We start from the raw sequence: 141660 nt of genomic DNA on the forward strand, positions 1-141660 counted from the left end.
AACAGAAAGGAGTGTATACTGGCAGAAATAAGCAGAGAGGAGTGCAAGGGAACAGAGTGAAAGGGAAGTGCAGGTGATCAGAGAGGAGAAATAGTCTGGTGGAATGGAGCGAAGATAGAAACAGAGAGGAGCAGGATTCAGTTCATTGTTTAGCCTTGTTCACAAATTGGGATATCAAACAGAAGGGTGACATCCGCCAGTGCAGAAGTGTGTGCATCAATTATTTATTTATAGAAAGGTTCCTGGTTTACTCATGTTCACCTTCAAAGGAATACTGACTTACCATCTTCTCTTTCCACCCCTCCACTCTCCATCCATCCTCTCTCCAACTCTTTAAACAAAATAAATTAGAGTATGTGGACCTCTAATGCAACTAACGTTTTTCCCTTCTAATTTTCCAAAGGTGATTTTCAATTATCCATCCCTCTTCTCTCTTCCACTCTCAACTTTCCCCATTCAAAATTCAACCCAAAATCCATTAAACTGTTGTAATGAGGTGGAGAGCCATTCTCCTTTCTCTCATGCAGTGACCGAATCCACTCTCAGTCTGTAATTGATTTGACGCCACTAAAAGCTCTGTTGTGAATTCCAATGCTTGTCCTCGATTCTCCACAGGATATGGAGAGTCTGATAACTTGAAATGTCAGTCCAAATACTAGCGAATAGATACCCCAGTGTAAATTGAAATTATTAACAAGTGATGAGATGCTGAAAGCTACAGGTAGATTCTGAATACCAATCCATTGGCAGGTTCTTCCTGTACCACATAAATTAATTAACTTGGAGCCAGTAAGCCCTTGAGGATCCTGATGGAAATTGTTTTCGACAGAACCTAATCCCTTCTGATAAAACATGCTCTTCTCCAGTGTCACTGTTATTTTATTCACCTCCTTCCACTCGTCTTCTTGTGTTTTATATGAGCATTTTGCTCGTCATCACCTGGCCACAAGGGGGCAGGGTGACTCAATCCACCCTTTCATTGGCATCTTTCTCTTCAATTCTGAGGATCTCGGGTTGCGAGGGAGGAGGTGGTAAAGGAGGATTAGGAGGTGGTGGAGGAGGTGGAGAAGGAGTGGTGGGTTGTGGGAGACATGGACAAAATTGGAAAGCAGGGAGAACATCGTAGGGATGGGATAACGGGATGCAGTAAGAAGGAAAGGAAGAGAACAAGGAGGAAGGGTGATGAAGCAGAAGGTGAGGGAAGCAGAATGAGGTTAGGGTAGCAGCCCTCTGTTTGCCCATTTCTGTCAGTGATGTATTAAGAAGAGGGAGAAATTGGCATACTGTCTCTGGGATTGAGGGGTTTGGGGCGGGGGGGCACGTTTCAGCTGAGGGGACAATTAGCACACCTTTGGGAGGTAGGCTGTGAATGTCTGATTGTTATACAGCCCAGTCTCTCCATCCATCCAGCTCTCCTTTACAGAGCTGTTAAAAGAGCTGTAACAGGGCTGTAAGTGTGTGTGTGTCGTGTTAGAGTGGCAGAGAGGGCAGGTGCAGAGCTCCCAGCCTACTGACTGATACTAAACTATCACAAGATGCTTCTAGAACAACAAACCTGCTAGATGGGCTTCTGGTTGGTTGGCTGATTGGCTTACTTGGATTTACTTGGTTTCGCTGGCTTAACAAAATGTTTTTTAAATAGAATACATATTATTTATAATCTAAAATATAATTTATTCCAAAAATGTAAAGAGAGTACTCTGTCTCAATACTGTTTCTCTGCACAATGATGTGTCTGGGGGAGCTAAGTCATCAGTGTGTCTAATGCAGTCTAGCTTTATGCAGTGACTGTGGGTTCTTCTTTGAGTGACCAGCCAATCTGACAAAAATCCTCACTAACACTTAAAAAACATAGATGAATGCATGTACATACCATCCATACAAAAACACGGATGGGCGGACAAACAGACTTGGCTTAGTATCCATCCAGTGTTAGGGTGTTAGTCCTGGTGTTCTCCCAAGTCAAACAACTATTGGCTGTCAAGATGCCCAAGGACACACACTAACAGCCAGGGAGAGGTTTGGCAGGCGAGCTATCCCAGAGCCCTCAGGACAGCCCAGGATAAGGGTGGTTAACGATGTTTGTAACTCTCAACACCACACAAGTTCTTTAAACTTTCCTTAAAGTGACACGTCCCTGACGTGTGTTTCTCATGAAACATAGATGAGAAGGGGAGGATGTGAATGTGAATTGGAGGAGGACACGGAAGAGGACTGTTTAGAATATTTCCCCCAACACAACCCTCTTGTCTCTCAACTTCATTCTCTCTACCTTTGTCTCTCCTCCTCACCCCTCCCTCCCTACATCGCCCTGAGGTGCAGCCTGTCTCACTTATCTCCCCCCACACCCCAGCTGTTGCTCTGCTAATTGCTGCTGCCGCTATTTTAACAGGCCTCCAGGCTGCCATCTTCACCACAGAGGCTCAAATATGTGTCTTCTTAAGATAAGTACACTACTCTCTTTCTTTCTCACACATACTTTTTCTCTGTCTAACTCAAATTATGTATTTTCACCCCAAAAGCTAGGACTTGGAAGGAATTTAAATTGTATGAATGTTATCTAAATAGCATGGCATGACATAAATTAAAACAGGACATTACAATGACATTAGTTACAGAACAGAAATTGTACACATTACAATATCTTTGAGCCTGTATCCTAATATGATCTCAATGCTAAGTCTGTTAATGCTGCTGTGTATCGTTTGTATCCATGGTGCCAAGTGTTTTCTGCTTAAAGTGCTCTTAAAAAACCTAAGAAAAACCTGGATAAACAATGAATGTGGCAAAGCCAAATAGTCCTTGAGGAGTACTGTACAAATGTAATTGTGAGCAAGTAAATCTATGAAAGAGGATTTAAGGGCACACACACACACACACAGACACACACATACACACACACACACTCACACTCATTTGATGAAGGCTACTATGAATATGGAGGAGATTGGATAGCCTCCAAACAAATTTACTTCAGTGGAGGCTCAAATAGAAAACTCCTCCCCGAGGTGAGGCATTTCAAGGTAAAGAACAGAGAACGGACTGCTGAAAAGAAGCAACTTGATGAAATATGACCCTGTTAAGGACACAGCAAGGTTCCATCCTCTCAGGATTCACAGCTCGCTCCCTATCTAGATTAATTTATCACCGGCTACAAATTTGCTAGTCTCCAGATTATCATAAACAGCAGCTTGCTGACAGTCTTCCAGGTGTGCCTTTGACAGAGCAGAGGTTGCAAAAAGAACCCTGAACTGTCTCCTTCAGCTGGGAACAACATCAGAAGCCTCCTCACCACCACTTGTATTCACTGCTACCATTCAACACAACAAAATAGGATGCTTATCAATTCTACACGGACAGTTCTTGAAAGCGAGCAACAAGGACATGCGTTCACTTGGGAGTAACCTCTGAATCCAAGAAGCTTAGAAAAATAGAGACGTGGATGAAACCTATGACCTATGGATCAGATTACGTGCATCTTATGTGGTCTCAGAGCAACACGTATGTTGGCTGGCATATGCAGCTGTGAAAGACCAACACAATAGTGGGGGAGAATGTACCAGAAGACACCATCTCTGAAGCTAGACACAGTTGAATTGTAGCAGGTGGGCCTTATCCTAATCTGAATTCACCCGGAATCTTCCCAGTCAATGATTTTGCAGTACATCTCAAATCCCAGATGTTGTTTTTCTCTCCCCCGCCCTTTCCTTCTCCCTGCTCGCCCTTCAACTCTCCCTCTCCTCCGGGCTCCAGAAGAGGGCAGTCAGGTTACTCTGTACTGTACACTGCTAAGATGTCAGAGACACACATGCCAATTTTCAGCATGCTACTTTGGGCCACACTATTCTGATTGTGTGAGGGCTGGCAGGCAACCAGGTCCTCCTGTAATGTATTGTGATGGGTGCAGAGTGGCAAACACATACACACACACAGAGGGAGAGAAAGAAAGAGAGAAAGAGAGAGAGAAAGAGAGAGAGAGAGAGAGAGAGAGAGAGAACACATGCACAAATACACATGCAAACACAAACTGCAGTGTGAAACCGTGTTTCAAAAGATCACTCCCTCTGGTCAGTATATAGCCACTGGTGGTCAGCAGTAGGGAAGTCGACACAATTAGGAGGCAAGTTACATGGCCAACCTCATCTGCTAAGAAGAAGATTAAAATGGAAGTTCCTGACTAAATGCTGCAGATGACATCATACATTATTAATATGCTACCTGGAAAATCCTTTTTCGTTTTCTCTGCAACATCGCTCTGAGTTTAACGTTTTGTAAAACAATTGTTCCTAGGCCCATGTTCTCAAGCTCGGTTTTTCAGGGCGTGAGTGCCTCTCATACAAATGAGATTTGAGGAGTCACGCACTTGACGTCGGCGGGAAGCGGGGGCTCGTTCCAGCGCAGTACTGCACGTAGTGCGCAGCGTGACTGACAGTCTGAGCATCCTCCTCTACAATTAAAATCTGGTCAAGACGTTTAGATATAAAAACCGACATACAGCGACGCCTCGTCGTTCCGGTTTCAGGCACTGTCGGGAGAGGGATTCTTGAGCTTAAAGAAAACGTCGCTACAGAGGGAAGACACGTTCACTCTCTCTCCTTGGTAGGCGTATGAAGGCATCACCAACGGCACAGCATCACCGAGCGCCTTTTGACTCGCTTGCCTCCCGGTGCGCCGTTAAGAATGAGGCACCTACAAGTGGACATCAGCATTTCTTTCATTAATGTTTAGTGATGGAAATAGCTGGATTCAGTGAAAGGGGAGCGGACATTCGAAGAGACCACTGGATAGCAAAATTCTGCATAATTTCCAGCCTTTCGTCCCCTGTTTCCTTTACAATGTCACTATCAAGGAGACCGTCCTGAGGCACCTGTATGCCCTGTCCAAGGCGGTATGACTGACATGTAATACTGTATGGTGCGTAGGCTACATCACTGTGATTCAATACTGAACGGTCAAATGGGCTACTGCCCTCGTCGAAATTAGAGGAGAGTCGAAAAAGTGATATAAATTCAAAATTTGTCACCCGGCTTTCCAACCGGATTTGTTGGAAATCTGGTATAGAAGTAGCTTGAATTGACTGTTCTGACCAGCAGCCTCTCAATTCGAAGAGAACCTGTCACTGTGGAATTGGATAATGTTGACATTAACGTGAAGATGGGTTTAGTTTTCGGTCTCTTGTGGCTGTTCAACGTCTTATTGGAGGGCATCCATTGCCAGGGAGTATATGGTAAGCAAATTAATTCATAAACGTATTCAAATTGTTAGAAATGTGTAGAATGCCTTTTAAATGTTTCAAAGGAATCATGTCTTTACCCTCTGTTAGTGAACTGAGTGATTATCAATATCTCCTCCACATTGCCCAACAGGTAACCGTTACAGGCTATTATTAGGTGGGGGGGGGTCCGCCTGAAACCACAGGTTCACTGATAAACGCACGCACCACCGTGACCAACGGCCATTAAATTGGACTAGACCCACAGCTCGCGTAAACGATATCCGCCGCAAATGCTACTGGCAGCCGTGGCTGTTGCTACCAGAGCTGTGCCCGGTTTACAACGGAAATCTACGGGGCATCAATCCCGTTTCATTATTACCTGTGCAGTCCAGCTAAGGCACTGATTACTGACACCCTGTTGGGACGTCAATGCCATTATGCTAGGATATGATGCATAACCCAATATCTTAGTCTGTGATAGGTCCAAAGCAGCCAATATGACATCGAATGGGTAAAAACCTCTAATGTTAAAGTCAGTGTCTTTTCTGATTGCCTGATGATTGAGAGTAACCCATCCCTCCTCATCAGTTCACCTCTTCTGGGTCACATTGTTGGCTCACTTTCCTGTTGATTTCTGACCATTCAATCCTGTTCATACGGTCTGGCCAAGCCATTGATTGCTTATAGGGAATCATGTTGATGATTATGGTCTTCCTTCAAGTGCTCTTTAGGGTCAGTGTGTTCCCCCTTGGGTCTGCCTGTGGAAATGATGGAATGAACCTTTAAAATGTATTATTGGCAGGCGCACCAGAAAAAGCACAGCTTTCCCAGCCTTACAGGACTTAAGCCTACCACAGTGTCTCCCTACGGCAACAGACGTCAGAGGGCTAGTATTGCAGCATCAGATAATCTGTGGTTTAATATGGGAAGATTAGGAAGGCAGGAGAGAGGAAACACATTAGTCTGAAGCTTCTTTTACCATCCGGATGTTTACTGGCAGATTTTAGATAACAGCTCCTGACAACATAGACTTAGTTCATTTCAGTAATATCAGTTCATGCTACTCACTCTCTCTCTCTCTCTCTCTCTCTCTCTCTCTCTCTCTCTCTCTCTCTCTCTCTCTCTCTTGTTATAATCAACTGATCCTTCCTCCTGTCAGTCTAAATATGCATTTAAACATTTCGCTAAACTGATTTTAGACTACTTTTAGTTTGAGATCCACTTTGAGGAAGCACTGAGGAAGGCCCCAGGTCTTACCGCTGCTGAGCTTCCTCACTTTGATTTAGCGTGACAACAGGGAACCATCTTTGATCATAGCCTTCCTCATCCTTCTTATGAGTCTCATTGAAGATCCGCAAAACAATTACATAGGTTCATTACAAAGACATCTCAAAGGATTTACAAATCAGGAATTCCCTAAGACCTGTATTCGATTTACTACCTGACTGAGTGACAAGCAGGATTGTCGCACAGTAGCATTGACAGTGGGGAGTGAGAGCTGGCATCTGGCATCTGGGGAGACCAGAGAAGGTCCTGCCTGGATCAGCCAATGAGGATCCTAGATTCTCAAAGGTCACATCCACACCCCTGTAACCATAACCTTTGTCTGTTTTATAACATCAACCTGCTTCTGTATTCTGGCCTAATCTGACATGGCATTTAAAAAACTTAACAAAAAATAAAATATATATGGGATGATGGGGTCAGTTGGTACAAGAACATTTGGTAAATTATCATTATCAGTCATGTGTCTAGGCAGTATGGGACCAAAGGTACAGCTTCTGAAGTTGGTAAAACCTTGCACACAGGACATTTTCAGAACTACTCCTTGACTCGGAATCATAGACTTAATGAATGCTGATCGGGGAGGGTGGTAGATAACTGCCTCTTTGCCCAGTCACCCCCATGCCTCTCTTCCTCCCTGTCACACGGTCTGCATGACTGTGAGCTGACCCTCACCAGCAGTCCTCCCACCTGCTACTATGTCTCCTAGTGGTCCTCAGAGATGTCCGCTCACCACACAGGTCAGCTCCTGTGCCCCTCAACAAAGGAACCGAGGAGAGAGAACGATTCAACGTAAACATAAAAAAATCGCACATCTTTCATCCTCCTACAGGATAATAGTGTGCCTTTGCTTCTGGAGCATCATCCACACTTCTAACCGTAAAAAAAAAAACGACAGCACAATTCCCTTGTCACCTTCACTTAGCTAATAGCCTGAAGAGTAGGCAGCATGTAGCAGAAGTCATGGCCTCTGCTATGGAGCATCCTGCATCTTCTCCCAGGCTCTGCCTCTGTGTGCTGAGTGAGTGAGTGGGTGGGTGAGTGGGGGAGGTTGGACCCCCCGAGCCTGCATCTCCCTGGTCCTCCTCCCGCTGACTCAGCACCATGGCAGGTTGAACATTCTACGTGTCCCTCAGCTCTCTTCCTTCAGACCGACAGCTAGTGCAATGCATAAAGCGCTTATGATGGAACGTAAACAAGTTACTCATGCATGTTTTTATTGTAATCATACATTAGAGGCTCTCTGCCAAACATAGACAATCATTGTTGATGCAGACTGAGTCCTTAATGCTTCCCCTGCCTGGCCATTATCATGATTTATTAAAACACGTGTCACTTCCTCAGGGTTAGGAGTTGCAATGATTACAGAGACGCATGGTCACAGACTGCATAGCCCAGACAGACAGACAGACAGACAGACTGGTAGGCAGACAGGCAGACGAACAGGCAGCAGACAGGATTTAAGAATAGAATGTTGAACAACTCAAGGGCCTGTGAGAAAATGACCCGTTCGGTTTTTATCAAAGATTTTCTTAGCTGCGCTTCTAAGTATAGCCATTTCCAGGATCTCATTCCTGCTGAACAGTATCCAGGTTTTGATGGAAATAATCTGGATGTGCTGTGGAGAGAGAGGTCTCTGGAGCTCCAGGGCACTGTACATCTCACACACACACACACACACACACACACACACACACACACACACACACACACACACACACACACACACACACACACAGAGGTTATTTTGTCCTATATCCATTTTGAATTCAAAGTCCTGCAGGTCAGCTGGTGTAGCGGATCTATTCAAGGCATGCATCTTAGTGGGTTCAGTGCGTGTGTGTTTGTGTGTGTGTGATACACTGTAGGTCTTTACAGAGTTATTATATTACAGGGTGCGCACTGTATGGTGGGTCACATACTCCAGCCTAAGCTCATATACTGTACTCAAATTGGTGTAGTGAATGTAGTGCAGGATGAATCTGACCCAGAGAGATGTGGAATGAATGGAAAACAAATCAGTCTGGGACCTTAGGATCTGTATCGCACCGTACACAACCAATGAACCAGAGTTGGTTCTATTTGCTTGTTCCTTATTGCTGTCTGTTTGTTGGTTCTCTTCCACAGATAATTATCATCTGGTGAGAAGTCAGCATTGTTATGATGCGCAATTATATAACCTTAATGTGTTACATCTGCATTCCTCCTGGATCCTCACTGGCTGGAATATAGGCCTCTTACACAACTGGCCCCTGGTCCACTGGTCTAGTGGTCCTGGTGCTGATACTGAGGAATGTGTGTGCGTGTGTGTGCATCTGTGTGTGTGTTTATGTGTGAGCGAAACCAATCAAGACTGACTTTAACTAGACTGCCGGCTACATATACTGAAGAGTACTGTGTATGTCTGCAACTGTGTTGTTGATGAACCATACATACAGAACACCACTGGTGTGGTTTTGTTGGCGCCTCCACATCAAACCTTTCTGAAATATTAACAATGGGCTGAGACAGGACTGCTAAAGTCCTGTATTTGGACATTGACATGAATGTATTAAATGAAAGTGACGATGAAGAAAAAAAGCTTTTTCCAGGCGGACAGACAAACTAACAGGACAGACAGACAGGTAGACCGACGGGCAGCCAGCACATAGACAGGCAGGCAGGCAGGAAGGCAGACAGTGAGAGGTATTGTGCGGTGGAGCTGATCTGCTCATTTGTGTCTGGTTAATCTGGACAGGCTGGATAATGGCATTCTCTGGCCTCAGGATCCCATCTGTCAGAGAGAGGGAGAGAGAAAAAGGAGAACGAGAGGAAGAGAAATGGAGGGAGAGAAAAGGGAGAAAGAGAGAGAAAGAGAGCGGGATGGATGTTTTATCAACAGTCAGATTAGGCCAAATGATTGGTCGGCAGTCAGTGCACTGTGACGGCAGAGGCCAGTGGCAGATTAGAGATCCTCCAGCCTCTCAATCTACAGGAGAGCCACTCTGATGTCCCAGGGTCAATGTCTGTCTGGGAGTGGTGGTGTGTGTATGTGTTTGTGTGTCTTTGTGCATGTGTGTGTGTAAGTTAATTACTCTCTGTATGTGTGTGTGTTGTGCGAGTGTGTGTGAGCGAGTTAATGGATGGAAGGTGACATACAGCCGTTGTGTGAGCCTGAGACAAGCCTCCTGGGGTGAGACTGTCACCCTGGACTCAGCAGGACACTAGGTGGGGTTGACAGCACTGTGACACAGGTGACAGTGCTTAGATGGACACAGTTGGGACCTTTGTTTATTAACTTTAGTTTCACCAGAATCGTAGACTGAAAGCGCGCTCTTCTTTGTGTTTGGACATGGGGTGGTCCAGGGCATTGTGAGTAGGCTTGGTAGGCTGTTGGTGTTTCTGTGACACCATCATTATTCAGAGAACATGCAAATGGAGGCAAACACACACACACACACACACATCCCAGATAGCTGTGTGAAGGAATCATTAATCGCAGCATCTGGTGTCCAGCAGGTTAAGCCAAAGCTCATTATATCTGGTTTTAGAGGAGTGCAGAGCGGAGCAGTGGGTATTGGCTCTCTAGACCAACAACAACATTAACATACAGTAGCACAGTGTGGAGGGACGCGCTTGTCAGTATTCCTACCTGGAACCATACCTGTCCCCCAGGGTAGTAGAGGATAACAATGGCAGTCCTTACATTGAGACATACATACAATATGAAGACCTGCTAGAGAAACTTGTACATTTAATGCAATAATAAAAGGTTTTGTTTGTCAGATATATATTGACTGTGTAATCTAAACAGTGAAATTCTTAATATGTGTGCAAGTATATATGTACAGTATAATATACTTTCAAACATTCCCTCAGCTGTAATATCAGACACACTGGAATAAGAAGGGGGTTTGGTGAGCCAGGCTGATAACACAGGTTGTGCAGGAGAAGTCACAATGCTCGACAGAGCCTTCCATATCAACCGTTTTTGATGAGTCATCCTCTTCCCCTGTGAAAACATAATCTGAGTCAGATATTCTTATCAGTAGTAATCCTGGTGTAATATTTGGCTGCTTCCACGCTGTAGCTCTGCAGGTTTCCGTATCCAAATCATGATACCATTCAGATGTGGAACAGTGCTCTCTCTGCTGCAGAATCTGAGGAGGGAGTCAGGAGTTCAGGGTGGCCTATTGCGCTGGATGGCTCTGCCCATTAGAGGCCACTGAAAAGCAGTCAACCATGATGACATGCCTGGTGTCCAACGGATGATTGGCCCACCTCCAGAAACACGTTTTTACATGAAAAATTGCCTACCAGCTCAGAACAGTTTTTTAGTCGTTTTTTTTTTGAAAAACTTTTTTTGTTTAAGCTTTATTTATTCAGGTACATTTTATCCTGGGTCTTTCTTTCCAGTGGTGATTACTTTTGCAGAAGCCATAAGTAAAATATCAATTTTGAAACAGTCAGATACAGACCGACATCGATATCTGACCAGTCACAGTCTGACTCACTTCGGACCAATAAGATCATCTGACCCATCATGGAAACTCAGCTACAGGACATGACATCAGCTCTGACTAATCACTGGATAAGAGCGTCTGATACATGACTAAATGACTAAATGTAATCAGATAGTTCAGCACATCATCTCTGACCAATCAGAAACAGTGTAACCCTTCATCTATCATTACCTTAGCCTTTCCACACTGGTATACAAGGCAGGGGGACACCAGGTCACCGCCATGTCAAGGTAACCATAGTTATGTCACTGCGTCCTTCAGAGCTCAGAGGCGAGCTGCCTCGGCGTCGCAGAGCGTCATGACGACAGGTCATCGGTTGGAGGATGAATAACCTCGCCAGCGGATCAAGATAATCCCAAACTCCAGGATTAGGATGATATCAAACCCTACACCCATATTCCTAAAACAGCAACGTCAGCATTTAAACCCCGGCTATAAGCTCTGTGTTCCTCTGATTCCTCGATTGTGCTGACAGTAGCCCCTTTCACAGAACCTTGAGAACCAAGTACACGGGGTATGGGATAGTTGAACATGACACGCTCTTGTAAAACAAGACTAACACTTAGGGTTTGAGTTTGCAAGGGCCTGTTGCTGTCATGTTGATGACGCACCTCATGAGGCTTCTCAAGCCATAATCATTCATCGCGTCTCTTTCCTATCTCTTTTTTCTTTGTCTATGTTTTCTTAATTTTATCATGCTTAGTTTCTGTCTGTCCCCCCCCCCCCCTCCCCCTCTGTTTCTGTGCTGATCAAGCTATTAGCTGTAGATTGGGCGGGAGTGCGTTAATATGTGTTAATAAGTGTTAATGTGTGTTAATGAGGATGTAGTGTGGCAGATTGCTGCTAGCTGTGGGCTGTGCTGGGCTTATCTTTACACAGGCTGTAGTACAGAAAGCTGGTCCAATGGCCTACATCTCCGTAGGGTAGGATCTACAATACAGACCAGTTGTTCGTACTGAATGATCTTCTATGGAGGTAGGACCCAGAGCCCAGATGGGTACAGTGCTACATGCTACATCTGACAGACCCTATGAACACTGCATTGCATGTCTTTTTCCTAGAACCATCGTGACTCTCTGACCATCCTTATCGCTCTCTCTTTCTCTCAAGCTCACTCTCTCTGTCTCTATTTCTCTTTCTCTCCCTGTCTCTCACGCTCTCTCTCTTTCTTCTCTCTCTCAGTGACTTTCTCTCTGCCTGTCGGGAGACATCGTATATCAATACCAGGGCTAGTTTACTGGATGTGCTTCTCACAGACCCTGTAAGCTCACCCTGTAAGCTACAGTAACATGTCCTACACAGTCATACAGTAGTGTGCTTTCCATTTTGTTTCCTAATAACCGCCATCTGCTTTCGATTCTGGATGTTGTGGCTATATGACATCTAATTAGATCTAGAGGGAACAATATGTAGCCTGAATCACTGTGGTTTTATACCCCAGCTACATAGCTGCTCAGAGTTTATACCTGACAAAGGACTGCATGTCAACGCATATCTATAAATAGATGTAGTGGTTTGTTTAGTGGTACAATGTTGTAGCTGTTCCTCTATGATACCCTAGGGCCAGTGGTCCTACTCTTCCTGCTTCTATAGCCCACAAGATGGATAATCAGGCAGAAAAGGCTGTTCATAATGCTGCAAGTGAAGGAATAGAGAGGAGGGGGGAGGGGGGTAGCAATATACAAAGCCTTAAAGATCCTGTAGAGCAAATTCCATGATTTGCTTCTCAGTACATTATATACATTATATACTAAGAGTTCTTGAAAGCATGTGCAAAGCGCGAAATGTGGAGTTAGACCGTTGAACAGTTTCTCTTCCGTTTTCAGCTCAGGTTTTGTATGGGCGGAGCCAAATCCCGACAATCTACGTCGCAGCGACCTATCTACGTCAGATCACAGACGGTTGCATTCTGTTACTCAGGTGGTACGATGCAAAGACAAAGTAATTAATACATAAAACACTCAGAGACTGCAGGTAGGTCTGTTGTGATATCTGCAATTGATTTAGCTAATGTTGCTGTTGTTGCTAAATTCAGGGGCGGAGATTCAGCTCCTTCAGACGACACGCCCCCCCAGTCTCAAGCAGAGAAGACTGCTGATTTACTCACGATTTCAATGCCTAATTTAAAATACTTGTCGGTGGGTTTTTTTCATTCAAATTTGGATGTGTAGTTAACAACACATTCTTCTGTGGTGTGATGAACTTAAAACTAATTTTCAATTCCACTTTACAGGATCTTTAATTGCAGAGAGAACCTTATAGCCTTGGTCAGCGATTCCTAACCTGTGGCCAGCGAGGGTAATGCAGGTGGGATGCAAAACCAATGAAAACTCTGAAATATAAATATGCAAAATGTAAAAATATCAAAATATTATAGGCTACTATATAATGTTGCTAAATCATTATAATTATGCATTGCTTCCGCATATTGCATAAGCCAGGTCAAAAACGTCCAGTAGCTAGCAGTTCGGTTACATCTCCATTCTCACACACAAAATGACGGTTTTGTTGGAAGTTCTTTCCAAAATGACAATTAACGATGTAGGCCTACATAGAATTCTCTGTTGCTGCCCTTCAAGCGATAGGGAAACACAACTACAAAGGTAAGGTTTATCTAACTCAGTCAGGACATTTTCTAGCGAGCTAGCTAACATGTTTTAGCTTGCTTGCTAGTCGCTTATTTTAACACACACACAATTGGTCTGTAATGTTTCCTACGGATAATGTAACATAACCTGTTCTGGTTATTAAAAGTCACATTTCTAACTTAACTGTAAGTTTTATACCTGGCCGATTTCCCCCGTATACGTAGGCCTATCACGGTCGTAGTTACTTAGACTACCTCTCATTTCAATGTGTGCTTACTGTGGCACTGATGGACACTTTCTTCTTTGATCGCTCAAATACATTTAGCCGTGAAAGCGAAGTGTCTGGCCCCTGTGGTGTTGTTAAACATGTGTGATAAGCGCAAATTAAGTTAATGGATGTGTTGGGCGACCGCAAAAATATTTGAGCAATGCAAGTGGGCCGCCCAGTGGAAAAGGTCGGCAATGGCTGGCTTAAGCTATCAATGAAAGCTCTTTGTATGCACGTCTCATTAATGGCTGTTTCTGTTTCTCTCAGTTTTATCACTTTGTTTTCTGTGTTACGTATGCTGCAATTTAATGGCGCACGTAATAGAACAGACAAGGCATGAATAGTGATGTGTGCGCCTGTGTGCGCTTGCAAGTGTGTGTGAGACAGGCCCCACGACCTGCAAGATCACACAAGTACACTGAGCCAGCAGTCATAACTAGATTCCACTCATCACTCTAGATTGATCCCTGTTTTATTCAATAGGAACCATAGACATGATTCTCCAATGCTGCTGTGCTGAGCTGTCTTGAACTGGGGGGCACATTCAGCTGCAGGGATCTGGGAATCTTAGCACATGAAATGTTGATAGGAAGAGTTTAATGAGATAAAGTCTGTATATAGGACAACACCAACGTGATGGTGTTGGCTCACATATGCTAAGAAGATTATCATGGGCAAACAATTCCATTGTGTCAAGTTAAATGATGTATCCTCACACAAATCTGTGTCCTTATGTGCATTGGAGGTGGTTCGGTGACAAGGCTCATAACCCTCAAGGATGATTACCCTGCCTGTCGCCTGCAGAGCAGTCATCCAACAGCGCCCATTCATAAGACCTGGTTTAAGCTAAGCCAAGTGAATGTCATGAATGTGAGGAAGACCTGGGTTCAGTTCAGTACGTCTTCTTCTAAACAGTAGGCCTAACCCATGTACAATCCCCTTGTTCCAGTTTTACTACAAGAGCCTGTTTTACAGAGATTCTCTCTAATTGAAGTCATTTGTACACACACAGACACACACACACACAGCCTATTCCCAGGGCTGCAGTAGTAAAAGTGTTTTAGCGGAGCCTGAGTGGATGCAAACAGACACCAGAGTGATGAGTATCCCTGCTCTGACCCCCAGCCACTCTCCTGAGAAGACAGAAAAACAAGAACCAACGAGCGGCTTTACAGAAGTTAGGGTGGAAGGAGGGGGGTGGAAGAAGTGACAGCCGTCCTTTCCAGAGTGTCCTTGATAGAGTCAGCTTGCTAGCTTGCCATTCCAGGTCTGGGTTTAGTAGGCTAGCCGGTGAGCTAAAGCTATAAGTTGTTACTCACAGCCTGATGGGACTGGTTTCATTCCTGCAGCTACTGACCTTCCTCACAGTAAACCTCACTGCAATACGTTGATGCAGTAGACTGCCCAATTCACACAAGGTGATGAGAGTCATTGAATTGATGACTGTAGAGAAATGTAGATCTTCCACCTGACTGGATGGGTCATGTGTTTGTGTTCCCCTCCCACACACAAACATGCACTCGTCATGCAAGATGAATGGTGCAATCTTGTCACCGGCTGCCTTTCTGCATGACGGTCTATGGTGTATCAATGTTCGAATGTGGTGCATGGGTGCCGTATGTATACTGTGTGTATGTCTGTTCGGTATGCACTGCAGTGTCAATTCCTGGTTGGATGCTCCTAACATGTTCTAGAGGAGGTCTATTTCCTGCATGACTTGTCTCATTGCTTCCAATTACGCTGGAGCCCAGCTCCACGGCAAGGCCCGGATGAGATTACACTAGTAGAGGTTATTAGAGTAATCAAATACACATTTTCATGGCAAACTGGCCCTTGGTGCTGAGGGTTCAGTGAGCATTATTGCATCTACACACGTACTTTTCTTTCTTGTTTTTCTTGTTCTTTGTTTAACAAACAAAAATAAAACTTGGACGATGAATGAATAATGACCACCTGGTTTTCCGTCGAATCAGAGGAGGCCTCTGTTCTGGAACTGAGCCTTCACACACTGCAAAAAACATCATTACATATGCAAATGGATTTACGCAGTCGTTCAGTTGGAACTTTTTCGACCGCTCTGCTTGCTCCATACCTTTCAACGGTTATTACGGGTTCCTGAAATAGGTTGCGTTGGTTACGTAAACAGGGAGGCGTGGCGTTGGTGATGCGGCAGTGCCGAGGATCGCTCCAGGGGTCCAATACGAGAGGCTCACATGCTGCTCAGGGTGAGAGGGAGGGAGGGAGTGGGGAAGAGAAGGGGAGTGGGTGAATTTGTAAGAGTGTGTGCTAGTAAGGGACAGAGGCGGAGTGTGTGAAAATAGAGTGGAAAAAGAGAATGAGAGCTGGAGATGGGGGGGTGGGGGGGCATCCAAGGCCATGTAGCCGACAACCCAGTGATGAAGGATACAAAGATATGAGATGATTGAGACGTGATGATCATGTACAGAATGTGTTTGTCCGCTGCTATCTGCCTCCAGGCTGGAGCTGAGATCACATCTTCTATCATCATTCCCGGCCTTGGCCCAGGCCTCACAGTCCTGACAGAGTGCCTGGAGGATGGCTGGCTGGCCCACTGCTGGGCACAGCTCAAGGGAAATGTGTGTGTGCTTATGTCTCTCGCTCGCTCTCTCTCTCTCTCTCTCTCTCTCTCTCTCTCTCTCTCTCTCTCTCTCTCTCTGTGTGTGTGCATGCTTTTGTTTCTGTGTGTGTGTATGTTTACTGTATATGTGTGTTCATTTCGATCAACATGCCAGATCACAATCAACCTGATAGATCTGTCCCTGTGTGGTGTAGCCTACCAGAGTCCTCTGCTCTGAGCATGATGGAAGATGATGGCCGACAGTTTCAGATCACAAATGTCCAACTTTGGCTCCTCCCAGCCTCAAGTTATTTCCCACATCTTATCATGATGTGTGTCAGCCCAAGAGGTGTTAGACACTTTGACGGTTTGTGTGCGTGTGCGCGTGTGTATGTGTGTGAGTAAGTTGGGCAGCTGTGTTCACATCTTTCCTCCAACCTCGTCACTAACACACAGTGACATTCTGAATGTGTTGGCAACATCAGTGCAGAGCTTCTTTACAGTCAACGTGACTCCTCTTCTCTGAAACACCAGCTAACAGTTGCTACAACTGTAGAGATGAAGCACTAACTGCTGTAAACGGAGCTCCTGTGTGGTAAAACGCGACTACTATTCCCGCGGTAAAATGCCAGTGCCCAGTGGCATGATACAATCTACAGAGGAGCAGATCAGGATAGAAGAAACACATCGAAAAGAACAGAACAAGAAAGGAGATGTCGGAATAGAAAAGAATAGAACAGCGCAGAAGAGATCCGAATGGGACGGAACAGAATACAAATCAATTCATTAATTGTTCTGTTGGAGTCCCAGCATCCCAGTGTTGTTTCTCCAGACTCCAGTCTCCTCTAGTTGTGTGTTGATCACCAGTATCAGGCTGACAGGACTGCTGTATGGGGCGGTTGTTAGTGTGAGAGCTGGCTCATGTCCCTTGTCTCATTATGGTACAAGAACAGCTACAATATTTGAGTCTGATTTAGCATCAAAGCTTGTCATCTGCCAGCGTCTCTACAGAGCACTGTTCCCTTCTCTCAACATAGTAGCATATAGCCTGGCAGACGTGAGGCCTTGAATATGCTCAAGCAAAAAACCATCAGATGAGAGCAAACTGTATTTTAATACTCTGAACAGAGAGGGAAGCACGTCCAATTAGCCAAGAAATATCAGCGCTAACATGACATTTTTCTTTAGTTGCAAAACTTGACTCCAATGGTTGCAATATAAATTGTACCTTCGGTACGCTCTCTTCAGAGTAATTACAGTAAACTTTTATTAAATCTCACGTTTGCTTTTTGCATTTTACTGACCTTCCCTTTCTCTCTCTCTCTCTCTCTCTCTCTCTCTCTCTCTCTCTCTCTCTCTCTCTCTCTCTCTCTCTCTCTCTCTCTCTCTCTCTCTCAGCTCTGCTCTGCTGAGGTCAACAGCAGGGTCACACCAGCTGATTGCCATCTGTGGCTCCACTGTACTGTGGCCACACAGGGGATTTAGCTAGACTATGTCCACTTACACATACACAGGGGTGCTTATGACACGCACACACACACACGCACACACACACACACGCGCACACACACACACACACACACACACACACACACACACACACACACACACACACAGCGTTAGCCTGGCAAAGCTAGTGTAGGCCCTCATGCCCCTCCCCCTGCCCTGTGCATGCACACACAGAACTGAACACAAGCACACAAACACACTACACACACTTTCACACATGCATCCACAACATCTGCGCTTTTTGTTTCAGATTAAATGTTTTTTTTTTTTTTTTTTTTTGTGGTTTGGAATGCCAGGTGTTGTTGAAGAGTCTAAAGAGAGAATGGCCAAGGACACGCGGGTTATTATCCATGCGCTGGATCCCCCTGGATCTCCAACACTCGCACCCAATCTGTCCCTCTCTCAAGCCTTTTATCTCCACACACTGCACAAGTGTTTGGTATTGACTCCTATCACTCTCGCCACAGGGAGGAAACATGTCTTGCCGACAGAATCACCATTCATCTCATCTCTCTTCAGCTGCTTTGCCAAACAACCATGAATTATGTATGAGGGGAGAGAGAATATTTAAACAATTCCGGTTCCATTTATTGATTGGAGGCAGAAATGTCCCCGCAGCTTAGGCAGCGACACAGCAGGACGGGTGTGTGCGTGTGCGTGTGTGTAAGAGAGAGAGACACAGAGACAAATAGGAAATGTGTTGAGGTTAGCAATCACATCAAGTCATTTTGGAGTCAGCTGTGGTCACAGATCTCTGTGCCTCCAAGTCTCCCTTTTGTACCTGTCACTCTCTCTCTCTCTCTCTCTCTCTCACTCTCTCTCTCTCTCTGTTTTACTTACGTAAAGTGTGTGCGTGTATTTGACTTTGTGAGTGTGTGCGTGTTTCATTTAGTAAGTACACACGTGTTTGTAATAATGAGTGTGTGTGTGTGCAATTTGATGAGCATGTGTGCTCGTTTGAGTGGAGATGGCAGAGTGAGTGACAGTTGTCCTGACGACTGGGTGTGTGTCAGGGTGAGTCATCCTTCCTGTGGTGTCACAGTGTTAAAGACCTACATTAACAACAGGGCTACTCCTCCACCACTTCCTCACAGTGTTAAAGACCTTCATTACCAACAGGGCTACTCCTCCACCACTTCTTCATAGTGTTAAAGACCTACATCAAATAACTTATATTGAAAAGAAGTGAAAGCCAATAGAACGCTCCATTGCAACACCAGCGCCCAGAAGCAGCCCTACGCGTCCGCCATTTTGGGGTGAAAGCAACTCGGCAGTCCACTAGCTTGCTATCCCTTTTGGCAATATCAGCTGCTTTGTTAAAAAAATAAACTGAATGATGACGACACAGAATAACATAATCACTAGACTAGTGATCATCAAATCCCTTCTAACAGTTTATTTCACAGACCTACAGACAAGACCTACAGACAAGTCTTCCACAAGTCTTCCACTTCCAAAAAGTTTAGTTTGAAATTCTTTAAAGTGCATTTTCTATTGCGCTGATTTAGCTGTGAGATTCACTGATTTTGGGTGTCCAAGATATGATAGATTCTGATCTGTATCAAGAGTCTAGCCATGTACAGGGCTCGACATTAAGGCTTGTCTGGGACAAGTGGATTTTTTGGTAGGGCAAGTCTGGAAGAGAAATGTACTTGCCCCACTTAATGTGCCACTCATTACGTCTATTTTACAGATTTTATTTGACCGAATTCTGCATTAACAAAATACAAAAAAAGTGGCTTCGTCCCAAGATCTCAGACCGTGGAGCTAATGCTCAACACTTCAACGGGGGCTTATTACTTGAAAGAGGAATTATTTACTGTGTCATCTCAGTTACACTATCAGGGGATACCGTGACTTGCTAAAGTAGGCAAATGACTATTACATAACATTTCATTATAATTTCAGTAAATCAAGCAACGCTGCAAGACCCAGTGAAATGTAGAGCTAAACGTTAGGCTATCCTCAGTATTTGCAAGCTAGCTAAACTTATACCACATCTAAAATAATTTGTAGACATAACAAAAATGTATTTGGATTTTTTCTGAAAGTTCCCTTTCTAAAAATTCCCATTCTACCTGATTTACTGTACCAAGGGATCCTTTAAAAGGTGTATACTTTACGGTTGAACATTAGCTGATATTTAACTACGTAAATTTAACCGAAGCGTCCCCTAGTGACTGTTACCAAAAAAGCATCACTGTCGCCTCTTGTGCTTCTATACTCTTTGCCTACATTACCAACAGGGCTAATCCTTCACCACTTCCTCACAGTGTTAATTACCTGCATTACCAACAGAGCTACTCCTCCACCACTTCCTCATTATTTTGTTCTCCGTCTGTTCCTTCCCTTCCTACTTCTTCTGTTCCGCCTTCATACGCTGCTTTATTATTCTCTTTCTCTTCTCCTTTCTCTTACTCCTGCGTTTCCTCATCCTCCACCTCCTTCTTCTCCTGCTCCTGCTCCTCTACCTGCTCCTCTGCTACCATCCTCCATCACAGCAGCCCACATGAGCTGGTTCCTCCTCTAGCCTCACCGGCTCCTTTGGGCCTGCGGTAACAAGGTTTTACCTGCACTGTGTCAGCGATTCTAAGCTTCAGTTCACCCCTGTGCATGATGGGAACATAAAGACAACACTCTGACCCAGGGTGTTGTGTGAGTGTGTGTGTGTTTCAGTTTGTGTGTGCAATTGTGTGTGTGTGTAATTGGACTGGGATAACTTGGTGTGCTCCCCAGCAGCACAGGCGGTGTATAGAGTGAGATAATGGAGGGTGGACAGACAGATATAGCTGTGTTAGGGAGGAAATAACAACAGAAACTAGCTTGTGTTCGTCTCGCAATTTACAGGCCATTGAGAAGGTAATGATCATGCGCTATTACAGACCACAGTAGCAGAGAGGAGGGCTGTGTTGGCGGGGAGAGCCTTGAGCCACTGATAACTGTCACAGAGCAGTCCATTCATTATGTTATTTTACTGTCCAGTACAACCACACACGCACACACTGCAGTAGCTGTGTTAAGATGATCTTTTATTTAAATCAAAAGGCCATACATTGGCTGATGCTATCTTGAAGCAATTATATGCTAACTAGTTTTATGTGTTTGCGAGGCCCCAGGTTGCTAGCAAGCCTGCTGTATATATGTTTTACACATACTAATCAAATGGAATTAGGGAAATCTGTTGAACAAACAGTTAGATCACTGGTGTGTGACGCAAACCCATTTCCCTGCCACTGCTCTGCATTCTGCTAGAAATCTCTTTATGGGGCTTAAAACTTTGACTGGATTATCGCTGCTGGTGCATGCTGGGTAACATTCTCATTTCTCCAGCCTTACCAATGTTACTTTTCAACCTGCACCAAATCCCCCCTTCCACGCGTCTCATTTTCCTGCTCTCGGAAGGCAGCTTTGCAGCTCGGATGCACAGAAGCGAGGGAGAGCCGTGCATCTTCCCTGGGCTGAGTGGAGAGACAGCGAGCTGCTGCCGCCTGGGACATGGCGGCGAGACCGGCTAAGTGTGTCTGACCGCTAAATGTTGTAGGTCCTGGAGACAGGCTGTCTCTCAGGTAGAGCGGCAGCTGCGGCGAGTCCCCCAGCAGCAGACTGAGCTGAGGACTGAAGGGGTACGGGCGTGGTGCGGGCGGGGTGCAGCCACGATAGGTGCTCTAGAACGAGACTTCCGCTGAGTTGCAGCTGTCCTCGCCGCAGGTGACAGGTCTGCAGCGTCTGTCTGACTGCAGCGCACCTGTCCCACACCTGTCCCACACCTTTCCCACACCTGTCCCACACCTGTCCCACACCTGTCCCACACCTGTCCCCTGGTATGGCTGTGCTCCTACAGCAGGGCGTTGACATCTCTCCGAATGGCGTTCATGTTCTAGAAAGATATTCATGTTATAGAACGGTGCCATTTCAGATTGAAACTGGGAGATCGTCAGGAAGTCAGTCGACGTGGACGGGCAATGGTGCCGTTGAGAAACAAGCTTTCCTTGTTTTGATTTCTCAGGGGAATCAGTGCAGTGGTCATGAAAGTTATGAGGCGTTTTGCAGCTTAATTCCATGGGATTTTTTATGAGTGGAAAGCAATTTAATCAGTCACAACAAGCACAGATACTTACCCACACACACACACACTGTACAGTGTACACACACAGACTCATGCATACACACATTAACACGTCTCCTAATTGCCCCTGGCTAGTCAAGCAATGTGGCTTGGGACAAGTCTAATCGCTGGTATTGTCTCTGATAAAAAATCATGTAAACAGCGCAGAGCTTTTTTCCATGAATTAGGAAATGGAAGGATTATGGAATTAAAGGAAAGTGAACACAATATGGATCCATGACGTAATCTTCCGAGGGGAGGTCTAATTCTTGAACTGTAGTAGACTAACACTATGCCTGGGAGGTCCTGGGCTTGGTCTCATGCCTGGTTCAGGGGAGATGTTTCCATGCCCTCTCAAAGGAGCATTGTAAAGCCTGGTTTAGTGGGAATGTCTGGACAGTGGAGCCAAGGAGAGCTCTAATGCTTTAAGCTTTCCCTGGTGTAGGTGTAAGTCCTGGTGTACAGCCTGTTGGAGCCAAGCTGGTAGGTACTGCAGGTGTGGTAAGGCAGGCTGGATGGGGTAAGTCAAATACCTGGACCAGCGTGCAGGCTGGTCTCTCTGAATCGCTGTGCTGCTGGGCCCGTACAACAGCAGGACAAAGACTGGTGTATAACACTAGCTTCACATCCACAGCTGGACAGAAGGGGACCAGAGAGAAATAGTGTTGGAGCACTGCTCTGATTCTCACTTAGCCTCAGAAAAGCTGCATCATCCAGGACCTATTTCAGTCATAGACCGCACTCACGTACTGTAGACACGGCACACGGCTTACAGCAAGATGCAGTTGTTCCTCTCCCTTCCCTTCACCTCTCCTCCCTGTCTCTGTTCACCTATTCAAATCCCACTCCACCTCAACTGATCCATATGCTCGGCCTCAACCATATGCCACTCTCACTCCCTAAACCAATGGAAATGGCCCAAATTGAGGAGGTGCACGCTGGGAACTGGTTGTCATGGTGTCCGCCGGGGCCTGTTTGGCGCAGAGTGGCGCGAGGCACGGGCATCAGAAAGCCTGGCATCACAGGATGGCATATTAGTGGAGTCATCTGGGGGAGCAGAGACTCATTCTCTATAAATAGAGAACAGAGGAAAGTAGGACAGGGAAGGAGGCAGGCAGCTGGCACAAGGAGAGGAGGAAGAATACTTCTCTGCTTTGTAGTCACATCCAGCAGAGCTGTGCTAACCTTTAGCTTGTTAAGCTATTTTGGGAATTTCTTGCTTTCAATTAGCATAACTAATTGCGTTGTGTGTATGGTTCATTTGGCACTTCCCTTACAGTGGACTGACACTGCCTAGCTAAACATCTCCCCTCTCTCTCTCCTGCTATTCCCGTGTGCTGATATCCTGAGATAGGGGGGAGCGTCTCAGTAGAGGCCTACTTTCACACCATCAATCCTCTCATGATATTTGGCTCATCTCGAGCACACTCCTGCAGTCTGGCTCGGTCCCCTGGAAGAGCTGCCAGGGCGCCAGGTAGAGCAGCAGGATATTACAGCAGCCCCAGGAGAGAGGCTTTATAAAGGGGGATGATTGGAGCTGCTGCTGCCCGCCTCCTGCCTGTTGTCTGTCTGTCTCCAGCCTGTCTGTCTGCCTGTCTGTCTGTCTGACTCCAGCCTGTCTGTCTGTCTGACTCCAGCCTGTCTGTCTGTCTCCAGCCTGTCTGCCTGTCTGACTCCAGCCTGTCTGTCTGTCTGTCTGTCTGTCTGACTCAAGCCTGTCTGTCTGTCTGTCTGTCTGTCTGTCTGTCTGTCTGTCTGTCTGTCTGACTCCAGCCTGTCTGTCTGTCTCCAGTCTGTCTGACTCCAGCCTGTCTGTTTGTCTGACTCCAGCCTGTCTGTCTGTCTGTCTGTCTGTCTGTCTGTCTGTCTGTCTGTCTGTCTGTCTCCTGCCTCTGTCTGTCTGTCTTTCTGTATCCAGACTGTCTGTCTGTCATCTGTCTCCTGTCTGTCTGTCTCAAGCCTGTCTGTCTGTCTGTCTCCTGTCTGTCTGTCTCCAGACTGTCTGTCTGACCGTTTATTCTGCTGCTCAGCGGTTGAAATTCATAATGGAACAATCTCCATTTTCCATCTCCTGGGTATAATTCGCAACCACATAAGTCACATGAAACCAGTGAGTTATTTTTACCTGACGACAGATATCCTGACTGTATTTATATAAGAGTAAATGAGTAAACATGAGCAAATCACCAAGCATGCGAGTACAGCGTTGCTAAGTGCAAGAGGTGTGATGAATCACAACATATTCACGTAGCATCTCGCAGTGTTCGTGTCATGGAGAGTTCACATATTAACACTTTAGACTGGAGTTACACCTAGAGGTAATGGCAACTCTGTAGGCCTGACAGTAGCTACTTCTTCCCATCTGAATGCATCGCCTGTTTTCCAACGTTTTTTCTAAGCCCGTGAGCATGTCCTCTGAGGCGTCTGGTCCACATGTTGCCCTCTGACCTTCCCTCCTGTCTCCTCAGCGCCCCCCACAGTGCGCATCGTGCACTCTGGCCACGCCTGCAACATTGAGGAGGAGCGCTACACAGAGAGAGTGTACACCATCAGAGAGGGAGAGACTCTGGAACTGCAGTGTCTGGTCACGGGACACCCCCGACCCCAGGTAACGCACACACACACACGTACCGTGTGCACACGCACACCTACGTTACGGTACACACATGCACACACAAGGTACATAGGGTTATGTTCCAATCCCCCCTCGGTTCCTGTCATAGTGACACTGTAGATACACACACGCCTACGTTACTGAACACACATACACATAAAGGGTCCACAGAGTTCTGTTTAAACCCCCCCCCCCCCCCCTCCTCCTCCCACACACACACACACACACTCACACACTGTGACCTAGCTATGTTCTACCGCCTGAGCTCGGCATGTGTGTGTAAATGAGAGCGATCAGGCAGACGTGCTTGGACCTCCCGTGGGGGGAGGAGATAGACGCCATGGGAGAGGAGAGTCAGCTGGAGCAGAACTGCAGCTCGTCACCAGGGAGTCTGCCATTTACGCCCCAAAAGTACTCAGGGGCTCCTATGCACAAAAACGCTCTGAAGAGCAATTTCTGGCTGAGTGCGAAGCCGAATGAAAGGAGAATGAAGAGAAGATGGGTTCTCAGGGGGAGCTGGGAATGAGAGCGCTGCCTTCTGCGGCAGGCCGGGCTCACGCTCCTACGAGTGAAACACACTCGTCTGACACACACACACACACACACAGATGTTGACGACGGTACTCTACTTACACCTCGCCCTGTTCCTCCGTATTCGCATCCACCTCCTCCTCAGCCTCTCCTCCCCCTTCGATGTTCCTCATCTCTACCTTGTCATTCTGTGTGTTTCTACAGTGTGTGTGTTGTTGTCTCAGATGGAGCTGTCTTGGGTCAGGTCCAGGCCTGCTGGCTGTTGCCTTGGCATCTCCTTTCTCCTCTGTCACGCTGTCAGCCCAGTGGAGCCAGAAGTGACAACCTCCTCTGCTCTGCTCTCCTTCTCTTCTCCTCCTCCTCCCCTATCTACTCCTCTCCTGTCCCTCTGTTCTCCTCCTCCTGTCCTCTCCACTCCTGTCTCCTCTCCTCTCTCCTCAACCCCTCTTCTTCCCTCTACCTTCTCTGATCTCCTCTCCCATCCCCCCCTCCTCCTCTTCTATTCTCCTGGCCTTTCCACCTGTTTTTGAAATGGAGCGCGTGAGTGAACTGTGTGTAGGGCTTGTTATATCACCCTTCCTTTGTACAGTACATTCATCTAACTCTGACACACCTCCTATCTTCCTCCTCTCCACTCCTCCTCTCTTCCAGTCACTGTCTGTCCTCCCCCACACGCACGCACGCACACACACACACACACACGCATACACACAGACCCAGGCCTGTGGCAGATCCTGCAGGCTGCTGCTGATGACAGCCTGTGGAGGAAGGAAGCTATAAATAGAATAGCCAATGGGCTGGCTCGCTTGTCTTTCCCACACTGGGCCCTACGTCACTGCAGAGCCCTGGTGCTGAGGCTGGATCTCTCTGTCTCTCACTCGCTCTCATACATACACACACTTTTATCTCTCTCAAACACACTCTTCTCTCAGTGAGTCACACACACATACTTTAGATCTCTCTCTCCTTGACCCACACACTCTCTCACACACATTCTCACTCTATAAGCCACGCTTTCTATACTCTCTCAAACAGCTTCCTCTCCCATATGTCTGTCTCACAGGTATTATCATCATTACGTCATAATGGCATGGCAGGAAACCAGGCAGACAGAAAAGCAGGTAAGCAGGCAGACAGGCAGGTGACCAGATAGACAGGGAGGCAGGCAGACAGGCAGGTCGACAGATATACAGGTTTTTCAGTTCTTGTTGACCACAGTACTATCCATCATATGAATAGATTTATATTCTGTCACAGTCTGTCTCTTTGTTGTTTGCTTAGTGAAATGTTAAAATGATCACATTCTTCTGAACACAGAAATATACACTTAAGTCACTTGGGATAGGGCATGCCCTTACTACACACACACCAATCTAGACACACACAAACACACTCACAGACCGTATTTGAGAAAGCTAGCGTGGCTAAGCTCCCTGAATTCCAATACGATGTTATTCCTAACCAACACCAATATGCGTGTAAACAAATCCACGCTACCTCCCATCTTCAGCAGAGCATGTAATGGATTGGATCCCCTCGCCATGGGCGGGGTCATGGAGACCAGGCTGGCCGTATCTCTGCTGGTTATTATTCTAAACAAGAGGGAGAGAGAGAGAGGCAAAGACAAATTAGGTTGAGAGAGAGAGAGAGAGAGAGAGAGAGAGAGAGAGGGGGGGGGGGGGGGGGAAACACTAGCTGACAAACTCAATCTTGAATGGAAATGAAAGCTGAGACATTTCCAATTAGTCAGTGAGATGGGGGATCATTTGTAGGGTGAGGGAGGTTAGAGGACCTTGATTACACCTCGGAACACCCTCAACACAAACACACACAAACACAGGCTTAACTGGGTAGCTCAGTAACGCTCCATGCCGCATATTTTAGGAGCAGTAGCTAACTAATGATAAAGGAGTGGTTTGTTGCAATGTAGGTCAGCCACACAGGAAGAAATACACACACACACACACACACAGGACCAGCAAGGCCATGGTCTGGGCTGAATGGACAATTTGCTCCACTTGTCTGGCTGACTGGTGGAGTGAGTGTACACTGGGGGCCACACACACAAACACACACATAAATACATATATAAACACATGCACACAAAGACGCGCACACACAAACACTTATACACACATGCATGCACACAGACTTACAGTAAATACAAACACACATGCATTTACAATTAATTCAGAGATCAGCGCTTTGCTGCTGGGAAGGGTTAGGAAACTGAATCATGCCTGACTGATTCTGTATGAATGGATTGAAAAGTGACATCAGTCAATCTGTGTGTGTGTGCGTGTGTGTGTGTGTGTGCGAGAGAATGTGTGAGGAAGTACTTAAGGGAGCACTCATCTTATCCCTCCATCATCCATCCATCCCTCTTTCCATCTCCATCCGTCCATCCGTCCGTCAGATGGTTAATGTATTTTATCTGTCCGATCAACATGCTTGACTGGCTACAGTTAGCGGCACAGTCAGCCTATCACAGGATGGCATGATCAGCTGACCTCAGAGCAGAGTTGAGTGCATACGTCAGACTGACGGAGCGACTCTCTGAGGTTGAGACTGACTTCGGCAGTATGAGGTGGAGGAAGGGGAGGAGGAGGGTGGAAGCTGGAGGTCAGAGGTGGTCTAAGGTGGTTATATTACACTCTGTGCCTGTCAGACTGCTGACAGCAGCGGTGAGCGGCCTTACACCAAGGCCCCTGTGCGTGCTTCAGATAAAACACCCTAGAGTCGTTCTTGACATTCTTGAGCCTATAAGTTCAATAATAATTCAAAAGTAACAGCAAAAAAAACTTTTTTTACGCTCCAAAAGGCTGCTTTAAAGAATATTGACATTTGTCTCATATTGTGTCCGAGCCCTACTGTACATATCTCCTGTAGTCCCAGGTCTTGAGCATGCCTTTCAGGAAGGGGGATAGCCCGCGTGGCATGTAGCAGCTTGATATGACCCTCCATAATGGCTAATGCCTGTTAGACACATGTAGCTACCTCTGGAGGAATCTCACAAGACTGCCTCTTCAATGTTTGATGACCTCTCGTCAGTCCATGGGCCTGAACAATGACACCATGGGCAAACACACAGACCCAACCATCCAGACAGTACTCCTTCCTTCACAACTATCCACAAAAGCTGTTGTGACACCAGTTTAGACTTTCTGGGACTTACAATACTGCACTGTATGAAATATGAAGACATACAGCAACAAAACAGCCCTTTTTTGCATGGATGTGTGTGTGTGTGTGTTACTGGCTGACCTGATTACCTTTGGTCCTCCAGCCTGCCATCCAGATTTAATCCTCTCTTACCAGATGTCCATTCTATCTTTATCTACCTTTCTCTCCCCCTCCTCCTCCCCCCTGGGGCTCACCCCTCACCCCAACCTCCCCCCCTCCCATCTGGAACTGACCTTCATCCCTGAACCCCATACCCCCCCCCCAACCACCCCCTCCTTCCCTCTCCCCCCTCAGGTCCGTTGGACCAAGACAGCAGGCAGCGCGTCTGATCGCTTCCAGGACTCCAGCGTGTTCAACGAGACGCTGCGCATAGCCAAGATCCAACGGCACCAAGGAGGACGCTACTACTGCAAGGCTGACAACGGCCTGGGCTCGCCTGCCATCAAGTCCATCCGCGTTGACGTGTATTGTGAGTGGGCTGCGGCCATACATACTCGCACACACATGTATGTCTATGTATAGGGAGTGATTGTTTTAGCTACTGTACACAGCTGAAACCAATGAATCACTCTGATATGACAGTCTTGATCGCAGAGGATAATTGTGAATTGATTCTCTTGACATTTTGCTGCTATGATACGATTCAGCACATTTCAGTGCCTCCCCCAACTGCTATTTGCATAGCTCTTTCTCAACATGCTGCACGGTTGCTGCAGCTCTTCCGAAACGGCACCCATTTCCAAGATAAATGTCAGACACAGAACATATGTTTGATCCTGTCTTCCCTCACGATGAAGAGAAGAGGCTGTCCCACAGATCTCCAAACGCTGCCGTGGGAAAGGGAAAACGAAAAGTAAAGACTTGAAGAAGTGAAGAGTTTATGAATGTTCCTCACGGTGACAAAGGGAACACAGAGAGAAGAATGTGCCAAGCCAAAGACCCTTGGATAGGTCTGGAGTCCAAAGCTGACCCAGATACTAGCTGGCGTGGAGCGCAGCGAGGGCATGACTGGCCTCCATGCAAGACCACTCTACATAATTAAACATGCAGAGACGTCGTGATGGGGCCTCACAGGAAGTGAGGCTGGTCAGCCCACGGCGCTGTCTGTGGAGGGTTTCTGTTTTTATCAAGGTACTTCTCTGCATCCTGAAGTAGATCATAAGAGCCCTTGGCTCCCCTGTCAAGCACTTTTCTAGTAATTATCAAGCTCTCGTCAAAATCACAGTTTTAAAAGCCCCTCTATCTGGTGGAGTTTCTAAGTGGTTCTCTTCACTGCATTAGTCTCTCTGTCTGTCAAAACTTCTTAAAGCGCCTCGCTTGAGTGTCTGTCTGCACTTGACAATTGACAATTACGGACTGAAGTTGTGGATTCCTGAACTTCTTTCTTACCTCCCTTTCTTCTTCAGGATGGTTTGAAGAGTCTGTCTTTTGATGTTCTACCAGACGGTTTCCACAAATTGGCGATTCTCTGTGTTGATGCCAAAGTGCAGCAGACAAAAAAGAAATGTTTCTGTAAATTATATTTAAATGGGATTCCAGTCCCTCATGCGGTATGCATAGAACCGGCCATGCTGCAACAGAAGACACACAGAATAAATAAATCATGCAAATCTTGCCTGTTGTTAAGAGGTTATATGCTTAAGTGTACGTACAATGGAGTGGAAAAAAGAGGAAAGGAGAGGAGAAGGAAGGGGAGGAAGAGAGGGGAGAGGAGAGTGTCGGCTGACCACTCCGTCTATGCCCACAACAAGTGACAAAAACTGTTCCTAGGCAGCTTGATGTCATTAAAATACCCTCACTGCAAACCAGAAGAGACTGGGTCACCAAACCTTTCTTCCCCTCCCTCCCTCCCTCCCTCCCTCCCTCCCTCCCCCCCCCTCCCCCCCCCCCCCCCCCTCCCTCCCTCCCTCCCTCCCTGCAGTCCTGGATGATCCGGAGGTGACGGTGCACCAGAGTATCGGCGAGGCCAAGGAGCAGTTCTACTACGAGAGGACCGTGTTCCTGCGCTGCGTGGCCAACTCTAACCCTCCTGTCCGCTACAGCTGGCGCCGCGGACGAGAGTTCCTGTCCCAGGGCTCGGACAAGGGAGTGGAGATCTATGAACCGTTCTTCACACAGGTGAGACTTGACAGATAAGACAGTCATGACCTCCTTCCTGTCTAGGAATTGTTCTTCACGCAGGTGAGACCGCCACACCTCAGTCTGGGTGTCATCTTGTATTACTCAACGCTTTCACACACAAAAAAACGGTATGGTGCTGAATGGCACACCCTTGACCTTTTGACCTGACTGCCGTGCTGTGGTCTCACAGGGGGAAACCAAGATCCTGAAGCTGAAGAACCTCCGTCCTCAGGACTACGCCAACTACAGCTGCGTGGCCTCGGTGCGCAGTGTCTGCGGCCTCTCGGACAAGAGCGTGCGCTTCTCCCTCTCCAACAGAACAGGTAGAGGAGGGAGCGCTCCCACATGAAGATACATCATATTGAGTCTATATTTCATATGTCATGCATTCTAAGAGGGGTTTTCTTGTTTGCAAACCTAATCCCCTTCCCCTCTGTGCCCCCACCCTCCACCCTCCACTCTCCCAACCCCCCAGCCTCCCCGACCATCAAGCTCCTGGTGGACGACCCCATGGTGGTGAACCCCGGTCAGACGGTGACCCTGGTGTGTGTGACAGCGGGAGGCGAACCCACCCCCACGCTGACCTGGGTCCGCACCCCCCGGCGAGCTGCCCAGGAAGAGTGTCCTGAACGGGGGCACGCTCACCCTGCCGGCCGTCACCCTGGAGGATGCAGCCGTCTACAGCTGCGTGGCCAGCAACAACGTGGGCAACCCTGCGAAGAAGTCCACCACCATCCTGGTCCGAGGTAGGTAGGGCTGGGTAGGCGTGTGTGTTTGTGTAGGTGTGTGCAGGGAGGTGAGGGGCTACAGTAGATGGCTCGTATGCATCTCCAGCTCTGTGGCTGGTAACAGCACCGGCAGCCCTGCCAGGACCTGGACCAGTCTCTTGGCTGCAGTACAGCAGTGCTCAGGGGAGGAACTATCCCGCTCATCCATCAAAATGGCCAAAGGCGATTGGACAATATTTAGTGTTTAGTATTGGTTTGAGATTTGACTTGAGTAATTAAACTGTTGCCTGCTCCAACCCTTGCTCAGAGTAAACTTGTATTTAACAGGGTAATTTATGCCATTTGACACATTGAATCAGAGTTGAAGAACATTGCTGAGTTCAGAGAGAGTGGAGAAAGAGTGTGTGTGTGTGTGTGTGAGAGAGAGAGAGAGAGAGAGAGAGAGAGAGAGAGAGAGAGGGAGAGAGAGGGAGAGAGAGGGAGAGAGAGGGAGAGAGAGAGAGAGAGAGAGAGAGAGAGGGGAGAGGGAGAGAACTTGAGGGGGAGGGAGTACGGGAGAGCAAAGGGGAAGGGGGGAGGGTGAAAGTTGAGGTTAGAAATCCAGCTTATGTTAGCACTCTCTGAGCCCTGACAGGTATTCCCTGGGCAGTGATGAGCTACCACTGACAACACCATCAATAAAAGAAAAGCAGCTCGCAGCGAACACACACACTCACACAAACACACACACGCACACACACACACAAGCTATCACATTACTGGTACAGGCTGAGGATAAAAGCACCCAGGATCTGGAGAGGCCAATAGTGTGCTGTGTGGAGGCCTTTTTGGTTGACGGTGCAGGGGGAGAAATGACCTGACATTGTGCTTTATAACTTATTTATCAGTGGGAATGGGGGGAGTGGTGGTGGTGGTGGTGGTGGGGCAGCGTTTGAGTTTGCATAAGTGTGTGTGTGTGTGTGTGTCTGTGTGCACTGCTGACCGTGCAGCCTTGCCACAAGATCTCACCTCTCTTTATTTATTTAGTCAAATCATCCTGGCGGCTTGCTCCTCTTCAAGACCGGTAGAACAGACACGCTAAGTGACCAAGGTCTAACACAGCAAACACTGCAGTCTATAGCCTCCTGGAGACCTGAGCACGTCAATCTTCAAAGAATCTGTGGTGATGTGAGATTGTGGATGTGTGTACTGTGGGGGACAAGTGTGTTGTCTTTCTGTCTGCGTTGTATGTGCGTGCGTGCGTGTGTGTGTGGGAATAAGAAAGAGACTGACTCATCAGAAAGGACCAGATCAATTCTCCTCCTCCTCCACTGTTTGTGCAGCTAATTGATGCGAGGAGCGATACTGAAGAAACCGTCCTCATTAAAACAGGTTAAGGGACTACCAGAGAGGCTATGCAACTGTCATGTTCGGTCGTACATGCAAATGTAAGAGAGAGTGGGGTGCATCAGTGTGTGTGCGTGTGTGTGTGTGTGTTAGGGCGTCATGTTGGGCCTAACCCTCAGCAGTTGACAGCCTGTTCCATGTTAAAGATGTAAACAGCTTTGGGGGGGGTGTCAGATGAAAGGTGCTTGTAAAGACGAACACCAGCGAGGCTAATGCCAAAAGCAGTGGATTCCACTGCTTCTCCCAGTCCTACAGCCAGGCTGACATGGACCTGCAGGAGAGACCTGTTCAAAGCCCGTTCTTCACAGTTAACTACAAGTCAGGATGGATAAACAGCTTTGTCCAGATTAACACATTTACTCAGATCAAACCCCAATCCACGTGCTACTACAGAGAGTTAGACAGAGGAGAGAGAGAGAGAGAGAGAGAGAGAGAGAGAGAGAGAGAGAGAGAGAGAGAGCATGTCTATAAAGATTACCCCCTTCATCTCCTCTCCTCTCACACTGCAAGTGCAATAAAAGCCGTGTTTACGTCTCATAATGGCAGCTCACTAGCATTATGCAGCTCATCTAAAGATAACATTTCAGCAAAATTGCCGTATTGATGAAGAGCGAGAAATGGGGAACAGAAGAGAGAGAGATAGATAGATAGAGAGAGAGGAAGAGAGAGAGAGAGAGAGAGAGAGAGAGAGAGAGAGAGAGAGAGAGAGAGGGGGAGAGGGAGAGGGAGAGAGAGAGAGAGAGAGAGAGAGAGAGAGAGAGAGAGAGAGAGAGAGAGAGAGAGAGAGAGAGAGAGAGAGAGCAGCCATAACAGTCGGGTACACTATGGTGAACGTGGATATTTCCAGTACACTACACAGCCTACTGTCACCCCTCCCTGTCGCCATAGGAACTTGTTCAGATCTGATGCCAGCATGTTAATCAACATGTTAATCAGATCTCATAAAAGTTGTTCCTAAATTATTTACAGTGGTGGGGCTCACAGTGCATCATATTTCCATTAATGACTTGTAAATGAGCCTTGGTGTGAGAAAGAGAAAGAGAGAGAAAGAGAGAAAGAGAGAGAGAGAGTTTGCCAGACTCAGGCCCAGAACACACCAGAGCCAACTAGAGTCGTAGCCAATTCTAAAGCCTCCATTTGGAGTACAGCAGACTGTCTGTGTGTATATATATGTGTGGGACGTACACTTCATGCTTGACAGGTCGAGACCCTGAGCAGAGATGGCAGGGTTACGCATCTTAAAACTTGAACACAGATAGTTCAACCCCCACTCAGTGTATCACATCTCTGATGGTGGATCTCCACCTACTCTGTGTGTATACCCACACACAGGACTCATTGTTGTACAGTAGGTGCAGACTTGAAGAGGTATGTTATTACTGTATGCTAATGAGGTCGTCGTGCCTGCTGTGTATGCTGTATTGTGGTGTGTGTGTGTGTGCTAGTGGGGATGACGTGTCTGTCTCTCAATGCTGTGTTGGTAAAACCTTTCTTATGTATCATCTAGACTCCTGGTGGAGGTCATTATGAACAAATTAACTCAGCCGGAACTGGTTTCTTTTTGTAAGGAGGGGAGGGGGGGGGTCTTCTCAAAGAGTCAGTACATGGGGGTGTGGGTGTGGCATGTCTTGGGGTTTCTCTGGGGGCAGAGGGCGGAGGGCGGAGGGTGGAGGGCGGAGGGTGGAGTGTGGAGTGTGGAGGGTGGAGTGTGGAGGGCGGAGGGTGGAGTGTGGAGGGCGGAGGGTGGAGGACGGAGTGTGGAGGGCGGAGGGTGGAGGGTGGAGGGCGGAGGGTGGAGTGCGGAGGGCGGAGGGTGGAGGGCGGAGGGTGTAGTGTGGAGGGTGGAGTGTGGAGGGCGGAGGGTGGAGTGTGGAGGGCGGAGGGTGGAGGCAGAGGGTGGAGGGCGGAGGGCGTCCATTCTGAAGGAGCATGTCCTCTCTGGGACTCAGATCCTGATAAGATGTGCAGTCTGCTGCCCCGAGCCGGATCAACACCACGGTGCCTTGTACTCCCCCAAAACTGTGTGAGGGAGAGGTTTGTGTCTTCTCTGTCAGGGGAGTGTCCTCCCTGATGGGGAGGTGGGGGTGGAGGGGTGCTGGGCATGTCTGCCTCTTCTCTGATTAATGAGGACAATAACAAGCTGCCCCCACACAGAACAGCAGCTGCACGTCCTGGTCAGTAAGCAGTTGTATATCCTGTCACAACATAAATAGAGGACTTAATAGCGGCCAAGAAAATAGGACTAACCGTTAATATTGTTTTCTGTTGGAGTATTTTTATCCGCTGTTCATAACTGTGTACAGTATGTTTGTGCCCCTTGGAAGATTCTATTATAAAGAGTCTATTTCAGCTCAGTGGTGTTAACAGAATGTGGGTGGGATCCCAGTGGAACAAGAGAACAACCTCGCTCCTGTTTGTGCTGTGTTCATAGTTTTCATGTATTTATGTTGCGGTTGGCTGGCCATATAATATTTCACAAATTCCCCTCGGAAATTATTTTTGAGGGTAGAGGGTTCTGCATTAGAGCATGTACAGCATTGAACAATGTTTGTGTGTGTGTGTGGTTGGGTGGTGTGGAGGGGGGGTTGTTCATCTGAATCCCAGCCCTGTCCTCTCTCTCTCTCTCTCTCTCTCTCTCTCTCTCTCTCTCTCTCTCTCTCTCTCTCTCTCTCGCTGTCTCTCGCTCTCTCTCCCTCTAATCCTCTAATCTCTTCTATGTCCACGTCCCTCAGGCCTGAGGAAAGGTCGTTTCTGGATCACCCCTGACCCCTACCACAACGACGACAACATCCAGATCGGCCGCGAGGTCAAGATCTCCTGCCAGGTGGAGGCCACGCCTCCTGAGGAGCTGATGTTCAGCTGGCTGAAGAATGGCCGTCCGCTGCGCAGTTCGGAGCGTATGGTCATCACCCACACCGACGCTGAGGTCTCCCCCGGCACCACCAACCTGGACATCATCGACCTCAAATTCACCGACTTCGGCACGTACACCTGCGTGGCCTCATTGAGGAACGGCGGCATCCCGGAGATCAGCATCGACGTCAACATCTCGTCTACGACAGGTGAGAGGTCCCGGAGAACAGACTTCTTCTCGAGCTGTTGACCTTTTTCTCGAACTGTTGACCTGTTTTAGAACAGTTGACCTTTTCTAGAACTCTTGAACTTTTCTAGAACCGTTGACCTTTTCTAAGGCTGTTGACCTGTTCTCGATAGGTTGAGGTTTGGTTCTTCTTTCCTACCATATGCTAGTCCAGGACTGTCTTCTACTGGAGGGCTGTAGAGGTCTAGTCCCTCTGTCCTACCATGTCCTAGTCCAGTCCTGGAGGACTGTAGAGGTCTAGTCCCTCTGTCCTACCATGTCCTAGTCCAGTCCTGGAGGACTGTAGAGGTGTGACTCCTGTCTTTCTTTGCTGGATCCAGTCCAGCAGTCCTCTGCTGTTTCCTTAGTCTGCGTCCTTGACTACTTTCACTTGAACATTCATCTCTGAAGAGCTGATTGGTTTGAAAGCTTCTCTGACAACTTGATAGTTGCTTTATTATCCCAAAGGAGAGGGGAGGAAGAGGATGAAGAGGATAATGACGAGGAAGAGTCTGAAGCTGTCACTTGAGTGTGTGACAGGAGTAAGGACACACAATGTCAAGGAGGTAGATGTAAAAGACACACAACCACACACACACACACACACACACACAATCGCCAACACACACTCAAATTCAGTTTTTCTACCTGATCCTCCACTGTTACCATAGCAGCATAATAAGATCCAGTCGCTTTGATCCCAACAGGAGTGTTGTCACGCCAACTCGCCTGTAATCAGGATCCATCCACTTAATCAGCTCCAGCTCAGTGTTAATTGGTGTGGAAGTACTGCTTATATTTTCTAGCACATGTATACTTCAAACCCTCATGGTTATTTACATCCTGACTGTGCTGGGTCACCTGTGAAAGCTTGTCTGATCATCTCCCAGTGTGTTTGTGTGTAAATAGTGCTTACTTCACACAGCTTAATGGCAGGCAAACTGGTCCTCTCTAAGTCGTACATCTATGAACATGTTTAGACATAATTTATTTTTAAATGCTCAGGAGAGATGAGAGACACTTAGAGATGAGAGACAGCACGTAGAAGCACAGTGATCGTAACCCTCCTTCCAATTCTCCCCTCCCTCTCTCTCTCTGGTGGAGGTTCTGACAGCCAGATAGAGTGGGAGCTAACCTCAAAACACTCAGTGAGATGGACATGTGATCGTTGTTGGGCCATTAGAGCTACTTAATGGAAGAGCATAGAGTCTATTAACCAATTCCATTAGAACCTTCTAGACCTGCCCTGAAAGCTGGAAGAGGCCTGCTAGTGTGGTCTAACCTCGAGAGAATACACACATGCATACAGGAAAGCACACACACCTATACACACACACACCTATACACACACACACACCTATACACACACACACACACACACACACACACACACCTATACACACACCCAGGTTTCTGGAGCAGGTTTCCTGCAGGGCCTTACGTAACCCAGTGCTGGTGGTGGCAGTGGGGGGGTGTGTGCATGCATGCGTGAAAAAAATGTATGTGTAAGTTTCTGTCCCCTCTAACAATCCCCTCTATCTAGCTGTCTGGATGTGTTAGTAAGGCTTTGGGCCTGTCTTTGACTCAGTGTTAGACTTTGTTGTCCCATCCCTGTCCCATAGCCAATGGAGCAGAACATTACAAGCTGCAGTAACGCCCCACAGCAGCACAGCAGGAGCACAGTGCTGGGCTGCTGATGCCCACGGCCAGGCCTGGAGGGGAACAGAATCCCACAGCCTCAAACTGAGAGGACTCTACTGATCTACACGACTGACCTGAGACGGCGTGTCTCCCAGGCAGTGCTTTATCACCTCGCTTACTTCTGCCTTTGTACTTCCTGCGTCAACGCGATGTCTCTGATGACAAGTCTCTGTTTCTCGCTCCCTCCATTTCTTCCCCTCTCTTTCGTTCCCTTTCTCTCTCTTACCCCCCCCTTTCTCTTCCTCCCTCCCTCTCTCTCCTCCTCTCTGTACCTCCCTCCCTCCCTCTCTCTCCTCCTCTCCCTCCCTCCCGGTGTCTCCAGTCCCTCCAGAGCTGACGGTGCCCAGGGGGAAGTCCTCCCTGGTGGTCCAAGAGGGGGAGACGGTGGAGCTGCAGTGTCTGGTGTCCGGCAAGCCCAAGCCCATCATCCTCTGGTCCCGGGCCGACAAGGAGGCGGCCATGCCCGACGGAGCCGTGACCATCGAGAGCTACGACGGCGTGCTGCGCATTCTCAACGTGTCCAGGGAGTTGACGGGAACCTACCGTTGCCAGACCAGTCAGTACAACGGTTTCAACGTCAAACCCCGCGAGGCCCTCATCGAGCTGGTGGTGCAGTGTGAGTGGCCTGGAGGGGTCTCCTATGTCTGCATCTCCTTCCTGTCCCACACATCCTCATTTCCTGTCTGCTATATACCATTTAAGTCTCATCCTCTGTGTTCTACCATCTGGCTCTCATGGAGGTTTTCAGATCCCTCATGCTGATAAAAAGAGATGGGGGGGGAAAGAGATAGATGGATAGAAAGGTAAATAGATTGATGGATGGATGATTCGATACTACTAGAGAGGGAGAGGTGGAGAGAGAATCAATGTCGAACCACATCCTGTATCATTCACAAGGTTTGATATGAATTTCAACCTTGGGTGCTGAAAACAGGCGTGTGACCACCTCTGGGATTCTTCTATTAGCCCAGGGAGGGAGGTTCATGTGTCCTAATCAGCTGCCCACCATCCATCCATCCCCTCAAAACCTCGACGCCCTGCAAAGAACGATGTGTAGGTGTTCCTGTCCATTAGTGGGAGTGGTTTGCTTGCTGTGTTCAGGAGAAGAGGCAGGAGGACTGAGAGCATTTTGGAGAGGCAGGTGAGGGGGGGGGGGGGGGAGTAGGGGATGTAATCATATAATCCATAATGTAAATTGCCCTTGGTGTATGTAACCTGGTGGAGTGGGGTTGGGATGAATGGTGTACAGGAGCGAGCTGGTGGAATGAATTACTACTTTATAAGTGCGACTCGAAAAAGGAGGTGAGAGAAGAGGACATGAGAGGAAAGGAGAGGTGATGCAGCAGGCTGCCTGGTGGAAATCCAGAGCCTCTCTCGCTCAGATCACCGCTTCTCACTTCCTGGTGTCATAACTCCTCCGAAAAATCTGTCTGCCTCCCCCTACTCACACACCACTGGTGCACACTGTGAGTAAAGAATGAGCCGCTGAATGAGTAGCTGTGTGTGTGTGAGTGTGACTATGGCTCACCAGGACCATTGCCCAGTAGTGTGAGTCAGCCAAGGATGATCCCTGTGGGCAGCTTGTACTCTACGCTGTGCCCCACTCTGCCAGAGGGAGAGGAGGGATGAGACCAGCCCCACCACCGGCCACACAGAGGAGAGAACACACAGAGGAGAGAACACACAGAGGAGAGAACACACAGAGGAGAGAACACACAGAGGAGAGAACACACAGAGGAGAGACCACACAAGGGAGGGAACAGGGGGAGAAAGAGAGAGAGAGAGAGAGACCTGCGGTTCTCTGTTCAGGGAAGCCAAATGGGAAACCAAAGCCTTTTTGCAGTTCATTCACATATGCTGCTCTGCGTTCAATCTCTTTCTCTCATCACTCTATCTTTCTGTCTGTTTTCTCATCCCATTTATGTTGCATGTGAAGATGTGTGATGTGTGTGTGCGTGCGTGTGTGTGTGTGTAAATGTTTTCGTGTACTTGTGTGAGTGTGAGTCACGATTCTTTGGTTAGCCATTTTAACTGTTCTCATTATGTAACTCCTGCAGCGACTGTCCTTGAGAGTCGGCATGTAAGGTGAAGTTAGTATGAAGGCAGCAGGCCATGGTATTATACACAAATTGAGTGGATGGGTTCTGATTTACTGCTGCTTGTCTGCAGACAGTGTACACAATATAACCCCCCCATAGGGCAGTATGTAAAACATTGTGAATGATTGTGTGTGTGTGTGTGTGTATAGGTGTGGTTGGGTTTCCATGTGTGTTTGTGCCAGCCTCCTATAACACATTGTCAAGACATTATGCTTCCATTGACAATAAAGGTTAGGCTAGGCTACGTTAGATTAAGCTAGGCTAGGCTAGGGGATAATCCTTGTCCACAAGCCTGAATACTGGTGGTGGAGCTGGGCACCAGAGTGAGCCTTTGGCTGTGTATGTTTGTGTGCGTGTGCTTGTGTGTGTGTGCCCACGCTGGGTACCAGTGTGGGCCCCTGGATGATGTCTTTGTACTTCCATCTCTGACAGCTGAGGCTGCTCCACTGCAGAGTCCATGGGGGCGGGAGGCGGGATGGAGAGAGGGATGAGAGTAAAGAGGAGCGTGGAGGAAGGGGGGGAGCAGTGAGAGGAAAGACAGGTTTAGGGATGTGGTTCTGCAGATGGATCGAGACGGGAACAGGAGCGAGAGAAGGAGAGGGAGGAAAAGAAAGAAGGAGAGACCGAAATTTGGACTGGAGGATAGAGAAAAAAGAGAGGGGAGGAGGGGCAGCAGGATGTTGTCACAGTCACCAGGGAGGTAGAAAGATTGCCCTGGATATCCCCACGCTTTAAGCCCCCAGATCAGCATTACTCTGTTATATTGGTAATGAAATGAAAATAGGCTTCTTTTTTCTCTCTCATCCATCTCATTCTACTCTCCATCTCTCTCTCTCTCAATCCCTCCATCCCCTCCTCCTCCCCCACAGCTGTCCCTCCCCCTCGGTGACGCCATGGCGACTAGCCATCTGTTGAGGAAGAATGTGTGTGTATCCACAGTAGTGTGTTTAACCAGGGCAGCGTTTAACCAAAGATTTAAATAGAATTAATTACATTTTACATTCAACTACAATGGCTGCATATGTAACCACTGTATGAGGAAAGTGGAATGAATCCCTCCTCTAGTGGTACTCTGTCTGATATTTATCAGCATGCCATTTCACCTTACATCAGAAATACACGCCTCTCGTTGTGGTTCATACAGGATGTGAGCTGAAGACATTGACAATGGCCAACCATTTTAATCCAGTTACGCAAGCGTGAATGATTGCTATTGTACACACACACACACGGATACAGCACAAACCACCAGGGTTCAGGGAATATGTCAAAGTGTAAAGGGATGAACTGCTCTCATGACTAACAACAACCTAACCATGAGTCTAGGCTGGTCAAGATAGGAGCAGATGTTAGACACCCCCCCATCTTTCCTGCCCAGCCCCGAGCCCCAGTTGCCAGCTCTACTGACTCCAGACCCACTCAGTCTTAATTGAATACTCCCAGGTGACATACGTGAACCCAATTAACACTTATCTCCCCCTTTAGTGCAGAGCGGAGACACTTGCCCTTTTTGTCCCTCCTCTCCCTCCATCCCTCGTTTCCACCTCAGTCCATCTCCTACGACACCTTATCAACTTGAGGGTTAATAGGATCTATTGGCCAGGGTACAAGCTAAACACTGACAAAGACGTAATTATGACGTGTGTGACTGTGTGTGTGTGTGTTGGTCTCTCTGTGTGTGTGTGTGTGTGTGTGTGTGTGTGTGTGTGTGTGTGTGTGTGTGTGTGTGTGTGTGTGTGTGTGCGTGTGCAGTTTAGCAGAAACTGAGTCGGGGGCCAGAGAGGGCATGCTGGCTTTGTTCGAGATTTCCAACTTCCTTAGAGGAGAGCTACGTGTGTGTGTGTGTGTGTGTGTGTGTGTGTGGGAGCATGTGTGTGTGGGCAGGGGTTAGAAGGGATTGTTCCAGGCATGCTAACTGTAAAGGTCAATGCCCATACTTGTCACTTTCACACCTATTCTTTGTTTGTGATGTGGCATCTGGCTTTGTAGCGGCGTTTGTGCATGCCTGTGTCTGTGTGTGTGCATGTCAGTGCAGATAGTGTAGTCCTGCAGTCGCTAACATTCTCCAAACTTCATGTGAATTGTCTGGAACATTGATAGGAAGCTGATGATTATTTATGTGCTATTTGCAGTCTAATGAAGAGATAATTACAGCCGTTCTCTGACACTCACTGCCACCCTCGCACATCCATTCCTTCAGCATCACTCCAAACCCAACCGACCAAGATCACTTCTCCCTCTGAAAAATACCCAATTATTACTACTTTAAGCATTTCATCTTCGCCTGCAATTATTTTTTCCTCCAGTAATACAAAAGAGATAATGTGCTCCGAAGCGTATTGATGTTCACCCTTGTAGCACGCTATCCTACAACATGCTAATCTACCCCGATTCAGCCTATAACAAGCATTAGGGATAGAGAGTTGGCCAAGAGGGCTTTAGGGAGGGAAGAGAAGATTAGAAGTATGTAGAATGAAGTCTAGATGTATGTGGAGTATCATCTGCTCTGAAGTGGCACTCAGATCTTTTGTGAACCAGGCCGGTTTTTCTTTGAACTAAATGAAAACAGTCCCTAAGGAATCCACCTCTTCCCTCTACTCCTCCGCCCTACTCCAGTTCTTCCATCTCTTCTTCCAGCTTCTTCGCCCATATCCTTCTTCTCTCTCTACCCCCTCCTCGTCCACTTCATCCTCCTCTTCCTCCTCCTCTTCCACCGGGAGGCTGTTAGCTGTGCTCCCTCCCTCCACAGAGTCAATAGAGGACAGCTCCTCGGAGAGCTCTCTGAATAAGATGGGTGGTGAAAGATGGCCCTTTCTCAAGCCCTGACTGCTCTGCCCATTATACTGCCCTGCGTGGGATAATAATCATAGACTATGATACAGCACTTTAGATGCAGCCCAGCGGTCCCACTCTATTTAGTGCAGAGTCAGGCAGTGGTTTTGAAAGTTTTGCTTTTTGCATCCAGTCCTCCGTGTCAACTCTCCTCTCGTGTCAGTGGCTCGTTAGATGCCACTGCATTCGTGTATTTTTTTGTGTGTGTCTGTGTGTGCGTGCGTGCATTTGTGGAAAGGTTATGTGCTACACTCAACAAATGTTCATCTCATGTAACTAATCCTGTGTCAATTAGAAAACTCACTACAGTAATCTAATCTAAGTCCTGTAATCCCAATGGCAGACCCCCCCACGGTGGAGCCGGTGTACACGGAGGTCCGTCAGGGTTTGGGTCGGGCCTTCCTCCTGACCTGCCGTCTGCTCCGGGCTCACCCCGCTCGCGACCTCAAGTACGAGTGGAAGCTGGGGACACGCCTCCTCACTGTTGGCACGTTCAACGATCAGCGCGACGACACAGACTACCAGGTTCGCAGCCTCAACCGCGAGGGATACGGAGAGTACACCTGCGACATCACGAACGAGGCCGGGGCGGGGCGCTGCACCTTCCTGGTCACGGGTAAGAGACGTGTGACTCAGAGCTTCCTGGGACAGCTCTGCTCTCCCCTCTCCTCCTTTCTCCCCTCCTTTCCTCTCCTCCTCCTCTCCTCTCCCCTCTCCTCCTCTCTCCTCGCTGTATTGATTAGGTTCATGTTCTCTTGATGTGAGTGGCTCTCAGCAGACGTAGGCTGCCGCTCCTCGTCGATACAGAGAGACAAGTGCCTTCCACTCTCTGATGAAAGGTTGCCCATGGCGACGGTGACATGCCTTGTCACCGCTTATAAAGAAGACCGCAGTTCAACGCTTTAACAGCTAATAAGCTGCCTAACAGACACAAAACACCACCGCTGTGCTATGTCGACATAGCCTGCATAGCATCTAAGTAGGTTTGACACTACTTACATCGTGTGTTTGGAATCAGAGTGGGTCTCTGGGCAGCGACATGCATGCAATGTCAGGGAACTTCCTGTCATATTGTTGCTCAGATGTGGCAGCTTGATTTGGGCTTCATTACGAGGCCCTGCTATCAGAATCATCATCAGCCAATAGGGAGGCAGGACCGGGAGCACAATGGTTCTGACATCACTACAGTCTAGCAGAAAGCACCACTTACTGTAACCTCCCTAGTCCTCACTGCTCCAGTCCTGTACAGATAGAGCAGCTGCTATCTCCCTGGCCTCCGTCTCTGTGCCTGCCTGACTCTGCACACCAGGATTTGCATCGTCAATGTCCTCCGCTGCACAGCAGGAAGGAAAGAGGATTAGCCCTCGCTCACCAGCATCGTCCTCATCCGCCCACTCCCTCTCTTCTTCCCTCCAACCCTCCATCTTTTCCATATCCTCTTCACCCCTCCCTTCATCCCTTTGAAGGCTTCCCTACATCCTTCGATCCTTCTCACCAGCCTCCTTACTCCCCTCCCTCCTATCTGACCCACTATACTCCTTTCGCCCTTCCCTCTGTCCTCCCTCCATACACCACTTGTCAGCAGTTTGGGGCAGGGTAGAGACCCCCTCTCTGCCTTACGGCTTCTCAGACTATCACGCAGGCCGTGCATCAGAAATGTGTGGGGGGGTCAGATGGCTGAGCGGTTAGGGAATCGGGCTAGTAATCAGAAGGTTGCTGGTTCGATTCCCGGCCGTGCAAAATGACATTGTGTCCTTGGGCAAGGCACTTCACCCTACTTGCCTTGGGGAATGTCCCGGTACTTACTGTAAGTCGCTCTGGATAAGAGGATCTGCTAAATGACTAAATGAAAATGTAATGTGTGTGTGTGTGAGTGTGTCGGGTTAACGCTTTGTGTGTGTGACTTGATGGTGCTGACGGACTTAGTGAGTGTGCGAGTGTGTCTAGGTGAAGGTGACTCAGGCGTGTTTCTGTGACAGGCTAAAGAAGTAGGGACACTCGGCATCCATGAAAACATTGGTATGCTGTATTATCCCTGCACTCCCAACTGCACCACTTAATGAACTGTGGTGATGCCGTCTGTTTGACTCCATGATACTCTCTAAGGAGGGAGTGTTAGTGTGACAACCGCTCCTGCTCTGAGGGTTTAATCCAGAGATGTGTGTGCTTGTTGGGCCGTTCAGTAACATTAAAAGTTTGGGTTCCTTGAGAAGCCAGTCCTCGGTCTGGGACTGTCAGGACGACTGCTCCTCCTGGTTCTTCCAGAGCGGTTACATGATGATGTAACTCGCAGACAACGGGGGGCACTTTATTACGCACAATCTTATTAGCTGAAGCAGCGTATGGTTGCTGGGTCACGATTCTGCAGGCTGTACTGCAGTGGTGTGGGTAAGTCAGGTCTGAGGAATGGTGTAGAATTGCTCTACTAACAGAACAGGTGTGTATTAGTTACTACAGTATTGTGAACAGAGAACAGTGTAAATATTAGAGAGTCCAATTGTGGCCTACCAGCCAGCTGGACTGAAGAGCAAAGAGACAGAAGGGGGTTCACAATAACTTCAACAGGCAGAACGGTTCTATTAGGGTATTAAACATTAAACTACACAGGGGCAAAATGAAACAGACCTTTAACAAGACACAGGTGAACAACATAAACGGGACTAGCTAGCGCTCTGGGGATGCGGGGCATCACACTTATGCATCGCCAAACTCCGTCCGACTCTGTCGAACATCGCCAAACGCTCACCCTGGCAGATGCAGAGAAGCTTGTCAACGCCTTTGTCTCCCCCAGGCTGGAATATTGTAATGCACTCCTCATCGGGATCCCTGGCAAGAGCATGCAGAGACTGCAATACATTCAAAACGGCGCTGCCAGGATCCTGATGAGGGTGCGCAAATATGATCTTATCCCCCCCATCCTGAAAACTCCTCACTGGCTCCCTGTCCCATTCAGAATCCAATTTAAGGTCTCCCTTTGCACCCACCATTGCTTTCACGGACATGCCCCCATTTACCTAGAGGAACTCCTCACCCCCCAGACCTCCCTCACGCACCCTCCCATCTGCAACCTTACACACCCTTAAAGCCTCTAGAACCAAGCGGTCCAGCATGATAGGGCCTTTGCGTCTGCTGCGCCTGGGCTGTTGAACGCCCTCCCTGACCATTTTAGGGCCCCTCAGATGACAGATTAGGAAACCTAAACACATATTTAAAAAAAAAAGCTTTTCACTAAATGTGTTTTGTAGGTTTTGCTTTTAATTATTTATTGACCTATTTCTTTTTTTTTTATTAAACAAAAAAATGTGTATTACTATGTGCTTTGTAGCACTCAGAAATTGCTTAAATATAGAGTAAAATATAAATACGATTTATTATTACGATTATTATGCTGTAAAATGCAATATAAAGTGTGCTGCAAAAATGATGTGAATCAGATTGTACTTCCGGATGGCTATTTGCATAGCATAGCAAACAAACCATTGAAATGAAGATTCTAAGCGTCCAATGAACTGACTCCAGACCCCCCAAAAACCTTCTACAGCTACACATTCTTCCTGCCAGAAGACCCGGGTACCTTCCAGTAGAACACACGGTCCAGCTGCAGTGTTCTGTGTCCTCTCTATGACCTTGACCGAGAGGCTGGAGTCAGGAGGGCTAGCACAGCCCAGGTCCAGCCCCTGCCTGGGGAGAGGGAGAGAGGGAGGTCAGCCTGCCTGTTTTAAAGTGTTTTTCCACTGGAAAAAGAATGTGCCGTCCTCTCTGCCCTGACGAATCATAATTATGGAGAAAAAGAATGTTGTCTTCTTCGACGAGAACGTGGGAAACAACAAACCCGACAGATAGTCCTATTGATCTAGCTGAACCTTTAATAATGTATGATTCAGTCAAACACTATAAAATATTTATGTTTTCATTAAAATCCTCCATCTTCATCTCGCCATGAAAACAATCCAATATTAATGCATCTGGTTTAAAAACATAATGGCCCCCAAACTTAATATAGATTATATTTTTTACTGTCAATCTTTTTTTAAGGTCAGTACCTCAAGGACAGTACTTTTGTTTTGGGAGTTTTGATCGGTATACTTACTATAACAATGTGCTATGTAGCAATGAGCAACATCTCCATCCAGTTAACCTAAACTTAGTTGACTGCCCCTGGCCTGGAGCCACATGCACAGTGCTTCCTCATCCCAGAATGTGGAGAGAAAGCATGGTCTCTCCTGTGAAATGGTCCTACTTGAAGATCACACACACGATACTGTCTTTTCCACGGCCCAGTGTGTCCTGAGGCTCAGGTGGAGATAGTGGAGAGCAGGGAAATAAATTAGATGTCAGCTGTATCAAATCAATTTTGGCAAGGGCCGTTCAGTAGTTATTGGCCTGGTGACAGGTCAATACGTGAAACGAAGTACACTTCAACATGTCCGCCTTGGTTGAGCTCTCGTTGTCCTCCCTCCATTCTGCCCTCCTCCCTTTTTCTTCATCCTCCCCTTACCCTACATCTCCCGACAACTCTCGACTGCTCACCAGAGACCTTGAGACAGGTTCATCTGTGAAGCTGTACAAATACCTCTTCTGTTTCACATCAAAGCCTAGTCAGAAGCACTCTTGTCACGTTCTGATAACTGACTCCTAACTCCTTCTGAGGCATCCAGAACAGCCCCTTTGTGTCATATTCATTTCTGCCTTTCGCTGATCCCAGTGGTGGAGCAATAAGCCCATCTCCAAGCCCCCAGAACCTGCTCCACCAATGTCTGGCTGATGTTTTGGGTAGGCCAGGATGGAGACGGGTCCTGGCTGTAAAGCTGCTTTCATGCTCTGTCAGATCTCACAGAGAAGAGGAGACCTAGTCTCCACTTCAGGATTTTTTGTGTCCATGCATGCTTTGAACAGCTGGGGTACGTGTGTCTGTTTTTTACGTTTCAGAGCCTGTTAAAGAGAGTAAATGTAGCCGTTGGATGGGCTCTTCTCACAGTGGCACGGCACATCATCCTGCTAGCCCCCAGTGTGAGAGGATGTTTGAATGTGGTGGTGACTGAGATGGAGAAGTCAGCTGCTGTACACAATTGAACTGTGTGGAACACGCAAGAAGGTCTGACATTCCGGAATGTTTCCATATTCTGTGTTTCCTGACAGGGAAGGCATTTGCCCCGGAGTTCTACTATGACACGTACGGCGCCTTGTGGCAGAACAAGCCGCGAGTCTACGGGTTCAAGCTCCAGTGGACCCAGCAGAACCCCGAAGCAGTGGACCGCATCATGGCTTACAGGCTGGGGATCAGACAGGTGAGGGAGGAGGATGATGATGATGCACTCTGATGACTTGCAAGACCTTGTTTGTTTGTAAATAGTCCCATTATACTGTAGGATCCTATCATCGCAATTTCAACCTCTGCACTGCTATTGAACTCAGCTTTGCTATCAGCTCTGCTATCATCTGGGAGCCTTGGATCAGCAGTGATGGCAGCTTTATGACCTGTTGTGGGTCTCATCTGTTCTATACCTGTGTGTACTCAGTCTCTCTGAGACTGATGGATCTGCTTCTACAGAGACCAGTGTGGAGGGAAATGGACCGAGACAAGGGTTGTCGGTTTGAGGGACAGTCAGACTGTCAGTCAGTAATTTTTTTCTCCATCCCCTATCCCTCTATTCTGTAGTCTTGCCTGGTATTTGAGCGCTGCTGTTTCCCCTTCCTGTCTGTCTCTCCCCCACCTCCCCCTGGGCTCAGCTGGGGAGGCCCAGTGCTCTGCCCCCTTCTAATGACATCATGCGGTGTGATTTATACCTCTGTCAGGTGTGTCATTGCTGGTCGCCACCCACTGGGGCTCAAAGTCAAAGACAAGAGCACTAGTCCTACAGAAGTGCGGAAGCCCACTAGTGTTGAAGTACTGTTTGTAGGCACGCAAAAACACAGTTTGGTTTGTGGGGGATTTCTGGTGTAAGGTGACCTCAAGAAAGGAGTCAACTAGGACAGGGGTTAGATGAGAAGAGGAAATAGCCCACGTAGGGAACTAGGCCAGAGAAGAAGACTTGTTTATCCCCATGTAAGGAATTAGGTGAGAGAGGAGGCTGTTTGGGTCCCACGCTCGATAATGAGGATAAGAGTGAGCTGGGAGAGTCACTCTCCCCCTCCCATTAGAATGTTCTTTCCAGAGAGAAAGTCAGGTCAGGATGACCTGATAGGGAAATGTTGCTCGATTGGGACCACGGGTTGTGTAAGGACAGCCAATTGAGGGAGGACATCTGTTTATCTTGAACAAACTGTGTGGTGTCTGATAACTGCCAAACATATTTGTGTGACGTAGAAAGACTGTATAAAAGTTCTTGTCTATTGAATGCATGTCGGACCTCCCTGGCTAGGGAGGCTCGGCGTATGGCAGACTTCTCCGGCGAGAGAAGCTCTGCGCGTGATTTCCAAACGGCCTGGAATAAAGAGAAGCCTTTGCAATCAATCTCCTGACTCCAAGCCTGTTAATTCTTGCTTCACTAAGAACCACTTTCGAGACCCCAACAGGTTCAATGCTTCTGGGGAGACACGTCACGCTTGGGGAAGGGTTGCAGTGGTAGACTCACACACACACGTAGATCAACATAGTTTCAGCTGGGTACAGCACCAGGCCACTCTGGACCCACCCAGCTGGACCAGGAAAGGAGTTAAGTGCCTTGCTCAAGGGCACACCCGTAGAGAGAGCAGCTTCTTAATCACGTCAGTGCAGAGGAGAGAGGAGCAGCGAGGTCATCTTCTCTTTGCTAGCCAGAGCCCGCTCTTTCTTTCTATCTCTCTCTTCCACACTGTTTAAGAATTTGAGTCAGCATTGAGCAATGAAGAATCTACCTGCCTAAGCAGGGGAGGGAACGGAGGGAGGATGGGGGAGGAAAGAAGAAGAGCAAGGGCTGGAAAAAAATTGAGGAGGAACCAGAAGGGCCAAGCTGGCCAATGAGATAAGACTTTCAGCCGACATCAACCAATAGCACAAGACTTTCAGCATCAGTGGTGGAATTCTCTAGAATAGGAGGTGAAGCATGTGTTTAGTGACATGTACATTAATTGTGCTGAAAACTAGCATTTCAGCATCTGTGTGTGTGTGTGTTTGTGTGTGAGAGGCCTCCCCCCCCCCCCCTTCCCGCTCTCTCTCCCTCTCTCTCTCTCTCCTTCCTGCCCAGTCTTGTCAGAATGACGGTTCAGTACAGTGACACTTTATGGAGATTCTGTATTGTGTTTTGTTTTGCTCTGTGCATTACAGAGGTTTTCTCCTACAGCCCCATCCATCACCACAGGCACATGTGTGTGTATCTGGTCTCCAGTAGCTGTAGGCACTGCTACCCTCTCGTGTCCTCTCTCTCTCTCTCTCTCTCTCTCTCTCTCTCTCTCTCTCTCTCTCTCTCTCTCTCTCTCTCTCTCTCTCTCTCTCTCTCTCTCTCTCTCTCTCTCTCTCTCTCTCTCTCTCTCTCTCTCGCTGTCTCTCTGTCTCTCTCTCTCTGTCTCACACGCATGCAGACACTAACACACAGACACACACACGCGTGTGACATATCCAGGACGGCAGTTGCCTTGTGAGGGGAGGGAGGGGTTTTTATGAACCAATCTGTTTACAAGCTGTGCAGCAATGCATTTTCACAAGTATCTTATCTTTGTTTTTGTACTTTGTTTTGTATGTGTACTTTACAACTGGAGATGGTTAGGACTAGTGGGTAGCTATTATTGTAATCTACAGACCATGTACACAATTTCATTCAAGATCAAAGGTCACCAATTAACTAGAGGCTAAGTGGTTTTCCTATGGAGGCAATCCTCACACACAAGACAAAAGTCTAGCTTGTTAACTGAAGATCATTAAGTCTTATTGTTATGCGAGGGGGAATTTTTCTTGCTATATTATTCCCAGTGCTTTCATCATCATAGTTGAACTTCTCCACTCCAGCCTGGTCTGAGGACATCGTAGTGGCCTGGGCTTCCATCCCACTGTCCAGCTGTTCTGGTGCGTGGACGTGGGATTGTGTGTCTACAAAATGTGATGATTGACGAAATTACAGATAAAAGGCCCGTTGTTTGAGTACCATCAGGCTGTTGCTACTGTTGTTACTGTTGTTACTGTTGTTGGCATTGAGTTGCCATTGTTATACTGTCTTGCCACTGCGTGTTGCTCAGGGCGGCTTAATAATGAAACTGTGTATGGGGTTAGTATTGGGGTCAGCTGTAGCATGGCCGGGCCTGGCTGTGTTGTGCAGCGTACGAGATGTGCTGCTTACCTACCGTTGGTCTGCTAGGACCTCTCTGATACAGAGAGGCTACACTGGTTGTCTGGATGAACATGAGACTGGACACCACAGACGAACACACAAACAGACACATACTGTTGCTCTCTTTACTCCATGAAGGAGAACTGAGAGTCTATAATGTCCACATGATCCGAAACACTAATTGACGGGAGAGAACAGGAGAGAGAGAGAGAGAGAGAGAGAGAGAGAGAGAGAGAGAGAGAGAGAGAGAGAGAGAGAGAGAGAGAGCAGAGTGTTGCAACCCCAGTGTAACAATGTCATCATAGCAGTCCAGCGTTCAATTATAGAGAAGAAGTCTGTCTGTCAATAGATATCTGGAGGGTCAGGGGGGAGGAAGGTGGGGGGGAGGAGGGTGGGGGGAGAAGGGGGCGGTTGGGGGGGGGGGGCAGGGGGCAGTCAGAGAGCTGACACTGACATGCTGTCCTGCTCTCTGGCTGCTTGAAGTGTGTGTATATGTGTTTCTGTGTGTGGGTGTGTTTTCAATTAGAGTGTGCTTACGGATGGGCGAAGACGGAAGGAGGATTCAGTGAATGCTGCCCTCCTGCTCTGAATGCATCAAGGCGCGGGGTGGGGATGGATGAGGAACAGACAGGGGGATGTGGCAAGGGAGGAGACGAGGAGCTTCAGTTTAAGGCATCGGAGTACAACCCCTGTCTGTCATGCCCTCCTGCACTGAGCGTGCTCAGACCCAGGGGGTGTGGCCTCCCTCATGCCCACTCTGCCGGTAGTCGCCCGTCAGCGCCTCGCCACACTGCCTCTGATTGGCTCACAGCGGGGGGCCCTTATCGAATCTGACGCCCCGCTTCGGGTCTGTGATTCTCAGGCACTGTTCTGCTGATCTGCTTAATGTCCTCTGTGGTGACTACTTGTCTCCGCTCCGAAGCTCCCTCTCCCACTCACACACAACACACATAAGGATGCACACACACTGCTATCAGCTGCTGCAGGCTTAAGTCCCCTTCTGTACCCCTCTCCTAACTGAGCTCTCTGGGGGTGACAGAATGTCTCTGTCATTTTCTTTTCCTCTCTATGCCCCTTCGTCTCTAACAGACTCTCCATGTTTCTTTTTGTTTGTTTCTCTATTTCTCACTCTCTCTTTTAAACACAAGACCCACAGATAAACTTCTCACACATGAGCACACATACAGATGCCTTTTTTTCTCTCTTTTGCTCTTCTTTCTTTCTCTCTCTCTCTCTTTCTCTCTCTCTCTGTCTCTCTCTCTTTCTCTCTCTCTCTCTTTCTCTCTCATAAATGATAAGACTTGTTGCCATAGCAACAAGGCATTTTTTACCTCTGACAGGAAACCCAGCACAGCATGGCAGAATACACAAGGATCAATGCTAACACATCCAATGCTCCTGTAGCGTTCCAGGCGAGAGTGACATAACCAGGAAGTTCCCCTAACCCCCACTGTGTCTAAGGATCGGTCAGAGATATGGGATTCCTGACCAACTGAAGCTCAAGTTATTAGGTTAGCAACCAATCAGGTGCTGGCGTTATGCTCAGCTCTGAAAGGGCCTGGAGCTGTTAGTAGTGAAGGTAACGGTTCTGCTGGGATCAGATACAGAAGAAGATCAGGACCATGAAGACATTCACCTGAACCGTTTAACTGACTCTTTCCACCGGTTAATCGTCTGCTCTCACCAGAGACCAGACCACCTTCACCCACAGCTTAGAACACTTGCTCTTTATGTCTTATTCGGTAGAAGCACATCGAGGGATGAACTTGTGTGCGTACGTGTGTGTGTGTGTGTGTAACTCCTGCCACTGATATTTGAATAAAAGGTCAGTTAGGAGGAAATGAAATGTCAGGGTGCTGGGGCTGTGAAGTGGGAAGAGACTCCGGACACACAGACACCTTCTCCATGCATATCCAAGAGAGAGGATCTGCTGATGAATGGAGGTTGGGGAGATGCCTCGGGCTACAGCCCTGTGCTCTGCCTCAGGATGTCAGGCTGTCCTACAAGCTTTAAGGTTATATTACTGCTTCACATCAGCTAGCAACACAGCTGGGAGAGAGGGAGAAAGAGAGAGAGAGACCATTGTTGGAGATGGGAGAGTGGTTTTGTGAAAAGTCAGAGAGAGCACCAGAAATTGAGAGAGAATCCGAGAGAGGGAGTGGGAAAGAAAATAGATGAGGACAAGATGAGAGAGGTGAGAGGTACTGATATTGGAAACAAAATGTTTTCTCGTGTTTTCTCTCAGTGATGCTGACTTCCCACCAACCCGTCCTCACAGTTCCTGTTTCTCTCCTTGCTCAGCCAATCATCTTCTCCCAGTTTCGTCACAGCCATAATCCCCCTCTCTGTCACACCAGGGTGCCCAGAGCAGGGCTGGCACAATGCTCTGCACCCAGGGAAATATCACACATGCCAGTTGTCATCGCCAACATCAACAGTCATTAGTGACAAAGTGGCAGAGCGGCTTCTGTTCAGAAAGTGTGTGTATGCATGCGTGCATGCGTGTGTGCGTGTGTGTGTGTGTGTGTATTTATTGTGTGTGTGTGCAAACGTGGCCAGGTTTTGTTTGCCTTGTAAACAAGTGTATTTATTGTGTGACAATAGACGAAAACGAGTCCCGTTGACGTTAGACCTCTAGAATGTGTTTGTGTTTGGTTCTCATGATTCCCCGTCTCTCTCTCTCTCTCTCTCTCTGTGTCTGTCTCTGTCTGTCTCTGTGTCTCTCCACCAGACCAGTCAGTCTCGATGGTGGGAGCAGGAGATCTCCATGGAGGCTCCCATCCAGAAGGGAGAGCTGATCACCTACAACCTGACCGAGCTGATCAAGCCTGAGGCCTACCTTGTCCGCCTCACCCCCATCACCCGCTTCGGAGAAGGAGACTCCACAGAAAGGATGATCCGATACAGTGGTAAGCAGAGACCAGAGGCATTTTAGCATTTCATTGAACCTGCTGTTTTCTGACTCACAGAACTAGCATTTCTTTTTTTTATTGATGCTTTGCTTTTCGGTTCCATTTACTCCATTATTCTGTTCTGTTCGCATCCTTTCAGTTCCATGAAAAGCATTACAAGCATTAAAGCATTATTGTTACATTTTCATTTCATGGTTTTTCAAGGGAGGTAAGGGCCGTCCATCCTTGGACTGTTATCAACAGTTCTCATTGTTTACGGAATACACAATAGATAGGAAGCTGGAAGTTGTCCAAGGAAATTGGAACATTGGTATGTGGGTAAATACCAATGTTCTATAAGAATGGTATGTGGGTACATCCCATTCTTTGAATGGTCCATTATCGTCATGGTCACCCCCTCCCGCTCTCCCCCTCTATAGTGGCTGCAGTGTGGAGCTGCATCAACACAGTTGTACCATCCTTCATCATAGGCCACCTACGCCCCAGTTGACAGGCTTCATGGACAGGCAGTTGTGTGGTGTAGGTCGTACCAATCTGTTCTTGGGCAGAGGTGTCCATTCATAGTGGGCAAATTATTTAAATGGTAATAGAGACCCCTGCTGGTTAAGAAAATATTATTAGCTTATTTAGCAGGTGTGATTAGGGAGGGGATTGAGGGAAGAAAAATGTTCTGTAGGACTGATAATACGATTTGCGTTTGACTAAAATCAGCCACTGCTTAATCTAACTTTTGAAACTGTCACTCCTTAATCTCCTTTCTTCTCCACTCCACTTCTTGGTCATTCTACTCCCACCAAATAAGACAAGGAAATATCAGCTTTACCTGGAAAATAATTGAACCCCTCCAGCTAGGATGGGCCAGTTAGTTGCTAACATCATGTGGTCCAGATTCTCTCAGATTTAATGAACGCCTCATCAGGGACCTCAGCTCTGTAGAGCTGCTGTCCAATCCCAGGCCCCCTGCTGAGCCCATGTGACCCGCTTCTGGGAGGAGGACGCAGCTCTCTGGCTTGGTTCACTGACCTGGTGATTAAATACTTCCAGCTTGTTTACTGCCTGTGTGCTCCCTCTAACCAGGTGAGAGGGGCAAGCAGGAGTGAAGAGCATCGCCGTCCATCCATTCATCCATCCATCATCCATTCATTCTTTCATAAATCCATCCGTTTGTCCATTTGTTCGGCATCCCTTCTTTCAGAGAAGTGCCCCCATGAAGTTTGAATGGCTCTGGTTGCTTGAACAGTTTTGCTACCTGCAGGTAGAGAGAGTAGTGTTTGCAGGGCAGTTCCTTTCTCTGGCTTCTGTCCCAGTTCAATATGGCAGCTGCCAGACACACTGGCAGGCTAATGACAACACGGAGATGCTCTACAGGCACACGCACACACACACACACACACACACACACACACACACACACACACACACACACACTCTCTACTCTGTCACCCACACACACATTGGCTGTGACTAGATATGTGTGACAATCCAGCCTCCAGTCCAGCTGCGCCACATCGTGATGTGACACTCGGAGCTGATAATGACTCAGAACAGTGACACGGCATGCACGACAGATAATCACTCTACCCAGGTGCCTCACTAAGACCCATTACCTCAAATCCACTGTAACTACAATTACATGCTAAATGCCTTGGTGCTCATCTCTTAACTGGCCTTCCAGTCCTGTAGTGAACAGCACGTGCCAGCCCCTGACATCAAGTAGCTGCTACCTCTCTGGACAGGAAGACCATCTCTCCCACGCCCACTGTGATAAAGCATGAAGATGATGGTGGTAGATGTTTGTAGGTTGTGACAATGTGAGAACTAAGCCTTGACAACCAACAGGCTGTGTCACATCATATGATTAACTGGTAGATGTGAGCAAATGGTGGTGGGATTTTCACCATGCAGGACTGGAGGCTTGATGTTTTATAGAGAATGCTATTCCAGTCCCTCACACACTCCACACACACTCCTCACACACTTCAATCGAATGTACACTCCACACACCCACGTCACGCGCGCACACTCCAGCAACATTTTCAAACACCCCTCAACACTCCACACACACACACACTCTAGTCACGCATCATCACAGCTCTCAGATTCTAAGTGGCATTGGCAGTCCATTCCTTCTGGATAACACAACAGCCTCCGCTGCCTGGGGCGAGGCTGCACACACACACACACACCCACACACACACACACACCCACACACACACACATACTTCATACCAATCTCCACACACTCACACACCCAAGCATACACTCTACACACACTTCTCACACACAGCAGATCACTTCTCATATTTACTATTGTATCGCGCTGTCTGCTGTTTAGGGTTGTAGATTTAGACCGTCTCCGTTGTGGCCCAGAGACCCTGGAGAGAAGCTGAATGGACACGTCTCAAAACCAGTGTCGTTCTTCCTTCTCCTTCACCTCCTTTTCCTTCTCCACTTTCTCTCCAACCCCCTCTCCTCCTGTTCTCCTCCTCTTCCTCTGTGGTGCACTGGGCTCAAAGAGCACCCAGAGTCTGTCACTTATCAGCTAATGCGGAGTGTGTTGCCAAATATGCAACATCTGTTCTCCTCAACCAAGACAACCTCCCTCCTCTCCCTTGCCTCCCCTCCCTCCCTCACAGGGAACAGCTGGCTGCTTTAGTAAGGAGGGGGATAGAAACTCCAATGCATAATTGCCTACTAGATTGCAGCTTTAGGGAAAAAAACAACAACAATATGGACAAATCATTAACATCTGACAATATTTACAACAAACACCCACGCTCCAGCATTGCACTGCCACTGCTAAAATGACAATAATTTCATACAGATGAGATGTAGCGAGCTGTTGACGGCTTAAAGCTTGATTTTTTAATTAATTCATTGAGATTTTAGCAATTGGACCACTATCTCTGCCTCTATTTATCTCTCTCTCTCTGCACCTCCCATACTTTTCTCTCTCTCACTCTTTCTCTCTCTCTTTCATTTCCGGAGTTGTTTGTCTTTTTGAACAGCTGTTGTTTTGGTTCTCCTGCTTTAATATTCTGGTCCTATCTGAAGGTCTGGTCATTATCCAGCACACTGCTGCTCTCTGTGTTTCTATGCTTGTCTGTCTGACTGCTCCTCGCTGTTTGCAGAGGTTAACTGTCCCTATAAGACTCGGTTATTCTGGAAGTTTCAGCTCTTTTCTCAGATGTATCCCTCTTTTGTCTTTCAGCTCCTGTCAACCCTCATCTGAGTAAGTATCCCTCTCCTCCTCCCTTCATCCCTTTCTACTTTCTCCCTTAGGCAGATTGAAGCGTAAACATTTTATTACCCATCATGCACAGCTGTCCTGACTTAACACCAAACAGAGACAGAGCAGAAAGAAGTTTATGATGAGTCAGATGTTTAATGTCTGCCATAAACAACTCATTAATGTTACATTAACTGTAATGAACAGATTGTTAAGGTCAGAAAGTACTTTACTGTGGTGTACATGATTAATTACCTTTCCTGTCCTTCATCCCCTTTAACATGCAGTATTGCTGGTGTAAGATGAAGTTGGCAATGCATTACAAAGTGTTACGGTTAGGCTGAAAATGTTACAGTTTAGTGGCAGTCAATTTGGAAAATACGTAACATGAGATGTGCCTAACTTTGTATGTGTGTGTGTTAATGTCATGTGCAGGAGAATTCCAGTGTGGTTTTGAGGACGAGGCGGTGTGCATGTTCACCCAGGATAAGACTGATGAGTTTGACTGGACACGCCATAGCGCTGCGACCAGAGACACCAAGTACACCCCCAACACTGGGCCTAGCAGTGACCGCAGTGGCTCCAAGCAAGGTCAGCACACACACACACACACAGGCAATCACACGCACACTTGTAATGTATGCATGAAAAGAGAGATAGGAACAGAGAGGGAGAGAGAGAGGGAGAGGTGACTGAGATCTATTGCTCTGCTGTAGGGACAGAGTGTGTGGTTTCCCCTCAGGTGGAAGGTATCATCTTTGTGAATTATGATTGGCTGTCAGCACCTGTCAGTCTCAGACGGCCAGTGGAAGCTGAGGAGCAGCTTTCCTTTTGAAAAGGAAAATAAAAAGAATGAAGTCCCTCCCTCCCACAGTTCTCCTCCAGTCCCCTCCCAGGCCATTAGAATAAACCAATTAACAGACCCGGGCCCATGGGGGGACATTTAGCTGAAGCATTTGACGGTGTGCTGAGATTGAGAGGGGCATCAATAATCGACGACTTTTAATTATCCAGGGCGTTCAGACGAAGCCAGGGAGTGTCTCCAGCTCCCTTCAAACTCTCTCAGTGTAGAAAAAGAAATCCTGACACTGTTTTTTTGTGGTCGTGTCAAGGCTTTTTAATAGTCATGTTTACGCTTACATTGTTCATGCTGCGTTCGTGTAATGGATGTGTACTGGCTGCTGGACCGTCAGGTTTCTACATGTACATTGAGACGTCCCGACCTCGTCTGGAGGGGGACAAGGCTCGCTTGGTGACCCCGTCTTTCAACGTGGCGTCCAAGAGCCCCTACGGCACCGTGACGGCCCTCCCCTCCTACTGCTTCGCCTTCTACTACCACATGAATGGCAAGCACATAGGTAAGGTCCTTTACACACACATCCTGCATGTACGTCCACAGTACTGGGGAAAAGTCTCAGGCGCCAAAGAACATTTTCTACGTGATTATTTTACTTAAATATTTGTTTGTTTGGTTTTGTTTATTTGTGCGGCAGTGTGAAATTGCCATTTGAAATGTAGAATGTTGACATTTTGTAGTCTTTCTTTCATTATTTCGTCAAGCATTTTAGTTATATCCAAAATGGAGGGAAGATTAAGAATAGCATGTGTAGTTTCCATATATATGTGGAGCTGCTCCCTGGTGAGTAGATAGGCGGCTTTCTCTTTCACCCCAGGTTCTGTCCTTTTCTCACCCGACACCTTATTATCACGCATCAACTCTGAGGTGTCAGAAGCTATCCTAGATTGACCACTCAGTGTGTGCAGACAAAAAACAAACACGCATATGTGCACACACCAACAACAAACATGTTTATCATTATCACACACCCACATATATGTCCACAAACAAACTTGTTTTCACACACACACACACACAAACTCTCATCATCTTTTGTCACACAAACACACATTTAGCACGTACTAACACGCATACCTCTAGGCTGTTTTATTCCGCTCTCTCCAAAACAAATCACCCTCTGACCCTCCGTCCCTCCGTCAGCATGTGATTGGCCCCACTGGACCCAGGGGCTTATGCCCCACCACCCTTGCCTGTTCTCACGAGTCCAAGCTCAGCCGATGGCCCCTGCTACACACACGACCCCCTGACCTCCTGCACATGCTCCAGGAAGATGCCAATCCAGACACATCCTATCGTCTCTAGGCTCTCCCACTGTTACACATCTTAATCTCAGAGTCTCCTCTGTTTCTTGATAACAATGAGGATGATGATGATGCTGTCTCCAGGGGCTTTGAATGTGTACCTGCGTCAGAAGACCCAGCCCCCTTCGGAGAGCTCTGTGTGGACCCTGCGCGGTCACCAAGGCGACAGCTGGAGGCAGGCTAAAATCAACATCCACCCAACCGCATCTTTTCAGGTGGGCGGACCAGGTTGCCCGGACACTCCTACTGTTGTCATTGCTGCTTCTATGTTATGACAACACTAATACTACCTAAAGCAGAGAGATATTACAAATTATGAGGAAGATTCTTATACAACAGTTACTTCGGACCAAGTAATATATTTAACAATACCAGAACTGGGACTGTTAAATGAATATGTATGACTCTGCTTACGTTAACGACTGTAGTCGCTAGTGTGGAGGAATACGTTTGTGTTGCTTGGCAACAGTCCAGTCCCAGTCCAGTGGCGGAACTAATTTGTGTTAGCAGGAAACAAACTAATGATTTAATAAACAAACAAATCATAATCTGTTGTTAACTAGTGGCTTTTGTAGAACTGTTCAAAAGCAACATTGCAATTTTTTTATGTTTTGGCAAAACTATGATAATAACCTTGAAACGCTTCATCCATCTTGTTCCTGTAGTTGGTTGTAGAGGGAGTTCGCGGGGCGGGCATCGAGGGGGATATTGCCATCGATGATGTCACCATAGAGGAAGGAGAGTGTAAAGACCCGCCCCCTATCAGTAAGTAAACGGAATATGGAATGTGCAATAGCACCAACAATTCTGACATTGATTCTGGTTTTAATTCTGTTTCTCCCCGATTCAGACCTGAGGTCCTTTGCCCCTCCTACAGCACCCCATATATGGCAGCTGGGTGTCACCCTGACTCTGTTTGTTATTGGCTGTCAGAGGTGACCCTCTTCCCCCCAGGACACGTCCAGACTTTCACGCCCCTACCCCACTCCGACCTCAGCCACCCCCCCATGGAAGACTCTGCAGGTTTGGACTCCACAACCTAGGCCCCTTCCTCACAACAGCCCCTCCCTCCCCTTTCTACCAAAGATTCAGTCCGACTGAGGGACTGTGGGAGCAGCAGGCCAGAGGAGGCCCACAGAGACGAGATCAACTCTGGCTCGAGGCAGCGGCCTGCTCTGGGTGGTGGGGGTGACGGAGGGGGAGGTGGAGCAGAGGGTGGGGCCGTTTGTGAGCGACATCTACGGAAAACAAGGACACTTACGGAAACAAATTACAGTATATTTTTGTAAAGCACAAGGAGTCAAGAACATATTATTGTCATTGTTTGTTTTGGGTTATTTTTTCTTCCTTTGGTCATTCATTAATAACATAATTTAAAAAGACAAATGAATGGGTCTGAGTCCAAATCAACTTAATGCAGAATGATAAGGATGTAGAAAAGGACCTTGACCCAAAGCCCTCCTTATCAGAATAGCAGAGACAGTTCTTATTATTTCTCTGTGTTCTGACTTCCCAACCTCAGCCTTAAGGCTGCCTCAGGACACAACCAGATAAACATAGATCACCACCACCACCACCAACAACAACAACAACAATATATTTGTTTACTTTCTCTTCACCCGCAGGCTACTCCATTTCTTTCTGGATAACAGCATTCGAATCTGTAGCTCAGTATGTAAAATGATCATTTTTTATGTTTCTATTTGTATTTATTTACTTTGTATATTTTACATGTGATGTTGTTTGCAGTTGGCTTTATTCAAATGTGCAATATAATTGTGAGATGGTTTGGTAAGTACTCCTAGTGGTACTCTACACTAGAGTACCATGTGTATATTCACCATCAGGACTCACCAGAGTGTTCTGTTTTGTACTGTACACTGCTATACCGGGTTGTATTATTCTAGCCTCAGTCCAGCTATACTCTGTTGTGTGTGGTGTTGTCTGGATGGTCTTGGTGTGTGTGTATGAGGCCTGGGACTTTGAGGATGAACCCTAGGCACACCAACACATGTACTGTAGGGGCACATGACCTTCTACGTCCTGTCCTTAACCAATCAGAATGTGTTCTCGTCAACATGACCAGATGACTTCTTCTAACTGTTCCTCTCTGCATCCCTGGATCGGACAGGCTGTGTTTGCCACTTCAGCCCCCATTAGACACACACACGTACACACACACACATACACACACAGATCTCTTCTGGTGTCTTGTCCAGGGTCTCATACAGGGCTGTGATGTTGTGGAAAAGTCAGTCTGAGCTTGCTGTTCCTCCTGCACAGTGTCATTAGATGACATGATAATGCTTCAGAATCCTGTGAGAAGGGTATTCAACAGTGTAACGGGTCACTTATCCTGTGGGTTGGAATGCAGTTTTTCGTTTGCTCCCTCTCTGCTACTAGTCAGTAACTTTTGGGTATCAACACGGCACCATTAAGCACATATAAAGAGTGCGAATGAAAAAATTGAATTTTGAATGTCAACACCCTCTTTTGCCATCTCTTGCTCGCTCGCTCTCTTTCTTTACTTCTCTCATTTATCACCTCTCTCCCCTCCTCCTCTTGCTCTCCCCCTCTCTCCATCTGTCTCCCAGTATGAGTTTGACCCATCGATCACGATACTGTGGCACCAGACTGAATCACTTCAGTCTATTTGAAGGTTACTTAGTGTGCAGCTGAACGAGCAATGTTCTAGCATCTTAACATTCTATTGTTTAACAGCCAGCGGAGTGGAAATAAGAGCTGCCCTCTGCCAGGTAACCAAGTGCCTTCAGACACGCTGTAACATCCGTCTGGTTGGGTCAGGCACCATACAGCTCTGCAGCTGTCGGGAGATCAACCGTGGGGTGGGGGGGTTGGTGGGGGGGTTGGTGGGTGGGTGGGTGGGTGGGTGGGCGGGTGGGTGGGTGGGCGGGCGGGGAGGGCATCTCTCAACACCAGAACCACGCATGGACCTGTGTCCGTCTCGCCCCTCGAAGAACCGTCATCACGGCCAAGAACCGCTGCTGTCAGAGCCCCGCAGTGGACCTTGGTGCTGGAGCAGAGAACAATGTCCAAGCATTGCAAGCATTGTAGAATAACGAAACTGCTGAGGCCAAGCTTGGTCATCGTGTCTGACCTGGAGATCTGGAGCTATGTGCTCAGACATTCAGACAAACATACAGAGAAGCTAATGGACAGACTGTTCGGCCTTGTGCCAGTCTGCAGTTCCCCTTTCCTGGACCTGGATCTGGACTGAGGTGACCATCACATCTGATTGATTGACTGGAAGGACTCTTACCTGGGCTATCATTAGACTGTAGGTAATCCAATCCAAGGCTCCCCAGCGTGAGCCAATCGCGTTTCTCTCAGTTATTTTAGTACTCAGAGTATAACTCTACTTTTACAGAGACTGACAAATTGGAACTGACCTGAGACCACGAGAAAAACCTTAACCAGTGGGTTTAAACAGCTAATGTCAAATCTATCTTAGAATTGCTCTTACACTATCAAAGTTAATTTTTTTCTGTGAGGAATATTCTGTTTTGTTTTTACCTATACTTTTGATTGAATAGTTATTATGGAAAATAATAGACTATTGCTATTATGATATCATATATTTGGTACATACCCTGTTAAGAAAAGGTGAATTACCAATGTTTGGGTATATATTCATACAAAAAGCACAAGACAACACAAAACACAAGGATCCCGATTAATTTGACTTCAAGTCTAAATCTTTGTCACTGCAGTTAAAAGAAACTGTTTAATAAAAATTATAATCTTTCACTTCCTTAGGCAAAATAACTTTAGGGTTACATATCAATTTGAGCATGTGTCATTACTTTTTTAATCATTGTATGTTTCTGCCCACAACAAGGTTTATAACCTTCTATTTATATCAAAGTTCAGAATCTGATCTTCAACATTCTGTGATTTTAGAGCTTTAATTATAGAAACATAAAACTCCTACCCTCGTCTCCTATTCTAACCTCTCCTGTCTTTTTCCTTATCCTCTTCTTTCCTATCCTCTTCTTTGCTCTCCTCTCTCCTATCGTCTCCTTACCTCTCTCCTATTCCCTCCTCTCCTATCGTTTCTCTCCCTATGGCCTTTTCTGACATTTTACATAACTACCACCAGCAAACTGATTATGTTAGAGTCATTTCATGGTGTTTTTATGTATGTTGATTTCAACTTCGAGACAACAACACCACTGAGCTGAGCCAAGCCAACAGACGTTTCCATCCCAGCAGCAAGCCCATAGATTCTATCACAGAGCAGACTCCCACAGGCCCTAATGCAGCTGCTCTCCTGGGAACAAAATCAGTGTATTCATTGGAGAAACCATTTCTTTAAGTAGAAAAACACCCAGTAATAGAACTTTATCGAAATGAACCAGAAAGATATTTTTTATAAAGACTGTATAATTAACTGCAATAGCCTCTCTATCTTTCTCTCTCTTGGTTTCGACTTCCCTGGTGAAAACAATGCATTAACATAAACAAATACACTCCAAAACTTTCATTCTGAGTCTTATGTGCAAGATGATAATCAGGTGTGTGTGTGCGTGTGCATGCAATTCATTTCTAAGCAGACAAAAAGGCCATTTTGATCGACCGGAACATAGATCACCTCTACCATGTTTACTACTGTACGGTAGCAGTAGGACCCTTTGTCTCCATGATAACCCAAAATAGATTCCTTACGCCTCAATACAAAACACTGAAGGCTAATTATTTGCCCCCTACTCCTTTTCTAACTCCTTGTCTTTCTCCTTCTCTGGACACTCTCTCTCTACTCCTCCCCCTCACAGTCCCGCTTCTCGTCTTGCTCCTCCCCCACCCTCCTCCTCTACCGTTTCTTTCTCCTTCCTCTCCTACCTCTCCTTGTTCTCCCCTTTCTACCCATCCTTCGTTCTTAAGCCACCTGTTTATAATTTTCCTCCCGCACTACTCTACTCCTATTGCTCCACCTCCCCACTCCCCCACCAACTTCTCCTTTCCTCCCTTCTTCCTCTACCTCCTCCACTTACCACTTTCCCAAAACAAGATCCTTATAATGGAATTACCATCGAGCTTCTCCCTCTTCCCTGTTTACTCAGAGAAAGCCCAGGATAGGTGATACATACCTGTGGGCCTAATAGGCCACCGTACATCATGCTGTAATGGATTTCCAATAGGCTCTGTGAGTGTGTGTTAAGTGCATCAGAGTTTGACCATGGTATTGAATTTTAAGTGGAGATCCTCCGGTGAGTGGACAGGCAATGATACTGCAGATATCCTGATGACTGTAAAAGATAGGTTCAACTCGTCCTCTTGTTCCATGATGCGTCACTGAGAGGAATCTTTGTCGGTGTATTTCTGCATTAAAAGAGACCTACAGACTAGATACCAAGGGATCTCCTTTGGCCCTCCAATTTGAGATTGCTGAAGTGTGAGCTTTGAAGTGTGACTGGAGATTACTTCAAAACTGGGCTTGCGTGTATGCGTGTGTACAGTGTGTGTCTGTAGGCACGTGTGTGTGTGTTAAGTGAGACGTCAGTCTTGTGATGTGGGTCTCCTGTGATCCCTCCTCAACCGTCCCATCTCCAGGGACATCGCAGCCAAGCCTCTGTTTCATACTCCAGCAGTCTCTCTCTCTCTCTGTCTTTCTACATCTCTCTTTCTCTCCCTCTTCCTCTCTCTCTGTCTTTCTAAATCTCTCTTTCTCTCCCTCTTCCTCTCTCTGTCTTTCTAAATCTCTCTTTCTCTCCCTCTTCCTCTCTCTCTCTGTCTTTTCTTCCATCTCTTTCCAACTCTCTGAATCCTTTGGTGACTCTCCGTCTCTTTGTTTGTCTCCTCTGGCCTGCGCTGGGTCATCAGCCGCTCAGACTGCTGTGTGAGGGCGGATTAACAGACACTACATTTAATCCACACAATATGATGGAGTGTAGCGGGACCAAGTGTGACACTGCTTTGAAAAAGATCAAATGAAACACAAAGGCAGTTTTCAAACGCAGGGACTTGAACTATACTCTCTGGTCTCTGTATGGGGCAGCTCTGCTTCTCTGTGATCTCTGACCCTCACAGAGAAACAGTTGGTGTGTTTGTGTGTGTGTGGGGGTCGGTCGCAGCCCGGTCCTCCTTTCATCCTGCCCCTCAGGGTTAATCTGCGTGAAAAACTGAAAATGTCAGTCGAGCTGGTGTCCCAGTGACCCTGCCACGCTGCCACCCTGCGTACCAGGGAACAACATGCGAGTGACAACAGGGGGAAAGGCCATGAAGCGCTACGCTGCTGGAAAATACCATCTGAAGAACAGAGGATAGAGGAGGGAAAGGAGGGATGGCGTGTAGGAGAGGAAGGAGGAGGGGGGAAACAGCCATGTGAGTCAGAATGTTGGCACAAAACACTCTTACACAGTGGCAGTGTTCTTCTTCTGTAGAATGAAACTGAGCTGCCATGCCAACACAGATGCCATTGTGTGATGGCAGGTGTAGATGTTCTAACATAACCAGTAAATGACCTGGTCCTCTACTCCAGTAAAGAGCTTGGTACTGTTGTAGGTCTCTCAACATGTAAGGTCACTGTAGAGGATAATTGAGCTGCACAAGACCTTTGTGCTTCAGTCTCTACTCTCAACCTTGAGAGACGCTCACCACAAGAATATTACTGTAATGAAAATGTGAGGTTTTCTAATGGAGAGTAATGTTCTGCTATGCAAACTGGCTTCAGATCAATAGATCAATAGCTCAGGCTGTCATTACTACCCATGTTCATAATCAGTATTAACACAACCCCAGCTGCCTGGCTGGTCAATGCTATTACAGTAACTCATCTTATGAGAATCTTCGGGAGATAGTGAGAGGGATAATGATGATGATGAGGTTATATTCAGCCAAGGTCCGCTTGAATTCCCGTTTTTCTCAAATTGTCTGTGCTCTTTGGCGCAATCCGTGCAAGTTCAATAGCTTGATGATGTGAAAGCACACATTACAGTAATTTTACTGCATACAGTATGTGATGGTGTGCTTCATTTGGTATCTCTTCTGTCAAACTGCTGATTGAAATGTGCGTGCAATCCTTCCTCCTGCTTGGCGGTTCGCAGCTCTATATGACTGAGATGCGCTGTGATTATTTTGGTGCCTCCATCTTGAAACCTGCCTTTGGGGCCCACACACTCGTCAGCACACTGATTGCAGCACACTCTGCATGCATGGCACAGCTTCAAAGGCAGCGAGGTAGGGAGGAGGCAGGAAGGTGGGAGGCAGGGAAGTAGGTTGTATTGGGGCCCTAGCATGCTTCCCTGATGGTCCTGATGGTCCCATATGCTGTGCTGCTTATAAAGTAATTACCCCTGAGTGCTCAGCATGCTCTCTTTCATCTGTGCGGGGGAGAGAGGGAGAGGGAGAGGGAGAGGGAGAGGGAGAGGGAGAGGGAGAGGGAGAGGGAGAGGGAGAGTGAGAGAGAGAGAGAGAGAGAGAGAGAGAGAGAGAGAGAGAGAGAGAGAGAGAGAGAGAGAGAGAGAGGGGAGAGAGAGAGAGAGAGAGAGAGAGAGAGAGAGAGAGAGTTATGGTTGTTGGCAGATATGATGGAGATGATGGTGGTGATGATGATAATGAAGATGATTACAATAAAGTAACGGGCCAAGGCTCGCTTCGGACTTCCGTCTTCTCTCTCCTTTGTGACTGAAAACAACTATCCCATTTGTGGATAATCAGCAAGCGATTGCAAATGAGCTCCCTGCAGGTAGGTTTACTGTAGCATTAAGCAGTCCTCTTAGAAATGCACGGCTACATGCATGTTTTTACAAATCTAGAACATTCTCTGCAGGCTCCGCTGAAACAAGCAGCAATTTAATCTGTGTCTCTGGGATAGAATCCCTGTCCACAGGCGGCCAATCAGAGAAGAGCCCGACACCTGCATTGGGGAGATAAGTGGAACTCACGCCCACCTCGCTACTGACTATTTATCCCAATTAACTTCAGAAGTAAAGTTCTTCCACACACACACACACAGGTACCCACCTCTACATTTACCCCTGTCCTCCACAGACTCACCCCAGGCTGCTCGACTCCCATCCCCCCCAAGCAGCACCTCCCCTCCTGCCTCCACTCCAGGAGGTTTACAGTAATACCTGGTTAACCTTTCCACCTCCTGCCTCCTCTGTTTTCATGCCCCTCCTTCTCAGTAGGAAAAATGAACATGCCCCGGTTCGCTCTCGAACCTAAAAGGGTCTCACCATCTAATGCCTTGTTCAGCGACAGAAGCTGGTTTAAGAACATGCAGCATGTCTTTTTGCTTCAAATTTAACCACTCTTACACTTTTGTAAAGCTACACTTTGAAAAACATGTGGGAACAACTAATGTATCTGTTGTTCGTTAGACACGGCTACTACGTGCCTCCAGAAGGGAGTCCTGAGGGTACTGGACAGTCTCAGAGCTGAGGAGCAGGTGATAGCTGCTGACCTGATGTTTCCTCCAGGATCACAATGACTCTTATTGAGAGACTTCTTGCTCTTGTTGGTTAGTTGTAACTGACTTAAAACTATTGTACTTGCTGTGTAATTTGCTTGCTTTTTTCCGCAGGTGCACTTTTCGAGGTTCATGTTGTTTAATTGTATCTTGTTTAACTACATGCTCTTATGGTTCTTCCCTTTGGGACTAATTTAGTTTTCACAATGTATGCTTCATGTTTTCGTTACCCGCAATGTTTGGGGCTATCTCATTGTTATGATCAGTGACCTATGCACTATTGTAAAGCTCTCTTTTGAAAGTCGCTTTGGATAAAAGCGTCTGCTAAAGGCATAAATGTAAATATAATGGGATGATAGTGGGGCAGCTCACTCACACAGGTCAGGTCCGTCACAAAGCCCGCCTTCGGCCAGCATCATTGGTGTCATGCACACTAACCTTTTATTATAGTCATAATACAGAACGGGCACAGGTAAGATTGTATCCAGTAAACCCTATTCATCCTACTTTGCTGTGTTGAATACATACACATACAAGATTAGAGGAGTGGGTGTGTATGTGTGTAAGAGAGAGAGACAAAGATAGAGACAAAGAAAGAGGAATATGACATATGAAGTATGACATGCACTGCCATTGACACTGAGTGAATGTGGGGTTTAGGAGTGTTTAGAACACTCCAGGTGTGGTCTTGACCTTTGACCTTCCACAGCCTGAGTTGCCCAGCAGAGAACATGGAGGACCGTCTGCACACTCTCACTAACTCTTCTCTAACTTCGACCACAGTCATCAGTCTGGACTTCTGTCTCTTCATGTTATCAGCAGGCCGGATAAAATATGCATCCCTGAGGTCTTTGATCCTCTGATGCTTCAATGTGGTGATGATCTCTCATAGAAAACCAGACTTACCTCACCAAGTAATGAAGACTGCTTCTTGCCTCTGAGCTCTGAGTGATTGTAGCCATACTCCTTTCAAAGCCCAAATTAGATTCCAAACTGTCTTACCTGTCCCTTTAGTACTTCTTTAGATTACATATAAATTATAGATTTGGAACAGAGACATCAAATGTGATTAAGAAACATCTGTATGGAATGGAGAGCTGGTTTAATCATGAAGAAGTGAATTATGAAATCTGTCTGTTTCTCTGTGGTCTCTCTAAGGATTAGACCATTAGAACCTGAGTTCAGAGAGAAGATCATTTATTTATTGTATTTCTGCACCGCTTTGAGCTACTTATAAAAAAGAAATGCTCTTTCTTGGTATGCTGGGAACTTTCCCCTATTCTCCCAACCTTCACCAGACAATCTGTGAATGATTTTGCACAATTGCCTTAAAGCATTCTGGTAAAGAGATCCTTTGATGTTCCAGGCAACCTTAGGAGAGAATTGAGTTCAATAGGTTTAAACACAATCCTGAGTTTTAAGCTTAAAAGCTCTGATTGTTATGCAAATAGTAGAATACCCTCTTACCATTAATAAGAAACTTCAGGAAAGACAATTTTCATTGGAATATGTTACTCCATAAAGCATCACAAAAACATTAATGAAAGAAAATGTAACTTTTGACGTTCTTTGATTGCTCAGAATTAAGATAGCACACAGAAAACTGGCTTCTGGCTTGGTAATCCAATCTTTCTACTATATTGGACAAGGAGACAGTGACATACGTAGTATCTAGTTAATTGAATTGGCATTTTGCCAAACTGACCGCACTCATGAAATGATTAAATTGCACAATGCAGTAATGACTATGTGGACTCATATGAAAAGTTCCAAGGGCCCCATGGGATTCCAGGGTGCTGGAGCTGAGCCAGCATCGTCAGACATCCTGTAATAGAGACAGAGGGAAGGAGAAGAAAAGAGGGAGAATGAGAAAAGGAGAGAGGGGGGAGGAAGAAAGAGAAAAAAGGAGATGATTTAAACTGCGAAAAAGAAAGGAAGAGAGAATAAAGGAAAGTCAGAAAAAGAGATAACCATAACCGTTTTGTACTTTGTCATCTATAGATCTGTTGTCCAGATAGGGTTGGCGTCACTGTAGCGAGTGAAAGAAATATCTGTCAGATGGTTTCTTCTTCTTCACGATACCCGAGAGCATAATGTCTTGTCAGTGACAGAGAACAAGCTCCTCCAATGGGAATGATGTCATATCCTGTACAGAAGAGGCCACTATCTATACCTTCACCTGTCAACCCTCACTATATCTCTCATCCCTCCCCTCACTCATTCTTTCACTCCTTGTCTATCTCTCTCTCATTCCTTCCTTCACCTGCCATCCACCGCAATCTCCGTCGTCTCATTCACTCACCAAGGACACACTGAGGGCCGCAGTAGTGATAAAAGGATCAAGATGCTGAATAACAAAGAGTACTGCAATGCAGGAGCACCTGTAATGAACCTATTAAAACTCCATTGTTATGTTATCATGGCTCTCCAGCTTCTATTCATAAGAAGAGAGAAATGATTCTGTCAGCAATGGGCACAGTCTCTCTACATCCTCCAACACAGCAGCACGCATACTAACAGACCACAGCTTATCCTTAATGTCCATAACTCAGTTGTTTAGCTTGTTACTGTATATCTCTCTTCTGGGTACAGATTTTTTAATGCGTAATCAATGTGTTGCAAAGCAGACGTCCTTTTATGTGTGTACATTTTCAATCTTATGTGTTCACCAAGTATAGCACTCAGCTTGACCAAAACAGTCCACTAATGATCCAATACACTAATTTAGACAGAGGATCCCTTCCCTATTAGTCAGAAGGATGATCGATGGACTGTACCTTTCCAACCTCAATGGCTGAAGTTTCCTGCTGAAGTATTCATGTAAAAGAGTCAATGTGCTCCCCACAGGAATTTTAAATTACCCCTAAAAAAGGTGCACTGTAGCAATTCTTTCTACTGAATCTTTTCATAAGAAACTACAGATATCTACTCTTAACCTTGGCTCACACTGCTAAATAATGTGTTGGTCTCTGAGTCATTGTTTCTTTCTCCTACACAATGCATCACTGGGATGTGTAGTGGACCAAGACAATTTAATAGATATCGGGACTTGTGTATACAGTAGACAACATGAAGGAAGAGATAAATATTACATTGTTGTAATGCAATAGAAATGATATCTGGCTAATAATTAAGTGTTGGGTTGTCATGCTGATTTTAACCACCAAGAATTAAAAGCCCAATCTTCCAGTAGCAATAGCACACTCAAAAGACGGACAGATCAGAGAGAACAATAAAAGGTAGACAGAGATGGGGGATGAGATGATTTGAAAGAACAACGTCTCCACTCAAGGGAAATGTTTTTCAGTTGTGAGTGCATTTCATCTAGCCTCAAATTGGTTTTTGAGAGATTGTATGTAAAAGTTCAAAAGGTTCAAAACTGGTTTTGTGAAAGATAAACAATTTCATTATTGTAGACTACTATGGAACACTATGGAAAAAAATATACCACAACACAAACACTCTTGCCCATCCGAGAACAGGGGGTGTGTCAAATGTGGGTAAGTAGCACTAGGTTGTCTCCACGCTTCATATCAGCCACACTCGTCTCATCTCACATACCAGCTCTCATCTGATGGTGAGGTGGAACTCCTGTTTAGCTTCAGCCTCCAGAGAACCTGACATGCTTTTCACACAGGGATATGAAAGCAGCATGTCGGTGTGTGTGACCCTGATGCTTGTATTTATCAGCTGCAGGGGTATATGTTCATCCTGCCTCTCACCAGACAACCTCATCATGTTGTGAAGACATTTTGTCTTTGACACTCCCACCCACTGCAGTGAGATGGCTGTGAGAAACCTGAACTCTGCAGAGTGCTTGGTGTGTTCCAGTAGGAAAGCAGATCAACAGAATGTGCATGTGTGCATCATCAACAAGGATTTGTTGGGTGAAAGAAAGAAAACAATACAGTGACCTGTTAATGGCAAAAGTGAGAAGCACAGGCATTTATTTACACGTTACCACCAACCGTCTTGTTTATTGGGAAATGGCCAGTTTACACTGAAGAGGGATGTGTGCAGGAATATATTAACTGTGCCTCCAAGCTCCTGATTAGATGCAGTTTGGTAGATGTGTGTATCTTGACTCAAAGCACCACAAACAGACAAGTCTTCCTCTCAAACATGTGTTTGCTGCTCTCTAGGGGGCATTCAGTGTAAGACAGCTTGATGCAGAAGGAACAAACACCACATACACATGTGCAAGTCAAGCATATTATATTACAAATAAATATATTTCTTCCACAAAGAATATCTAAAACATATCATTAATCATGATTTACAGTTGAGCGCAGTCGCAAGTCAGGACATTTGGCGTCGGGGGGGAGTGAACCACCTGGATCCTGTGGCAGGTCATGGTCTGTAGTCTCTGAATCACATCCAGCAGCAGTGGACTGGGCTGAGACGGGCTGTCCAGAATCTCCAGGCGCTCCAGATGTTGCAGCTGCTGCAGGCTGACAAGGTCACTCTCTGGCACCCACTGGTGTCTAGAAGGAGCAAGGACATCAACACAACGATGTAAGTAGAAGTGGAATTAAGACCATTTGTGCAAAGAACCCTTAAGATAATCTTAAATAAAAAACAACAAGATCTTAATGTTACACTGTATTTAAGCTACTGAGATGTTATTGCTGCACTATTGTAGGCTATTTTTTTGTTTTGTTCACCAAACATGGTAGCTGAGATGTGGCCAGTGAATAAAGACTGTTCATTGACTCTGACCACTGAAATACTGCAGAACAACAAACTTCTGCAGTAGTTTCAATATGCACTATCTGTACGTCGGTTTGGATAAAAGCATCAGTGTCAACTCAGATTAAATGTAACGTAAGATCACTTCACCGAATTTTGAGTGTCCTCAGCTTGGGGAACAGTTTGGGAATGGTTCTGATGATGTTGCCATAACTGTTACTGTAGCCTCGTGGTTCCAGATGGAGGTAGGTGAGATCTGGGACCCGGGTAGCCAGAGTTTGCAGGTCCACTGTCTCCACCTTCACTCGTAAGGTCAGACTGGTCAAACTGCCTGGGACTGAGTCGCCATATTTCTGTACATCCGGGCCGTCTGAAAGACAACAACCCAACAGATAAAGACCCATACACTAAAGGATACAATGCAGCCCCCATACAAGACGTTACAGATTTCTCTGGTTCATTTGGCCATTTGACCCTTCAAAGCCAATTTCCTACCCTGCTGTGCAGGCATTCTAAATAGAGGACAGAAGGGAGCAGTGTCAGCACAAGGTCAACCAGGTAACCTCCATCACGTTTCTCCAACACTCCAGCAAACAACTCACCGATGATGCTCAGGGAGGTCAGGCCAGGCAGAGAAGTCAGCCATGTAGCCTGCCTTCTGTCTTCATAATTGTCCACTACACAAGCATTGTAGAACACTGCTAGGCTCCGCAAAGATGCCAGTCCCACAAAGGCATTCTGGGAGAGAGTGGGATCAGTATAGTCCAGGATCTCTAAGCTGGTCAGGGCTGGTCCCATTTGAGGTCTGTCTTCTGGATCCAGGGCGAATAAAAAAGCTCAGCATTAGTCAGCATTTGTATTGTATTGTAGAATGTATACAGCGTTTTAACAAAAAATCTTAGGGTACTTATGTTCAGATAAATTACTAGAGACAAAGGTTTGACTTTGGTTTGTACAAACTTTGTCTCACCTGAGGACTCTCTTTGTTTTCCAGGACATAAGTAGTCATCTGGTAGAGTACCAAACATTCTTCCCATTCTCAGAGACAGGTGCTTTAAGTGAGGCAGATGAGTGAGAATGTCATGGAATGTGTCCTTTGGTGTAGGGAAGCGTTGCATGTGATAGGACAAAGATGTCAGATTGCTAAACGTGGTCACCACATTAACGATTTCAGACCTTTGGGCACAGACTTCACACACAGTGAAATGGGTCAACTGTAGGGGGGTAGTCATGCGATCATAGGCTCGAGTGAAACGGCAACGCCTTATGGACAAGCTCCTCAAATCTGGAAATCCATTTAAAATCTCATTTATTTCCTTTACGAATCCGTCCTCTATGACGATGGTGGCTAGTGTTGGAAGACAACGACGTAGCTGTTTCCAGTCTTTGAAACTTGCACTTCGCACTACCACACTGCTGGTCTTTCGGCGCCGAAGTATAGTCCAGAACTCCGGGCTGTAGGCGCAGAGTTTCTTCAGCACAACCGTTTCATTTCTCCACAGGGACCAGTGGTCTACTAGGCGTTTGAAATACTTGCAGCATGAGCGAATGCGCAGCTTGTCCGATTTTGACAGCAATCTGAACACGTGAACCCATACCTCTGAAGGGAGTTGAGATGCTGCAAGTGGTGGCATAACGATACGAACTGAATCATAAAAAAGCAAGTGTGTCTACTCATTCGCAAGCAAATGTGTTATGATTGCAGATAAAGCAAATATATTCCTTGTCTTTGAGAAAACAAATCCAGTATGTAGTCCTTTCCATGTCTATGCTTTCTATGCTTTAGAACTTTTGCTAGACCCGGATGTTGTAGCGGATATGATGCAAGAGGAAGTAGAATGGTATTAAATTCAAAATTTGTAGGCGGGAGTTGAGGGGTAAGTTCCATACATTTTCTAAATGTGTCACTATTTCTTTTTAAAAGTCAAGTTACCGTTTTACATTGATATACTGTTTTACACAGCGAATGATCACTTAGTACTTAGTAGCTATATTTTTATTATTAAAGATTAGATAAAGAAGTCCACCGTTACCTATTCCCTGTTACCAACAGCTAACCAGGTAGCTTGCTAGCTAAGCTAGTAGCTTGCTGACAAATGGCCTGGGACCACAGTGTTAACAGCATGAAAGTGCTCATGCCCTCTCTTACATTTGGAACAGGTACATGAGACAAACTTCAGTGGATTATGGATCTAACGAAGACAACGAAAAAATGCCAACGTTAGGGATGTAATACAACCAGGTCGATCTAATCAAAACCACAGTCGCCACAGAAGAGCGATTTTTTCACATTCAACCCACAGCATTGGGCAAAACAACAGACCCACCTATTTAGACTCTGCACCCAAAGACATGAACACCTCTTATGTTCTTCTAACACCTAACAACAATGTTTGCATGTCAACCAAGGCCATGTACAATGGCCAGATAAACAACCCACCCGTGAGCCATGTGAACAGAGGCAACACCTCCATAGGCCAGGGCGTCTTGTACCCTCTTAGCTCTACTATGGCTGATGACCACTCACTGGTGTGTGGGGACCCTGTGCTCTATCCCCCCCTCAAAACACAGAACAGTCACAGGCCACCGTTTGAATCCCCAGCCAAGGCCTTTGCCAGGCTGAAGGCTAAAGTGCTGAAAGAGCAGATGTGTAAGGAGACTGAGAGCAAGCTTTGTTCTAGAGACAGGGACACCCAAGATCGAGGGCTTCTTTCTCCCAAGAAGAGGCAGCATCCATGGACTATAGCTGAGCTGAAAGAGAACCAGAGTGCCTCATTCTACCCCTATGAGGCTGAGACCCTCACCCTCTCACCAACTCGTTCCCCCCCAAAAGCCTTCTCCCTTCCGTTCTCAAACTTCAGCTCTAAAGACCTCCCCCTTTCCTCCCCTGGTAAGGATATGGGGAGAGTGTTCAAGACTGTCAACAGATTGTCCCCAAGGAAGCAGATACTGGGGGCATCGCCTATGAAGGCCCGCCCCCTGGCTAGCTCCATGGAACAGCAGGGGACAGCCCTGGAGGGGCACGTCCTCAGGGCATCCTGCAGCGCCACACCGGCGAAGGTACAACCTCCAAGTTTTAAATCCTTTGGTAGCCATGCAGGAGGTCTATCTGGAGACGTTGATATTATGGAAAATGGGCATACACAAACCACATGCTGGAGCTCCAGTGGTAAGATATTTTTGCTAAAACTCTCATTTCACTTATTACAATGTACTGTCTGGATATCAACAGTGGAGAGGTCTTGGGCATGTGCATCTACTATTGAACCTAAAAAAAGTCTCTAATACCCTAACACAACTGTGTCATTTCCCCAGAACCCTTTGCTTTGGGTTCTCCAGCTAAGATGTTTGCTTCGATGAAGGCGCGGCAGAGGCAGAAGGAGCAGATGGGAACCTGCATAGTCAGCAGCAGCACCCAGGGGCCCAGGAGAGGAGGTAAGGGTGGAACAATAACAGGAAGTGTGGAACATCGGCTTGTGTTTATTAAAAAGTCTAAGACCTGGAAAGGCAACCTAGGGTCCTCTCTGCCAGCGGTCCGCTCTGTATGTAAAGGCTATTCAGAAGGCTGCACTGATCTTAGGTTAGCTTAACTCTCATACTCTGAGATGCTAAGATGAAATGGGACATCAGGACTTTTGTTCATTAAAGATAGAGAAGGGTATAACGTAGTGGTAGAGCAATTTACTGCAAATCGAGAGTTTGCAGGTTCAAATTCCCCTCTGTACATCCCTTTGGATTAAAGTGTTTGCTCAATGATTACATGATAGAATCCCTTCTTCTTCCTGTCTCTCCTTGTCTGTTTTTAGGCAATGTTGCATTGCGTTGCCGGTCCAGCTCCACCCCTATCCCCCAGGAAACAGATGAGGACACCAGTTTGGACGCAGCTAGTAGCATTGCAGGCACTGCCTTCACCGCTCCCTCCAGTGTGGGTGTCGCAGACAGCCAGTATGAGTCTGACATAGACGAGGGGCCTTTGGCCCCCCGCCCAACACTGGTGGACGACCCACTGCTTCACGCCTCCCCTAGGATATCCATCCCGAAGAAATGCCAAGCACTGTTCCTGTCCAAGGGCATAGCAGAAGCCACAGGGAGAAGACACTGGCAGGATAGCGATGTAAACAGACACAGCTTCATCTCTCCAGTTGGCCCGAAATAGTTTGGCTTGAATGTGTACATGTGATAAAGCCTTCATTGTCCTCTGTGTTTCTTATGACAGGTGGAAGGGATCCACCTGAAGGAGTGGCTCCTGAGCTTCAACGGGCGTGGCCTGTTTGTAGACGGACTCCGCAGGTAGGCAGGTCATTTAAGGGGCTATTACACATGGGACGATATTTTGTGTAATAATTGCAGTGGTATTTCATGCCACTCTTGGTTTGATAAACAGTGGCTGTTTATCTTCCGTTTGACCTCGATAATAACCCAGCGACACTTTAGATCGACACGCATATTGTCTTGTGTGCTCCTGTCAGGGATAACAGCATGCAGTGGCATAGTAATGTCATCACTGAGAGGGTCTCCAGTAACGTGGTGAAGACTGTTTCCGGAAACACCTACGTCTTGGTGGGCAAGATGGCCCTGGACAGAACCACCAGTACGGCACACACTTGCACACAGACAATATACAGTATATAGCAAACACTGTACATAGCCGACTCTAAATAAACGATTGGAAACGCTGTGTATTCATAGTCCATTGCAGCATGCTGTATATTGTGTTGTTACACATGCTGACTCTGTCCATTTCCAATGTTCTCCATCAGTATTACCAAGATGGCTGCAGAAGAAGTTTATGTTTGGCTTCCCCCTGAAATGGAAGATGTACTTTGATCAGTTCCTATCTGAATCTCAACAGTAAGTCACAGTATTACAAGGTTGCATTGAATAGTAAATATAAATATTTTTTTCCCTACACACATTTGAGTGATTGTCTTCACTTGGTAGGGGTATCAACTGTGTGTGGATGTAACTGATTGGATGGTGTCTATAGTTTGGGTTCAGACAACACCAGAGGCCAGACCACGACTCAGAGATCAATCAGCCTTTCTGCCACGCCCAAGTCTGCCAGACCTCAGAAAGCCAGGACCCCAAGGTCAGGTGAGTTACATGTGAGACCGATCATCATCAGTCCGGACTGGTTCCCTGCTGCAACAATCCAGTCCCTCATACACTTCAACCTGGGTCCTCTGTTCCTCATTTCATCTTCCTGCTTTGCCCCCCCCCCCTTCCCTCCCTTCCCCCCCAGTTCCAGTTTGTCCAACCAGCACCCACGATCTGACCGGAGGAGCTAAGGTGTCGCGTAGTGGCCGGGTGATCAAACCCCCCCTGGAGTACTGGAAGGGAGGGCGGATCATACTGGATGCAAACATGAACGTTACTGTGCTCCAAGGTTACGAAACTTCCATCTGTGAACCGGTAAGGCTTTCCTAGTGTTGTACGTCTGACCTGTGCTGCACACACATATGTCTTGAAGGATGGTAAAGATATTGATCTGTAGTACTAGTTTGACAAAATAGCTGTGTGAGGGAGTCATCTCCTGACTTCCAGGTTTCCCTGTCATGAGTTGTGATGATGTTCATGTCCCTGTTGACTCAGAGTGTAAACACAACTGTGGCCAAAGAGAAGGCCAAAAAACCTGCCCAAGTGTTCCTCCCCTTGCCAGACGGTAGGTCCACATCTGTGTGTGTGTGTGTGTGTGATGTTGTTCCTTTGGTGTGTTTTGTGCACGTGTAAGATTCTGTCGTGTGTGTGCCCTTCAGACTCCAGTGATCAAGAGGATGTGGTCCTAGTGAGGAAGGTGAAGATGGCCCACAGGCCTCAGCGCTCTAGATCTAACCCTGAGAAGGAACCGTCTCACACCAACACTTCTCAAGGCTGCCTCCTTCAACCGCGGATCTTCAGTCTGCCACCTCAGACGGCTGAAGTTGTCATTCACCCAGACCATACGTCCCAACCCCTAGCCCCACCCCAGCGTCGCTCCCAGCGGAACGCTGGCAGACAGAGCAGCGAGGAAGACTCCAGACCCTCCGGAGCGACGAGGAAGCCCCAGAGCGTTCGGACGGAACCTCCCAACGTCACACACAGCAAACGGACCAACCAGAAGAAGAAGAAGGAGAAGAGTGATTCTGGTCAGGCGGAGCAGCGGGATGTAGAGAGGGAGGCGGGGAGGCGTGCACACAGCCAGAGCACGGCTGATGCCTTAAGGAGGAGCCGCAGGGGTCACGACCTCAGGGAGGTGCCGTCTGAATCTGAGAGCAATCTTACTTCAACATCGCTCCGCAGCAGAAAGAAGTACAACAGGGTTCTAAATTCAGATTCCGAGACCCAGTGCAGTCAGGTATCCCTGTCCAATTGTTCATTCAAATTCTCTGAAGACGAGGACATGTCGCTGAGGAGTAAGAGGGGCAACAGCCAGAAACCAAAAGTTGTTGCCAAGAAAAAAACTGCTCCAAGAAGTCAAGCTCTGCATAAGCCGGAACCCGAGTTCCAGCCTCAGGTGGAGAAGAGGGAGGCGGGGAGGCGTGCACACAGCCAGAGCGCGCTTGCTGCTGTAAGGAGGAGACGTAGGGGTCGTGACCTGGAGGTGTCGACTGAATCTGATAGCAATTTCACTTCAACAAAGCTCCGCAGCAGGAAGGAGTACAGCAGGGTTCTATATTCAGATTCCGAGACCCAGTGCAGTCAGGTATCCCTGTCCAATCATTCATTTAAATTCTCTGAAGACGAGGACATGTCGCTGAGGAGTAAGAGGGGCAAGAGCCAGAAACCAAAAGCCGTCACCAAAGACAAGGCCAAGACCAAGGCTAAAACCAAGTCACCACCTGAGCAGGTCCAGGTGGACAAGCAGAGCACCAGGGTGAAGAAAAGCAGAGCTGGAGCCTCAGCAAACCCTCAAGAGGAGGATGACGACAGGTGGACAGAGGCAGAACTCCGAAAATTGCGCGAGTAAGTCTCGTACCGTCTACAATGCCTCTTGGGAGATGACGCATCGAGAGTAGCTGCATGACTCCTGTGTTTGTGTTTCCCAGGACGGTGACTTCCTTCCCCAAACACATGGGTAGTTTCTGGCTGAACGTAGCGATGGCGGTGGGTACCAGGTCAGCTGAGGAGTGTCAGGAGCAGTATTCAGCACAGAGAAGCTGCCCAGCCTCCTCTGTCAAGCCCAGGAAGAAGGAGGGCCCAGCCGCAAAGAAGGACCCAGGTAGGCTTTGCCGAGATACAAGCCTGCATCTGCTGAGTGCATCTGCTGAGGGAGTCAGATGGCTGAGTGGTGAGGGAGTCGGGCTAGTAATCAGGAGGTTGCCGGATCGATTCCCCGCCCCGCAAATATGACGTTGTGTCCTTGGGCAAGGCACTTCACCCTACTTGCCTCGGGGGGAATGTCCCTGTACTTACTGTAAGTCGCTCTGGATAAGAGCGTCTGCTAAATGACTAAATGTAAATCTTATAATGTAGGGAACGGGAGAAATAAAAGACAAAAGGTGTTTGGTAGGTGCAAAGTGGGGTTTTGAAATGTGACTGTATCTCGTATCGTCTGTGTATATCTGACAACACATTTGTCGTAGTGTTAGTTCAGTTGTCATTTGTGTGACGTCGTGTCCCTCACGAGCAGTTCTGATGACGTCGTCTCCCTGTGTAGTGGTGGAACCTCAGATCACAGCCAAGGTGGGTACTCTGAAGAGGAAGCAGCAAATTCGCAACTTCCTGGAGCACATGCCCAAAGACGACCACGATGACATCTTCACCAGTTCACCCATGCAGAACAAACGAGTCAAGGTGGGCAGGGGTCTCTTTTATTACAGTAAGAGCACCTTCTCCTGATCCATTGCTGAACACATTTAAGAGACTCCAACCAGTGTGTGTTGACGGCTGTCGGCCAAGAGGTCTCTGAGCTCACCAGGTTACAGATCACACACCACGAGGGGAAGGTCGTGTTCGCATTTCCCGTATATTTCCGCCTCATTCTAAATGTGTGTACGTCTGTTCTGTCGTTCTGCAGCTGCCCACCGCTTCCCCCAGCTGGGGCGAAAGTGTGTTCATGTCTTCAGGCCAGGACCCCCAGACCCCCTGCTCAGCCAGCTTTCCCACTGTCAAGACACCGCAGTGTCTTCACATCACCCCTGGCATGATGGGCTCGGTCAACAAGTGAGAATGTTTAGAAATTCCATGCAGCTCTCCCATAATCACAGGCAGCTATGCTTGAATGATATAGGTGAAACAGTTTGAGTGTGAGGTGTGGTTGAAACACTGTTCTGGATCTTCTGGTTTTTGGAAGCTGGGCTTATATGAATCCTTTTTTTAATTTTATAATATTTTTTTATTTTTAGAAATGATGATAAGTACATCTACCAGCTCCAGAAGAGGATGAAGACAAGCCAAGCCAAGGTCTACAAATACGTCCGCACATCTAAGGTATGAGTTTACAAAAGGCCACTATCGTAAGGCATACCACCAGATTATGATATACTGTTGTTCTTGGTATATCAAAGCTATATATTATGTATTTTATATTGACGTGTCTATGAAAATAGACAAGACCTTTTGACTTTTGTTAGACCACATATTTAAATTTAAGATTCCTATATGATTATTGTATGCATCTTCCTGCCAAAGCAAATTCCTTGTCTGTGCAAACTTTCATGGCGAATAAATCCCATTCTGATTCTGACATCTATCTATTGTGTTGAATTACCTAGTTTTTTTCTCGAATTATTCGTCCACAGAAGTTCACACCGACTCCGCCAGTAAAACGTGCTGTGAAAAGATGTGATATTCCAGGTGTGTGTCAAATACAATAACATTTATTTAGAATGCCAACCTGAACGGTTTCTTTATTATTGACTTGTCTGTTTGTTTGTTTGTTTCAGAGGAGAATGATTCGTTTGTGATCAGGGAGATGTTCCCAGATGAGAGTCGAGTTTCAGATGAAGATGAAGAAGAGGATTACTACTTTGATGATGACTGAACATACAGATGAATTACAATTCTCTTTTATCTTTTTAATCGCAGTATTTCAAATTTTTTAATTGTGTCTGATCATATAATCTGGGGATTGATGACTAAAAATGTATTCTGTCTAATACTTGCGCTGTAATAAAATTGTGTTTTATTATAGTGATTTTTGCTGTCAAGTTGACCTCACAGCTAGTTATGTTTTTGATTTCTATAAGCCATCTGTAAATGTCTCGTTGATATTTTTGTTTCACTTTGTTTCTTGTTCTAAACTAGATGGATAGATGTCTAGGTGGATGTGTTTTTCAAATACATGTATATTTCGTACTTTAAAAACTAAATTTTATTGTTCCGTACACCACTGCATATCCCAATCTGAATCAGATCTAACTAAGGGATTTTGATGATCGAGGCCGTTTCAATAAATTTGCACGAGACAGAACTTCTTGCTAAATGACACGTACACACCCACCCTAATCACGTGACAGACGTTTTTTCCTGTCATGTGATGACCCACCACAAGGAAAACAGACTAGCAGACCGTCTGAATCAAAGGTTCAAATAAACGACTCCTGACAAAGGAATAGATTCATGTTTCCATGATGAAGATTTTGTAAGTGTTACAAGACTTGAAAGTTTGTTGTTGTGGAACTATTGTTATAGTACAAGTCTATAAACTTTAGCAGATGCAAGTTGCTAGCTACACCAACAAGCTAATGAAATGACCTAGTAAACTTCGAAGTCTGTTCTTTGTTTACATCGAGACATTGTAGTGTGCCAGTGTAATTTATACGTAACAGTGGTCATGTATTATGTACAATATATACTCAGTGTATATGGTTGTCATTTAAGCATGTTGGTATTTGTTATCCTTTATGTAGACTAGAGGTCAAACCTTAAGAATTTTCTGTATGGATGGTTCCTAACCCTACCTTCTGTATTTTAACACCTTGTTTCTACATACCAGAATATCCATCTGCGCACTAATTTGCTGCTCGTTCGTTGTAGCTGAGCACCTCGAAGCTGACCAAGACATCATGTAAGCATACAAGCCTGATACTGGTGGAACATTAATAGATATGAGACCTTGGTCGATTAGATCAGTACAAAATATCTGACATTTTTTTGTTTCATTTGCACCACTGCCATTGCTACAATAGGACAAATCTAGTGATTTCATTACACTGTGTAAGATAACGGCTCCAAGGATATGTCGGGGTTTGCAAATGACTGAAATCTAAAGCTATGTGTGTAGACTCTGGTACAACTCGTTCTGTTTCTGGCAGAATCCCAGGGGAATGGACTCATGTGGGCAGGGTGGATCCCTATGAGCATTTGGAGCTGACCTTTGCCTTGAAGCAGCAGAATGTTAACCTTCTGGAACAGCAGCTCAGAGCTGTGTCAGACCCTGACTCAGCACAATACGGTGAGGCGCATACTTATGCTACAAGCTCCATCCATCACACACCATTTTCAGATTTGAGTTAATGAAAGGCCTTTCACTTCTGTTACTCATAGGGAAGCACCTGACTCTGAAGGAGGTGGCCTCATTGGTCCGCCCTTCCCAGGTGACCCACAAGGTTGTACGTAATTGGCTGCAGATGCACGGAATCCGAGACTGTTTCACTGTTGAGACTGAGGACTTCCTCCAGTGCCCCATGACTGCTGGGTAAGGAACTTCTCTAAAATAGCCACTGATCGTTTTCCCACCTAAAACTGCTAACTAGTTTCTCATTGAGGAACTGAGAGAGAGGATATGTATATGTAAGCATACACGTGTTACAACCTAACATAATTTCCTGAACACATTTACCTTAGGGAAGATGGTGGGCTGAAGTCCACACTATACCCTGGCTTTTCTTCATTGTTGACTCCTTTTCCAGGGTGGCAGAGATGCTGCTTCCAGGAAGTGAGTTCCACCGCTACGCTAGAGACGGGCAGACCGTGGTGAGGTCCCCCTCCCGGTACAAGGTCCACCCGGCCGTTCACCCCCACCTGGACTTTGGTGAGCTCCGAACCACTGCCTCTGATGGTGTGAGTTGAAGGTGTCAGCACACTGGTGTTGTCTGCTAACAACCAGGCCTCACGATCACATCTGCTTTTAATCCACAAAGAGATGCCTGAGATGTCCACATCCTTTGCTGTTGCATGATGAATCCTTACTACTTATTGTTTATAGCTGGGTCGGCTGAACTGTTTGTGTCTGTCTCAAAGGATCAAAGAGACGGGTCAGGTTGTGACCTGACTAAGGGTGTGTCTGTGCAGTGACATTCTTTTCTTTCACAGTGGGCGGGCTCCACCGCTTCCCACCCGAGGGGCAGGGCCTCAGTGAGTTCCTGGCCCAAAAGAGGCGCTCCGGGCAAGGGTTCCATCTGGGAGTGACACCTAGCACCCTGAGGAGCCGCTACAACCTCACAGCTGCTGACGTGGGATCTGCTTCCAACAACAGCCAGGCTGTGGCCCAGGTACTGTTAGTACAGGAATTCGTCATTCACTTTCTGAATAAATAAAAATAATCTGTTCATTTCTGTGGATGATATTATCCAAAGCAACATGCAGTCATGGGGGATTTGAACCTGCTACCTCTTGACTTGCAACCAAATGCTCTATCGCTATCCAAAGTCTCACTTAGGAAGGGTCAGGCAATGTCACTGATGAATCATTTGATATTAGATGGGATTTGATCATTGTGCTTTCCTCCCTCAGTTTCTGGAGCAGTACTACCATCCTGCTGACCTGGCAGAGTTTATGACCATGTTTGGGAATGGGTTCCAGCACCTGTCCAAGGTGGACCGTGTGGTGGGCCAGCAGGGTGGGGGCAAGGCAGGCCTGGAGGCCAGTCTGGATGTGGAGTACATCATGAGCACTGGAGCCAACATCTCCACCTGGGTCTTCACCAACCCCGGTACGGTCTAACTGCTAGAAGATACTCTTGGAATTTATTCTCAACGTTGAATCTTTTTACTCAAAAGAGTTCATGATCCTGATCTTTCTCTTCTCCTCCCAGGTCGCCATGAGACCCAGGAGCCGTTTCTCCTGTGGATGGTGTTGCTCAGCAACATGTCCTCTCTGCCCTGGGTCCATACTATCAGCTACGGAGACGACGAGGACAGCCTGTCCTCCGCCTACATGAACCGCATCAACACTGAGTTCATGAAGTCTGGCGTCAGAGGGCTCTCCATACTGTTCGCCTCAGGTCAGACAGAGCCTGCATGGCCTTTTAACCCTGACATGTGTTCCCTCCCATGGGGTCCCCTCACAACTCGAGGAGACGGCTGACCAGTCATGGTCAAATCTGGGGCATCATGTAAACAAGGACACATGGGAGGGAACTATGCTTTCTGTGGACAGTTGCTCGGTTCTAGTATTGGGGTTGAATGTGCATGTAAACCGGGGACAGCATACGGGCGAGTGGTTCTTTTTAACGGGATCTGTCTCTGTCACGACTTGGCTGACAGTGTGCAGTTGATGCAGACGTTTTGGGGACTTTAGTAGGAGACAAGGCCTCAAACTCCATGGCAACGTCATTGAGTTAGTGTGGAAATGCACGCTTTGGGGTCAGATAAAGATGTGGCTTTGAAATGTGAACGCAACACTTTTTACATTTAGTATACAGGGTGGTATGGTGGATTAATACCTTGACGTGGAATACATAAATAAAATACAATGTTCTGTGACATTGGGGTTACTCAGTCAAAGCTGTAATTGTTAGATGCTGTGTTAACGTTTTGATCCTTGTCCTAGGTGATAGTGGGGCTGGCTGTAGACACATGACCAAGGGGCAAAACTCCTTCAGACCTAGCTTCCCTGCCTCTAGGTGAGCCCTGTACTAAGACACTAAGCCCTGTACTAAGACAGCACTGGAATACGTTTGGTATTTTATAAATTGAGTTTTTTGATTGAAGGTGATTTCCCAGTTTTCAAATTTGAGGATTGAGTGTTTCCCAGAAATCCTTTTTGGTTCATCTGTGGTACTGTTTCTGTGTTGTCTGGTAGCCCCTATGTGACCACAGTGGGTGGAACCTCATTCAAAAACCCGTTCAAGCTGACCTATGAGGTGACAGACTACATCAGTGGAGGAGGATTCAGCAATGTGTTCGCCATGCCTGACTACCAGGTAGAGTCCTGACCAAAGCAAGATTTATTTGAAAAAATTAAATAATTGTCTACTGACTTTCAGACTCAGCCCTATGGCAGGCCAGTTCAGGTGACTAATGTGTTACTTCAGCGTTTCTATGTTTTCCTCTCTAGCTGGTGTAAGTGCATGTTGACCATGATGGTCACCAACCCTGTATGTGTTTCTCCTATTTTACTGTGTCTCTGTCCTCCTGTAGGTCAGTGCAGTGCAGAGCTACCTGAAGGGGGTGGCCGGCCTGCCCCCACAGACCTACTTCAACACCAGTGGGCGGGCCTACCCCGATCTGGCCGCCCTGTCTGACAACTACTGGGTGGTCACCAACAGAGTGCCGATCCCCTGGGTGTCTGGAACCTCGGTAAGCAGGAAGCTTCTCTTCAGGCTCCTGTTTGATCTCTCTGAGATGCAATCTTTCTTTCCTTGAAAAATAGCTAATGTATCATGCATAGATTGGTGCAAGCTTAGATCTCCACATGGTTTTACCCAACCAGACATTTTGGAATGGGTATTTTCTTGAGGAGTGGAGGAGGTATGGTTGCATTTGGCTTTTTGAGAGAATTCAGGAGGAAGATCGCCCAGCCTGAAAACCAGCCCTGGGCAGGACTAATATCTTGCTTTCATGTAACTGGTATTTACTGGTATTATATTTTGTGTGTTTATCTCCAGGCCTCCACTCCTGTGGTGGGAGGAATTTTGTCTCTGATTAACGACCAGCGCCTGCAGAAGGGCCTTCCTGCTCTGGGCTTCCTCAACCCTCGCCTCTACCAGCTGAAGGGACAGGGTTTGTTTGACGTAAGAATCATTATCATGAAGCAGAATCTTCTTCAGTCAGACAAGCCTCTAAATCCTCACCCTAAGTCGCTTTTCCACCGCATGGTACCGGAGTTTAAAATGTGTATATTTGTGAGGGATGTCCCACTTCTATACAGACACTCACCACATTGGGAATAAAGTAGTCTTGTCTAAACTCTCCCATCTCTCAGGTCATCGAGGGCTGTCAACTGGGCTGCCTGGATGAGCAGGTGCAGGGGAAGGGCTTCTGTGCGGCCCCATCTTGGGACCCCGTCACTGGCTGGGGAACGCCCAACTACCCTCCCCTGCTGGCTGCCCTTGAGAAGGACTGAACCATCTGCCAAATGCACATTGGGTCCTGCTGTTTCATCCCCTATTAACTACTAAGACCAGTAGTATATCTGAGATGTATGGAAGATGGCAATTCCTGGCTTTCACTTGCTCTCCAAGTGGCTAGGTTTAACTGCCACCCTATTGGTTACCTTACCCGTTAGATATTTTCCGATATTAACAATTGCTTAGCAGGCAGAACTTGGGGGTTAATTTGGGTTGAGTGGCAGTCTGTTACTGCAGCTGTCAGCCAGTCTGCAGCTGAAGCCGTGTTAAACATGTCCCCTCTCTTTACCTGCCCCACACAGGACTACTGCCTCCAGAGTTTGAAAAATAGAGGTTCTGGTGGTTCCATAAACATGGATCTTGAATGTATTTTTATGCAATATCATATTCTCTGAAGAATGTGTTAATCCCAAACATTTTTATATATGTGAGACCGTTGACCAGATTTAGTCAAGCATGGATCCTTCTACTCAGGTTGTGTAATTCTCACGAAGGAGATTCTTTTTTTTGTTTTTAAGATTTAGATTTCTGGTCTCATATCAGCAACACAATTCTAGTCTACATGAATCACGGTACTTCTATATCTGATGTTTTAACATAATCATGTTCATGCATGTTACACCCTTTCATTCTGTGGAATGTGAACTTTGTTTAGTAGGTCAATAAGAAAGGAAGGTTGTCCTGTTGTGCCAATGCTGTTCAACTACCAAATACTGCCTGGTGAATTTTGATTCGCTCAACACATTTATTCAGCATTAGTCGATCAACCAGCATCATTGCACTGATTTATTATTTTTAAAAGACAAATTACCATGCACTATGTGAAAAACTGCCTTTGTGGTTTGTGAACACTGAATACAATTATTTTCAACTTTGTCAAGTGTGTTCATCTTTTGTGTGTAGCCTGTTAAGATACATGGTGCTATCTCGTATTTATAAGTTTACTATTTTCTATCTGGGATCTGCTTTGTCATTCATACAAGTCTCCTCCGCAAAGAACTAAAGCCATATAATCCCAACTGTTAAGCATGTCACCATAGCAATCCCATTGTTATACATGCAGTCACCATAACCATTGTCTTTAAGATCAGCCATGTCTTTATTCAGATTTGGGAGCCAATAGAAATAGTCCCTTTCAAGAACCAACAGATCAGAGGAAGTGTCACATTCAAAACGGCATCAGAACAAGTCTAATCATCTATCACATACCCACACCTGAAGTCTCTACACACATCGCATTCTCAGAAACACACATCCTAGAAGGAGCTTGCTAGGGACCCTTGGGTTCTGTATAGGCCTTATGAAGTGGGGGAAGTCAATATTAGCATGGGTTAGTGCAGGTTGGACAATACATTCTCACAATGCAACTGAGCACCATGTCTGGTTGAGTTGAACAGAAAAAAAGAGGGTGTGCTGTAATCAACAGACATGACAGATGTTTTTTTTTTTTTGCATCTGACAGTGCAATGGGAAAAGAATGGTTTTAATTAATCTGTTAACACTAGGTAAATCACATTACTACTATCTACATGATTCCAATATATCTGTACGTTACAATTATACAAAATGAAGGTCTGTAGAGATCACCCCATATCCCTCCAAAGCAACTGTCTGTAAAACATTGGGAGGTACAACCACTGCCAAATCTCCCCCATAAGGAGACGTCACAGATTTCACTTCTCAAGGAAAAATATACATACATAATACCACTAAGCTTATGCCAAAAGAAGTGTACAATATGCACACTTAGGAAAAGTACAAAATTAAAAAGCAATTAATTAAATTTGACTATGCTGATGGATGGTTAGACTAGACTTTAGGCTCTTCCCGGCTGAAGTAGAAATAAAGAAAGTTGTCATCTTTCAGATCCAAGAATTCCGTTCACATCTTCACAAGAAGAAACCGTCATCTTTTCTCTCAGGGAGCTTGGTGGCTGGGAGGAGGGGGGGGAGGAGGGTGGAAGGTGGGTTCTGCGTCATCTCAAGAGTGCCTCATTATTACCACCACACATATCAAAAAGTCTTAAGGTCATTCTCTCATAAAACATTTTTTTCCTTCTTCTAGAAACGATACAAAGGGGGAATTTCATCATATCTCTGAAGAGGACACAGGACGATGCTGTGGTAGTGGGGCATGGAAAGGGGGGGGGGGGGGTAGAGGGGCGCAGTGGCATGTCCCTGCCAAGGCTGGCTCACTGATTGTTTTTAGCTTTGGCATGTGTGAGGATGTGGGATTTGAGGTTGGTGGACTGAGCAAACTTTTTGTTGCAGCCGTCAAACGGGCAGACGTACGGCCGGTCACCAGTGTGAATGCGCACGTGCGTGCGCAAGTTAAAGTCCAGAGAGAAGCGCTTCCCACAGCCTTCAAACGTACACTGCAAAGGGGGAGAGGAGAGGATAAAGAGTTAGGCTAGTCAAGCTGTACTGTTGGGGTGACAATCTGAAGTTGCCTTCAGAAAGCTGGAAGGTGTACGTGTGGCTCAAACCACATATATAGACTGAAACAAAGAGCTGAATTTGAGAAGAGACCAAATTGTACTTTTTTTTCTTTTTCTTTCTTCCTCTCCACAGAACAACATGCTGGCTACTACATGAGAATCCGGAGATTCCTCCTTAAGGAGGCGAAATGCCTGACAGACCTGGAAGGGTTTCTCTCCGGTGTGAACCAGCTGATGTCTTTTTAACTTGGAGCTCTCTACGAAGGCCTTGCCACACTCAGCACACACATGTACCCGTGGCCCGTGGGTGTGCAGGTGCTTCCTCATCGCTGAGTTGTCCCTGAACATCTTAGTGCAGCCCTGAGGAGACACAAACAGTACACATTTTAGCCTCAAAATCATATTTACCGTAATTTTCGGACTATAAGCCGCGCATTTTGTACCATTTTTCGGCCCAGCGGCTTATATAATGGTGCGGCTAATCTATTGATTTTAACAGCTAGCGGCTATCGGTTGATAAATGGGAGCTTCCTCAAGCAGCCATCTCTTTCCCGACAATCCCCTCTGTGCACGAACCCTAACATATGGTAATTAAACATTACCATACAACAACACCTGCGGCTTATAGTCCAGTGCGGCTTATATATGTACACATCATTCAATTTAGCTGCTTCGGCTTATATAACGGTGCGCCTTATAATCCGAACATTAAGGTATATATATATATAAAAAAGGTCATAAAATAATGTAAAACAAAAACACACACACCCCCATTGACATACCACCACCTAGTGGCATTTCTGAACAACAAGTGTTGTCAGATAAAGTTCCATTCTTTTGAAGGGGTCCATTCATACACACAGATCCTTTGATGCCAGACTGTTTAATACGAATCCATAGGCTGTTAGATCATGGCCAGAACCAGAGAAAAAAAAACTAAACCCCACAATGTTCCTTTACTACAATAAGGTTTTGGACATGGACATTCAGAATCCCTGTTCCTGTATGTTGAAAACACACTCACTTTGTGGGGACAGGCTATCGTCCTGGGAGCATCGTCTTCTTTGATCTTCCGTGGTTTCATCCTGAGAGCCAGATATAACACACCATTAAACAAACATATAATAATTCCTCACACCTTAGTACCCCCAGAATAATGTAAATGGAAAGTTGTCATACAAATTTGGTATCCCGTTTATACATTTCACTCATTTACCAGACGCTTTTATCCAAAGCAACATAGAAATAACAAAAATTACACTATAAATAATAAGAATCATGTCAATCAATCCATGTCCCATCTTACCTACTGTAAGTCGCTCTGGATAAAAGCGTCTGCTAAATGACTAAAAAAAAAAGACTAAATGTAATGTACCTGGCAAACTCTGCCAGCTGTTTGGGGTCTGACAGGTCAATGCCTGGGATGCCTCCTGGGGGAAGCTTCTTTCCTGTCATGTACTCTGAGTAGTCTGGAGGGGAGTTCTCCCCGATTATCTGCTCCTCATGGTCTATGTCCTTCTTGTCATCTAAGAGAAAATTAAAATGGGAGTTACAATGGGCCCAAGAGGTAAAGAGAAGCACACACAGATAGACAGGAGAGCCAACATTACAATATAATACACATCTATCATTTGAATCATGGACCATATCTTTGTATCTAGTAAATGATTGCCGGTAGTTTTTGTTCCCGTTATCTGGTAGATATACTAAACTTGGTTCATTTAAGACTGTGATTGGAAAACCTAAAGCTAACGCCACGAACAGAGCAAAGCAGCCCTATTCTAGTCATTTAGAGTTTGATTCACTGTAGACACCACTGGCACAGTGTCTTAGGGGGTGTGTCTAGTTTAAATCATTGCAAGGGGTTTCCTAACGCTTTATAGGTGATTTTATTGGAAATCACACATTTTGGTATAAACCACTACAAGAAACCAACAACAAGAAACCAACAACAAGAAACCACTAATTGAGTGTAATAAACTACGTGAATGCCGAATGCATTTGATAAATCAATGCACGTCTATTGATACCATAAATGTGTGTAGCTTTACATCAGGCTTATCAATTATAGGAAGCTGTTTGAAAGCATTGTACATCCCATGACTTTTCCCCGTGACTAGAAACTTTTAGAAACCTCACTGATTGATTAGACGGACAAAACAGCGTTTGAAAACGTTAAGATCAACGGAAACTACACGATCGGTTTCAAGCACATCACGTGAATTTGAAAAAGAACATGAAGACTTTTTTTCATTCCAGCTTCTAAAAACAAACGACTGAACTGGTGCATCGTGTATTTTATCAGTCTACAAGTCATCAGTCTGCTATCTCAGTTAACTACCGTGGCGTGGCTAAGCTAACGGGAGCAATTACTAAGGCGTCGAGTATTGTGACAGCTCAACCCTCCCCCCGCTCCTCAGACTCAGAGGCCCCAATGCTAGAACTGCGCCACAGCGGCCTAGTCCCGGAGCCAGCAGCAGCGCGCTCGCTCTCCCACTCGCCGCCATCTTCCCCGGCCAAATCAACGCCATTTTTTCGGGCGGCCATACTGGACCGGGGGAACATGGCGGCGCCCAGCAACACATAAAACATGGCTTCCCATAAAAACAAAAACATTTCGAATGGACTGCATCTTGTTCTCAATTCGAAACTATTCGAAATCCAACATGCGTTCGTTGGAGGACAACGCCCGCTCGAGGCCCTGTCACACAGGGCACAAACACTGAGAACAATGCGAGTACCCAGCTTGCAAGAATTCACAACCACCTCTCAACTTACCCGATGCCCACATCGTGACTGAAAACTCTCCCTCCAAAGTCTTTATCTGAACTTGTTTCTGCTCCCATTTTCTCCCACTTGCTTCTGATCCACCCAAATAGCTCTTTTTGCCCGCTCTCTTCCCGCTTCCCCCTTTCTTCATCCGCCCCGCCGAGCTCTTCCCAGCTACAGTCACCAGAGTCTGTTCGATGTAGTCCTCTTCTACTGCCGGTACCGGGATAAGGATCTGATCCTCATAACCGTCGTCCGCATGTAGGTCCGAATCATCTTCACCTACTACCTCTTCTCGGGTTTGCACCAAAATAACCTCTTGGTGATGGTGAAGCGAATGTGGATCATCTGTGTCGAGAGGTTGTAAAGCGATCATAGGCTGATGTTCATCGTCGTCTCCAACAACTGTTGTCTCGATAGTCTCCACTTCTATTTCATGAAGCTCCACTATCTCAGCTGGCATCTCCGACCCATCCGTTTCTATGTACAGGGTATCGCCTGATGCCATGTCGAAAACCCCGTCTATTTCTCCCACTTTCAATGTTTTGTACAGCTGTCTTCCCCTCTTTTGCAGCCTTCCTCCTTCTTCGACAACACAAACTCTACTCTAGTCTACTCTCGTCGCCACTGGGCTCCAGTTAGATGCTCTCGCGAGAGTACACTAGTAGTAACAAACCATACTTTACATTAAATATATACATAACAAATATCTCTTTCCTTTTTTTGTCACGATTTAGGAGTATTTGTACACTAATGGATAGTGTGTATGTTCGTGCATTATAGGATGCCATATTAACCCATCCTATGAATAACTATTTAAATGTAAATACATTTAAATGGTGTGATTTTGTTCTCTCTTTAAGGTTGCACCCCAGTGTCAGTGGCTTTCAAGTACATGTTAGGAGATAATGTAGCCGTCTGGCGAGCCCTCAGCATCACCTCTTGAGCTGGGCAAGCAAATTGCTGAAATAGTTCTTGCTTTTCAAAAATAAAATAACTCTAGCCATCTTATTATAAAGTTTGTGACAAATTATTTTGTTTTGTTTTATGTCTTTCTGAATATTTGTTTTATATTTATGTTGTTTTAGCAAAACTTGGATTCATATACATTTATTCATTTAGCAGATTATTTTATCCAAAGCGACTTCCAAGAGAGAGCTTTACAAAGTGCACAGGTCACTGATAATAACAACAAGATAGCCCCAATATAGACTATACCTGCACCCGGCAGTTCGATAAAACTATCAGAGATGACAAAAGTACACACATCCTTCACTGAAGTAGGAGTACAGATGCTCATGTTTAAAAAGACTTGGGTAAAAGTTGAAGTTCTGACTACACTTTATCACTGAAGCTAAAGTAAAGAGGTATGGGCTCTGACATAGCCTTGAGTAAAAAGTTGCCATTACTACTAGACCCACCTAGCCTACCTTTAACTGGACCTCACATCACATTAAAACATAATACAAAAGAATAATACAAACTAGACGCAGCGCATTAGGAATCCTTTTTGACACCGACAATTTCCATCAATTTCCCTTCCGCTCTTGGCCTCCTCAACAAGGCCAAGAGCTCACACTGACTCTAATGACTTCATGTCTTAAAACATTTTACTTTTGCACTACATTCAATTCCTGTAATATTTGTATTTTATATTGTATTTTATATTGTAATTTGGCAACTTATATAGTGTATTCCACTTATTACTGCTAGTTTTAGTATAGTTAGACCACATATTTAAATTTAAGATTCCTATATGTTTATTGTATGCACCTTCCTGCCAAAGCAAATTCCTTGTCAGTGCAAACTTACATGGCGAATAAGTCCCATTCTGGTTCTGATAATATTGATCCTGCCACCAAATTCAGATTAAAACATAGGTGACAAGCCTAGCTGGTTTTAAGATGTAATAAGTACAGAGTACATATATTTGTGTAAAAAAATGTAAGGAGCGAATTTACAAAGTTGATAAAAAAAAAAAAAATAGTGAAGTAAAGTAGACTTCTGATACCAGAAAGATCTACGGTAGGCCTACTTCCCACCTGTAAAAACTATAGGCCTTCTAACAGGTCAAGTTTACAGTGAGTAAGCTACTGTTGTTAGCATGGTGGAGTTCTGGTTATAGACTACATTAGTTTGCTTATGTTATTCATCTCGTTAATCTGCATTGTTTTGGCTTGACCTAACAGCAGCAAATAACCCTAATTGGCTAGTTCTAGCCACTGCAGTAGGCCTTCTACAGGGCTCTCAAGTCTCACGCATTTCAACCATTTCTCACGCTGAGAAAGATAAGGGATAACTTGTCTCGCTACAGCCTTTACAACAGGCTACAGCAAACGTCACCCTTATGATAGATACAGTGACATTATTGTACCTTTTTATTGTACAATGTCACAATAATAAGTAGCCTATATCTTGTAGGATAATTTAGGACATTTGACGAGTAAGATCAAACATGGACGACCCTCACTGCACCCACATTTTTAACTATAGGTTTCAGTAGTCCGAGTGTGGCAACAGTCTCACCGAAACTAGTCACCTCCTCCACAGACTTTCACAGCTACAAGCAGGAGGAGCGTGAATGTGATCATTACACACCTTTTACCTTTGGTGGGTGTGTCTCGGGATGAGTGTGTGTATTTGAGCCAGTAACACACAGCCAGTCATCAGCCGCTCAGCCAAAACCACCGCTCCTTCATCACCACAGGTACCGACATGGGGAAGACAGGTGGACGGGAGGATTTTGAATGGGTTTACACCGACCAACCCCACACGTCGAGGAGGAAGGAAATATTAGGTAAAGTAACTAAAGTGACAAAACGACTGAAAAAACAAGTCGTTTTCTCTGTGGTGAAAGTGAAGATTTGTTGCCAGAATGTTTGAAAATGTTATCAAACACTAAATGGTTGTATCCGGTTTTACCAGTTTGTATGTTGACGCTTGTCATGTCTACGACTGGGTAAGCCAGTTGATACACGACACGTTTAGAAGTATATCTATTGAGTACAAAACATAGGCTCTTTGAAAAATTCTACATTTGCCTGTTAAGCTGTGAACTGGAGTTGTGACAGGTGGGCTTAAGTTTGAATTCAGTTTGTGACAAGATCATGTAATATAGGGGTGAGAAACATGATGGGGAATATTCCATCAGGTTTCACCCTTATGAGACCAGATTATGTAAAAAAACCTCAGCTGACTAGGTGAACACCCCCACCTGTAAACTGAGTCAGTGCTAAGAGTTTCTCTGACATGTAGAACAATACTACTCAACAGGCTGATAGCAGGTGCAGTTGACAAGCCTTTAAGCCTGGCTTGGTTACTAGAAACATTCCCCTCTTCATAAACGCACATGTATACAATGGTACGACAGCCATCCACATTTTTTGACAGGTATAGGGAATTTAGCATTTGTTCAATCTCAATTTTAGCTGTAAACAGCAGATTTGTTTACTGTGTGTGATCAATGCCTGTAATCCACTTTTTCAATCAATTTATTATGAATGTAGTCTATAGGGTGATTTTGTTTGCTTTTCTGCTAAATGTTTGCGTGTGAGCTTTTCCCATCAAATTCCACAATGTATTTCTTCTCTGATGTGAAAGAAGCCTATAGAAGTTATGGGTTCCTTGACACCACAGCCTCTTTAATTATTAAGGCCATCTGTTTTTCTGATCTGTGGCCTGTGCCATCAAGAGACTGTAGTTGTGTATTTAATGTGTTCGGGCCTAGAATCATATAAAGAAATAAAATGACATCTGATGTTACATTTTGTAATCTGAAATCGCAATTTGATGGACTGTAGCATAACTTGTTGTTTATCAAATTTGTTATCTTGACTATGCTCTCTTATGCTCTCTTATATGATGTTATCTATTGAGATGTCATTGTTGCTCGTATGTCACTCTGACACCGCAGGCCTGTTTACAACAGGTGTAAGACTTTCTGACATTAATGTAGGTCTCTATTCCTCCCTGAGGGTGTGTGAAAGTCACAAAGCAGTAAAGGGTGTGTTTGCTGAAAGAAGAGAGATGTGGTCAGTCATAGAGTTCTGTTGCATTTATGACCTCTGGTTACTAAGTAACAGACACACACAGAAAATGTGTGTCAGATCCATCACACTGCTGTAAACGGTTAGTCTGTGATGTCGTTCGTCAAATTCATGTAAATTAATTACGTTGGGATGAGCTTGCCAGATGAAGGTTTGCCATGTGTAAGGGATGCATCCGTAACAAAGGATTCTCCTTTGAAAAAAAAAAAAGATGATCTTGTAGTTGAACTGTATTTGCATGGGACATATGCAAAACAGGTCAAAGCAGGGAAAGCCATCATTTACATGCAAGCAAGTGAACACCTATTTTCCTGGCCATCCAGTGTTTATCTAAATCTGTATCATCAGGAAAGCAAGGCAGAAGTTCTCTGTATTAGCCAAGTTGATGCATCGGATTATTAAAGTTATAAAATAATACAGCCATGGCCAAAAGTATTGGCAGTGACATTGTTTCTATTTCGCAAAGTTTGCTACTTCCGTTGTTGTGGTGTTGATTCACATTGTTTCTAGATTATTGTGCAGATTGATCAAATGCATTTTAAATCACAAAACAAAACACTTTTCATTGTTTTTGGGTCCTGGCACAAAATGACCAGCTAACATGATTTCACTAATTACATCATCAGCACATGGGAAAGTGGGAACAAGAACTAGTCTGGTGAAATCACTCTTATCATTCTGATTGGATTATAAGAGCAGACTGATTGCTATAAAAGGAGGCTCTTTTTATATATTGAATGATTTTGCCAATAAAAGCATTTAAAACAAATGAAATTATTGTTTTCCGGTAAACAAATGTGATAAAATAATTTAAAAATACTGTCCAACACTTTTGGACATGGCTCTACAGGAACAAGTTATTTTTCCACAAGAAAATGCAGTTCCCATCAATAATAAAACTGCACCCTATGGAAAGAGCAGACATGGAGTAAATACAGTTGTGATGGTGATGCATGGTTGTGAAAGATTCCCTTGACAGTGCCTGTGTAATTTGTATGTGTGAACAAAACAACTTTTGTGTAAACAAAACAACTTGTAGCCCTGTTTTATCATCTGTCTGTGTAGTAGAGGCCTTAAATTCACCTGCCTGACTTAATTGTATCCATTCCATGCCTTGGCAACTTACATTTTATTTGGCAACTTATATTTTATTTTATGCCCACTTATATTTTATTTTATTGTATTCCACTTAGTACTGCTAGTTTTAGTATAGTTAGACCACATATTTAAATGTAAGATTTCTGTATGTTTATTGTATGCACCTTCCTGCCAAAGCAAATTCCTTGTCTGTGCAAACTTTCATGGCGAATAAATCTGATTCTGATTAATGTGTTTTGGTCCAACATCCTGGCCCCTAAGACATGAAATACAACCTATAATAGATAGATAACCATGGTCAACTAATCTGTATATTCTGTGTCTATTTTCCTCAGCCAAGTATCCCGAGATCAAGTCCTTGATGGGTGCTGACCCCCAGCTGAAGTGGGTTGTGTCTGGCATGGTACTGACCCAGCTCCTGGCCTGTTACCTAATCCACGACCTGCCCTGGAAGTGGGTCTTCTTCTGGGCCTATGCATTTGGAGGCTGCATCAACCACTCCCTGACGCTGGCCATTCATGACATCTCCCACAATGTGGCCTTTGGAAACAAGCTGGCGCGTCTCAACCGCTGGTTTGCGATGTGGGCCAACCTGCCCATTGGCTTGCCTTACTCCGCCTCCTTCAAGAAGTACCACGTCGACCACCACCGCTACTTGGGAGGGGACGGGCTGGATGTGGACATCCCCACCTCTCTGGAGGGATGGTTTTTCTGCACCCCCCCGAGGAAAGTGCTCTGGCTCTTCCTCCAGCCTTTTTTTTACGCCATACGCCCCCTAGTGGTCAACCCCAAACCCATCGGCCAGCTGGAGATTCTCAATGCTGCCGTCCAGTTATCTGCTGACCTCCTGCTTTACTACTTTTGGGGTGTTAAACCCCTCGTCTACCTCATCGCCGGGTCGATCTTGTGTATGGGATTGCATCCCATTTCAGGACATTTCATAGCAGAACATTATATGTTCCTGAAGGGCCATGAAACCTACTCGTACTATGGCGCTCTCAACTGCATCACCTTCAATGTTGGATACCACATGGAGCACCATGACTTCCCAAGCATTCCCGGCAGCAGGCTGCCTCAGGTGAGCAGTACACACACACACACATACACACACATACACACACACACACACACACACACACAAACTGACACAAGTGAGCAGTACACACACACACACACACACACACACAAACAAACTGACACAAGTGAGCAGTACACACACACACACACACACACACACACACACAAACTGACACAAGTGAGCAGTACACACACACACACACACACACACACAAACTGACACAAGTGAGCAGTACACACACACACACACACACACACACACAAACTGACACAAGTGAGCAATACACACACACACACACACACACACACAAACTGACACAAGTGAGCAGTACACACACACACACACACACACACACACAAACTGACACAAGTGAGCAGTACACACACACACACACACACACACAAACTGACACAAGTGAGCAGTACACACACACACACACACACACACACAAACTGACACAAGTGAGCAGTACACACACACACACACACACACACACAAACTGACACAAGTGAGCAGTGCACACACACACATACCAAGCTGCCTTTGACAAGCACATTACCACACACGTAGCAAAACATTCCCCTGCTCCCACCCATTCTGTCTGTTAACTTAAACCAACCCCTTCTCTAAGTGTCTTTACAGCACTATGGCAAACATCAAATATTGATTTTAAAGAGCAAAAATGTAACTGATTAACGGTTGATGAGTAGCCACCCAAGAATGACCAATATAACTCTACAACCATCACTGCCAGTTTAGATTTGGTAGGGCGTATTCCCGTCTGTCAATTGGGATGGAACAATGTTCACCTCTTAGGTAACATAATGTCACTGTTACGAAACGGTAACATTAACAGTAAACTTGGGCAGTGGGCACCCATACCCAAGATAGCTGTATCCAGGAACATCACCCTTAGGGCTTGAATTTGAGAAGTACCATCTCAAAAACACTCACGACAAATCCCCATGGGAACACCTTTAGAGCTAGCGATGGCAACAACAAAAAAAGAGGAGAAATTAGATTATGGTTCTGGTGACCATCATCTGAACCCTGTCCCTGCTTTGTGTCCCCAGGTGAAAAAGATTGCTGCTGAGTTCTATGACTTGCTGCCGCAACACAGTTCCTGGACCAGGGTGTTGTGGGACTTTGTGTTTGATGACAGCATTGGCCCCTATGCAAGGATCAAGAGGGAGTACAAGCTTGTCAAGAAGGAGTAATTGCTATTACAACACAACCAACCCAGCATCCAATCTTCTCTATCAATGGAGATTGAAACAGTGAAGCTTACAGCAGGCACAGTCAAGACTTCCTAAGCACAATAAAGGTCCAATCTATCAAGTCTCTTAAATGAGGACCACTTGTCAATTGATTAAAATTATTTTGACCTGTTCCTAGATCAGTATTCTTTAATTGTGAGACATTCGTTAATACAGGCCCAGGCCTAAGTCGCATGAAAGCTTCCTGTTTAGCCTGTTTGAGTCCATTTGTCATAATGCTGTGTATAGCTTTCAGGACTGGCCTGCATTGTGACAGAGGTGATTAGAATCTGTAAGGAAGTGTTAGGTTAGTTGGACCTGTTAGAACGTGTTACACTGTTATAGAAGTTACTCTTATTAAGAAGAAACAGACCAATACAATATACAAACATTCAGACAGTCCTAAACCAATCCTATCTAATTCTATACTACATGGAGTGTTGGAGCTCAGCAGTTAGAGAATTTGACTGCAGAGCTAGAGGTTAGGTTTGCTAAATTAATACGTTACATTAAATTACATATCCACTGAATGGTGCTGAGGTGAACTTGCAGTGAAACTCACTTGGCAGTGAGCAGAGACAGTTCTACAGTGAAGCTCCATTCTGGTTGAATCACAGTGATGTCACTGCATCCGGGAGACAAACTGTTTGGATTTGAAGCACTGTCATTTTGTCTTTACAATGTACTGTTTTCAATATTGGATGATAGTGTACTAAAGTTTGAGTTAGAATTGACTAACACTGAGATGGCATCAGAGAATATTTCTTTGTAAGAGATCCATATTAAATATTATTAACTTGAACTACTGTGTTCAGTATACATGTTTTTTTTTTTTACAGAATAGCATGCCTACACAAAGAGATTTAAAGATGAACAGAACACACCAGTCAATACTGTAGACAGGTCTCTCAGTTTCTTGAATTAATTTACTTAGAGTTGTTGTTTTTTTCATCAGAACATACGAGTGAACAGAAGGTCTCCTGCAAATAAACATTTTCATCTTCACACAACCATTGATTTATTTAGTATTTCATTGTTGCAAAAGCAACACTTTTTCAATATTTTCACATACAGTACCAAATTCAATTTCAATCTTTAAATAGAAAGGGAAATATCCACATAAACAAACCACTGGGGTAAACGTACCACCTTTTTTTATAACCAATTAAAAACAAATTCAGATAGAGATTAGCATCATGCATACTTGAGAGGTTCACAAAGAATAGAGTCTAGAGAGGGACTATGTAGTTTAACAGCTAGACGGGGTCAGGTGGTCTGTGCACAGGTACGGCTCCATTTCATGAACTGTCACCCATATATCACTATGTCACCATAGTTCCAGCGCTTGTGACATGGCTAACAGGCAGATGGATAAAGCAGATGGATCTTAAAGTGCTTTAAGATGCCCGTTTGGGGTTAGTGGAAGCTGCAGGTCAGCTCATGGCCGCAGTGTGCTCATCATTATCGTACACCCAGGGTTCAGGAAATCAGACATCATAGAAAAAGGCTGATGGAAATGGTGTGCAAGTTTCTCTCCCTCAGTAATATTCATGAGGATAAAGTAATCCACGGTCGTCATCGTCACAGTTGTTCTTTAAATAATAAAACGGTAAAAACTTAGAAAACCAAAATATTTTCTTTTAAGACTTAGAACGGATAGAGGATAGTGGAGTGCAACACCTGGCTGACTGAGTCTCTTGATGCACAGAGAGGAACATACACCCAAACTCCGCACCAGCGTCGGTCCCTCCTGCCGTCTATCAATCTATCCATCCGTCTGTCCATCCACACTGTACATCCTCCCTTCAGTTTATAATTCCCTCTCTCGCTTCTCTTCTTCTTTTGTCTTCCACCGCTCCCCTCTTCGAATGTCGGCACAGCATTTCTACGGCGTCACAGTCAATGTTCACATACGACTTCACAGAAATGTTGAGGCGACATTCCTCTCTTCAGCTCTGCCCCATCTGCTACCTTTGACCCTCATCTTACATCCTCCTCATCCCTCACTTCCTCTTCTGCTCCTGCCCCTCCTCCTGCTCTCCACCTCCTCCTCCATCGTTCTGAGAGATTATGTTGTGCTGATTCTACCGACTTCTTGTCTGATGGCTGCAAAGAAGAAGAGGAGACACAAAGATGGAAGCCTGTTCTTACATGGCACATCATGTCAAAGAGAAGATCACAACACGGTACACACATGGTACACACATGGTACACACATGGTACAAACACTAAATATGCTAAAATACATGGATATGACCTTCTACCAAACATGGACACATTTAAGAAGATATATTGCTATACCATGGAATATGAACATACTAAGGTACAAAAGTATGTGTATTGTAAATTTCAGATCTTGTTTGTGAGGACACTAGGCAAGGCAGACATAATAGGGAGGAGTTTGTGCTACGAGGTCCTTGTCCTTCCAGTTCTCTGTGATCCCAGAGACAGATAACTATGAATAAGTGATGCCTGGTTTGTAAGGTACTGTAACCTTACGGCATCATTATGGGTAAACATCATTAGGATTCCATTGTCTACGTCCATTGAGGTGTAGAACTAAGACAATAGGATCACCTTTAGATGTCGTATCAGATGAACCTTTAACGCTTTGGTTCTGTTCTTACCATTTATGATCTCATCCTTCACTTTATGCAATTCACGTACAACTTCATCCAAGATTTCCTGTTGCAAAAAAAAATAAATACACTTTTAAATACACTTTTAAATTTGATGGGTTTGGGTTTGTGTTCAAGATTTGAGGTTCAACAAAGGTTATGATGATCTCTCCCATAGACCCAGAGCTGGTGTAGAGAGATTCAGTTCCTACCTGTTTCATCCTGTCAAACTCAGTGTCAGCTTCACTGGAGCTACCGACTGGCCTCACCCTGCAACACAGAAGGATAAGGAAAGAGGAAGGGGGAGGGGGAAAGAGTCACCAGTGGATATAGGCCTGCATCTAACGGATGGATGGATGGTTTAGTTGGGCAGGGTAGGGAGACAAAAAGAAAAAAAGACACACAGACAGAGAGACAAGACAGACAGAGAGACAGATAGTCAAAAAATAGACAGGTTAGTACAGACCTTGAGACCAGAGAAGACTTGTCTGCAGAGTTAGATCTCTCCCACGGTTTCCTCACAGCATCTGAGAGAGAAGTGGGATGAAAAGAGAGAGAAAATGAGGTCGAAAAATAGACACAAAATTGTTTTTGTTGAACAATAGGACACAGGAAACATTGGTAATGTGTGCTTGTGCAGGTGAGTAAATGTTGGAGACTGTACCCGTGGAATTCTGAGGGCCTCTGGCATTGTTGTCATCCTGTGTGAGTTTACGGTATGTAGTTAGTATGTCACACATGACTTTTATGCAAGTCACTAGATGACTGATAAAGATTCCTGATTGTAACCCTGTAACCCTTAGGATAGACTACCTTTAAATTTTTTTAAGAAAAATATCTGAGGCTCACCTCTTCAGGTTTCTCAGAAGCTTTCCGTCTAAATAACAAAATCAGACATTTAGAGAAAACAAAGTAGTAAAAGAACAGTAAAAAGCGGATTATGGGATGATGAAGTCGATTACTGATGCTAGTTTTATTGTGTTACGTTGTATGTCATGTGACTCTCACCTGCGTGCTAGCAGGGCGTTCATCTCCTGCATGAGCCCCTCACCCCCTCCTCCACTGCCACCACTTGAACGGTTGGCGTCGTTTTTGACTGCGCCCGACCCTGGAGGACTACTCTCATCCTGACCACACACACCACAACCAGAATGAAACAGCAGGCCAGGATCAGGAATCAGGTCTATGACCAGTAGACACAAGATGTGAGTTAAGAGTCTCAAGAGATTAATTGGCATCAGGACGACGTAAGTGTCTTGTCTGAGTCAGCCATTTTTCCTACACCAGTTGTATTCATTAGCTATTCAAGAGAGAATTCACAAAACCCCAGAGACATAGACCTCTGTGTTGCTGAGAGACAGTTCACTTTAACTGTAGTTAGAAAGATAACAGAGAACTGAAATCCCTCCGAGAGAGTGATTAACCACTACTAGTAGTAGGAGACTAAATGCTTACCCTCTGGACTTTCCGTAGCTTGGCTCCAGCCAGGGCTGCTGCTAGACCCGAGGGCTGCTGCTCCTTTCCAGGCCCTCCCGGCCCCCCCGGGCCCCCGCCAATTGGCAGAGGTGGAGGCATGGGTGGGGGCACTGTAACTGGGGGAGGGGGGCCCGGGGGTGGGGGGCCTGGTGGGGGAGGAGGGGCTGGTGGTCCAGCCATGGGAGCCGGGGCAGGGGGGGCGACTGGGGGGGGCACAAACGGCAAAGAGGAAGGGTGGCCGGATGAAACCGGAGGACCTGGGGAAAGCGAAACAAGGAAAGACATGATTGCTTAATATCGGGGGATGACAGGTTCAGCAGGTTCATGATTCGCTCACGGTGTTAACATGGCACTTTACCCATGTTAGCACGAGATGAGTTATCAAGACAGTCTCAACACTGTGGTAGAACGGGTTCCAGGGGTTGAGCGCGTGCATACACACACACACACACACACACACTGACGCAGCCCCTCTGTGATCATACTTACTGCTGCTGGCCGGCATGGCCGGCTGAAAGACGGGGGAGGGGCTCTTCTTGGGTGACGCCTGAGGTTCAGACATGCCTTGGTACGATGGAGGTGAGGGGGAGGAGCCTGAGTAGAGGGGTGTGTTCTGATAGGCTGGCTGGGGGTGAAAGGTGGAAGGGTATTGGGGCTGGTGGGGGACAGGGGCAGGACCTGGGGCTGGCTGTCCTATCAGAAGTGGCATGGAAACGGCCTCACAGTACTGGCTGAGCTGGTGCTGGGGAGGATAGTACTCCTCAGGCTGCCCATTGGAGTGGGGGTGGGGGTGATGATGAGGATGGGGTAAGGAGTGTTGATGGGAGAGCGAATGTTGGTAAGGGAGTGTGTGCTGGTGGCCGGCTGTGTCCAGCGGATGGGCTTTGACGCGGCTGGTTAGAGGGGGCAGGGGAAGAGCCACCGGGAGGACGGACTGGGGCGGAGGACCCTGTTTGACGGGCATGGCTCTCATGACTGGGGGAGAGGAGGCGGCGGAGGGCATGGCGGCGTACATGTGTGAGGAGGACCAGGTGCCGTGTTTGGGAGGCAGCACGGGCTGCTCCTGGGCCTGGCTCTGGTGGCGGTGGGCAGTGGGGGGGGAGAGGGGGATCTGCCGGATCTGCCGGCCCTGGGTGGGGAGGGCAGGCTGGACGGGGGAGAAGGCGGAGGCCAGGGAGCTGGAGAGCTGGGAGGAGAGCTGCGCCCCCGCGTCCTTCTCCTGGGACGAAGAGGAGGAGGAGGAGGAGGAGGGGGAGGAGGAGGCCACACGGACATAGGAGGGGGGGAGAGTACTAGCTCGATAGTGTCTGTACTCGGGGGGAGTGTCTGACTGGGGTGGGGAGGACACTTTATACTGCAGCGTGGAGACGACTAAAACCCCCAGAGAGATGGGGGGAGGCGGTGGAGGAGCACCAGCAGGAGGACACAAGCAGGCGGAAGACAAAAGGAGGGGCAGGACGGTGGGGGGGGGAGGAGGATGAGGAGGAAGGGACGAATCGGAGCGCAAGAAGACGAGGAGGAAACCGAGCAACGAACAAAGGAAAAAAAAGAAAAGAGAAAAATGTGAGATGACAAATCAACCATCCAACTGAACAGAAATGGAAAATCGGACCTGGTAAATAATGAGAAGCAGAACTAAGAGAATATCCGAGAACAGACGCCCAATGCAACATGGCCGTCTGGTGGAGCAGACAGCATGTTCCATCTCCTCCCCAGGATCACTGACACAGCAAGATGACGGGAGCAGGTTGCCAGTGAGTGTATATATGGAGGAGCAGGAGGTGTGTTTGTGTGTGTTTGTGTAGGAGTGTGTGTCTGTGTGTGGGGGGGATTGTTTATGTGTGTGTGTGTTACTGTGGGGAAATTGTTTAGGACCAATTTGTAGAGAGTGCTATTCTTTCTCTCGCCAAGAAAGGTTGCTAGGGGCTACAGTGGCATTGTTTGGTTGCCAGCTGGGAACCACTGAGATTGGCTTTTGTGGACTTTGTCAATTTCTGTTGACACTGAGAATGTGTTACCTGGAGCTAAATTGATAACTTTGCTAAGCACTCTAGCAAACAGTCTGTTGTCTGATTTTTATTGACACATGACAGTGTATGTATTGGCAGAGTCGTTTGTGTGTGGGGGTTTGTGTGTATGCGTGCAAAAGTGTGTGTGTGTGTTTGTGTGTGTGTGTGCCTCACCTGAACCTGAGGTCCGTCTCTCCCTCTCTTTGTGCGCCTGCATCTGATGTTGCTCCATCATCTGCCTGCAGACACACAGAAAATGCAGGTCAACATTCTGTATTCATTATTGTATAAACTCGATATTATAAAGAGCAGACCCTGGATACTCTATTCTACTGAAAGAAGGTGCATATGGCATAATTTATCAAAATAGTGTGGAGGATGTGTTAGTGTTGTTGTGAATGTGCCTTAGTTACTTTATCACCTAGAAGGTGTAGTACCTGTTTTGGCCACTAGAGACAAGACAACCTACAACCTGCCCGATGTTATCTAACCACAATTCCTCAGAAATACTTTTTCCAGACCTAGTATATAACAGTATTTTATGCTCAGTTTTGGAAAGTTTGTGTCATCATCAGGATGCTTGTTAGTTATTTCTCAATCAAATGCTGTCTATGAGATGTGATGATACAGGATAAACATCTGACTTCATCTCTGGTGTTTTCCAGAATATTCCCTGTAATGTGTGAGGTCTAAATGTAGTGTGTCTGTGTGTTGCGGGTCTCAGGATGGCGATGGTGGAGAGGGTCACCTTACCTTCTCTGGCTGTCAGGGTCATCGATGGAGGGGCCATTTTGCCGGGACACAGCTGGACCTGGGAAGAAGAAAGGAAGAACACAGATGCAGAGAAGATGAAACTCAGTAACTCAGCTCAGACTTAGAACAGCCTAGAGCAAGTGCCTCATAAGAGCATCATCGTAGAAAGTATATACAGGAGTAATGATAGCAGATAGACAACCCAGCTAGACGGCCAAACACTAAATCAAACTCGATGTAAGTAAATCTCACCAAACCTGGAAGTTCAAGCAAGTGGGTGATTGGGATGTAGGACCTGGCTTGTTAGTGTTGGGCCGTGTTAGTCTGTGATTCTAACCGTACAACTGTGAGGAAACATCTGGGGTGAAACCCTGTCCACAGCCCTGAACATCAGACTGCTGCACATGACGCAGCAGCTAGAGAGGGAGGGAGGAAGGGAGTAGGTAGGTAGGGATAGAGGGGGGAGAGACTAGGGAGAGAGACCAGGCAAGGAGAGAGAGACCAGGTAAAGAGAGAGAGAGACCAGGTAAGGAGAGAGAGAGACCAGGTAGGGAGAGAGAGACCAGGTAGTGAGAGAGTGGGACCTGATAGAAAGATACCAGATAAGAAAGCGGGAATGAGAGAAAGAAATTTACTGTAGAGAGACCTCTTATATATCCCTCTCCTCCAGTCTGACTGACAGCCTGGTAATTCTATAAATTGACGTCAGGTCAGACGGTATGTGTGCCGGCTGACGTGTGGCCCCTCTCCCCTTCCTTCCCCACTTGATATGTTGCTCTTTCCCCTACCGACAACAACCCACCTATGACACAGCATCATATGTCAGTTCCTGCTGCCTTCCTGCTCTCAGTCTCTTCCTCTCTCTCTCCTTCCCTCTCTCTCTTCTTCCTGCCATCTCTCCTTCTCTGTCCTTCCCTCCTTCCCTCCTTCTCTTTTTCTTACTCTAACCCTTTCCCTCCCTCCCTCCCTCTCCTTCCCTCCATCCTCTGGCATTTCCCTCCTTTCTCCCCCTCTTTCAGTCAGATTCTCTTCAGTGTAGTCTGTTGGTCTTGTCAGCAGGCATGGCTGCAGGCCTGTGTGACAGCTTCCTCTGACATCACTGAGACAATCATAGCTCATCTGACATGAGGAGTCCCTGTGTGGTAGTTGGAGCAGAACTGTGTCTGATACACAGTCTACCCTACTGTCATCACCCACAGCCCCCAGGCTAAATTCCCCAATTAACAGCCCTGGCTAACTGCCCCAGGCTAAATTCCCCAATTAACAGCCCTGGCTAACTGCCCCAGGCTAACTGCCCCAGGCTAACTGCCCCAGGCTAACTGCCCCAGGCTAACACCTACAGTGGCAGGGGAAGAGGCTCTATTCTGAGGCAGCTATTAAAAGGGACACCATTGGGTTATCACATGTCCTGAATAGCCCCCAATAAGATCAGTGTCTGTTGCCAGGCTGTGACTCTGAAGTGTTAGTTCCTTTGGGTGTGTTTGGTGAGGGGGAGGAGGGAGGGAGGGAGGGGGGGCATCTTTACATACATGGATACTGATGTTTACAGTAACTCCACTTCAACTAGGCCAGTGTTAACAGCAGGGCTGACACATAATAATTTGCTCCCACATCAAGTAATGATCAGGCTCGCCACTTGGCTGACATGTTTTTCTCGTTTCATCCCTCGCGTGTCATGCTCTGCACAGAAATAATGAGTCATGCAGTTTCTGCGTGAACTGGGTTCTGATCATTACACAAGCAGCATACCTGCTGAAGATACTGCAGCACTGACCTTTCCGGCTCCTTCGTGCTAACAGAATAAACATCAAGGAATGAACCTAATCCCATGTACGGGCAGAGCCTCAGTCCTCTCCACTGAAGCTGTTTCATAAAAGAGGAAGTATAATCTTGCATCATTAAACAAAGGCAATATCATCCCCCTCCTCCTCCCATTTCGTAATAAATAACTGTGTGTATTGTATCTGTGTTTGCATATATGTTTATGTTTGTGTGTGTGCGTGTGTTGTGTGGGTGTGTGTTGTGTGCGTGTGTTCCACCCCTCCGCAGTGGACTTCAGAGAGAGTGAAGTCGTTGTTCTCCTGGCCGGCAGAGCTGAGGCTGCAGCAGCCTTAGGACCCTTCTCCCTGACGCTCCTCTGAAGCGCCCTTGTTAACACATGATAATCATCTCCTCCCCTCGTTGGGCTGAGAGATTATTTTAGCACACTTCTAGCGAAAGCATACACAGTGTTCTCTGACACAGCATAGCTAAACCATACACAGTGTTCTCTGACACAGCATAGCTAAAGCCGGTAGAAGAACTGTTAAAACAACGCCAAAATTCAATCGATAACACAGCCACTGCCTTTTGTCAGCCTTAAATTAACCTGATGCGTTCTATTCAAGCAAATCATAACCAATTTTAACTGCAGTCCAACTACATGTTAATCTTTTACTCACCTCCTATCAACTACTTCCTGTATAAACCACCATGCATGAACCACACCCTGATTCACTTCACCACACCCTGATTCACTTCACCACACCCTGATTCACTTCACCACCAATTATTTTCCTTTAAGACTCTGGATGTGTATGCGTGTGTGTGTGTGTGTGTTTGTGAATGAGACAATTAGCTGAGAGCGTGATGCTCTGAGCTAACATCTGGGGTCCTGGCTGTTGCCATGGCGAGGTGGAGTGGAGGAGGAGGCGGGAAAGAGAGCAGGCATGATTGGACCTGTAGATGGGATGATCCCCAGACACACTAACACACCTGCTCTACAGGACACACAAATACACGCATAAACACTTAGATGAGGTGGAGATTACCTCATTTCCAAACATTATTTACAACTGATTGTCACCCAGTCCAGTCAGGGAACACCCCCCAACCAGCCTCTATCGGAGATGCTAGGAGAACAGCCGACACACCAGGAGTTTCCGTAGCAACACCATCACAAGACCTCCCTCCTCCTCCAGCATTGTGCTGCTGTTGGGTCATCCATTTGTTTGAGAATACACAGACTGTGACGTGACCTGTTGCATGGACTGCTGGGGCACAGCGCACACACCAGGCACACAGAGGGACCAGTACTTACTGAGGCTGATCCGAGCAGAGGAGACCCTCCTCAGAGTGCGCGGTGACATCTGTGGAGTCAACAACTGTGGCGTCAACATGTTTACAGACTCTCTTCTCTTTGGAAGTCTTCAACCACAGTTCCCTACTGTTCCTATCTACACTGCCGCTCCCAGCCAGGAGACTTGGAGTCTTGTCTGCACTGCTGCTGCAGGCCTGGGAACGAACGTACTGCACGCAAACTTCTGGACAGGTAGTTGGCCGGGCTACTAGGTGCCAGAGTTGAGGCTTGATGAGTCAGCAGAGGAGCCCAGCAGGTAGGTATGTGTGTAACAGAGAGCTCCGGCCTTCCGTAGACACAGGCACCACTGGAGTGCGTGAGGAGGCCCATGTCTCGCCTCTGACGTTCCCAAATAAAGGAGCAGCGCCATGTGAGATGGGACTGCGGCGTTCTGGGACACTTTGGCTCCGTGGGTATTTTAGCCAGGCTGGGTCCACCAATGGGAATGCGAGGATGGAAAGGAATGGGCCGGAATGGGGTTGTCACCGGACCCCCTCCTGTCCCCCCACCCATACCGAGCCCCCTATGGCTTATAAGTAGCATCAGACAGTAACCAGAGAGGCCAAGCTGTCTGGTTGAGCAAGAGAAGATGTAGGGTCGTAAGTCAGCCAGCCAGAGCCTGACAAAATTTATGTAGGTAGAATGGAAGCCGTCACAGACACACCTGAGAGCGATGTATCTGCTTTACAGCCTCCGCCAGCCCAGTCTGTTTGGTTTGTATGTCAACAACTACCAGTGACCCAGGGAGGTTCGCCATGCTGTAGTCTTATGCCCTGCAGCATCCAGACCACCAGAGGGAGCTAGAACACCCTGAGACCAAATACTCAACACACACGCACACCATTGCAGATGCTGCAACCATACACAAATCTAAACAATCAAGAAAAACTAGACTGGTGATAGGAGTCCTGAAACAAGCATGTGAGATCATTCGTTTGGATCCATTAAAATTATTCCTTCTGACCCAAAAACTCAAACTCCAGCTCATGCTGGAGCTACTGTAAACCAATTTCCCCAAGCCTATATTAGAATCACACAGCACTCTAACACGCTATAGCAGGCCAATTTAACCCATTAACCGTTATCAATGGATAATTAGATACCATGTGGTTTCCCCAGAACTATAGTGCCTTCACTTTGATGCATTTCACTATGCAGCATTAAACCAAAAAACAACAGAAAAATGCCCCCAAAAACATTTTACATGTAAAAAAACAAAACCAAAATCAGCCAGCGCACCTGTGGCGTCAGGAGAGCTGAGGACGTTGAGAGCGAACAGCATGGCATTGGAGAAGGTGGAGGCCTCCTCCTTGCTGGCGAAGTTGAGGCCGTAGACCTGGCGGGCGTCACGCCACTGGTGGAAGGTGGGCGTGGCCTGGTTGTACTTCAGACCCTTCACGATGGAGTAGTTGATCACCACCTGCAGATGAAACCGTGTCATTGTCCAATCCCCAGCCTCTGGTACTTTTTGTTGGACCAATGGCACAAAGGGAAACGGCTATGTGACTGAGTGTGAGTGGTTTTAGAATGGATCGGGCTCATGATTCATTCCATCCACATGGAATTGTGGAGGTGTGTGAGAGGTGAGTGTGTGGCGAAAATCTGCTATCAATTTTGGGGGGGACAATTATATGACATTTTTTCAAGAGCAATTCCGGAGGGGGACACCAAAATGACTGCTGTAACACATTATAATATGTTAAATGTATATTAATAATATTATTTAAATGTGTTATGTTTACAGTGATTTATTGGGGGGGACAAATCATATTCTTCCCAGGATGGGGGGGCTCGTGTCCCCCCTGTCACCCCCCTGGGAGTTCTGCCTATGGCGTGGAGCTCTGTACCTGCTGGTCCTGCAGCTTGACCCCCACCACTCTGAAGGTGTTGTTGGCCGTGTTGTGGTAGATGTTGATTCTGCTGAAGCCTTGCTGGCCTGGCTTGATGGGCACCCACTTCTTACTGGCGTCATCGTACACCATGACGGACGCCCGTGCCTGGCAGATACTCTGCTCACTGGGAAGGAGAGAACACGCAGGGTCAGATGTCAGAGGTCAGGGTTCAAGCATTCTCGGTCTGTTGGACATGTAGTTGGTTGGTTGGGGGTTCAAGGTCAATACAGGGTGTGGCAATTTTGATGAAGGTTGACATTTCTCAATGCATGTGGATTTGATGCTACATTAGAATACGTTACATACATTTAAAAAAAGTGTCTGTATCTGATTAATGAGTGGGCGTAGAAGCTATTTGAGCCACACCTTTCAAAAGTTCCTAGTTGGTATCTGACATGTTGTGGTGTTGTGAGGATAGGGAGGGGTGTCTAAATATGCTCCCTATCCACAACCTCTAAACCGAGGAAATGCCTTGCTCCTTTCTGCTCTTTTTTGCTGCCTCATAATTGCATATTTCAGAGACGTTAGAGAGCAGGGCGGGATGGTGTGGGTATGTTTGTGTATATGTTGGTAATCTATGATAATGACATGGTGAGGTAAAACAGATATCTAGTCACCCGGCTGAGAGGAAAGAAAAAACGATTGTACAACCACACACTTTTGGGATGGGTCACAGGACACGACCCGTCACACAGCTACAATTTATGGTTCCAAAGCAAGGTAAAACCATGACACCATATTAGGTCAAAACTATCAGCGTTTACCAAAGACCTGGTAAGAGCTGAGAGGGTTGACCTTATCCCTCAGATCGGAGTGGAAAGGAGAGGACAAGAGAGGGGAGGAGAGGAGAGAGAATTTAAATCGGAAACAGATCTCCCATTCAAAAAGTCGAAACACTGCTTCCATCACCCAGTGTGCCCTATCGGAGACCCTTAGGGCCAAACTAACATTCAAATGCCAACATGTGACTATTCAATCCTCCTCATCCCCCTCCGCCCTCCCTCCACCCCTCCTCCCTCCTTCATACTCCTCCTCCCTCCTTCATCCCCCTAACCTCTATTCCTCAATCATATTCGTCATTCCCCTCATCCCACTCTCTTCCTTTTCCTTCTGCTCCTCCTCCTTTTCCATCCTCCCCACCCTCTTCCTCTTTTAGTTTCTTGCACCCCATGTTCTCAGCAAAACACTGCCACCATCAGAGTGAACCAACTACAGTTAAGAGGTGTTGGGAATATCATTTGACACACACATACACACACACACACACACACACACATAAAGATCAACAGCTCTCCTTACAAAACAAGCCCTATTTCTGGAGTGTGTGTTGGGGGAGAGAGAGGACTGACAGACCATCTGCCTGATTCTGGGGTTTTACGGTCTCTCTTCATTGGTCTCTATTTCCTCCAAAACTCTCCCTTTCTGTCTACTCCACCTTCCTCATTTCCTCTCTATACCTTTCCCCCCTCCTTTTCTGCCTCTTTTTGCCGTGTATCCTGATGTTACTCAATCACTGCATAACAGACATAACCACTTAGACCTAAACTTGGACTACTTAAATATAGATTGTAGTGCTGCAATCTGCCTCACAGCTCACATACACCTCTCTCTTACTCTATTTTGTTTTTTTTCTCTCTCTCTGTCTGTCTGTGTTTTCATCCTTCTCTCCCCTCTCTTCATCCCCTTTCACTCTGCTATTCACGGCCAACACTACATAAAAAAGAAGTGAATGCAACCAAATTACACTGCCATATGTTTCTGGAAGTAGAGTGTGTATTGCTTGGATATGACAGTGGCTAATAGACACGTAAGGGCTGAACTACACATCTGTGTGGATGTTTCTAGTTGGTCTGCTCCACTGACCACCACTTAAGACCCATGAAATACAAATGAACCCACAGCAAAACTTCCAACGTTCGTAGCTGCAGATGGTTCTCTGCTCAACCACAGCTATAGTATAGTCTCCAAAATTAAGCATCACAAGAATAATTAATAATCCCCTTCAGCACTTACATTAAACCTTAAAATCTGAGTCAGTTGGGTGATATGATCAGTGTGTGACAGTTGCAAAAGAAACAACCATTCTTCACTCAGAGCAGAGCCTGCCAGCCCTGCTTTTGAAAGGCAACCCTCCAGTAGATTACACCCTAATCCTGTTCCTGGAGATCTACCTACCTGTAGGTTTTTACTCCGAACCTGCTCCTGGAGATCTACCCTCCTGTAGGTCACACCAAACCTAGTTGTTACAAATATAGTTCAGCTTGTCAGCTTGTCAACCTGTTCAATTTTATAATCAGGTGCACTGGAATGAGAACCTCCAAAACAGTAGGACTGTAGGAACAGGGTTGGGTAGTCCTGATATTAAGCCTCACTGCTTTGGAAAGACTTGACTGCAGGGCTCTCCTTGTCTATGACTTGAGATGTTATTAGGTGCTTCTAAATTTGCAGTTTCTATTATGAGAATGCAGAGGCTGAGATAATGCCACTTTAGACAGCTAATGCTAGCTGTCCTAACACTAACAAGTGCTTATGCTACTTGGGCTAAAGTTAGCTGAGGTAATGCTGGAGAGGAGAGGGTAGTGAGAGAAATATGTGGGAGATGAAAAGATGGAGGAGAAAGGTATAGAGATGAGGGAGGGGAGAGGAGCGATGGAGGCTTCTGCTACACTGAGTGCTTAAGCATGTCAAATATGCCTCATGGGCAAGATGTAGAAAGGAGGCCTCCAGCCTTTTGAATTATAAGCAAGGTTCTGGTCTTCGACATGAATACACACACACACACACCCCTCCACAGACACACACACACACCCCTCCACAGACACACACACACCCCTCCACAGACACACACCCTTTCAACCCTGCACTGTTACATGATGTGTGTGTGTTTTCCTCCCAGGCCAGTCACTCCATTAGCTGAGTGCTTTCTGATGCTGGGAGAGGGAAGCCTACTGGCCTGATCACCCCCCGCAACCATGACGTGCGTGTTTGTGTGTGATTGTGAAAAGAGAGACTGTGAAGGCTAGGTAATAACACTGTCTAAAATTCAGTTCAGTATTGATACAGAACAAGTTAGGATGTCAGCCTTTACTGTGCTCAAAAAACTCCCTGGAAAGTGTCGGTGTTTCCATGGTAACCAGTCAGGCCAGACTCTATAGAGCTTTTGTTGCCACGGTGACTGTTTACTACTGCTGGCTCAATAAATTTCAAGTTCAAGTTGACCTCACAATAGTACTAATTTTATGTTGTAATACGACTGCTTTTAAGACTTGTGGCCTGCCTAACCACCCTAGCTGAACTCCGGATCAACAGCCAAAAGTGCATCTGTATGATTCCATAACAAACCATGCTGGTGTGGTGGGTTTGTATTCATTGTATAACCCGACCAAAAACAGCGCCTCAGGCTATTCTTAGCAAAGGCCCAGATTAGAAAACTCAGAGAGATGTAAATGATACATTTTGGTGAGAGAGCAGATAAGAAAGAGGTGGAGGAGGAGGTAGAGACAGTCCTCTGTCATTAGGGCACGTGCAGGCATACAGCAGGAGAGGAGAACAGGGGGGTGAGGAGGGGGAGAACGAGGAACATGAAAAGGAGGAGGAGGAAGAAGAGGACTGGTATAAGGGAGAGGTGGAAGGAGGCCTCTGTTATTAGAGAGCAAGTCTATGGCAGGGGGAAGAGGAGGAGACTAGTGGATTATACCCTGTGGAGTTTCCCATTTTGCAAGACTAGTCATTTTAGGGAAGGACCATAACCACACTACAGCGTCTGTGTGTGTGTGTGTGTGTTCTAAGAAGGATTACAGAGGCCTATGAGGCAGTCAGATCATTACCTCACCACAGTCTTAAATTCTAAATTAACCAGCTTTGCCTCCCTTACAGGCTGCTAATCTCAAACACAGAGAAAGTACAGCTGGAGAAGACACACACGTGTGTGTGTGCGTGTGGAAGGGTGTGTGTGTGGACGGGTGTGTGTGCGGAGGGGTGCGTTCACAGCCATAGGTGTGTGTAGGTCCAGTGATAGGCGTGCGTATAGATAGCCCACTTTCATAACTGCAAGAATGGCCTTGAATAACAAGGATTTAGAACGGACAACTGCCTTAAAAGGATGGAGGTAAATCCATCCTCACTCACACTAATGCATTTGTCTGCAGTAATACAATATGATCCATTTTTACTAAGCTTCAACCATTTACCATCCCCCAGAAACACTTAACCCATCTAACAGTAGAGTAGCAAAGAGTAGAGTATAATGTAGCAGTGCCACCCAAACACGACCATGAACCCTGAAGCTGCAGAACAGCTCAGCTCCTGGGGTTCTCCACAGGATTAATGTGCTCCTGTTCTTAGTTGAATGACCCTACGTATCCACGGCCAAAGTAGTCGTTGGGTTACGTTTTGATGTGGTACATATCAGACCTGGGTCAATGACACTGATCAATTACTCTAAATGTATTTGAAAACAACTGACAATTGAAGTGAGTTTGCCTAACAGTTGAAACTTCTGGGTCATTGTGGTTTAACCGCCCTGGCTGAGATAAAGAAGGTAAAACCCAGGTATTTACAATAGTAATTGCAAATAGTTGCAGTGAGGTTTTAAGATCTTCTGATCTACAGACCTCAGTTTTCCTACTGTCACCTGAGCAGATTCTCTTCAGACACAGTAAAACACCATCTCTGGTTTAAAACTCAGCTATTTGTAGCCTTATTCATCCTGCCGTTTAACTTCTAATAAGCAGAATTCAGCATGGGGCGGTGAACATTGTCACAACTAGCAACACAGCAAGCGCAACACAGGGCAACATCTCTGCATCCTTTGGCCTCCATCTGGGAAATGCAAACCTTCTCCCTCATCTCTCCATCTCTCCATCCCTGCCTCTCTTTACAGGGACATGGTGAGGCAGGCTACTGGAGCGGAAGGCTGGCTGTAGCCTGGAGCGCCGCGCTCTTCTATGGTGTGAATTAAACATGGCTACTCACAGAGCACTTCTATTCAGAGGTACAGCAACACAACCATTCTAGGACTCTGGCTCTAGGCTCTAGGCTCTGGGGCCCACAAACAAGTCCCCTCTCCTCAGTATCTTGTGCTGCAAGCCGGAGATTTGACTTGCAGTCACGTCACCGCAACAGTGACCAAGAACAAGTAGGAACGTGACTTGTTAAACTGCTATATGAGAGATGTTGGCCATTCATGGAATTTGAAAGCTACTTTTCAGGACTTTCTCTGTGGTGGCTTTGCAGTAGACTGTGAGTTACTGCCAACACTGCAATGATTTGGTTGAAGAAGGAAAGAACAAGCTTTTCTACAGCATCAGCGTGTGACACAACACAATATCCTTGGACTGCCTGAACATTTGGCCAGCAGATGAGATCCGATTATTAGAGCCGCTAACATGCAGCACAGAGGGATTTGCCCTGCATTATCTTAAGCTAACATGAGCACTCCGCCTCTCAGCACCCTGGCGAGCTAGCACAAGCCAACTGGACACACAACGCTCAGAAGGCCGAGAGGGATCTCAGAAAAAAACACGCCGGAGGTAGGAATTCCTCCGAAACGTCATCTAATAAAATATTAGAGCGCTAGAAGTGGAGCTACTAAACATAGACATGGTGTTACCATGAAATACTAGTGTCTTGTATTTACCATCTACCAAGTACCTCATTGATTAGAACAGGTGGGTCCAGTGGTTCCGATTTTTCTAGTCCTTCTCTGGTGAACACAACCCGTACCAATGATCTGTCACTGTAACAAACACAACCACTGACCATGGAGTAAACATTGAGATCTGGTAATCCTAAAGTAGCATCACTACTAACCTGGCAGCTATGTGGCTGTAGAAGAGTCCGGAATCACTGACGCTTTGAGACAGGTAGACCCTCACAGCTTGGAAGTGCTGCATGTCCATTTTCATGAGGAACAGTTTAGAAGTGTATCCTGAGGGTGGGTCTGTAGCAGCCCTCTTGCTGGACTCTGTACTGCCCAAACACTACAGCTTAGGAATCAAAAGCAGCCTACCTCAACTGCAGCTTTACAAAAATGACACCAGATGGGTTAAAAAAGAACCACATACTGGAGATCAAAATGCTTTTAAAACGGAAAGATTTCCCTAAGTAAATACGATATGTCTCTAGTATTGTCAAGGCTGGTGAAGTAGATAGTACTCCCAGTTATCCAGACGACCAGACAGGTTCATCTAGACAGACACGACCGGCACAGATGAAGTTATTGACTTGTCTGATAGATGGTCTGATACGAGGGGTGATCATATTACTGATCTGTGTGTGTGTGTGTGTGTGTGTGTGTCCATCACAGCTGGGTGGGGGGTTGGGCTAGGTTTAGGAAATGAGGGAATCCCCCCCCATGGTGAACAGTCAGACAACAGCATCAGGACCTGACACACACACACACACTCACACCAAGTGATCTGCTGGTCCAGTAAACCTCATCCAGTGCTGGGATGGCCCACTAACACACCACAAGTTCTACCCAACCAGCAGTTGCCATGGCCACCCAGCATGCTAGGTTTGTTCGCATTGATTTGGATGACCATGCCCTAAAGGCAGGGCACATGAGCCATACACACACATAGACATTGATAAAAACACACACACACACACACACACACTGGACAGGGAAATGTGGAGTGGAGCTATTAGGACTGTGATCTGGTGTACTAAGGTCTGTCTGAACAAGGTCATTCTGTCATACACGTGATAGATCTCTCACACAGGGAGGTACTTATCCAACAACTGATGTCTCACAGAAAACACAAAGAAATACACACAGTCTCCCTTGTGTTTCGAACCTTAACATGACAAATGTGACCAGTATTTCGGGTAGTCGTGTAAACTTGAGGAGACTTCGCACAGCTCTGTTTTGACCGACCTAAAAGTCCCCAACACTGACGCTTGTTGCGAACAGTAGGGGATCGGCCATCCTGACTGGTCACAGAAGCCACCTTGATACAGTCCGGGTCATGAGGGGTGAGGAGGACTGAGGGTAGCATCTCTAGCTGGACATTCAAATTGGTTAAATGACTCCATCTGGTCTCCTTGGGAAAGGCGGAGCTTAGAGGACACTCGTCCGGTCCAGCGTCATCCCTCGTTAGCGTCCGCCTGTCGGTCTCTGCAGAGAGCTGCCTCGACCCAGTGGGACAGCAGCAATTACCCACACCCACTCAGACCCAAACTCAGCCCCAAATAGCTCAGTGTGACATTCAGGTTCAGGCCAAGGCTTTCTCCCCTGCCCTGGAGCTTTGCACACTGGTGGGGGGTCCAGTGGAACATTTACAGTATGCGGGACACGCTACGGAGGGATTCTAGAGTGTTTGAAGTCACCACAGAGAGTGGAGGAGGAGTCTATAGGTCTATATGACTAGCACCCCTCCCCCCTCCTTAGCTCTGGTCTCTGCCTATGGGTCACTAATCCTTATCCTTAAAGGGAAAGATATCCGTCAGGAGATTTTTTGTGTGTGTGTTCAGAAGAACAGTCCCATTAGGGAGTTGGGTGTTGTGATGTCACAGGGTCAGCTGCAAGGAGAGAAGGGTCTCAGAGAGAGAGAGGAGAGCAGCAAAGGAGAGAGAAAAAAACACGTTGAGGAAAGCTGAGAAGCAGAAGAATCTCCACATCGCCAAGGTGACTGTCTGCAAAGGCTCCTGCAGAGAGACTTCAAACCTGTGACTTCTTCCGGGAGCTTGCTTCCTCACAGAGGGACATTATTTTACGTTTCTTTCTTGGCTCAGCGTTTACCTCAGTGACCACATAGTAATGCCTGAAGTCTCGATTTATAGTGATACGTGTATCACTTGTATTTATGCCATGTCATCAGGCCAAGCCCTATGATCTGATCCACATCTGTATTTGAGCTGCAGCAAATCACCATGTTCAGCCTTTAATCCCCAGAACATATTATCTGGACACCCATCCTTCCTCCTAGGGCATTCCCACTCTACTGTACCACTCTAAGATTAGTATAGCCACACACACATACCCACACACACACGCAGACCAGTATGATATGGGAACAATCCCTCTCCCACAACCAAACAGCACCAGATGCACACACTACACACAAACTGCACACACGCACACACAGAAAACTCATCTCTTAGAAGACAGAGGAGATTTTACCAATCATTCCGTGTAACAGCTGTCTAAAGTCACACAGCTTTGAAAGATGGTGCGAGTGAGGAAGACAGAGAGAGACAACTGAAGACAAAGGGACTCTAGTTTGCTACGAGGCTGGAAGAACCACACAACCACAAGTTTCTTATGACCTTTGTTCATGTCCTGAACAAACAGGCAGATTACAGTAAAGAGCTCACGCTAAAAACAACACGGAACACATTCCTGTCCTGCTCCTCTCCCAGGTTACACACACACGGCTCAGAAAGAGAAGGGCCCTGAGGAACAGAGTGAGACTGAGTAGGAGATCACCTTCCTTACCCGAAGTCATCAAAGGAATACATTTCTGACTGGCAGATGGCTGCAGTGGAGGTCAACTTGGAGCGGAGTCCTTCAAGATAAGGTGTGAAGGGAATAAGGATTAGGTGTCAAAGTAAGCAGCAGAGATTGAAGATCAGTTGAGCCATATTAGATGGAACCGGAGCTCACCTCCACTTAGCTACATCCTGCCTCGAAGGCTAGATCTGCTGAAGAACCCTGGGTGAGAGGGAGCTGGAGAACAGTGGCTACAGCACAGGAGGAGCCACCGAGAGAGAGGGAGAGAGAGAGAGAGAGAGAGAGAGAGAGACAGAGACAGACAGAGACAGAGAGGAGTGTGAGTGAGTGAGAGAGCAAGAGGGAGTGAATGATTGAGCGGGAGGGAGTAAGAGAGAGAGAGAGAAAGAAGAGGGAGTAAATCGCAAGAAGGAAATACAAAGAGAGAGACAAAGAGAGAGACAAAGAGAGAGAGAGAGAGAGAGAGAGAGAGAGAGAGAGAGAGAGAGAGAGAGAGAGAGAGAGAGAGAGAGAGAGAGAGAGAGAAAGAGAGAGAAAGAGAGAGAAAGAGAGAGAAAGAGAGACAGAAAGAAAGAGAGAGTGAGTGAGTAAGATTCAGGTGGCCACTTTACTCCTGTCACCTTGCTCCTCTTTAGGGATTGGAGGGTTTTTCGTTTTCCCTCCCTAGGAGCCTAAGCAATTGGCTACCTCCGCTCTCAAAATGATCTGACAAGCCTATTGCATAACTGTTCTTACACTTATAAATCTGGTATTTCTAAACTGAAACAGCAGACTATAGGACAACCTATGGCATCTGTGTGCACCCTGACCAGTAATCCTATGCATTACTAACAATAATATTACTAGTGGGACCATCGTACAACTTCCCAACATTTCTTACTACTACACTAGATCGAAGTTTCCTCCTTCTTTGAGACGGACTGAATTACTGGCAGGAACAATTTAGAACATATTTTATAAACCATTATGTCTCTTCTACTTTATATAGATTTGCATAAATGATGACTACACAGCAATGTATATGACAAAGGGTTATGAGGTGACGGCAATATATAGAGTACCGTACAGTAAGCATTGCACAGGGCCAGATTTATGAGGTCAGTTCTACAGTCTGTATATGACAGCGTATGATCTGTATGCACTAAAGCCAGGGTATCATGTGAGGAAGATGATGTAAACAACAGAAGAAAATGCTCTGTTTGAGTCATCTCTGCTACCCTGCTCTGTTACTTGCTGTGTTACCCTGCTCTGCTACCCTGCTCTGTTACCCTTCTCAGCTGTACCTTTGAACGGGAGATGAGTCACCACAGCAACTGCTTCAGAAATCATCCTCCATTAAGAGTTCTCAGGAGATACCTTCCAACACCTCTCTCTCTCTCTCTCGCAATATGCCACTCTTTCTCTCTCTAACTCTCTCCATTATACCTTTCTACCCCTTCCCTTCCTCCCTTCTTCCCCCTGCACCATGGCTGGACCGGAGGATAGCTGGCAGGGAGAATACAGATTCATCCCAGCATGATAAAAGGCTAATGCTAATGTTAGCAACCTATAAATAGCCGCACTCGGGGAGGTGATGGGGCTGCATGGACGCACTGGAGGTGAATAAATCGTGTTCGAAAATGATCAGCTCCTCTGTTTCCTGCCGCGCGGCCAGCCACCTCATCTCCCGCTCCAGATTTAAGACTTCCCTTTAGTTCTGGGAAACACACACAGGACACCCGGAACGCTTCCAAAACAGACAGAGGCAACATTCCAGCCACGTATGAATCACAGCCCGGGGGATAAATGTGTTTGTTGAGTTACAGAACATACAGGTATGACATTACTGGTGTGACAGGACAAACATCACAGCATAGCTTTGTCATGACAGAGAGAAGCAAATAGACATGAAGATAGCTCACAGATCCACACAGAGACAGACATAGCTCCTGTAGTTGGTATGAGGGAATGTGACTGGGCTACGTGTGCCCACAAATAGCCCAGTCCTCCACCCAAAGCAGTGAGGGCTGAGGAATGGCCAGATTCCCATTCCCTTCCACAGAGCAGTTGTGTGTGACCTAGCAGGGCACAGCCTGAGCTGTAAATCAACAGTCCCACAGGCTGATAGAGACCAAAGCATCAATCAGTTGGAGTGACATGACAATTCTGAGAGATGTACTCGGGCTATACTGCTTGACGACAGATAGACAATCCTAAAAATACAACATATCCAGATGACGACAGGGTTTATTTAGGAAACAGGCCTACTCTTACATGTTTTCTATAAAGTGTGATTGTGTGTGTGGCTATAGACAGCGTGAGATGCTCAAAAGGGTCATATGTGCGTCATCGGAGGCCTTAGTCGCCCCACCCCCTCACCTCTGCAATGCAAGGGGCTGTTGCTACATCAGTCATATTTAACCATTCAATATCAGGTAAGCCCAAATGGCAAATTACATGAATGGAAATATTATCATGACAATAGCAAGGTCATAGACCACCAATAGAACAAAAAGTGATGGAATTGATGGAAAACTCTTATATGATGATTTTCAGAATTAAGACACGGAATGAAGATCGTGTACCGACAAAAATGATCTGCTTATTTGCCATAGCTGAGTGGCATGGTGTGATCATTATCTAAAACTACACCTGTACATACATGTACACCTGTACATATTAAGTTGTGTCTGTTATAGTTCATTCACATGTTGAAAAAATGCGCTTCACTTAGAAACATACGATAGCCAACAGCATCATGTCGCTTTCCTACAAGTGACGCGGTCGGGCCGATCCAATGCACGCTGCAGAAGCCGCTTACCTCATTTTCTTGTCTTCTCTTCAAGGGGATGATGAGGTGAATATCGATATTTTAACTTTCTATGAGCCGTTTGGAGAATTCTGTATAATTAACTCAGATAATACGCTGCAATATTAAACACTGCCTCTAAATTGTGTTTTTCTAAATGGTAAACGCGGTGTCAGTCTGTAGCGGAGATGCTGTGCGAGATTCCAAGGCTTTTCTCCTTCTCTCGAATAAGCTTGGCGCGCCGTATTCTCTCCCTGCATGCGCCTATTCTTAATTCCATGTTCAAATGATAGTCGTGGTGGTTGTCTCAATTAGAGGATGGTGAATTCTGGCTGACATCCGTCTCTCTGTTGCCATATTTCCTTCTCGTCAGCGGCAGTGATTTGGTGAGGTGGGAAGACAGGAGAAATGAAACAGCACTGTGGGGCGAGGGAGACCACAGCCCAATACTGCCCACTTGCGTCGAACACGAACACCTGGTCTTTCTCTCTTTCTCTCTAACTCTCTCTCTCTTTACCGTGTTTCTCACTATATCTGAACAATAAAAGACAAACACGCAATTAATTTTCACTCTCATAGTTTACTGTCGAACAAATGCTGTACAGGATCAGAATCGTAGATCAACCATGATGACCATGATCAGTCTTCGTGGCGTAGTGTTCAATATCGTTGTCCATAGACCTGTGTGCTAACTGAGCATACATGCCAACTATGCAGGAATCTCACTTATCCTCCCTAAGGCAAACCAAATCATCTATAAAGAAACAAAAAGCTGTTAATAAAACAATTCATTCAGAGTTACATTGTCATTGTGGTCACGTTTTACACACCTGAACCAGTGTTATTGGTATGTTATGGTGTGTATGCATGCTTTATAATTTTCTAACAAATATGGCATGAAACTATTGACAAATTCATGGTTAAGAGTGGTACAGTAGCAGACAGAGGGAATTATTTAAGTTTGAGTCTGACTTTCAGCTCTCTGTACATCACTTGTTCTATTCATAAAGATGCCAGGGAAAAGGTAAGCACTGAATACAAATCTCATCCAAAACTTGCATTCACAATACTGGAACTATGGGCCACTTGGTGTTTACTTTAATTTTGTGGTACAGTAATACAGAATTAGAAGTGTTTTGTTTTCTTTGGAATTCATCATACTGAACATCACTAGGCATCATTTGTTACCAGGTAAGTTATTAGTCATGTTAAATCAAAAATACTAATCTACTACACTGTAGACTTATGTTCTGGACCTACAGAAGTGCAAACTAAAGGATATCAGAGATGCCATTCATCCCAGGAAGAGCAAGATCCTTCCCAGCTCATGAACATGGCAACGTCCTGGCAACCAACAAGTACTGTTAACAGTGGTCTGGTCCTCACACTCACACTTATTTTACACACACTAGCACACAGCTATACAGGAAGTAATCAAATAGGAAAACTGGGAACTCAGGATGTGACATAGGTAGGTAATTTGAGAAAAAGTAAAACATTTGGAAGCTGAAAGCTTTGTGGATTATAGGCCTACATGCCTCTCAGGTCAGTTACTTGGGCTTTATATATGTAAAATATAATGCATTTTACAATGAGGAAATGCAGATGTGATACCAATTACAACCATTTAGTCTGGATGGGCTTCAAGTGTATTTAGTCAGAAAGAGATCTAGATGGTATTCTTTAAAGCTTAGAAGTTGTGGTTATATCCCAGTGGAACCTTTTGCTGAACAACTGGCTTGGTTTCAGTTTTTTGTAAATACATTTAACTGTGTTATTTCGACTTAAGTATGTTCCTTCTGCCTTTAAAGGGCTTTTGGAAATGACAGTCCGCTTCTGAAGTTGAAACAGTTGGCTGGGAGGACAACATGCAATGTCCCAGATAGCTAGTAGGTAACAGCAGAGAGACAATGTTAGGTGTACCGGGCATCTCACAAGGCCCAATCACAGTGTTTGGCTTCAACCAACCGCTGGGGGTTGACCTGTCAGATGTCAACAAGATTCACACCATGATGAAATACTGAGAAATCCATTATCATGTTTAATATTTCTCTACTCAAGAATCAGTGCTGTGTGTTTTCCAATTCACATGATTTGACTATCTTAAGATTTATAGTCATGCACACTTACAGTAGGAAATAGAAATGTATGTGTGTTTTTTTTCATAGAGGAGTGTCAGTTGGACTAGACAGAGAAGCCACGACAAGCTTTGACAGGGAAGAGCTTATACTCCTAAGTTCATTGTCGTTTCCTGAGTAGTGAAATACAAAAGTAGACAGAGTTTTAAAACAGTTAGAAAAAAGCGTGGATAGAAACTGCCCGATGCATGTACCCTATACCATTCCTCCAGTAGTAACACTCCTAAACCACTGGCCCTTTACAGTAGCACACCTCGCCCCACCAACAGACCTACAACCCCATACATCAACAACAAGCTTGTCTGGATTTCAGTGCAGAGGCCTTTGATCCACACATAGATCTGACCCGAGCCCCTAAGTGCCACTGTCTGTCAGTCTGTCTGTCAGTCTGTCTGTCTGTCACTCATGTCTGTCTATATTCCTGTTTGTCAGTCAGTCTATCTTCTTGTCTGTCAGTCAGTCTGACTATCTTCTTTTCAGTCTGTCTGTCTTCTTGTCCGTCAGTCTTTGTCCCCGTCGATCTGTCTGAAGATGTCGGTGTTAGGCTGCTAGTATTTACAGCTCTCAGTCCATTTAATCACACTATCCTCCACTGCATGACACTCATGTCCTTCCCTCCTGTCGACACCAGACAGCTGTCATCATACAGGAAGTTGACGTTGGTCACATGACTGCTGTGCCCACTATACACATGGCTGGGAGCCTGTGAAAGACACAGACGATCACAAAGTTCACAGATGTTAGATCAGGAAGTGGACAATGACTGCAAAGAAAAATTGAGAATAAACACATATACAACCAATTAGTTAAATTTGACCCCCTCTCCCTCATTTTAAGAATGTGTCAGACTATTATGGACATTTGGCTCTGTATCTTACCCGGACTTGTGAGCAGGGGAAGGAGAAGAGGTGGACTTTGCCAAAGTCATCTCCTGTTGCCAGTAGTCTGTTCTCATTGGACCGGCAGACGGCATTGATGTCTGTCCCATCTGAACCGTCAGGCCACAGCCCTAATCAGCACCAGGACATGAAGCAGAAGGTTTTTAATGTTTTATAAGTCAAAACATGTTGTTTATAAGTCCAGATATGTTTTCCCGAGGACCAGAAGAAGAAGTGCTAGGTCACAAACAAGAAGAGAGGAAAGTAGCTTACCGAAGACCTGGAAACCCAGGGTACAGGTGGAGGTGGCCCAGACAATGTCTCTAGTGGTCTCCACACTCACTACCTGCTTACACACCGAGGGAATCCCTAGACACACACACACACACAAACTTGATCAACTTCCAATAGACCCCATAAGTCCCCATAGGTAAGGAACACAGTATCTGTACTTGATTAGGAGTTGTTAAATGGGATTTCAGTGAGCAGACTTACAGTAGAGGATCTCATAGTCCCCAGAGTTGGACACCAGGTACTGGGAGTCGAGCGACCAGTCCAGGTGGGTGATGAAACTGGAGTGGCCCTGGGGGGAGGGGACGGGGAAGGGTGGGATAGTTAGTGGGCTCAATCTGCACTGTTGATCTATGTTTTTTGGTTTCAACGTGAGCATCTGAAATCCTGCAGTAACCTGAGTCCTCAGATACCCTGCATCAGTCTGACTCAGCTGGTTGTAGAGTGGTGTTGGTGTACTACAACACTGAACACACACTGAGGAGATGTGCGTGTGTCCACGTGTGTGTGTGTCTGTAAGTAGCGCTCACCGAGCACTTTCCCACTCGGCTGTACTTCCTGCCGCTGTCAGTCACGGCGTAGATGTAAATGTAGTTGTCATGTGACCCAATGGCCAGGAAGTTGCCATCTGCAGATGATCACAGGGGAAGGACAAGGTTGAAAGTCAAAATAAACTTGATTTCCTGTCAGGTACTATTTTTTGTCGTCTCACTGCATTGAAAACTACGAGTACTGTCTGGTACATGGAGCCTCTCTCTACATCACAGGGACTGACCTGGAGCGTAGCGTATGACTGACAGCTGCTCGTTACCATCTGTGTGGACGGTCACCAGATCCTTAGTCTCCGTGTCCAACACCAGCCACCTACGAGATTGGACAACAACTCAATACTTATCTTCCTCGACACTTCAGGCTACCATTTCACGTTTAATACTAAAACAGTACCTTGAAATTAAGTTTTGATTATCGATATCTGTGCAAATGTGTACGATGAGATTCTTCTTTGTCTTTCTCACCTGCCTGTCTGCGTTCCTATGGCAACCACAGCTCCGGAGGGGTGGAAGCCTGCTGATTGAGCAGCGTCCTGGAACAGGAAGCAAGAAAAAGACAGGCAATTTTCATGTCAGGATTGTCAATCAATATCAATAAACCTTAAATAGCAGCATATTGATAAGTACAAACGATGAAGGTAATATCGCAGGGGCGGTTCTACACGGGGGCCAACAGGGGCCCGTGCCCCTGTAAAAATGTCCATGCCCTGTGGCCCCCTTGAGCTGACTGAATTATTATTAATTTTTTTAGACGTTTTTCTTCTTATAGTAGTCATCATGAAACGAGGAAGGGACATTGCAGCCTTTTTTGCCCCAGTAAATAAAAAAGTGAGAGAAACATATCAAGGTATTGAGAGAGCTGAGGAGCTGGAAGAGGGAGAGCCAAAGCCGTTCGTATGATTTTAATGTAAAGCTAAATTAAAGTATTTAATGTTTAAATACAATTTGTTCCCGTTTTTCAATGTGCCCCTCTTATTAAACACTGGCCCCCCCTTGGCCCCCCCAGTAAAATGTGTCTAGAACCGCCACTGCTTATGGTTGTAAAAGTCAAACTTGGCCCCAGGGGGTCTGCTGTGTTTCGTACCTCCATGATCTTGTTCCAGAGGGGCTGATGGGTAGAGGCATTCCAGAGGCTGACCTGCCTGTCATGGCCGCAAGTGAGGAACTGATGAGTCAAGGGGTGGACAGCCAACCCCCACAGCTCATCTGTATGACCCTGGAGGAGAGAAGAGGAGAGCTCAGCAGACACACTGACTCCATACACATTCATGTATTTACTTTTGTGCTGTAAGCCTGTGAGGGCTAGCAGGCCCAGCGGGTGCTCTGTGCCTACCTGTGTTATTGGGCTGAACTCCCCATCCAGACTGCCCTGGAGGACAAAGTTCTTGGTAGTTCCTATGAGCAGGCTCTCCCCCCGACCCTCCGCCACAGTACGGACTGGCCCAAACAGCTCGGGCACCTCACAGACACAAACACACCTCACTTTATCACAATAACAAATGAACTTTCACAAGGGATATTGCCCACACATTAGTAGCACTCAGTGTGCAGAAATTTCTCTTCATTTCTGTTGAGGCCAGGACCTTGATCCAGCACAAAATACATTCTAGTGAGCATCATTACATCTGAGTCTGTGAATGATGAGGAGATCAGGCTTGCAGCCATGTCAACTTCTACAAGCCTCGAGCAGCTAGAATCATGTTAGGGTTAGGTTGGAACTGTTTACACGAGGTGTCTCAGACAAGACTTAGTTGGAGTGCCTTTAAAACTCTTTGCTTGACTTACCTCACCAACCAAACAGGTGAACAGTGAAGACTCTATGAGAAAGGGCAACGAGATGAAAGGGCAACTAGGTAAGCTAAATCTAACTTTCCCAGAGCCTTACCTCCACAGTCTGGATCTGCTGGTGAGCTCCGTCCCAGGAGACAAGCTTCCGGTCTTTTCCACCAGAGACCAGAGTGCCGTTCCTCATCATACACAGAGCAAAGATGCTGCCCTCATGAGCCCCTTGCACTGCATGGCTGATACGGTTAGTCCCTGTTAGCAAGGGAGGGAGGGGAGAGAGAAGAAGAAAGGGGGGAGGGGGGATGTAACAGAATATTGTTGATAAAGATGAGGGCAAGCGTTTGTTCATCACAGGACTGGTCTGGAGTGTTCCCCCTCCCCCTCCCGTTCCCACCACATACGCACACGCACACACATGCATACACACACACACCAAGGTCATGAACCCTACCCTCCTGACAACATTCACACAAAGAGCAGCCTAAGGAGTCAACATCAGCCTAAGGAGTCAACATCACACACGTCATCCTCAGGGTTTCATTACCTTTCCCCCACACCAAAATGTTACCACTGGAGTCTCCAGTTATGGTGTCTCCATTTTCTGAAAAAGTCACACTCAAGACAAACTTGGGCTTCTCTTGTTTCTGCAAAAAACATAAATATCAAAACATCAAACACTTTGTAAACTCGAGAACAAACAGACAAAACAGATAGCATGTTCAAAAACAAGGCAACACACATCTCTTATGATCTCTACCAGGGCAGGCAATAAAGAACAATCGAATCTAGTCTGAAACTGAAGAGATGACTCAGCATGTAAGCACAAAGCCTAAGGACTGGAAACGTCCGCATAATGTCCCTGCCTGGTTATTAATAAAGAGTTATCTTAAAGGAACAAACTTCACTCTATGAGTACTACTCGTAACAATACCTTTCATTCACACCAGCACTTGGGATTATTGATGTAAGTATATCATATGCAAGGATGGTATAGAGCAGGAAGAATCAGATGGCACACGTGATCTGTGTGAACACACAGATTTCCTCAGTGGATCTCTGGCTCAATCACCAGTAGTTTAAGAAAGTTCAGGAAAATCTAGGGTAATGTGCTTTCTGACGCTTCCTTCCTCATCCACTTCCTGACTACTTGACCAGGGGCCTCATTTATAACTCATTTATACGTTTGTGCGAACTTACTCTTTTAGTATGAATCTCCCACACTGTTTTAAAATGAGACCCCAGGTGTGGTGAGCCGAAAGCAGGGGAGCCGTACCTCAAACAGGCCCTGCTTCTTCCCCAGGCTGCCTTTCTCCAGGGTCCAGAAGCACAGGTGGGACTTCCCACAGGTGACCAGGAGGCTGCTGTCCGTGGGGTGGAAGTCTGCAGCAAACACTGCCTCGTTGGAGCACTGGGACCGGATGCACGCACACGCATACATGAGTCATGTTCACTTGACACATACATTGTAAGGTTTTCTGGAAATTTCATCAGCCCTTTTTTTGTTGATATTACAGTTTTTTTTATTCGCTTTGGTACTATTTTCACAAGTAAGGTGTACATTTTCAAAACTCTTAGTACAAAGATCCAAACTGATCACACTTGTAACGCAGCTAGTCATTCTTTCAAAACCTCATGTAATGCTTTCAAACACAAGATTATTGTAATATGTAATGGGAACATTTGGTTTAATCACCGAAACACAACAGTGTGATCTTCTTTCAGTTTAGTACTCTTAACAATCAGTTCATCCAACAGCAAACAATGCAAGATACATGTTTCAAATCGGCCTTAGAAGTGCTGAAATTAAAATGCTACAGTACTATGTAAAAGACAGATTACAGTTTCACATTAGGCAATACACTTACATTACTCACATTTACATAATCTATGACTTCCTAAATATCCATCCTATGTGTAATCAAGTGAAGGATCAATGAAGACATTGTCTACAATCATTTGGCCAAATTAGTTTTTACAGTAGTATACAATTTTTCAGATATAATTGTAACATAGGTTAACTTTCTATTACTGTACTGTACGTATGTAACTGAATGAGAACAAAACAAAACATTTAGAGGCCCCATGCCCACCTCTCTGACCTCTCTGTTGGTGCCCATGCCCACCTCTCTGACCTCTCTGTTGGTGCCCATGCCCACCTCTCTGACCTCTCTGTTGGTGCCCATGCCCACCTCTCTGACCTCTCTGTTGGTACCCACGTCCACCTCTCTGACCTCTCTGTTGGTGCCCATGCCCACCTCTCTGTTGGAGCCCATGCCCACCTCTCTGACCTCTCTGTTGGAGCCCATGCCCACCTCTCTGACCTCTCTGTTGGAGCCCATGCCCACCTCTCTGACCTCTCTGTTGGAGCCCATGCCCACCTCTCTGAGCTCTCTGTTGGAGCCCATGCCCACCTCTCTGACGGATCTCTTGTCCACAAGCTCTTCCTATACCCTGCTGTCTATCCTGCTCCATGTTAAAATAATTTGCCAGTGTTTACGCACCCACTTTTACGTATATCAAATGATCAATTGTGGTTACCCCAATTTGAAATCAAGTAGTAATAACGAGTATTCATCATGTGTGGTTACAGTAATTTATATGTTCGTACAAAAACAAATTGTATTTCTTTAGTTCTCACAATCGATATACTGTTTATTGCTGAAATGAAAATATATAGGTTTACCAAACGGTTCAGTGATTAACCATGAAGATCTGTTGGATTCAGTGTTGGTAAAATATATTTACGCAAATTAAATGAGAAGCTCATCAAAAGTATCGTGAGCATTGCATTGTGAAAGACAATTACTTCATATGAAAAAGTGATTGTGTATGTTGTGCATTGTACTTTGTCAATTGAACATGTGATTACATGTTTGAAAAAACAGACTTTTTGATGATCTGCTTTGAGTTTTGTACTAACAGTTGTGAGGTTTTACCACATACTTGTGAAAAAAGTGCCAAAGCGAATAAAAAAAACTGTATGTTCGGGTTTCCCTACCTTGACCTCAGCCTGCCGCTCCTCTCTCTGCCAATCCCAGACAGAGAGCACATGGTCATTGGAGTCATCTACCACACACAAGCTGTTCCCTCCATTCTAAAGACAGACAGACAGACATAAAGATCAATCCAGAAACATATCAATGGTGTCCTTAGCTTGATGGACTGAAGGTTGTCTGTGTGACTGTGTGACTGTGTGGATGTGTGAATGTGTGAATGTGTGGATGTGTGGATGTGTGACTGTGTGGATGTGTGGATGTGTGAATGTGTGACTGTGAGGATGTGTGACTGTGTGACTGTGTGGATGTGAGGATGTCTGACTGTGTGACTGTGTGGATGTGTGGATGTGTGACTGTGTGACTGTGTGGATGTGTGACTGTGTGGATGTGAGGATGTGTGACTGTGTGGATGTGTGACTGTGTGGATGTGTGACTGTGTGGATTTGTGACTGTGTGGATGTATGACTGTGTGACTGTGTGGATGTGAGGATGTGTGACTGTGTGACTGTGTGGATGTGAGGATGTGTGACTGTGTGACTGTGTGGATGTGTGGATGTGTGACTGTGTGACTGTGTGGATGTGTGACTGTGTGGATGTGTGGATGTGTGACTGTGTGGATGTGAGGATGTGTGACTGTGTGACTGTGTGGATGTGTGACTGTGTGGATGTGTGACTGTGTGGATGTATGACTGTGTGACTGTGTGGATGTGAGGATGTGTGACTGTGTGACTGTGTGGATGTGAGGATGTGTGACTGTGTGACTGTGTGGATGTGTGGATGTGTGACTGTGTGACTGTGTGGATGTGTGACTGTGTGGATGTGAGGATGTGTGACTGTGTGACTGTGTGGATGTGTGACTGTGTGGATGTGTGACTGTGAGGATGTGTGACTGTGTGACTGTGTGGATGTGTGACTGTGAGGATGTGTGACTGTGTGACTGTGTGGATGTGTGACTGTGAGGATGTGTGACTGTGTGACTGTGTGGATGTGTGACTGTGAGGATGTGTGACTGTGTGACTGTGTGGATGTGTGACTGTGAGGATGTGTGACTGTGTGACTGTGTGGATGTGTGACTGTGAGGATGTGTGACTGTGTGACTGTGTGGATGTGTGACTGTGAGGATGTGTGACTGTGTGACTGTGTGGATGTGTGACTGTGAGGATGTGTGACTGTGTGACTGTGTGGATGTGTGACTGTGAGGATGTGTGACTGTGTGACTGTGTGGATGTGTGACTGTGAGGATGTGTGACTGTGTGGATGTGCAGCGTACCGACTTGGAGAAGGCCAGGCAGACCAGGGCCCTGTCGAAGAATCCTGTCCCCAGCACATGCAGGGTATTCAGGCTCACTGAGTCCCACACACGTACATGAGGAGGCAGCTGCTAACAGGACATACACACACTGTAAGCATGGAGGACACTCTACTGTCACACGTACATGAGGAGGCAGCTGCTAACAGGACATACACACACTGTAAGCATGGAGGACACTCTACTGTCACACGTACATGAGGAGGCAGCTGCTAACAGGACATACACACACTGTAAGCATGGAGGACACTCTACTGTCACACGTACATGAGGAGGCAGCTGCTAACAGGACATACACACACTGTAAGCATGGAGGACACTCTACTGTCTATTAAAGTTAGTATTGAAATAAAACATCAGTATATTACATGCTGACATCAAGATACTCCACTTTAGGTAAATACCACTTAAAAAACTGGAAGCATTGATCGCAGGAGGACAAAAGGAAGAGTATCAGAGAGGTAAGGACAAAAGATGGAGTACTAAAGAAGAGTATTACAAAGGTAGAGTATTAGAGAGCTAGAGTTTAAGAGAGTCTTAGACAGGAACAGATGTAGAAAATGTTTCTTACTTTGCCTTCAGAGGAGGTGCCTGCAACCTGTCCTGTTGCTATGGTAATCTTATCAGGATGGACAGCCAGGCTGGAGATTGTGAAACAGGTTGAAAGAGAGATAGAGAGTAAGTTAGAGATAGAGAGAGAGATATTATTTTTCCACTATTACACAAACATTACACCTAAGACACAATGTCAAGATCTTTGCTGGATAGTCACCATGACTCACCATGAGTCATCATGACCATAATGCTTATAGACAGTTTAATTCTCAAAGAAGCGCACTTCTAAGAAAGACCCTTTCAGCAGTTAGACCAGACCTTCACTGGGACCTGTACAACCACACAGAGTTATGGTTGGAGCTTCAGCCGTAGAGATGGGTGACTATGTAAACATCCCTGACCATAGGGCAGCCAGCCAGAAGCCAGGGGAGTCGTCCCCTCACTCAGGGAGGAGAGTGTACAGGATGGTGACTGGGACCCTGGCAGTCCTCTGCATCCTCCAGGCTTCTCTCAACATTATCCTGCGTCTGAGCCACAATAACACAGATCCATCTAACAGTATCCAGGGACCCAAGACGTCGTGCCCTGAGGGATGGCAAAGGTTTCGCTCCAGCTGTTACTATATGGGCCCATTGCGCAGCAACTGGAGTAGTGGCAAGGAGTACTGTAAGAGGGAAGGGGGAGACCTGGTGATCTTAAACAGCCCAGAGAAAAAGGACTTCATCAACAGCCTTTTTGGATGTGACGAACCTGCATGGATTGGTCTGGAAAAAACTAGTGGAGGGTGGATGTGGGTGGATGGAAATAATCTCAACACCACATACTGGGTACCTCCATTACGCACCAGTAATGTCTGCATGATGTTAGGGGCATGCTCGTACCAAGAAGTCAATTGGTATCCAGTTGACTGTTCGTCTCACTTAAAGCCTGTCTGTAAGAAACCAGACACATGATAATATTGCTTTTAAGCGCTATGATCCATCATGATATACAATGTGGCTATTATCTTAATATTGTGTGTATCACTTGTACTGTCAGTAGACACATTCACAATACAGTCTGTTGGAATCCAGACTGATTGGCCTGGACCCAAACATGTATTCATTATTTAATCCAGTATCTGATTGCACTATGTTTACCACTCATGCTGCTCATTCTTATTCTTATTTTTATATATATTTTATTTTATATTTAAATAGTTTTATTCTTGGATTGTTTAGTTCTTAGGAATAGTTCAACTTTTGTACTTTTACTTAAGTTAAGATTTGTATATGTTTAGTGTTTTGCACCTCTCTGCCACAGTAAATTCTGTGTTTGTATAACATACATGGGGAATAAACCGAATTCTGATTCTGATTTATATTTTAACATGTTTTCACATGTACTTCACTTAGTTTACAATAGGTTTATAGGGTTAGCAATAGGTTATTATGTGTATTTAGGGTTTAGTATACTGTATGATTTATATTTATCCGTATATTTAGGAGGTTTACCTATTTAAGTAATTTTTCTTCCGTGTACTTATATGTTATGTTATGCCAGGTGCTTGCGTTGTCTTGTCTTAAGAATTTCAGTGCCCAGTCTGACCTTGTGTTGTTCTGTGCATCTGACAATAAAAGATTTGAACTTGGTTTTGTATATCAACGTATATAAAAATGTAAATCCACATTATTTCTTTATAGAATCAGTATCTATTTTACAGAGATTGTGTTTGCATTTCATTCCCTTTGCCATTCGGCTGTTTAGGTTTTTAGTGTTTAGTGAGCTGGATATGAAATTACAAATCCTGAATTCAATTCTATAATTTACAAAATGAGCATGTATAAATGCTTGGATTTAGCTCAATAAACATAAAATATCTGTGTTTTTTCAGCATGAACATTTTTAAGTGAATGTGTGAGTCTGCATGAATGTGTGTGTATTGGTGTTGTCACGGTTCACATGGCGTCTGAGCACCAATCTGTGTCACCCGAATATTAGATGCATCTGTTTTGTGTTGACTTATCAGAAAAATAAGTCAACACAACCTGAGCTGTTTCTCACCTCGTTGTGAAGTCTTATTCATTGTTTTGTTATCGATGGCCGTGTGGCGTTTGCCCTTTAGTTCAGTATCATGTTTATTTCTAAGTAAAGTTCTTGTGCACTTTCATCCCAAAATGCTGACTCCTTGCTTGCTTTATCATAGGTGTGTGTGTGTGTCTCACCACTTGATGTCATCGGTGTGTGTGTGTGTGTCTCACCACTTGATGTCATCGGTGTGTGTGTGTGTGTCTCACCACTTGATGTCATCGGTGTGTGCAGTGTAGTGTCTCTGCAGCTGCTCGTCCACGTTGTAGAGGACGACCACAGAGGCGATGAAGTACACCGTCTCCCCCGTGGGCAGCAGGTACAGGTTGGAACGACAGTCGCGACCACGGTAACCATACCTGAACACGGCCTCGCTCAGGAAAAGACTTTCCTACCAAAGGACATGAATGGGACATACATCCACATGATTTACTAAATATACCGGTATACTGTATCCCAACTGTTCACAGACCTATTGCACGTTAAAAAGTAAGAACAGTATAAATCATTACCATATAAAGTAGTTTGTAACAATGCTGTACATTCCTATATTGATACAGTATCCATCAAACTTTAATGTCACTTATTTGACCACACTGACCACACCAACGTAACTAACAAAGATAGATTGAAATAAATAAACTTCTTTTGACAATTGACCATATTCCTCAATCATCACCATATAACAGAACAACTGTAGCTGTGATGTCTATGATGGAGTACATTCATACAGTTACTGGCAAGCATATTAACATTAACTTCCTTATTCTATGCAGGTCTACCACACACACACATCCCACAAACTCTCTGACACACACACACACACACACACACACTCTGACACACACACACACACACTCCCACACACTCTCTGACACACGCACACACACAAGTGCTGCAAGTCAGTATGGAAGGATACACCCAGTCCAGTTTGAGTTTCCTGCTCGGCAGTTCAGCCTTGGCCTCCAGGCAGTAGGAGTCCAGATGATCCTTGGGCAGGTACATGGTGATGGGGCGCCCCTTCAAGTACATTTTCACATAACCCTCCTCTAGAAGAATAACAACACACATTCAGAGTACAGCCAAGAGTACAGGTACCTGATGAACCACAACAGGCTCTTCCAAAGTTCTGTGTGCGAGGTATGAAATGATGAAGACAATGGGATTTACAGAGCGGTGAGTGGTGATGCAGAGGAATGAGTAAGAATGAGAGAGTACGAAAAACAGGATGTGGAGTCATCAAAAAGAGGTGTTATGAAAGGATGATCAGTCAAGAAATATTAGCTTTTGAAAGGCTTTTTATTAGTTATTTCAAATACATTCTGATGACAGTGAAAAACAAAGAGAAGTGTGTGTTATTGAGAATCTTTACGGAGCTTGAACAGACAGGACTTGACGGATGGTAAAGTTCAACAGAAGAGATAGAACAAAACAATCAAACAATCAAACAGTCAAACAATAAACAACATCACTAAAAAGAGAACATGCCGATGTTTGTCACGCAAAAACATGCCAAAAACACAAGATAACGTGAGACGAATAGTAAAGAAGAAGTGTTTTCACATTCCTAGCTAGAAGAGTCCACAGTGCACAGAGGCTGGGAAGGACCCAGCTGACGGAGAGAACTCTGTCTCATCCTGACTTCCCTGGACACATTTCATAACAGCACCAAGCATTACAGCAGAGATCAGGGGGGTATTCCAGAAAGCAGGTTATGCAACATAACTGGGTAAGTTAACCCACCAGCTGATTCACAATGTTGCAGCAACCTACTGGAAATGTTGCTACAATACTGGGTGTCAGCTGGGGAGATAACTTACCCGGGTATGTCACATAACCTGCTTTCTGGAATACCCCCTGATCTGCCATCTAGCTGGTCCTGACTCTTTGCCTCAGTAGCAAATCTGGAAGTACTGGCTGGGTGATTTGATTGGACTACGGTAGCTGGGCGTGTCTAGATGGGAATATGATGATTGGCTGACAGACTTCTTCAGGGGGATGGTGAAGGTGGGAGGCTTCCTCACTGGTGCCTTAGCCTCGCCCTTTTCTGACAAAGGGGCCGCTTTGGACACGGGCGGAGTCGGAAGGGCGGGGCGGCCAGAAACGGTGACAGTGCATGATTTGGGCGTGTCTGCTGGTCCTGCCCGCTTGGAGGGGCGACTGAGATAGATCTGGACTGTGACTGGAGAGGAACATAGTAGGAAGAGTTGGAGAGGGGCCATATGGGTGAAAGGAGAAGGGGTTGGCAGAACAGAGTTACTGACGTTAGATGTCTGGAATAAACAAACCATCTGCTACATGGGCTCTCAGCACTATCACGTAGAAACAAGGCAATGACAGTCACCATACGAGCCATCTAGAGAAGCTGCTGGCTAGGGGGGTTAGGGTGGGATTTGAACTGAATCCAGGTCTTTGTTGTCTGTTTTATGATTTGTTTTTCGTGTCAGTAAGATTTCGGTATATAATAAACAGATTTTTTAATTTATTATTAATTTGAATCAAAAAAATGCAAATAATAGTATCGATATTTTAACAGCTCCATAATCGTTTGTGACGTAAGTATTCGACAAAGTTGCTTCACAAAGTAAAAATACACCACGGTTCTGTGCTCAGGCTACTGCAAAAGCTGCGCAAAAGTTTAATAGATGAACAACCCCAATCTATCCGGTTTTATCATCCTCAAGACCCTGTACGGAGGGACAAAGTCTGGACTTTGAGGTTAAACTTCTATGGATTTAAACTCTTAAAGTCTGTCCCAAACAAGGGTTTTTTTTAGTTTCTCCAGATGACACTTGTGAAGGCTGAAAATGAGGATATAACGAAGCCTTGTAGTGCAAATGGTCCAGTGAGATTAGCTGATCAGAGCCTTGTCAGATCTATCTGGGTGTTCTGAAGGGAAGCCGCTAAGAACACAAGAAGAAGAAATGAAAACCTTTTATGTGGTTTCTATGGTGACTGAGACCAAGCGCTGGGTGCAGTGGGTTGTGGCTTAGCAAACAAGCACACACACAGACACAGACACACACACAAAAACACACACACACGAGAGTGGCAATTTGGGCTTAAGCTGAGGTAGGCTAGCAACACTGCAATCAATAACTACACGCACAATCAGGCCAGGCCACTCAGTGTGGATTAGAGCCTTTCAAAGTGTTTTGGAATGTGTGTGTGTGTGTGTGTATTTATGAGTGTGTGTGTGTGCCTGTGTGTATGAGTGTGTATGTGTGTTAGTCGACTTGTGCAAATGTCTAGCGTTCCGGGTAGAGTTACTAACACAGTCAGGTTTGTCCACCCTACTCCAACCTTTGTCAAAGAACAGCTCTCTGTGCATAGGATTTGTGTTCACTTAGGCCAGGTCAGATATTTACACAGGACAACTAAGATAACTAACAGAGTCCCATAGACTCCAGGTGTAGATACTAATTCGGACCAGTAATGTGTATCTGCATACTACTGTGTATCTTTCACTTGTGGCTCTATGATACTACTTTTTGCCTATAGAGGGCAGTGAGGGACAGAGTATGGACCAGTTTAAGGCCTTTCAGTGGTACCATGTCCAGAGAGCTGTCCAGGCGAGGGGGTTAGGGGACAAGGGGACAGGAGCCTACCTTTGCAGTGGGTGACACGTCGCATCCCTTGTCGGATGAGAGAGAGACAGAAGGTCCAGGTGAGCATGGACATACGTTCCTGGTCACCCTGATATGGAACTTCTCCCTACTTTCTCCAGGTGTGTCATATTGAATCTACCGTAGTGGGAGTGCGGGAAGGGGGCGCTGTCTAGTGTATGTCCCTGTTAGTGATCTCCTCTTTAGAAAAACCATGAGAAATGTTTGAGGTGAATACACTATTATGTATACGATAAGACGTAAATGTGTCGAAATACGGCCATGGATATGTGCATCTTCCCCCTGGAAGTGTTGGTTCTAGGAACCGAACTGAACCACACTGTGGTGGAGTCACTTGTTAGTAGGACCTTGTTGGTCACAGTTGTGGTGGGTTCACATCATGACCTCCCCTGCTGTCTGCCACAGTCCCTGACACGGTCACTGCCACAGTCCCTGACACAGTCCCTGACACAGTCCCTGACACAGTCCATGACACAGTCACTGCCACAGTCACTGCCACAGTCCCTGCCACAGTCCCTGACACAGTCCCTGACACAGTCCCTGACACAGTCACTGCCACAGTCCCTGACACAGTCCCTGACACAGGCAGGGGGTGTGGAGGAGGAGCAAGCTCGGACACTTTTAGATAACTGCCCCTCAATGTTCCTTTAAAAAACTATAATTCAAAACATACACAGAAAAATTAAATAAACCTAAAACAAATATTCAAACTGGAATCATGATCAGATTATATAATGAGAAAAGGTTTAGTGGATGGTTGATGAATGACAGGAGACAGTGAAAAGGTGAAGGACAATGCTGATTGGTTAACTAGGAAGGGGTGGCAGGTTATTGGCTAGAGGATCAAAGTTGATGGAACATTATCATGTGATGACACCACCACCTGTTGTCAAGCACACCACAGCACCAGGAAGAGCATTGCCCTTTTTCAGCAATACACTGGGATGAGTACAGAGTACACTGGCTTACCTGTACTGAAGACTGGCTCCTTCGGCTTACTGCAGGGGACAGAGAATGGAGAGTCAACAGTGTTTCAGACAGTCCAGTCTGGCACCAATCATCACATACTGCACTCTAGTTGAGCCGTCAGATGGCTGAGCGGTTGGGGAATCGGGCTAGTAATCAGAAGGTTGCTGGTTCGATTCCCGGCGGTGAGAAATGCTGTTGTGTCCTTGGGAAAGGCACTTCACCCTACTTGCCTCGGGGGAATGTTCCTGTACTTACTGTAAGTCGCTCTGGATAAGAGCGTCTGCTAAATGACTATATGTAAATGTAGGTGAGCTTAATGCTCTCTCTCTCCATACTCCTCTCCATCTCTGCCATGGTACCAGAGTTAGTCTACCTCTCTCTGTCATGGTAGCAGAGTTAGTCTACCTCTGTCTGCCATGGTAGCAGGGTTAATCTATCTCTCTCTGTCATGGTAGCAGAGTTAATCTAGCTCTCTCTGTCATGGTAGCAGTGTTACTGTACCTTTCACTGGCTCGCTTGCCGCTGGAGTTGCTCCCAGTGGATCCGGCGCGTGTCCGGTTGTTCTTGCCATCGCCGTTGTCCTTCCGTGTGCCCGTACCGACATGCTCGTTGGAGTTGGCTCTCCGCACGGTGCTGTGCAGGCGGGAAACACAGCGTCACACAGCGTCACACATCGTCACACAGCATCACACAGCGTCACACAGCGTCCGAGGAACCTCCATACGGAACTATACAGCATGGGCTGGAGGACTGTCCCCACAGAGAGATCACTTCATACAGTCTTTTATTTGTTAAAACACTCTCGCTTTCACTTCACCCACGGTCTCCAAGGTTACTGAGTCAATATCACTGTTTGGACCATCTTTATAATCCAGATGACGAGATAAACAGTTGGAGGACGAGAAATTAGTGACGAGAAAGAAATGAGAGTGACAGAAAAGGGAAGAGAGGTAGGGGGAGAAAAACAAAAAAATAACGTGGATGGAGTGAGAGAGACACTTGAATAGAGCAACATTTCTCATCTCGTGCCCCTGCTGCAAGTGGTGTGCTCATCTCTGTGGCAGCGTTAGGGGGGACGGGGGGACGGGGGGGCTGCCCGGTCAGATGCCTGCCACAAAGGAAAGGCGGCCGTCAGCACTTCATTGGCTCGCAGGCTCAGGTCTAATCCTTTCCACGTGAGCAGAGCCCATTCAGACTTGACTTTGTCTATCCCCCTGAAACAAGCACTGTTTGTGGGAGTGGGTGTGGGTGTATGTGTGTGTATGTATGTGTGTGTACGGGGGGGGGGGGGGGCTGTTTATCGGGGTATGCCAGGCTAAGCTGCACCTCTGTGGACAATGACTGTAGGTTGTAGGCCCTGGACCACAGGGGGGACCTGTGTTCTCTCAGCCCGTTGTGGTAAATAAGAACTGGTTCTCAAGTGACTACCCAGCGTAAATAAACATGAATAAGAAGCTAATGCGGATGGGACTCTAATCCTCACAGCAAAACACAAAACAACACCTTTCTCTGTGTGTCGCCAGAGAAATGGATTGAAACTTCCTCTGCCACTCATGTTAAAGGAAACATGTTGAAGGAGCTGATGGATTTCGTAATAAACTAAGTGACAGCAGGGTGCGGGGCCTGCAGGGTGTGGGGCCTGGAGGGTGTGGAGACCTGCAGGGTGTGGGGCCTGTAGGGTGTGGGGCCTGTAGGGTGTGGGGCCTGCAGGGTGCGGGGCCTGCAGGGTGTGGAGACCTGCAGGGTGTGTTCTCTCACAGAGCCTGAGGAGGAGAAGGAGCTGACTGACAACTGTGGTTGACTTCGTTTTCACTCAGGGGAGGATGCGGGAGAAGGACAGAGGAGGAGGAGACAGAGGAGGACAGAGGAGGATGTCATGCTTTGACCTTTACCACAGCTGGTCTCACCTGAGGGGAACGTAGAGAAGTCTGGTGGAGCCAGACATGGAGGACAGACTGGACAGACTGGACAAGAACAGACGTCAGGACAGACACGGGACAGAAGACAGGATGGCAGGAACAGGAGAAAGCAAGGCAGAGGAGTGAGTCAGGACAGAAGGAAAGATAGACATACAAATACAGGACACGCAAAATAAGTCACACACAAGTGAATTCCCTCTGCCTGCGTACACAAGAGGAGCCCTCTGGAAAGGTTCACAGCTCCATAGGGATCCTGTTTGAGGTCGGAAAGAACCACTTAGGGTTCCAAACAGAACCTTGCAGAGCTGGAAATGTTTTTCTGTGTCGAGTGCAGGAGACACGGTCAGAGACAAAGGAAAAGAGAGAGAGAGAGAGAGAGAGAGAGAGAGAGAGAGAGAGAGAGAGAGAGAGAGAGAGAGAGAGAGAGAGAGAGAGAGAGAGAGAGAGAGAGAGAGAGAGAGAGAGAGAGAGAGAGGAAAAGAAATGCCAACAAGAAGAGGTCAACATGAGAGCCAAAGAGGCAAACAACCGCTGCCAAGGTCAACAGAGACGCACCGGTGCTTCCTTAAACCCCTGGAGACGTC

At 46.2% G+C, this 141660-nt stretch overlaps 8 protein-coding genes across 14 annotated transcripts in view; 4 read left to right on the plus strand and 4 right to left on the minus strand.

Annotated features, from left to right (window-relative positions):
- The first annotated feature begins 4379 nt into the window (after nucleotides 1-4379).
- On the plus strand, nucleotides 4380-61707 carry mdga2a (MAM domain containing glycosylphosphatidylinositol anchor 2a). The gene is given in 18 exon segments (XM_047018423.1): nucleotides 4380-5227; nucleotides 24518-24657; nucleotides 28672-28846; nucleotides 30299-30495; nucleotides 30689-30821; nucleotides 30974-31095; nucleotides 31097-31244; nucleotides 35345-35674; nucleotides 37715-38008; nucleotides 42667-42939; nucleotides 47463-47611; nucleotides 53298-53475; nucleotides 56690-56710; nucleotides 57143-57298; nucleotides 57901-58065; nucleotides 58952-59082; nucleotides 59533-59632; nucleotides 59718-61707. Coding segments are annotated over 18 exon segments (2874 nt in total). The 5' UTR covers nucleotides 4380-5154; the 3' UTR covers nucleotides 59807-61707.
- A 9536-nt stretch (nucleotides 61708-71243) lies between these two features.
- im:7136021 lies at nucleotides 71244-73621 on the minus strand. 2 transcript variants are annotated; one of them, XM_047047435.1, is made up of 4 exons: nucleotides 72958-73621; nucleotides 72590-72796; nucleotides 72138-72357; nucleotides 71244-71782 (listed from the first exon to the last, which is right to left on the minus strand). In XM_047047435.1, exons 1-4 carry the CDS (start codon nucleotides 73619-73621, stop codon nucleotides 71575-71577), a joined length of 1299 nt encoding a protein of 432 aa, XP_046903391.1. In that variant the 3' UTR covers nucleotides 71244-71574. The 2 variants fall into 2 exon arrangements, with proteins under 2 accessions (XP_046903391.1, XP_046903383.1); XM_047047427.1 differs by having other exon boundaries at nucleotides 72590-72799.
- Nucleotides 73622-73784: 163 nt separating this feature from the next.
- Nucleotides 73785-81311, plus strand: mis18bp1 (MIS18 binding protein 1). The gene is made up of 17 exons (XM_047047399.1): nucleotides 73785-73864; nucleotides 74148-75156; nucleotides 75303-75422; nucleotides 75794-76101; nucleotides 76204-76277; nucleotides 76457-76578; nucleotides 76748-76838; nucleotides 76975-77081; nucleotides 77230-77399; nucleotides 77580-77649; nucleotides 77744-78929; nucleotides 79013-79185; nucleotides 79624-79760; nucleotides 79984-80129; nucleotides 80312-80396; nucleotides 80708-80762; nucleotides 80852-81311. Exons 2-17 carry the CDS (start codon nucleotides 74340-74342, stop codon nucleotides 80947-80949), a joined length of 3759 nt encoding a protein of 1252 aa, XP_046903355.1. The 5' UTR covers nucleotides 73785-73864; nucleotides 74148-74339; the 3' UTR covers nucleotides 80950-81311.
- A 108-nt stretch (nucleotides 81312-81419) lies between these two features.
- Nucleotides 81420-87074, plus strand: tpp1 (tripeptidyl peptidase I). Its single transcript, XM_047047415.1, has 13 exons — nucleotides 81420-81549; nucleotides 81904-81975; nucleotides 82223-82362; nucleotides 82455-82605; nucleotides 82820-82941; nucleotides 83223-83401; nucleotides 83643-83841; nucleotides 83944-84132; nucleotides 84681-84753; nucleotides 84933-85053; nucleotides 85271-85429; nucleotides 85738-85863; nucleotides 86055-87074. Exons 1-13 carry the CDS (start codon nucleotides 81536-81538, stop codon nucleotides 86193-86195), a joined length of 1686 nt encoding a protein of 561 aa, XP_046903371.1. The 5' UTR covers nucleotides 81420-81535; the 3' UTR covers nucleotides 86196-87074.
- A 205-nt stretch (nucleotides 87075-87279) lies between these two features.
- Nucleotides 87280-92033, minus strand: yy1a (YY1 transcription factor a). The gene is made up of 5 exons (XM_047047445.1): nucleotides 91415-92033; nucleotides 90012-90162; nucleotides 89661-89721; nucleotides 88838-88996; nucleotides 87280-88573 (listed from the first exon to the last, which is right to left on the minus strand). The coding sequence occupies exons 1-5, from the start codon at nucleotides 91911-91913 to the stop codon at nucleotides 88391-88393; spliced, it is 1053 nt and encodes a 350-aa protein (XP_046903401.1). The 5' UTR covers nucleotides 91914-92033; the 3' UTR covers nucleotides 87280-88390.
- Nucleotides 92034-94043: 2010 nt separating this feature from the next.
- On the plus strand, nucleotides 94044-99685 carry degs2 (delta(4)-desaturase, sphingolipid 2). The gene is made up of 3 exons (XM_047018456.1): nucleotides 94044-94202; nucleotides 96885-97627; nucleotides 98701-99685. The coding sequence occupies exons 1-3, from the start codon at nucleotides 94121-94123 to the stop codon at nucleotides 98842-98844; spliced, it is 969 nt and encodes a 322-aa protein (XP_046874412.1). The 5' UTR covers nucleotides 94044-94120; the 3' UTR covers nucleotides 98845-99685.
- A 191-nt stretch (nucleotides 99686-99876) lies between these two features.
- Nucleotides 99877-122382, minus strand: evla (Enah/Vasp-like a). 3 transcript variants are annotated; one of them, XM_047018454.1, is made up of 14 exons: nucleotides 122005-122367; nucleotides 119190-119259; nucleotides 110705-110873; nucleotides 110097-110277; nucleotides 105740-105797; nucleotides 105161-105225; nucleotides 102957-103234; nucleotides 102510-102628; nucleotides 102351-102378; nucleotides 102166-102202; nucleotides 101968-102028; nucleotides 101714-101771; nucleotides 101511-101568; nucleotides 99877-100989 (listed from the first exon to the last, which is right to left on the minus strand). In XM_047018454.1, the coding sequence occupies exons 2-14, from the start codon at nucleotides 119210-119212 to the stop codon at nucleotides 100952-100954; spliced, it is 1173 nt and encodes a 390-aa protein (XP_046874410.1). In that variant the 5' UTR covers nucleotides 119213-119259; nucleotides 122005-122367; the 3' UTR covers nucleotides 99877-100951. The 3 variants fall into 3 exon arrangements, with proteins under 3 accessions (XP_046874410.1, XP_046874409.1, XP_046874411.1); XM_047018453.1 differs by lacking the exon at nucleotides 122005-122367 and adding an exon at nucleotides 119358-119510; XM_047018455.1 differs by lacking the exon at nucleotides 119190-119259 and having other exon boundaries at nucleotides 122005-122382.
- A 170-nt stretch (nucleotides 122383-122552) lies between these two features.
- Nucleotides 122553-141660, minus strand: part of eml1 (EMAP like 1) — a 21915-nt gene continuing 2807 nt past the window's right edge. The window contains exons 3-23 of one of the 4 annotated variants that reach the window (XM_047018452.1): nucleotides 141065-141112; nucleotides 139659-139790; nucleotides 139158-139186; nucleotides 138171-138197; nucleotides 135482-135611; nucleotides 134772-134921; nucleotides 132512-132581; nucleotides 131902-132012; nucleotides 130634-130729; nucleotides 128909-129043; nucleotides 128180-128279; nucleotides 127736-127887; nucleotides 127184-127309; nucleotides 126935-127066; nucleotides 126316-126383; nucleotides 126075-126163; nucleotides 125830-125927; nucleotides 125504-125591; nucleotides 125282-125377; nucleotides 125009-125139; nucleotides 122553-124833 (exon numbers count right to left, since the gene is read on the minus strand). In XM_047018452.1, the coding sequence (XP_046874408.1) occupies nucleotides 124708-124833; nucleotides 125009-125139; nucleotides 125282-125377; nucleotides 125504-125591; nucleotides 125830-125927; nucleotides 126075-126163; nucleotides 126316-126383; nucleotides 126935-127066; nucleotides 127184-127309; nucleotides 127736-127887; nucleotides 128180-128279; nucleotides 128909-129043; nucleotides 130634-130729; nucleotides 131902-132012; nucleotides 132512-132581; nucleotides 134772-134921; nucleotides 135482-135611; nucleotides 138171-138197; nucleotides 139158-139186; nucleotides 139659-139790; nucleotides 141065-141112 (2134 nt within the window). In that variant the 3' untranslated portion in view covers nucleotides 122553-124707. The remainder of the gene's footprint in view (nucleotides 124834-125008; nucleotides 125140-125281; nucleotides 125378-125503; nucleotides 125592-125829; nucleotides 125928-126074; nucleotides 126164-126315; nucleotides 126384-126934; nucleotides 127067-127183; nucleotides 127310-127735; nucleotides 127888-128179; nucleotides 128280-128908; nucleotides 129044-130633; nucleotides 130730-131901; nucleotides 132013-132511; nucleotides 132582-134771; nucleotides 134922-135481; nucleotides 135612-138170; nucleotides 138198-139157; nucleotides 139187-139658; nucleotides 139791-141064; nucleotides 141113-141660) is intronic. The other 3 variants (XM_047018450.1, XM_047018449.1, XM_047018451.1) reach the window with 3 other exon arrangements.

Source organism: Hypomesus transpacificus, chromosome 3 (assembly GCF_021917145.1).
Source record: "Hypomesus transpacificus isolate Combined female chromosome 3, fHypTra1, whole genome shotgun sequence".
Classification (NCBI taxonomy): Eukaryota; Metazoa; Chordata; class Actinopteri; order Osmeriformes; family Osmeridae; genus Hypomesus; species Hypomesus transpacificus.

Bases quoted from the DNA above. Each gene is read 5' to 3' on its own strand.
- im:7136021 (XM_047047427.1), bottom strand. From the start codon at position 73,621: ATGCCACCACTTGCAGCATCTCAACTCCCTTCAGAGGTATGGGTTCAC. The intron at 72,800-72,957 runs GTGAGACAAAGT...CCCTGGATCCAG, and splicing joins AAAACAAAGAGAGTCCTCAG to AAGACAGACCTCAAATGGGA. The intron at 71,783-72,137 runs GTGAAGTGATCT...TGCTCCTTCTAG, and splicing joins CTGAGGACACTCAAAATTCG to ACACCAGTGGGTGCCAGAGA.
- mis18bp1 (XM_047047399.1), top strand. From the start codon at position 74,340: ATGAACACCTCTTATGTTCTTCTAACACCTAACAACAATGTTTGCATG. The intron at 76,839-76,974 runs GTAAGTCACAGT...TGGTGTCTATAG, and splicing joins TTCCTATCTGAATCTCAACA to TTTGGGTTCAGACAACACCA. The intron at 77,650-77,743 runs GTAGGTCCACAT...TGTGCCCTTCAG, and splicing joins GTTCCTCCCCTTGCCAGACG to ACTCCAGTGATCAAGAGGAT.
- tpp1 (XM_047047415.1), top strand. The intron at 82,606-82,819 runs GTAAGGAACTTC...CTCCTTTTCCAG, and splicing joins CAGTGCCCCATGACTGCTGG to GGTGGCAGAGATGCTGCTTC. The intron at 84,754-84,932 runs GTGAGCCCTGTA...GTTGTCTGGTAG, and splicing joins CCTAGCTTCCCTGCCTCTAG to CCCCTATGTGACCACAGTGG.
- yy1a (XM_047047445.1), bottom strand. From the start codon at position 91,913: ATGGCATCAGGCGATACCCTGTACATAGAAACGGATGGGTCGGAGATG. The intron at 90,163-91,414 runs GTAAGTTGAGAG...ATTTTCTCTTAG, and splicing joins AGTCACGATGTGGGCATCGG to ATGACAAGAAGGACATAGAC. The intron at 89,722-90,011 runs GTACATTACATT...TCTGGCTCTCAG, and splicing joins CAGCTGGCAGAGTTTGCCAG to GATGAAACCACGGAAGATCA.
- degs2 (XM_047018456.1), top strand. From the start codon at position 94,121: ATGGGGAAGACAGGTGGACGGGAGGATTTTGAATGGGTTTACACCGAC. The intron at 94,203-96,884 runs GTAAAGTAACTA...TATTTTCCTCAG, and splicing joins GAGGAGGAAGGAAATATTAG to CCAAGTATCCCGAGATCAAG. The intron at 97,628-98,700 runs GTGAGCAGTACA...TTGTGTCCCCAG, and splicing joins CCGGCAGCAGGCTGCCTCAG to GTGAAAAAGATTGCTGCTGA.
- evla (XM_047018454.1), bottom strand. From the start codon at position 119,212: ATGTATTCCTTTGATGACTTCGG. The intron at 102,629-102,956 runs GTAAGCATTTAG...GTGTGTGGTCAG, and splicing joins AGCTACGGAAAGTCCAGAGG to GATGAGAGTAGTCCTCCAGG. The intron at 102,379-102,509 runs GTGAGAGTCACA...TTTGTTATTTAG, and splicing joins AACGCCCTGCTAGCACGCAG to ACGGAAAGCTTCTGAGAAAC.